The 141,473-nt window shown below is 45.9% G+C and overlaps 4 protein-coding genes across 8 annotated transcripts; 3 read left to right on the forward strand and 1 right to left on the reverse strand.

Moving 5' to 3' along the window:
- Window positions 1-3,846: 3,846 nt before the first annotated feature.
- Window positions 3,847-56,133, forward strand: PLS3 (plastin 3). 5 transcript variants are annotated; one of them, XM_055818093.1, is made up of 16 exons: window positions 3,847-3,907; window positions 33,781-33,867; window positions 41,524-41,687; window positions 43,942-44,071; window positions 44,538-44,670; window positions 45,945-46,026; window positions 46,739-46,904; window positions 48,067-48,209; window positions 49,673-49,768; window positions 50,255-50,450; window positions 51,091-51,169; window positions 51,840-51,954; window positions 52,074-52,207; window positions 53,078-53,201; window positions 53,809-53,933; window positions 54,775-56,133. In XM_055818093.1, the coding sequence occupies exons 2-16, from the start codon at window positions 33,801-33,803 to the stop codon at window positions 54,905-54,907; spliced, it is 1,887 nt and encodes a 628-aa protein (XP_055674068.1). In that variant the 5' UTR covers window positions 3,847-3,907; window positions 33,781-33,800; the 3' UTR covers window positions 54,908-56,133. The 5 variants fall into 5 exon arrangements, with proteins under 5 accessions (XP_055674068.1, XP_013150919.1, XP_055674069.1 ...); XM_013295465.3 differs by lacking the exon at window positions 3,847-3,907 and adding an exon at window positions 23,862-23,944; XM_055818094.1 differs by lacking the exon at window positions 3,847-3,907 and adding an exon at window positions 23,937-23,955.
- An 11,657-nt stretch (window positions 56,134-67,790) lies between these two features.
- Window positions 67,791-73,205, reverse strand: LOC101919293 (nyctalopin-like). The gene has a single exon (XM_013295461.3). It carries the CDS (start codon window positions 69,144-69,146, stop codon window positions 67,860-67,862), a length of 1,287 nt encoding a protein of 428 aa, XP_013150915.3. The 5' UTR covers window positions 69,147-73,205; the 3' UTR covers window positions 67,791-67,859.
- On the forward strand, window positions 73,205-82,204 carry AGTR2 (angiotensin II receptor type 2). Its single transcript, XM_013295460.3, has 2 exons — window positions 73,205-79,101; window positions 80,789-82,204. Exon 2 carries the CDS (start codon window positions 80,862-80,864, stop codon window positions 81,978-81,980), a length of 1,119 nt encoding a protein of 372 aa, XP_013150914.1. The 5' UTR covers window positions 73,205-79,101; window positions 80,789-80,861; the 3' UTR covers window positions 81,981-82,204.
- Window positions 82,205-121,493: 39,289 nt separating this feature from the next.
- SLC6A14 (solute carrier family 6 member 14) lies at window positions 121,494-137,735 on the forward strand. Its single transcript, XM_055818298.1, has 14 exons — window positions 121,494-121,557; window positions 123,131-123,299; window positions 125,048-125,179; window positions 126,728-126,889; window positions 128,025-128,160; window positions 128,892-129,024; window positions 130,821-130,961; window positions 132,015-132,243; window positions 132,328-132,453; window positions 132,546-132,664; window positions 133,894-133,993; window positions 134,232-134,341; window positions 135,395-135,562; window positions 136,148-137,735. Exons 1-14 carry the CDS (start codon window positions 121,510-121,512, stop codon window positions 136,295-136,297), a joined length of 1,923 nt encoding a protein of 640 aa, XP_055674273.1. The 5' UTR covers window positions 121,494-121,509; the 3' UTR covers window positions 136,298-137,735.
- Window positions 137,736-141,473: the final 3,738 nt, after the last annotated feature.

The raw sequence follows: 141,473 nt of genomic DNA on the forward strand, positions 1-141,473 counted from the left end.
CTCACTTAGGGTCTATGATGATCTTGATCTTAAAGCAGCTAGCTTACAGCCGGGATGTCAGGCATACCTTGCAAAGATGCACACCATACGATGTTTCGCGCATCTCTTAGGACCATTTTGTCTCATGCATACCCCCTCCAAAAGGCACCACCTCCTCTTTAACAGACAAAGGGCTATTTCTTGTTAGTGATGTTGGCAGGAGCCCTCAATCAGAAATGGGGTGGATTTGCCACTGAAAAGACAAGCGTTATTTATCCTTATAGTCTGCCTCTAAGTTTATTTCACCCAAGCATTGCCTCAGTAAGACACTTTCACAGGTAAGTGACCACAATTACATGTTAAAAACACATAGTATTCAATAGCCCAGCCAAGAGCAAAGGTATAAGTTTTAGGCAATGGAAAAGCAGTACAGGAAAGGTATCACTAAGCTGCCAGGTAAGAAGCTTACATTTAAATAGGCATAGTTAAAATTCATTTTACTTCTGTAGGCACAAAGTCACACTAATATTAATCTTGCAGTGGCAAAGTCTTTTAAGGGGCAGTCCAGCTTTCAGTGGAGTCAGTGGCAAAGCTGTACCGGAAGCAGGGTAAGCCCTTCATCTGTCTGGTGGCGGTTGTTACAATAAACTGCATTTATAGAAATTCATATCCTTACAGTTAAAAACTTAAAATGCAAAAATCCAGCAGGCAGTCCTTCCATCGTGGCTTTACAGCCAGAGTATTCTCTGATACCTCCACACTTGCTGAAGAAGAGAATTAATGAAGCACTGTTTAAACTCATCTTCAAAAAGTATGGCGTATTTCCTTCCTTCTAAGTCAGCATCTTATAAGTGCATATTTTCTACAAAAAATATTTCACTACAATTTTATTTAAAAGTCATATTAAATAAAACTACTCTTGTTGTAAGCCAGTTTGGAAATACCTGTTGCCCGTCCAGCCCTAACCTCTCTGTTCATGCATGCTGTTACGTGGAAAGTCCCTCTGTGTAAATAGCGCTTGTTCTTTGTCATTTTCTAAATAGCAATCTTTTTGAAAGGGCTTTAAAATTGTCCCAAACAATTTCAGTCATTGGTCAACGCAGTTATTCCAGATCCACCCTGTGCTTCAGTCCGTGTTTAAAATCTCCATGGGACTTTTTTATAAGCCGGTTTTCCCCTGTGACCTTTGCCAAAATTTCACCTTTCCTCCCCCAGCTACATCACCTGTGGATGCAGTGAAATAACAACCCACTTGTGTGCTGTCAGGTGCTTTTGGAAAAGTTTGTTCACCGTTTCACAAAGCAGTGATTGCTGAGCCTTGCGTTTCTTTTTTTGTGAGAAAGGGAAATTAATATCTGTGTTAGTGTTTTTAACTGTAAATAATCACCTAAGAACATGCAGTAGTGGGTTTTGGCAAAGAAGGCATTCAGTAGTCACCTGTAAATGAATCTCCACGTTTTCACGTCTCTCTAAGAACATAGTAATTACGTTGAGTACACAATAAAAATCCTACACTGAGCTTGATGGCTGTATCAGGGTACTGAGTGGTGGTTGTAGCTGAATTAATGGATTTGTCGACTATAGCTTAACTTCCTTTGTGCGTGAAGACATGGGGAAATCATAATAAAGAAGCAACCAGTAAATGTTCAATATGTTTAATACTTTGGTCCCTCATTTGGAGAACAAAGGTTTGCCTGTTTCATACTAGTTGTTTGGACAAAAGCAGGGCACAGAAATGTGTAATCTGCATTTTCTGAATAGTCAAGATCTACAAAGATGACTTCACGTCTCTAGCTCTTTTATGTTGGCATGCTAGCAAAATCTGACAAAAAATAATATAAAGTGTTGTTGTTGGGGGGTTTGGCTAAAATTTGCAACCAGAAATTTTCACAGTTCCATTGTGTTTATGATGCAATGGGAAGCACTGGCTTAGTCTGAACACAGGACTGCCACCACAGAGTGTAAAATTGAACTAACCCTTTAAATCAGTATACAATTACTACTCCTATCTCCTGAGAGCTAATCTAATAAACTGATGAATATGTAAGAGTTTCTGACATCCAATGAGAAATCCAACTGTATAAAAAGAATAAAAGGACGAAGGGAAGAGAGTCTAATTCTTCTCAGGAAGCTGCTCCTGCTAATGTGATGAGGAAACTCCCACTGTGAACCGTGTCGTTTCCATCGTGTGGGACCACTCCGTGAGACCTTGTCATTTTGTAGCTTTGGAAAATTAACTGCAAAATGATTTTTCCTGACAGTTTTGACACTGAAATGTGTTTTGCTTTATTTTGTAATGATTGCGCTGACAGTCTTTCTGTAAATAATTCATGCAAAGACTCATAATGTGGGATTATGAAATTCAGATCCGGAAATGTGCACCTGTAAAATTGACAACATAGAAAAATAAATACTCATTACAATGGATTTCACTGGGCAGTTCTAGTTAAATATGCTCTACTTTTACTGAATTTTTAAAGGGAAGAGAAAGAATGATCTAATGTTGGTGTGCACCTTATCTATTAATAGTTTGTTAGGTAACTGTTGCCTTTCTGCAAGTTTGATTTTTCTGACAGTGGTGGAAAATATTTAAACAGCAAAAAAGGGGACATGTGCTATTACTTTATACAAGAGCTAGCACCTTGCATTAATGTTCCTGGTTTATGTCTGAATTTATTACTTCGTGCTGTTCTCACCTCCAGGCACGGGAATGGCTCATCTTTCTGACCTGAAAAGGGTCTTGTGTGCCTGAATGAGTATTTGCCTTTCTCCTAAAACCAGAAGGTGGTGTTAATACCAGAACCCACGTTTCCTCCCCGTCCTGGTGGAGGTGGTGGTGTCAGTCCACTGGGGAGTGTGAGGTTCCTCATTTGGGGAAACAGCTTCCCCCTTTCCTGGCTCCGCAGCACAGCCCCGGCCCTCTGGCTCCTTCTCTCCGTCCACCTCCTTCTTCAGCAGGAGAGCTGAAGAAAAAAAGCAGGCTGCTTCTTTCCTTTCTCAGTTCAAGGCCTCTTTTGAATTAACTTCTGTTCGCCACTTCTACGCAAAAGTGTCCCTAAGGCCCTTAGTTTCCTGGGTTCTTCTAGCAATTTTCGGTGTGAATGTCTGTGTGGCAAATGCAGAAATTAGGACAGTTATGAGGCCACCTATCCCAAATCAGACAGTGGGAGTGTGGGTGGGAAAGGGGCATGGGAACACTCCCTGCCCCAGAGCACAGAGCAGAGGGTGCAAGGGCCCAGGCACCCCACTTGCTGCTCGTGGGAGCCAGGCTCTGGGCCAGCCCCCGGCTCCTCTGTGCATGGGGCTCCTTGCCCAGTGTGCCCACCAGCACCAGCTTGCCCTGGGCATCCTCGGTGCTACCCGGCGGGGTTGATCTGGGAGAGACAAGGGGAGGTTGCAAGGGAAGCCCAGGGCTCATCAGTCTGTGTGGCAGGACCAAGGGAGCCAGAGCTGCCCATGCACGGGAGAACAGATGCAGCCTCGCACGGGATGAGGGATGCAAGCTCAGGAGGAGGCAGGGATGCTTGTAGGGAAGAAGGGATGCCTGCTTGGAGGGAGTTGCATACAGGGGAAGAATAAAGGATGCTTGCAGGACCGGAGGAACGCAGGCACGGGAGGTGGGATGCGCGCAGGGCGGGAGGTCGGATACGTGCGGGACACGCGGGATGCGGGCAGGGCACGGCGGACGGCGGGGCAGAGCGGCCCGGCGGGGCGGGGGCGTGTCCGGCTGGTCCGCGGCTCCGCCCCGCCCTGAGTGACTCCGCGCCCGCCTAATGGCCGCGCCGGGGCGCCGTGATGTGCAGGCGCACGGCCCAATCCGGCCGGGGCGGCGGGGCCGGGGCGCGCCGAGCGCGGGCTGCGGGGCTGGGGCACGGCGCGGCGCGGCAGGACGGCGCGGCTCGGCTCGGCTCGGCTCGGCGCACGGGCGGTGAGTGCTCCCGGAGCTCCGCCAGCGCGGCTCCAACTTGCGGAAAGTTGCCGGCGCTCGCCCCGCCGCCCAGAGGCGCGCCGGCCCGGGCCGAGCATCCCGGGGGCCCGGCCCGGCCCTCGCCGCCGCCCGGCTCCGCTGCACGGCCAGGCGGGTCCCCGCGCCGGGGACGGGGCTCCCCCGGGGACAATGGGGCGGCGGGGCGGGTGCGGAGCCCTGTGCGGAGCCGTGGCGGGCGCGGAGCCCGGCGCACACGGGTGCCCACCGGGAGCGCCCCTGTGCCCGTTCCAGCCGCCCCCCGGCGCTGAAAGGGCGCTTGGCCCGTTCGCCCCCCGGGCGGGGCCGGCGCGGGCCCTGCGCTGCCCCTGGGCGGGTTGCGCTGCGCGCCGGGGCGCGGAGGGGCGCGCAGCCAAAGCCCCCGCGGCTGCGGAGCTGGGGCTTTGTGCGAGGGGCAGGAGCGGGGCCCGGCGGCAGGGCAGGGGAGGTGCCGCCCCCCCCCCCCCTTGCGGGTTCCCGCAGGGCAGTGCTGAAAAGGGGCTTCGGTTCGCCTTTAAGCTTCATCTTTTGTGCGGGGCAGTGTGCCCGAAAGCAGGAAAAGTGAGGAAATCGGGGCCGACTTCTCATCTCGCTGAAGCGGGGTGAAATAAAGTGAAGTAGTGGGGCAGCTGCGTGGGTTTATTTTTATACATCACTAATTTGGACCGGGAGAGGAAGTGTCACCCTGTCCCCCGAACAATGGCTTCTTGTTGGGAGCCTGCGAAGGGAAAGGGAAGAGCAAGGAATTTTTCAGGACGTGAAGCTTTAGACTTTGCATAGGAAAGGCTGGGACACCGTGGCACTGGCTGCGAGCATTCTCCTGGATGGCGTCAAGTCTGGATGCTCGCAGAGGTGACAAACTCTGCAGGCGGGACTGTGCTCTAGCTGTACATTTTTACTCTAAGTGGAAATATCGGGGAGACATGTGGATGGGGATCTGACCTCCAGGTGATGCTTGCTTGGGACAGGCTACATGCGTCTGCTCTGTAAGAGCATCCGTACCTTCAAGCAGGGCATCACCTCAACTCATTTCAGGAGAGCTGTTGGTATAGCTCCGAGCGAATGCCATTGAGTCAGCCTCCGAGGTTGTTGTTGCTGTTACACAATCCCAGTGGAATGCATGTGCACACGAGAGCTGGGTTTCCTGTTTTCGGTCAGTCTGTAGAAGAGACTATGGAAGATAATAGATATCTCAGATAAATTGCTTTTGCATGAGAACTTGGAGCCATTGTTCAACCAGTAACACTTGTGATTTCTCCAGTAAGCCTGGTAACCCGAGAAGAAAAACCCCTTAATACAGGGAGACTTGCTCAGAGTAACTTTAAAGACAACAGCTGGAACGGGGATATAAAGAGGGAATAGTTACAGAGATCAACATATGTTAGTGCTGTGCATAATGATGTATAGAAATTCAGTCTGCTTTGAAAAGAAATCTTGTGCAAAGAGGAGCTGCTGGTAGTTTGTCAGTGGAGAGCAGTGATTCAGGGGGATTAGCAAACACAAGGCGAGTCCCCTGGGTGCAATATTCTGCAGCTGATTTCTGCCCTGGGGGTGTTTGATGGCCTTCTGTGGGGTGTGTGCACGTAGGGAACTTACATTCCGGATCTGCTGGTTTGCATCTGAATAACTGTTTGTGGGTTTTTTTCTTTTCAAAAAAACATGTTATAAAATAATTTGTTAAGAGAAGTGTTTTTGAAACACTGCTGTTATCACAGCCCATTAATCTTGCCAAAAGTTTAACAATTTGAGGATGTTGCTTGGTTGTAACCAAGCTCCTTTGAAGGAATTCTGTGCTTGTGAAGGATGAATTACTCATTCTTTGTCTGGGTTAAGAGATCATAATGTGATTATTAAACTCAGTGATTCTGTGCTAGGTATAAAGACTTAGGTTTAACCAGGGTCTTTGTTCTCTTATCAAAGCTAATCTGACCAAGTTTCCACTTCTATAAAGTAGGCAAACATCTCCCTGGATTAAAGAATGCCCAAAACTCCAGAAACCTATTTACTAGTTTTGGCTAGATTAGCTTCACAGTGGAGAGAGCTCTGGGGACTGACAACTTCATTGGGTGTTTGGCTGATGGATGCTCGGATTTGGGATAAATGCAGAGGAACTCCTTCCCCCGGGGCTCCCTTACTGACTTCTCGGCTCCGGGTTTCAATTGTTGTGAGATTAAGATGGTGAGTGAAGGAATTGCAGCTTGTTAAATGGGTCTGCTGCTGAGTCCACTCGTGTGGGATCTTCTAGTAACCCTTCCCTGTGTTCACTTAGTTAAGTTGCTGCACTAGAGAACCGGCTTTGGAGAAGTGGAAATACAACAGCTCTGACTTGAAGGGAGCAAATGAGTGCTACTCAATGATTGATTGAAAAGAATGTTAGGGACAGTAATTCAGTAAGGTTGCTTAAGCAGCTGCCCCGTGATCCAAGTGCCTTGTGAATAGCTTTATAGGTAAACCTCAAGTTGGAAGTACTGTCTCTGTCTTCTGTGTAGTAAAACTGCAAGTGCAGGAGCTACCGTTGTAACTGATGTGTATAGTGTAATGCCCTGGGAGAAGAGAAATAATTTTTTTTAGTGCGTGGCAGTGAGTTTAGGGAGGGTGTGCCCATTGTCTTTCTAGATAGGTATTTTAATCTACTTCCTTATCAAAGTAGGTGGTAGTGATCAGTGGTAAGTACACTTGATCACTTGAGAGCTTCATTTAGCACCTGAGATTGTCTTGGTGACATTTCAGGTGGTGGTGGTTTATTTGGTGACTGTTACCAAGAACACCCTATCTGTGTTCTTGGTAACCTGTTTTACATAGCATTAAATGATAGGCAGCAAAACACAGAGAGATTGTGTTTTCAGCAAAACCAAAGCCCAACTAGTTCTACTCTATAACAATTTTTTGAGATTTTTTTTTTTGGTTGATTTGTTTGTTTGCTTGTTTCTTTCATTTGCAATGTTTTGCATCTCTTGCATTCTTAAAATGCTGAGCGCTTCGCGGACCAGAATCCTCTGGGGACACGTGTCCCTCTTTAGATACAGGCCTGACAGCTTAATTTTTCTTGGATGTGGACTGCCTGTGGCAGAGGAGGTGATGGTAAAGCAGCACCTGGCCTTTTTCGCATGTTCCAGCACGGGTGTCACACAGGTCCAGTGGTGCGCTGCCAAGCACAGTCCCAGCTCACTAACGGGGTTTGGCAATGATGTTCAAGGGTGGCTCTTGACTTGCCGTGCACATTAGCCCTGTGCAGGGCAGGGTGATGCTCATGGTCCAGAAGAGACTTAGAAAGTGAATGTGGAGAAGGAAGGGCAGAGATGTCAACTCCTATAGTGTTGCTTTGCAGTTTGCAGAGAGTTGGACACATGAAATGGATTTGGCTACATCTTGGGTTTTATCTGTGTGCCACAAAGTAGCAACGAACAGCAAAAGAAACACAGTTTAAGTTGGTGTTTTGTTCAGGCTGTGAATGCTGCCTTCGCCTCCCTGTCCTTTAGAGAGGTAACTCTGCACAGAAAAGCAGGGCCATTTGTCAGGGCCAGCTGTTTAAACATGTGACAGGCAAGCTATCAACCTGCATGATGCATTAACGGATATTAATTTTTAACTTATTAGTTACTACTGAGGAGTTCTTTGTATTATTGGGAATAGCCACAGTATGATATGTTAATATTTATTAACTAATTACTGACCTCTGCATACTTAGTACTTGAACTAAGTACTGTTGTATATGAAGTATTCTGTGTATCTTTTTGGACGTTGAGCTCAGGGAGTAATTGAAGTTGCTAATTTATTAAAAAAATCATTAACCCAGAAATTTCTACCACCAGATCTTTGTGAAAACTAATAGAGTTAAATACTGATTTTAAAAAGTTTACCAAATAACATTAATGCATGTGCAGAACGGAAAATTTCTGAATATATTTTCATTTCAAGTATGTTGCAAAACTGAGACCCACTCTTTTAATGAGGGTGATGCAAGGTTGTGTTAAATCAGTATTCGTTGCGTTACTCTAATGAATGTCACAATATTACCTTGCTCTTTCCTATCCCTGGTCCCCACACCCTTTGATAGGCATCTGTTGACATCTTTGCACGTACATTCCTGTTAGCGCTTTGGGAACTGGATTATTGCTCAAGCAGCAGTGGCTGTGTTTGTGGTGAGCAGGTCTTGGCTGAGCTCTGCCTGTAGTGCTGCTCTGTGTGTGTGTGTAGGACTGTTTCCCCGCTGACCATCCCAGGGAGTCACTCAGGCTCTGACACAGAATCAGCTGTCCCTGCTTGCACCTTTAAAACCCTTTCCAGCCCGGAGGTACCTGCTGTTCTTGCTGCTGGTAGATGCGCAGGTGGGGAAGGGTGAGAGGTGTGATCTCATGATTGAAGGCAGCAGAGTGATGGTCTAACACCTGGGCTCTGGGTGGTGCAGCTGGGAGAAGCCGTGCTCACCGGCCATCCTGGAGATCCTCTGAGTAGTGGCAGCTCAGCTGACAGTTACTGGGCAGCTGTAATCGCTTTCAGCTGTGTCACCGCTGGCCATGAATGTGCTACTGTTGTGTCCCCTGCTTCACGCACTCGGGTTTGGGTGTTCATATGGATGTACTGTCTCTCTTGGATTTATTGGGTGGCAGGAAATTCAAAGTAGGTATCCCCAGCATGGTCTCTGCCAGGAGTGGGTGTGGGGTAAGTGATGCTTAGACACAGCAGCATTTAGTACAGCTTCAGTCTTAGCGGCTTCTGCTTTGTGCTTCTCAATGCTGAAGTTGTAGGTGATGGTTCAGGCTTGTCCTGTCTGTCCTCGTGAGTGTTTCCTGCCCTGGATGCTCTTCCTGCCTCTAGGATGGTTTTTTTTCTGTAGTAGAGACTTTGGTAACACATCTCCATCATGTTCTGTGCTGAGGTTCACTTGGAGTGCTGCAGCATGGCCTGTGAGAAGTTTCCTGCTCTGCAGATCCCTTTGCTGAGTGAAGGGCTAGGTGAGGTGTAGATGTCCTCCACTTTGCCAGCAAGCGGCGTGAGGCTGGCTGGGTGGCGCTGCCACACTGTGCCATCAGCTTGGGGTCAGGGAATCCCAGCTGTCAGGAATCCTCCTGCCCTGTCTTGCTGTGCTGCAGCCCCCAGCCCCCCCAGTCTCCCTTGGCATATCGCACCAGCACACCTCCTGGGGTGGGTGTACTGTGGCACTGAGTATGTGCTGCCCATGGAGGGTGATGGATCCTTTTAACTGCTGATCAAAGGGATGATCTGATTACAGCCTGAAAAGATGGGGCTTATAAGTGTTTGTGGCTGCAGAGCCCATCCCTGTGTAGCAGGCACCGTTTGAGATTTCAGGCATTTGGTGTGACCCAGTGTGATAAGGTGTTTGTGTACCCTGCCAGCCACATAAAGAGCAACCTGTCATCTTATACTGCCTGAGCAAGAAAAAATGATGAATTGTTGGAGCTGGAAGACAGAAGTCTCCACGTAAAAGGGCTGGAGAGTGGGGTGGGAGGAGAGGACATGCCCATCTGCGCTGTGCTAATACCACACTGTTTGATCTGGAGATGGATTGCAGGTAATAGAGCTCTCCCTGCAGTGGGCACGTCTGATGTCAGTGCTGCTAACAGGCAGCTGCCCCGACAGCAGGACTGCCTGCTTGCTCTGGTCTACCCTCTCCCAGCAGGTCTGTTCCCATCAGAGAGGTGTGGACCTCCCTGAGCTGTGGTGGCCAGGGCCAGTGCGCTCAGTCGCTGTGGCATCTCCTGGGAATCTGTGATATGTTGGCTTTTTTGGTAATAGATTAAAAATGCGAAGAATGACAAGCAAGTCCTGTCTAGCCTGCTTGGAAGAATTATATCATGTGTGCTCCTCTAACAGCTAGTCTTTCCCATCTGGGTGTTGTGGGTTAATGCTTGGGCTACTCAAAGCTAGTTTTGTGAGTGGTGTGGTGATGAAGGGGTAGCCTCCATGTCCCCAGGAGAGTTGCTGCCAGCAGAGACAGAGTGTTGAGAGCCATTCTTTTCCTTTCTGCTTGTTTTGCCATTTGATTCCTGTTAATCTCCACCTTTTCAGCAGCCGTGAGGGCAGCTGCTGCCCATGGAAGTGCAGCATCCCTGGCAGGTGGGCTGCTTGCCTTAGGTCCCATTCCTTGTGTCCCCCTGCACTAGCTGGTCTGTGCTTCCCAATGCCGGGTGGTGTGGAGTGATGTGCACGTTCCTGAGGGTGAATTGACTCTTCCTCCAACATCCAGACTGTCCCTGTGGGGTGTGGTGGCCTGTGCACTACTGACATTTGGGAATCAGTATGGAAGAAATAAAGTATTATTGGTTTGACGTGCATCTGAGGATGTGGGGAGCAGGACAACTGTCTGAAATGGGGAGCTCTGGTTAGGACTGCTGCCGATTGCTCATGTCAATCCATATGGGCCATATGCTTCTAACCAGTCTCCTTGTCTCATTTCCTTCTCTGAAATGCTTACAGCTGTTTTTCCTGCCTCTTCAGTAGGTTTTTTGTTTCTGTAAAAAGAGTGACAGCTCACAGATGCTGCTCGGAGTCCCTGCTGCATAGCTGGGAAGAGAGGCTGTTACTGTGATCTTCAGGAGAAGATAAGGTCTAGTGTCTCTGCAGGAAGCCTAATTTCTGATGTTTGGAAGTAAGCTTTTTTGTTTTTTTCTTTTCCAAGCTGAAAATAGAGTTTACTGTCTTGTTCACTGTTTCTCCATCACATACTGCCCTTAGTGATGGAAGTGAAAGAGCAGGTAGTCGGTGCTGTCACTTACGGACAGAACAAGAAAGGAAGAAGCTTTGGAAGTTGGCTACGAGCACGTCTGTCAAAAGGTGTTCAACATCCAGTCTTGCTGCTGTACTTAAAATCTGTGTTGAACTTCACAGTGTTGCTTAGGTGTTGGCTTTTTTCCTAAGAAGTCAGTGACTGAAGAGATAGCAGTGCTTGAAGTTCATTGTGGCTGGTCTTCTACATAGTGCAGCGTACAGTCTCTTCTGTTCTGCTTTTTTGCATTCTGCCAAGAGAAGTAATTGCAGACTTCTGTAGCAGAGTTAATAATCCAGCCCTGGTCTGGTGAAGAAGGAAGTCTAGAGATACTGATGCCTCTGTGTTTCGTGTTTGATGGATGGATGTTAAAAGGGCATCTGAAGACAGTGAGAGAAGCTATTAGAAAAACCACCGGTGTACTGCAAGGAAGGAGGGGTTAATATAACAAAGTAAACGGCTGTGTTGAGTTGGCTTGAATGTTAAATTGAAACAGTGCCTGTAACAAATAAAACCTAGTGGTATGTTTATATAGGAAGTCTGTGTGATCCTGGGTTCATATAGGTGCGAAGAACCAAAGGAGCAGAAAACATCTCTGGCGTTAGTGGTTAGTTGCCTGGTGGCCATAAACCCTAAATAAGCAAAACTCTTATTTTCCAATCCTCAGGTCGAATTGGTGGCTCTGCTTTGCCTTTTTTGCAGTCCCAATGACACAAAACAATGAGGTGTCCCAACAGCTGTTGTACTGGTGTCTGAAATAGGAAACCTTTTGTAGGATCTTGGTGGCATGTCTGTGGCTCATGACCATTTTCTTGCCTCATCCTCCCAAAGGTCTTACTGCTGTGCAAGGAGCCACAGGTTGGCTTTTCCTCCTGTACAAAATATACTAGGGCTGTACTCTTCTCAGCCCAAGTTATAACTGATACTTTATGAACTGCTGTAGGAAATGGAAAATAAAGTAATTCTGAATTGTGTTCTTTTAGAGCCCTGTTCTTTAGACCAAAATACACAGGATAAGTCTGGCCCTTCCCTCTATTCACTTTTCATAGCCTCCTTTGTTTTTAATTTATATATCTTTTAATTCTAAATTCCTCCTATCCCTAAAATAGAACAGACATCAGCCTTCAAGCAAAGGTTGCCAGACATTGGTCTTGTGGATTATAGTGGCTTTTTGGCCTCTTTAGAGGCTGAGCCCCACCCTACAATAGGCTTGGATTAAAATAGCTTTTCTTTTCAGCAGGCTGAAAACCCTACACAACACACATCTTGATTTCTGGGGCACTGGCAGCCACAGCAAGCCCTTTGGCTATAAAATACCTCCAAAAATAATTTTGCTGTTAATTCACCCAAAAGGGCCAGGGTGACTGGTGTCAGAGGGGTGTACAGCCAAGTGTGTGACTGCCAGCCATGTTGTTACCTTAGATACTGAGTAAAGTTTGAGCCATGCTTCTTGCAGGACCTGAAAGAGTTGAAAACTGTAGACTGCAAGCTCTGTAGTCCAGTGGCTTGGAAAGAGCCCCTGGTCCATCCTTGTTACCGGAGATAGTTGGCGGGACTGGGATGAAGAGATGAGTGGGTGCCATATCGCTGAGCCTCGGGGGCAGGAAGCAGTCAAGGCTCTTTTTGATTCCTTAAATGCCTGTCTTGGCTTAGGCAGTTGTTAAGAAAACACTGGCAGAAGCTCTTGTGCTTCATTACCTGTGCTGGTAACATCTTAGTGCGATAGCAAGGTGTCCCATGGGTGGCAGGAGGACTCTGAGCCCCCTCTCTCGGGGAAGTGTTTAGGGGCAAAAGAGTTCCTGGATGGGGGGGTGCTTTCATGGAGGAAGATCCAGCAGACTTGCAAGTCACTAGCTCTAGGAAGGAAGGACAGAAGCTGAAAATGAAGGCAAGTTCCGCTTACAACTGCTCTGCTACCGGGTTGTATGAACTTAGCTGGGAGCTGAGTGAGAAAGGGCACAGTGTGCTGCTCCATGGCTGGAGGCCATGCATTCAAGGGGAGATAGATAGCAATCCTGGCCTAAAAACACAGCCTTTTATCTTCTTGCCTTCATGTTGTCCAGTGTTTTGATGCCTGGCACGAACAGCAGAAACATCACAGGGCTGCACTAGGCGTTAGGCTGCCAGTTTAAGTCTGTCCCAGCTCAAGTGCTGCAGGAAGGTACGAGGGCCAGGAGGCTGCCCTGGCCCCACAGCCTGCAGCTCACTCCTGTCTGTCCAGACCTGAGCTGCCCACTCCTCCCTCTTATAAAACAGCAAAAAACATTAAGGGCGAGAGTTTGACGGGTGTCTGGTGTGGTGATCTCATTCCCCCACTGCCTAGTGGAAAAGCCAAGCCTCAAACCCAAGACTTCTCGGGCAAGTCGGAGTGGTTGGCCATGGGATGGCAGAAGGGGAGAGTCCAGTGCCTCCTTGCTCTGGGCATCTCTTCTCTGTCTTGTGAACCTCAACTTCTTGCGTTGCATAAGTTGTTTTCCCTCTGTCCTTGGCCATCCTTGTGTGAGGCAGGTAGCGAGTCCTGGCTACCTGCGGTATCTTGCCGGCTCCGCAGGGGATGGCAGCATGTGGCTCGCCGGGATGTAGAAGCGGGCAGGGCTGCCCAGAAATTGAAGCCTCCAGCTTAGCCATAAACCTTTACGGTTGTTTAGGGTTGGGGTGGGAATAAATGAGTAGGGAGGGGGAGTGTGATGGGAGGAGGGCAGGGAGACTGCCCATTGCCTGTGCCCTGGCTGTTCATGACTAGCGTGCTCTGTGGGCCTGGAATGCTTTACGTGACCTTGTTGATCAAATGTCTCTGAAATTCCTTTTTCTCTTCGGTTTTTGTAGGCTCTGCCTTGGCCTGTTTTGTTTCTGATTCCTTTGTTCTAGACTCGACTGTAAAAAAACCCAAACCCTTAAAGATGTGAAATACTGTCTCATAAAACCTTTGTAAACAGTCATGAAAGTGGCTGTAGGAGGACACCAGAGGATTTTGTTTCCCCTAAAGCCTAGGGACAGAGCCTTCAGCATCTGTCCAACTCAGCTGCATGTTTTTACTTTAGCTGTGAGTCAAGGGGCTATTTGTTCATATCTCAAATTCTTAAAGTGGAAAAACTGACTCCTGCAGTTATGTCTTTACTACTGACATTTTTTTTGCTAGAGGAAACTGATTTTTTCTTGAAAAAACGCTAGCTAGGCTGCTTTTAAAAATTGTATAAATACAGGAACTTAAACAAGGCAGTGTGAACTGTTGCCCACTGCAGGGTCAGGACAAGACAAGGGAAAACCTGCAAAATGTCAATTTGTGAAATAACATAAAGAAGAAAATCTGATACTCTGGGAGATGAGGCGGGCTGGATCACATCAGAAGTGCTGCTGTTTCCAACGTCAGGTGCTGGACAAGGCTGTGGTTCGGGGAGATGCTGTTTTGCAGGAGGTGTCAGTGACCGCAGGCGCAGCAGCCGGCGATGGCTCACCTCTGGTGTGCGGTGGGTAATCCTGCCCCTGACCTGCGTCCCGCTCATGCGGCTCCTGCCAGAGTTTTGTTTGCTAGAACTGCTTCTGTTGACTGAGCCCCAGATGATGGGGAGACTGTCTTGCTCAGGGGAAACCCCCCGCCCTGAATGAATTGCAGAGCTCTAGGGACAAACCTCTTGGATTCATAGTGAAACTGTTGTGTCTCATTGAGGTGGTAGGAAATAAAGCTTCAGGAAAATACCCTTTATTCTTCCTAGCTTTTTGTTCTGAAGAGCAACATATGAAAACTATTTTGATACTAGAAGGAAAATAGGGAGGCATGTAATTCTGCACTCAATTTATATATATGGGACTGATTTTTTTTTTTTTTTTTTTTTTTGCCAGTATGTTAGAGATTAAATCAGGCTTCTCCAGAGCTGAACGTACAAGATGGTTAAAATGCAAGTTGAAGGCCTTGGAAGAGCTTGCACCCTGTCTGGATTAGATGGAAGGTGATGTGCAAGGTTGTTACTGAAACAAGGTTGCACGGTCACCTGTGTGCCCTGTACATGTTCATCCCTGCCTGTTGTGTTGGAATATAAAAACTGTAGCTGATGTCCTGCTTTTCTAATATGCTCTTTCCTCAAAGTAGCTTTGCAGTTTGGCATTGCAGGAGCTGACTGGGTGAGCTAAGCAGGGTGTGATCCTGCTTCTGCATGCTGGGAAGTGCCACCTAACACTCTGCATCGCTAGTGCCAAAAATAGTGGCTATGAGTGATGCGATCTGTGTCAACGTAGTGGTGAGATGAGTGTTTTTCCTTCATGAGAGCATCCCACCTCCGATGTACCATTAGCTTCTAATGGTAACCCAAAGTGCTCCGGTTTCCATATTTGTAGCAATATGTGTGCGTCTAAATATGGTCAGGCTTCTTTTTTTTTAATATTGGTATTGGTCTTTGCCCCAGTGATGTTGGTAGTGTACGTGGTACTGTTCCAACCCTGATGGCAGAGGCCCGCAAAGCCCCAGGACTTCTGCTTGATGGACTGTGATCAAAATAACGGGGGAGGAGGATTGCTGATCTGCTTCTTCCAGTACCTCTCCAATGCTACAAGGTAGAAGAGTGTCTCGTTCTACTCTCACAGTTGGACTGAACTTGCTGCCTTTGACTGTGCCCTGCTGGGAAGGGTAGGGGTGGTGGATGAGGTCCCATGCACTTTCGCAGTTGCTATCCCCCTTTTTCTGGGAGAGCTCAGTGCAGCCCCTCCCAGCAGGCGAAACTGCTGGGCAAGCACCAAAGTTCTTAGTGTGTCCAGAACGGTGCTAACCAAGTGGAAACTTGAATTGGAGCTACCCATCCCTGTAATTGGCATTCATATTTTGTGAAGCAGTGCTTCAGCTGGGTTGCTTGCTAAACAGGGTCTGAAAGATCGTAAATCCTGGGTCCTTGTTTACGCTGCCGTTGCAATCTTGTGCTCCTTCCTGCTAATCAGCTGGGAAGGGTCTGTGGAGCCTTGTTTGGGTTTGTAGCAGGGCTGTGGTTTTGAGATTCCAGGATGCTGAGTCTGGTTTCAGGGACAGGCTTGGATGCTCTCCTGCCTTGGAGCCTCTGCAGCAGGAGGCTAATGAGCAGGCTGATACTCCAGCCTGTCACTGTTTTCCTTGGGTTTAACCAGTGTTTGCTTTCTGCTATAACTACTAAGCAGCTGCAGTGGCATATACATATATATATATTCCACTATAAATCCTATAGTTACATGTTTCCTTGACTGAGTATAGAACAAGGTGCTTGTCTCTAGCTGGTCACAGAAATAACGGAAGCAAGTTCCAAACCAGTACTGTAATTAAGCTTTTTCTTCCTGAATTCTGCATAAAATGTTTTGTGTCCAAGAATGAGGACTTTATTTTAGGGAATACATAGGTTTTTGTAGGTGTATGGAAAGGTATCGTGTTATGATTGGTGTTGTGCAGGGAAGCAGAGAGAGGACTGACCCCTACTTTTAAGAACTATTTCTGGGATAGCAATGCTTTGAGGAAGGTCAATGGAGAGCAAACGGAAATACGGTTACAAAGATGTTCATGTTTCTCGGTGCGCCTGGAAGTAATAGGCAAGTTTCTGAATCCTCACTTAGGTAGAATTTACTTTTCCATAAGGAAAGCAGGGAAACTGGGCCTTCTGAAAACTGCAAATATTGTGAGTAGCCTTAATGTCTGACCTAAACTTCAGCCTGTTCCTTTCTGCTCTGTTTGGATGAGGCTGGGACTAAGCTTTCCTTGGGGACACGAATGGGAGGTTCCAGTGCAATCCTGCCCTTCTGCTGCCCACCCCTTTGTAATGTTCTTGTTGATCTAATTTCCAGCTGGGCTCTTGCCACTGTTTTATACAAACAAAATGCTCAAGCAAAGGCAGTGTAATCGGACTTCTTGTTGAAAACTTGAAAAACTTATATTGCTTCTGCTAAGAAAGCTCCTGCAAGTTACTGTGGTTTCCTGCACGGATGGTTATGGCAGCACCTAGCCTACTTTAGTTGGATCCATCACTAATGGCAAGATCTTTTATGCTTTCCTCCCTGCCTCCCGCTTCTCTAAGGGGGTGAGTGGGTGGGTATATACCCTTTTTCTGGATTATATAGCGTTGGTTTAGTCAGTCCTGTTGTTCCCTGTCTTCTGAAGGTCTATATAAAGAGGTCTTTGAAAGCTGTGAAGTAGTACAGGGCAGAATCTTACTCTAATGGCCTTGAAACCCCCCGGTTATGCAAGAGCCTTTACAGCCAGTACTGGTCAATAATTCACTTTAGCAATTAAGGTTTTGTGCATTGGGTTGATATCAACTTGGCACGTAGCAAGGTATTGCACTTTCTTTTAGTGCTTTGCCCTTTCATGTGTAACATTCGTAGCTAATATTCTCCATCAGCATTTGGACCTCTTTGGTGTAATCCATGTTGTACCTTGTGGTGGTGGTTCTCCCAGATCTTCCCCTAGTACCTGAGCTGCAATGTTGCTTCGTGCCTTCTATCAAAATAGCATGCCTTGCTTAGTCTTGGCTCTACGTAGGATCTGTAGATGTATTCATTATTTATTTTTTTTAATTTGGAAGGATGAGGGTTTTCTTTTTAATACTAATTCATAAATCAACAACAGCAGCAATAGACATGAAAGTATAAGAAATCTGTAGTCCACACAAAGACTGGCTTCACAGCATAGAGATCAGTCTGCTAACAGTAGCTGTTTTTTTTTATGGGCCAGGAGATGTGAGACAGCTTACTAATTAACAGTGTAATGAGCTGTATGGTGAAGGTTGCACTGTAGGGACCTGCAGGCTATGGGTGACAACTTGCAGTGAATGTGTGAGTGGTAAATCCAGCTCTGCCTCACCTTTCTGCACATCTGAGAAGAACGCAATGGTTGTGGGAGCCCCTGAAGTTAGCTTCTCCAGCAGATCCATACTACAGAAGACTTTCTGTTGGAGTCCGAGGTAAAAAGAGCAGTTAAGGGGAAGCCAACAAATGCAGCCACAAGCTAAATACCAGAAAAAGCTTCAAGGTCCCTCGAGATGAGATTCTGGCTGAGTTCGACACAGCTGAACTTGTAGGCCCACTTGCACAGCTGGATCAGCCGTGTGCCCAAATCCCCTACCTCTAGTGTCTGGCAGCACGTCCAGATGAGATGCCAATGACTCCTTAGAGAACCTCTTAGGCCGGGCTGGGCGTACCAGTTGCTGCCCAGGTTGCTCCGTGACTGTACCAGCCTTGCCTTGGCTCCTCAGCACCAAAACCATTCTGATAGCGGGAGGTCACCCACAGAAGAGTTGTGTGGGACTGAAGAGCCACCCAGTGGCAGTCTCCCACAGCCTCTTCACTAGCCAGGAGCGGTTTGCAGCAGACTGGTCTGGACAGTGGTCAACAGTTGGCTAAAGGTCTATTTACTGGTCGGAGCAGGCTGTGACTGCAGTGGTGTTACCCCTTCTTGCATAGGTGGAAGGTATTAAGTGGTCCCTGACCTCTGGTTCTGCATGATCACCAGTCTCCTACAGTCCATGGATTTATTTTTCGAGCCACATCCTTTTTGCTGTTGCAATCCAATTTTGAAGATTATACCAATTCTATTAGTAATCTAATAGGCTGCTTCTGCAGGCAAGTCACTGGTGGTGCTTGGCATTAGAGATAGCCCTTGTTTGCAGTTGACTTTTTAAATCAAAATGAGGTACAGCGCTTGGCTTTGGTAACAGTGTGTTTTAGTATTTGGAAAGTGAGTCTTCTCAGGGGGAAAGTTCAGCTCAAGTAGCTGAAAACTTTGTAAAGCTGTTGCTGCTGCTCAGGCTGCAGAATATTTGTCATTAACAGAGTGACAAGGTTTATGATGGACTTGTATGAAAATACGAACCTCTTGTGAACAAGTATTGTAATTTGTATTGTGGTATGATCTGCAGTTAAGATTGTTTTTTGGTGTCTCTTGAAACTTTCTTTTTTCTGCATGTATGAAGACCTTAGTACAGAGAACTAGATTCCTATTAAATTACAGCTTTTGCAAATTAATCTGAAATTTATTCTGTGATGATGCAGTCCACGTGAATACGTTATACTTCTCAATTATTTTTTTTTTTGTATTGCCAGAAAGTGGATCAGAACAGCTTTCCTGTTCAGAAATTTTGGGCAAACAGTCACTTGTGTTTTGCAATAGTGCAATTCCTTGTGTAGTGGTTTAAGTTGGATGGTCACCTAGAGTATCTTCTCCAGGTGGGCAGAGGATTGCCTAAGCCATGTCAAGGGCTAGCCTGGGTGATGGACAGACCTGGCAGCTGAAGCGGAAGATGGCAAAGTATGTTTGTGCTTGCAAGATCTACCTACCAGGCCTAGTGCCACCCTTTCCCCAGTGGCCTGGTCTATGGTGTGGCTGAGCTGGTCTAGCTGAGGTGCCATGCAAGGGTGGTGCCTCTCGGTTCTGCCCTTCCTTCCTTGTGCCGATGTCTGCTTGACCTCACAAGAGCTGGGGTGGGGGGACTGAAATGCTGAGGAGGACAGGGTGGCCTTTGGACAGCAGCCTGCAGCGATGTCTGCCCTGCTTGGGTGCAGTTTTACTGAGCGTCCAGGTTAGCTGCTCTCTGCATGCTTTGGTCTTCACCAGCCTTCTCCTCGTACTGTTGTAACTGCCCAAAGAAAAGAGTTTTCTTTGGGCTGTGGTGGGTGCAAAGCGCACTTCATGGTGCATTAGGTGGAATTGCAAAGCTGGCTTAAAAACATTCTCCGCTGCAAGTTCCCTCCAGCAGCCCCTGTTTTGGCTCAAAGAAGACAGAGGCAGAATGGGATAGTGCCTCAGAACTGATGGTGCCCTGCTCAGGCCCGAGACCTGCCTGTGAGACTGACCGGAGCAAATCCCAATGGTACCGCAAACGCCTGCAGCATTTTCCGTGCTGGCTTCTGCCCTGGGAAGCGCAGCAGATCTGGCCACTGCGTTGCCAGTGAAAGTGCAGAAAGGGTTCCCAGGTCATCTTGAGTTTCTCTCTCCCTTTACAAAAAAACCCACCCAGCCCTAGGCTCCCCATTGCCCCTGATCTCAAGGGAATAACTTCTTAATTTTTTTTCCACATATCCCCTCTCCACACCCACCTTTTGTGTCTTTTGAATTTAATAAAGTGCGTGACTCAGTACTAAATATAAAGCCCGCTTCCGGCATCATCTGCCTGTGGCTCATTTCCTGGAGCTGACATCAGTGGAGCCTCTGATTTCCTTATGAAATAGTGAAACATGAGATACCCTTTGCACGGTGTTCAGGGCATACTTGCTGACTTCTTTGGTGACTGCATGGCTCCCCGCTCTAAGCTGCGAGTAACTAGTTAGTTAATTGCTAAGCTGAGCGCTACTGGAGCACAGGGTAAATCGGGCAAGTCCTCAAGTCTATTTTGCACTGTACAGTCGTGTTCTAGTTTGCAAGTGTTTTTTTAAATCAAGACTAACTTTCAGTCCCTACTGCATATGCAAGTTTTTTATTAAATAAGCATGAGCCTGACTAATGTCTTGCTTTCTTCCTGATGACAGGGTTGCTGAAAGAGCAGCTCAGGAAGCTTTTAGGGGGAAAATCTAGCAAAGACATATCTTTTTGTCTTTAAACAGACTGATAAATTGAGGAGTTAAGGTCAAATGCTTGCTCCTCAGTTGTCAAATCCTTCTATAGCTGTTTACATTGATGGAATGTACTCTGCAGTTGGTCACAGCTGAAGGTGATGGCAAGAAGTGCAGAAGAGCTCTATTTGTATTAAAAAGCACAGGGGAGGGTGCTTCTATCCATCTGAGCATCATTTCATTAAAATCCTTCTCTTTAAAAGAGAATGTGGGCAGAACGGGAGGAGGGGAGTGTCTGGCATGTGGTCACTGATCTGAGTCCAAAATGGAATGGTGGCTGGCCCCTCAGCTTTGCTCTCTAAAGCCCTGGCTCATAAAGCGTGGTGGTTTCTTTCTGATGGAGTGGACTGTTTAGGTTATCTTGTTTCTCTTCCAGCCAGTTACCCTTTTGGCCTTGTCCCCTCCCCACTGCGCCCCCCCCCCCCCCCTTTTTTTTTTTTTTTTTTTTTTAAAGGAGGTGTGGGGATGCTCCTGGAAATGCTTGACATGCAGCATCAGAGCAGGCAGAGGCAGGAGAGTGCTCTGTTGGCTCTGGGATCTCCTGGGGCCGGTGTGACCATGGCAGTTTCTCTAGCATCGAGGGGGCCAGCATGCCCTACATCCCGTTGGCTAGGTGACCATGGAACTGGCTATATCCTAGCAAACAGCTTTTTTTTTTTTTTTCAGGCAGGAGCTAGAGATAGATGCCTGCAGGCAAAACCCTTCCTAAAAATCACTAGGGCTGGTATATCATGCGCAGGGACTTGTGCATCACTATGGGTTTCATTAGTTGTCTTGTACAGCTTCCAATATTAGCATGGCCTCTCTTGGCATTGCTGACTAGGGGTGGAAAAGACTATTTGTGGAGTGGGCAGGAAAGCTGGTGTTCAGGAGCAGGTGGTGGGCCTGTTCTGAGCCGTGGGACTCACTGGGGAGAGCAGCGGGGCTGCACAGCCCACCATAGCCAAAGGCCAGTGCATTGGATGCGTTCGCTTCCTCCCCCAGGGCTTTGCCAGAGGGTCTGTTCCTGAGGGCGGTGGTGAGAGGAGAGTGACAAGGTGACTCCTGGGCTTACCCTCTCTGCTCCCTTGTCACCTGGAAGGCAGCGGCCGCCGCTCCCACAGCCATCGTTGAGTAACCTCTGGAGGGCAAATATGTCAGTGGCCTCCCAGTGAAACTTGGCAGGCAGCTGGAGCTGGGGAGGAGATGTGTCCTTGCACAACGATGCACTGAGCGATCCTGTCGGTGCTGCAAGTCCTCCTTGTGCGGAAGCCTCCATCCTGATGCTCCGTGCAGGGGGCCAGACATGTCACCTGGGCAGAGTAACTTCTGAGGACCTTGGGCATCTTGTGCTTCCCTAAAAGGCTTTCTGAGGGAGGAGGAAGAAAATACACTGGCATCTTAACTTGATCATAAAACTTCCTATTTTGGAAGAGTGTGGGGAGTGGTGTGTGAGCAGCTGTGCTGGAGGAAGCGGGCTGGGAGTGCCCGGGGAGCTGCACGTCAGCTCTGCCATCACCCTCCCTGCCATCACCACACCCGGCGCGGCGAGTCTCGGGGCATGACGCGGAGACGAGTGGCGCTGGCACCGCTGCAGCGCTATTTTGGGTTTGAGTGTAATTGCAGGCTGGACCAACAGGACTGGATTGGGAGTATTTGGAGAGCAGAGTGCTCTTAAAGCTGTGGAAAAACTGGCTATTGCTGATCCTTTGCAAACGTGGAAGGTAAGTATTTCACACGTGCTGTGTGTGCCTCCAGCTCCTCATGGTGGAGCTGCAGTGGGCAGCAGTGGGTAACAATTCCCTTTCCCTTCCTGGCAGAGGGAACAGTAATAGCTGTTAGCTCTGTAGGATGCATTACACTTACCTGAAAAAAGAAAAGGGAGTAAGCAGAAGTTTGAAGACTCACGGGCTGGTGGCTTTTAGGTGTCTCCTGCAGCATGAATCTGCCACCAGCATACCTGCAGGTGCTGCTTTTCTATCCCAGCAAGACAGATGCCAGAGACAAGGAGAGGAGGTTGGTTATTTTTCCCCTCCCAAAAGCTGACATTGCTCCTGCAACGGCTCTGAAGTCACAACCTAGTTTGAGAGCTGGGTTTTGGCACAGTCTCCCCAGGACCTGTCAAGTCCCAAAGCCTCAGCACTTCCTTAACCTTACAGGATGAATTTAAATTGTGCAATGTGTTCACATATAGAGCAAAAAGTGGAGAGACTAAACTTCCTGAAATAAGTTTCTTGACTTTTGTTGCATGTTTGCCCCAAGGGTTCGCAGGCTGGATGGGGTCACTGCTTTGGGTCTGAGCAGCTGGAGAAGCTCCTTGCGCCCAGGGGTTGTGATGTTGTTGGAACCAGTTGCTGATGTAAGTTGGAACAGAGTCAAAGCTGCTCTTCCCTAAACCCAGTCTGCTGCGCCGGCAACCTAATTTCAGTGGAGTGCAAAAGTGTTTTTCAAACCAACTTCTTTCCTTTCAAGTTGCAGCTGCAGTTCTGGGCATAAAAACCTGTATTTTGTTTTCCATTATATTTACCATCCTGAGGAAGCTGGCAGGTTGTGGGTTTAGGGTTGGGTTTTTGGTTTTGATGTTTGCTTTTTTATATATACCTCTTTTGAAACCTTACAGCTGGAATCTAATGTTTCAAGTAGCACCCAAGAAATGGGACCAGGCAATGACTCATTTTCCTGGCTGATGCCATTTTAAAAAAGAAACACACACACACACACACACACCCCAATTACTCTAATTGTCAAGTATTTTTAATTTTTAGAATGGTCATGGGTTCTTCAGATTCTTCACTAATTCAAGTATTCTGTTTATTAGTAAGTGGTATGCTTTTAGCTGTGGGAGGGCTTAAATGTTATAGACTTCACAGGAGCAGAAATTTCTGAAATACGTGATTATAGTTTGGAAATCCCACTTTAACCTTTTTGTGATTGATTCTGCTCTTGTGCATTGCATCAGCAACAACGTAGTACATGATGTTTCTGTTGCTTGTGTCTTCCTGGTTGGTACCAGATGTCTGTCCATGTTTCATCTAGAGCAGGCAGGGATTAATTGTTGCGGTAATGCAATATATTACAATATGGACCAGCTCTAAGCTCTGTATTTACCGGCCACTCGGACCACTTTTTTTTTTTTTTTTTTTTTTTAATTTCTTTTATTTTATTTGAGGAACTGTGGGATCAAATGGCAGGCATCATCCACCTTCAGTGCAGACTGAGCCCAAACAGGTCTGGATCCTCATTGTTCTGTTTGTTGAGCTTCTGGTGGTTTTTAAAGACAACCGTAAAATAAGTGCTTAAAACAAAATAGAAGCTCTGTTTGGCTGGAAAAGCCAAGAGCTAGCAAAACAAAATGCTTTTAATTTCAAACAGTAAAGGTAAAAGTTTGGGGTTTTTTGAAAGTAATAATAATAATAAAAAAAGTTTGCTTACCTAAAGGCTTTATATCTTACTGCCTCCTGCTCCCAAGTGCCAAGCAATAAAAGGAAAGCTAGTTGCTGGGGGAGGAGCCCCCAGCCCTGCCCCGCATGGGATGCTCCGAGCCGGTCCCTTAGCTTTTCTGAGGCATCTTTTTGCGGCGTGACCGCATCCTTTCTGTGGCTCTCGGGAAGCGACCTCCCATCTGCTGGGCGGGGATGGTGGGAGGAATGCTGGCTGCCCGGATCCCTCCGTGGGCGGGGGAGACGCTTCAGCGCTCGGGCCGGGCGAGGGAGCGATTCTCCTTCCCGAGAGCGGAGGAAAAGGTAAGGGAAAGGTAAGGGATGCTCCTGCTGCGGGCGCTTCGCATGCCGCTCGCACTGCCCAGCGTTCCGGCTGGCTGCCGGGATGCAGGCACATCCCAGAGATTGCCCTGCAATGACTTGGTTGGGTTTTGTTTTCTCTGCAAAATGTCTAGCGATTCCTAGTGCTCTAGCATGTAAAGGAAAGCAGCTGTAGGCAGAACAAAAAGATTGACTTCTGGGTTTAATGTATTTAGATTTGGGTTTTATCTGTGCACCTGACTGAGCAGCGCGTGCAGACAGCAGCAGCAAGCGCTATGGCTGAGTTTGCATCGCCAAGTATTTAATTTTTCAAGTGAGGACTGAGGGTGTGCTTTCCCAGAAATCTCAGTCTGGGGCACGTCTTCCCCCACCTCAGTCTGCAGCAGGCTTTTAAAAAGCAGAACTGCTTCAACTTGTATGTTAGATGTGTTTAAATATTTAAACCTTTGCCTGCAGAAAGCATGAGGAGCTGGGAGTACTTTCGGGAAATGGCTGTTAGGCTGCTGGCTGTGGTGACTACCTAACTTTTGGGGGGTCTTTTGCCTAGGGAGGCTGAGCTCCGAGTGCTGCTGTGTTGCTCCAGTGGGAGTGGTGTGTGGCATCACAGCCTGGCAGGATTCTGTTTCCAAACAGGGTTTATCTTGCTTGCTATGTTTTCTGGTGAGGGCTGGCTATACTTGATGCTGGAAGCCAGCATAGACCCCCTCCAAATGCTTTAGCAGTTGCTACTGGCTAAACCACATATCTACCAAGTACTTTTAAGTATTGAACTGAAATGCTGATATTTTTTTTTTGTGCGGAAAAAAACTTAACATTCAACATGTCTGAAAACCTGTAAAACACATCTAGCATAGCTTCTTCATGTCCTGATTTTGTTTGGGCTAAATGTGTTGCTCTGAGGTTTTGCTTAGTTATATTTTGCTCTTGCCCTGCCCTTATTCTGCAAAACATCTGGCTGTAAAGAATGATTTCCACATCTGGAGGACTTTCACACTCTCCTGAAATTCGAAGTAGTGATGAGGTTGCATGCTGTTTACAGTGCACACATCTCTTTAACCACTACATCTGTCCTAGGGGTATCGGGCACCGTCTGAGCTGCTAAACTGAGGGAGGAGGTTTAGCAAACCAAAGCAGCTTGAAGGAACCCATTGAGAAGTGAGAACTTGGCTCCAGGAGTGCTGGATGCAGCTTGGAGATCCTGCCTGGCCTTAAAACCTGCTAATTAGGGTGCGTTTTGCAGAGATTATTAATGTTTGTCCAAAATCCAAGAGTCATGGAGTAGAGCTCGCTTGATCGTGGACTGGCAACTGCTACCTTTTTTTCCCTATTGCTCCTCCCTGTGTTAAGTTAAATTACAGAGAAGTGTGGGGAACACCCTGCTGTCAGACTAAACGTGATTTTACTGTCATGGCAGCCTCCTGGGAGGCAGACAGCCCCTCTCCTGCTCTTCTAGCCATTTCACATTAATCTCGGAGATTAATGTTTCTGTTTTTGTTAAGGGTAGATAGGATCTTCTCTAGAGAAAGTAAGTGTTGAATTCACAGGGTTTCTTCTGCTTCCAAATTGTGCTAGGACAGCTATGCAGCAACGCTGATTTATTGTGGTCTAGCGTTGCTTTCTTGCTCTGAATGAAATTACTTTGATTTCTTTCCCTTTTCCCCAAGTGCTTTCTAAACAAGATTACAGGCAGCAGGGGAAGGATGTAAAAAGGTTTTTCTTATTTTATCAGTAGCTCTTTCTAGTAAGAAACCAGTTACTGAAATTCCTGGGGTTTAAGAGACTTTTGAAATATAATTCCAATGCTTAGAGTATGGTTTGTAGTTTCTAGTGTTTTGTTTCTTATTTAAGAAAACATTCATTGACACACTTCTCTGAATGTTTACCATCTGGGCAGCAGTTGCCCAGCTGCTGGGATTTCAGCCCTGGCTCTGCTGTTTCAGGACAGTTCTGTTTACCTTCAAACTGGTAAAACAGTCTGCAAAAATCACTTGACTGCAGCTGTACCTTCTAAAAGTTTGCACGAAACCCACCCTTCCAAAATTAATTGCTGAAACTCGCTATTGTCCAGCTCGCCAGGGATCAGCACCGTCATGCCGGGTGTTTGGCTTGCAGGAGCATGTTTGCTGGCATTGAATAAGCAGTGACTGTACCGTGATTTAATTCAGGGATCGGGTTGATTCCCCTGCCTGGGCGGGAGGGAAGTTTAACAGACTGAGTAACGCTTCTTGCTTTATCGTGGCATATTGAATATCAGTCGTGTTACCTGCCAAGCAAAGGCGCTACCTGAGAGCGGAGGCTGGGGGGTGGAGATGGGTCTGGGCTGTGTGGCCGTGACTCCCTTCAGCCTTGGAGGGGCTTTATCCAGCTGCTGGGGGTCAGGGTACAGGGTGAGGTCTGCAGCTCACCTTCATAAGGAACTGGGCTCCTTTTGGGCTGAATATTGGGAAATCGAGACACATGCTTAAGGCATGTTGAGGGTAACCTGCAGGTCTCAGCAAGCAGGTCCCGATCGCTTCTGGGGAAGGAAATTAGCACTGATTCAGCTTTGTAATCCTCATCCCCCCTTGCTTATGCAGGTGGTGAACCTGTTAGCTTTCCTGCCGTATAATCACAGGCTCATTTAGGTTGGAAAAGACCTTTAAGATCATCAAGTCCAACCATGACCTAACACTGTCAAGTCCACCACTAAACCATGTCCCTAAGTGCCACATCTACTTGCCTTTTAAACACCTCCAGGGGTGGTGACTCAACCACTTCCCTGGGCAGCCTGTTCCAGTGCTTGACAGCCCTTTCGGTGAAGAAGTTTTTCCTAACATCCAATCTAAACCTCCCCAGCACAGCTTCAGGCTGTTACGACATTTATGATGGGAGTCTCAGAGCCTGGCCTGGCTGCACCCCAGCAAGCCTCCATGGCTGTGCAGGGGAGTCAGAGGCATGTGAATTGGCTGATGGCTCAGCAATTGTTTTTAATAAGGATTTAAGCCAATTGAAGTTATGAATCAGGTTCTGTCTTGAAGGGAGAGAAAACACTGACAGTATGCAAAAAGTGAAGGATCAGGTTGTCCAGGCTGTCCGTGGATGTCGGGGCGGTGGTTAAAGTCTACACAGAAGGCATAGGAAAACTGTTTTGCTGCAGTTGTTCCTGTACCATTGGAGTGACCCTGTCTCTGTGCAGCCCAGATCCCTGCTGGGCACCTACCCAAGCTCAGAAAACTCTCTGACATTGTTCTGAGCATGTCTAGCTAGGAGAAATTGGGTTTTTAACCTGGACCCGCTGGAGGAAGTTGCACGTCCAGGGGTGGATACCCATAGACACATGCCTCCAAATCCAGAGACAGCCCCTGGCAAGCCAAGTGCAGTGACTAACTCCAGCATGTGTCTGCTCATGATGGATTTGACAGATTTTTTTTCCTCCTCAGCAGTGGTGAGTTGCGTAACAACAGGAACGAAGTCTTACAGGCTGCTCCCAGGTGAAAATAAGTGTAGCAGGGAGCCTGTTTCTCCCAGCATGACAGTTTCAGGGATTTGAAAGGATATAAAGCAAAACCTGATAATGGGACTTTTGCTGATTTAGAGGTGCTTCAAACACAGTAGCTGGAGGTAATCTTTACATGGGATTGGAAGAAGTGAGCCATAAGATGCCTGTGCAGTGGGAATTGCTGCCTGCGGTCCTCTGCCCCTTTCCCCGCGATGCAGCAAGCGGCTGTGTATCAGCTGGTGGGCTACACAGCCAGCATGGACAAATCAAAGTGTGTACTCTGTGTGTTCTGGATGTACTGTGTGGAAAGGTAATAGCTTGAGGAAGCTGGAAAACTGGGTGGTGGGAGGTAATAAATTCAAACGGCAAGACAAGCTTAAAGAAATTCAGTATTTGGTGCTGTGCATGGACAAGGAAAGCTGGATTAATAGTGAAATAAAGCTGGGTTTGGGTGATGGCTTTGCAGGTGTTACAGCCCAGTGCTGTTCAATAATGAAAAGCATTACAGACCTTGACAGCAGAGCTGTACTTTTGTTGGTGTTGAGCCTGATGTGCATGGGGCTGGGAAAGCTTGGTTGAAGGGAAGAGCAACAGGTGAGAGATGCAGCTGCTTGGCTGAGTCTGGCACCACAAGGAAGCACCTGATCAAAGCTTCCTGTGCTTCTTTCCTCCTGAGGCAGGGGAAACAGCTGAGTCAAGAGGAACATCTCCATGTTTTGCGTGCATGCAAAGTGCATTCGTGCAAAGAGCAACAGCAAAGTAATTTCTGGGGACGGTGGTTTGTAGCAGTGTCATGCTGTTGATAAGGTGTTACACACCGCAGCAGTGCGGTCTCTGGGATGCAGTAGCATCTCCTTATCACTGCTCTTACCAGGTTGACACCTATTCTTATGTGGAAATATGAAAGTGTGACAAAGGTCTGGTTTCAGCCTGTGCCTCTGACCTATGACTGCCTGGAAGATAATCACCAAATCTATTTAATTGCCAAGGTTTATGTGCTTCCAGCAGCCTGGTGTTTGCTATTAACCGCATGTAACAAGTGGGTGCTGTCTTGGCGGAATTTGATGAACAAAATAGTGTTTGAAACACAGAGATTATGAGCAGGAGAGGATGGATTGCATGATAGGATTTCATTTACAGGTCATCATCAGTCCCTAAACTTCCCCGTCTCCGCCCAAAGTGGCAGTAAATATTTATGTTGGTGGACTCATCAGACAAATTCTGTGCGCCGCAAGCTTTCACTCCCTTCTGCTGCTGTCAAGTTTGAAGATGATGTCTGCAAACCCTAAAGGCTCTGTTTGGACTGGACCAGAAAAAGGAGCCAGGAGAGCTGCTGGGTGTGCCTGACGATGGATTTGGGGGGGGAGCAGGGTGTGTGCGTGTGCCCTCTCCTGCCTGCAAGTATTTCCAATTGCAGCATGAGCCTAGGGCTGGCTGTTGCTGATGGAAGAGGGTTCCTGCAGTGTCAGGAGTTGCCTGCAGCATCCCAATTACCTGGGGGAAGGGATGCAAAGAAAACTCAGGTGTTCAGCCCTCACCAGTGACTCGCTTTGCCCTGGGCTGCCCCAGCAGCTCTGGAGCTTGCACAGCCATGGACCCCCCCAAAGGGGGTCTGTGAGGCAGTGGGGTGGGGCGCTGGCAGCAGAGGGCTCGGAAAGACTTTATGGTGACCAAGATTCGTACATCTTGCAAAAGCGTTGGGGGGTGCAGGGGGAGAGGGAAGCAGGGGACTGCGGATGGCCACCCTGTTCTGTGATGAGGCTCTTGGCAGGGCTCAGCCCTACCTGTGGGACAGGGAGGAAGAGGAAGATGAGGTGAGCCACAGAGCGCCTGGGGGCCGGATCCTGCCTCAGCTGAATCACCAGGATGAGGCAGGCGCTGTGTCGGTGCTGTGCTGCATGCCCGGCGGCTCTGGCCCTTGCCGTGGGTTGTGGGGGGACCGAGTGCCTGGCTGCCCGACTCGTTATTCCTAAAGCAAGGCTGATATGCGCCGGGTTAGCGGTCAGGGAGATGCAGGTTTTGCAGTATTTTTAATTAGCTAATGCTGACTGACTCGCCTTCCCCTGTCTGGAGCCTTTGTCACGACAAGGTAGCAAAACCACAGGTTCCTCTGAAAAGGGGAATACGTACGTGGTGAGTCACTGCTCCCGACCGGGCCTGGCCCGCTCTTTTTTTTTTTTTTTTAAATCGGATGGAAAAAGGAGATACTAATACCTTTTTGTTGACACTTTAATGTGCCTCTGCATTTGCCTGTTTGAGTAAACAAAATGATGCTGTTCATCAGTCAGTTGTACAGATATTAAACGGGGTGGGTCTGGGAGTGAACGGAGCAGCTCGGTTTTCAGGCTAACGCGGAGCTGCTAAGAAAGCAAATTCTTCCATTTGGATCAGCAGCAAATTCCAGCTCTGTTTCTGTTGGAAATGTTCAAGTGGCTGTCGGGAAATATTTGGTTGCCATGTGCTTTCAAAATTGAATTAATCCTGCAGCATTCAAGGGGATGTGCAGATGCCTGAATGCCCCCCCTCCATTTTCCACCAATCTTCTGTGCAGGATGCAGCTTCCAGGGCTTCCCGTCTTGGGGACTTTTTCTTTGGGCTTGAGTGTTTTTAAGTTACTGTTTGGGCAGTTAATCCACCCAAAAGTCCTGGCTAGCTTCTGGCACTTGCACTGGAAGTGCTGAGTGCTGGTGACAGTCCCCCTGCAATGGTGTGGCTGCAGGTGGCTTACAGCTGTTAAAACACACGAGCTGGGGCAGCTTTATTTAACCTGCCTGCATTGCAGTTCTGTCTGGAGAGCAAATAAACTAACCCTGATTCAGTGACTACAGTGTGTTTAGAAGCTATAAAACTTGTTTGCACAGAAACTTTATACAGCCCCTCTCTGGGAAGGGAGTTGATATTTGAAAACCTGAGATGCCCTGGAAGCAGCTCTGATCTGCAGCACAAAGTGAAGCCTTCAGAGGACAGAAACGGGCTGCTCTGGCTGCCAGCCGCTCTCCTCTTGTGAAGCTGCTTTTGTGCATCCCTGTGTTACAGAGCTGCCTTTGCTTTCCCTCTGCAGGGTGAGGGATGAAGGCAGGAGCAAGAGGGATCTGGAGCAGGAATTGTTTCCATATACACCCTGTTTATTTGCACACTGACCGACAGACCATCTGTTACCAGAGTGTAAAATGGGTGTGGGATCGCTAAGTTCAATTCTGTCTCCTCTTTTCCCCTTGTTCTCTCTTCCTCCCTCTAAACCGGCTCTTGAAGTGTGAGGTTGTCTCTGGCTGTCATTGCCTGCCCTGGCAGAGGCTTTGCTGGCGGTAGAAGTGAATGTGATGTGGTGAGGCGTGAGCAGCGTGGTGCTGTGTCCCCGCAGGGCTTCGAGTGAGGCAACTGATGTGTGATCCCTATGCCAGTGTGATAAAAGGACTTTTTATGTCTCTGAAGACAAAGCCTCTTGTTTAAAAATGCAACTGAATGAAAAAAAACCACAATTCTGAATGCCCTAGACTCGGCTATTAAAAACAAACAACCCCCCCCCCCCACACACACACAACAAAAAACTGAAAAGCTCCCCTGCCCCCCAGCCCAGTGTGCCAGTATTGGTGCAATAGCTCTTCACAGCAACAGAACTCCCTCAGACTGCTTTGGGAGCTTAGCAGTGGCTGTCAACTTGTAACTGTGTGGCCCACTAACCTTTTCATCTACTGTTTTGTTCTGTCCTAACATACTTTCCCCCTCCCAGACAGTTATAACAAGGTCAGGTGTCTGCTTTTTCTGTGTTGGTTCAGATTCTCCCTCTCTCCTCTCAAGCACACGAGAAGGAAGGAGCGATGTGAAAACGGAGAGGTAAACCTGTTCTGTAGGCTCACTGACGGAGCGGAACAGCGTAGGGGCTGGAAGTGAAAAGTTTTTCTGAATGAGGATCCACACAAACAGGGCGTATTCAGAGCGTGCTAGTTCCCTGATAAAGTCAAACAGAGCACCTTCTGAATATCTCTTTGCTTATGGTGCTTGTTTTGGTGTTAAAGATGTCAGAGGTAGTCAGCAGCAAATTAAATTCCAATGAAGTCATTAAATAATGATGCTTTTGGAAATCCCTTTTTAAGGGAAATCATCATAGTTTGAGAATGAATTCGTGCACGTGAGGATTGGGAAGGTGGCAGAACTTGTAAAGGAGGATTGGCTGAATTTTTAAGTCTCCTAGCTCGGCCTCTCCTGCCTGGCAGGTCATGCCACCTGCCTGCCTGTGTACCCACAAGTGTCTCCATTTCTGATAGCGTTCCCAAGTGTGTCTCTGCCAGTCGTGAAATCCACCTCCTGTAGCATGCACCAAGCTTGCTCAGAGCTGGTTTCTTGCTGAGCAAGTCCTTTATCCCCTGGAAAGAACAGCCACATTTGGTGGTGCTGAGGCTTAGGCTGCTGGGGCACCCGTGCGAGTGCTGCAGGGAAAGGGCTGTGTCAGGGACGGGGACAGGTGCCGGGCTGGCAGACTGGACATCCAGCAAGACAGGCAGTGCTGCACAGCACTCCTGCATCTTGCAAGGACCTGCAGAGTAGTATTTTCTTGGTCAATTAGCTTAACCTGTAATCTGTGAAACAGTATAAAAAATTTACTATGGTGCCTTTTTTTCCTCCTCTGTCAATCTGATGCAGCCTTGCGATTCTTCTCCCTGCCACGTTCTTGCAGTATAAGCCCAATGATGAAGTTAGTTGTCTTGCTGGTGGTGGCTTTTACTGACTGTTAAATATCTTGTCGTGTCTGTTGACAGCTCTGCAGATGCTGGGAGGTCGGGTCTGATGTGCTTTCCTTCATGTCTCTGCAGTGATGCAACTTCTTGTTGACTTTCTCTGCTGCTAGCACCTGTCTGAGCTGCTTTCCCAGGCTGCCACACCTGCCCATCGCTCTCATCTCTAACAACTTAGTTCTTTCTAGACGAGTGAAGTGTTACAGAAAATGAATATTTACAGCTACAGGCAAAGTTGTGTTCTTAAGCTAACAAGTGCTTGTGGAGGCAGCTGGGAGCCTCAGACAAAAGAGGCTGGCGAATGGGCACACAGGCATTTGTGAAACTGAGCCTCTTGTTGCTTGAGCGCTCAGGATCCTGCCTTGTGACAGCCTGTAAACCTGAACTCACCCCTCATCCTTTTGCTTACAAAGGTGGAGGCAGCTGTTCCCATAGGCAGAGGAGGAACCTTTTATTTCTCAACTTACAGCGACTGTAGCTGACAAGTGGGAGCTGGAAATCGTAGGATGCAAAACTCGTTTGAAGTTGCACCGAGCCTGCCCAGATCCCCATTTTTAAAGACCCTGAGCGAGAGCTGGCATGTGTGCTAGAATGTTATCCGTGCCTGCACATGGTTCCTGCACAGGGATCGCCCTGTTAGCATTGTTCCATCAGTCGTTGATCTCTTTTGATCGTGTTAGCCAAAGAGCCAACAGGGCATCTGATGCTGCTGTCACGCATGTCGTGGGAAGGGGACGTAGGCAGGTCACTAGTCTTTTCCCATCTTTACGGTGATACCTCCTGTCCAGCCCGGCCGGGTGGCACTTAATCAGTGCTTGGAAAGGAGGATGGTAGCAGATGGGTGTAGGAACTGTATGCTTCATCCTCTCTGTTTCTTAAACACCAAGCAGATCTGATCAAAGCAGAGATTCTGCGTGCTCTGGGGTTGAGTGTGGCTGATGCCTGCTGTTCCGCGCTTGCTTGCGGTGTTCCTGCCATGCCGTGCTCGGGAGGGTGGCGGGGGTCAGCGGCAGAGCAAACAGCCTGTTGCTTACATAGTTTGAGAGACTGACTCTGGGGAAGTAGGCAGGTGTTTATTCAAACCACTTTCTTGTAGTAAAGCAGACTATTTCCTTTTAGCAAACAATATCAGGCACACTACTTTGTGCAAAGAGACCTTTTTCAGGTACTGTTTAGAATCTATTATTTGGGTTCGGTAGCTGTGTGCTCTTGTGGAACAGGCAGGCAGAACCTTCAGTATCTCTTGCATGAATATTTTAACTCTGGATTCTGATTTTGTTCAAAGTTATGGAAAATACCTGGAGAACGTGAGCTTTTCTGACCTACAGAACGCACTGGCAGCAGGTATCTTAATGTGTGCAGAACAACATAGCCCGTAAAATAGATACACAGAGTTAAATAATAACAAAGCTAATGGGATTTTTTGACTTGTTAAGGAGTGCATTTCCCATCATCTGAGTTTCACATGTCTTTTTTTCTTAGTGGAAAGATAAATGTGGCTTGAAGAACTGTGGTGACCTTGGTACTGATTGTTGCTATACTACTGTTCAAAATGGCATGGGTTTGCATGCAGCCTGGTTTCACACAGTATCTTTTTCTCTCTTCAGGTACTCCCTAAATTCATGAGATGGCCAACACTATGCAAATCTCCAAAGATGAGCTGGAGGAACTCAAGGAGGCCTTTGCCAAAGTTGGTAAGTCACAGTGGGGAGACCTTGCTCCTGTCTGCTGTACGTTTGTTATGGCTTTATCCCACCTCTGCCAGCAGTGGTGCCAGCAGGGTGTGGGCAGTCTGGTGCTTTTGTGATCCTCTCTCCATGCCGAGGGGTCCCTTGGCAGCCTTGTTGCTTCTGGCTTGTCATTTCCAGCCAGGGAGCACGAAGGGAGGGACGTGGGCAGTCTGGCTGTCAGTGAGCACTGGCAGGAAGGGAGGGACGTGGGCAGTCTGGCTGTCAGTGAGCACTGGCAGATAGCCTTGCCCTGTTGCTCCAGGATGGGCTTTGCCTGGTTCTTCATGGCAGAAGAAATATCCAAAGCAGTATTGCATTACTTTGGCCCAGGCAGCACCTCAAGGCTTGCACAGTGCTTGGGTCTGGTCACGTTGGGTTTTGGCAGACTGGCTGAGCCATGCAGATGGCAAACGTAGGTGCTACATTTCTGGTTTGTGCAGGCACATTTGAAGCACTGCGTTTGGTGATCTTGTAGGCAAAAACTAGGTGGTGTCTGTTTACTGGGCCATTATGGAGCAACTTGTGGTGATAATAAAATGCGGGTTCAGTGTATGTGTATGTTCTTCTCTGGTTCTCATCTCCCTAACAGCCTGTGATGCTCGAGGAGTTGCACAGCCCAAGCTACTCCGCCTGCCTTCCAGCTTTCCCCCTGCCCTGGCATTGCAGAAGCCTCTGGCAGGCTGCTTCGGGCAGCTGAAATGGGCAGAAAACTGACATCATGGAGGAAATTGTTTTCTGCTGATATAGTTTCCTGATATGGTTTACTGAAGGATCAGAGAATCGTCGGGGAGGGGCGGGATGGGAGCTGGACCGCAGCAGTGTGGACTGAGGTCAGCGTATGCAGCTGGGGAACCACACCCGGGACTGGCACTGACTGGGAATGAGTTGCACAAGTGATCAGAGCCAGTGTTTCGTTTTCCTAACTGGGTATTGGCATCGCCTGAGCACTGGTTATAAGGACAAATTGGTAGCTGCCTCACCTGTGTCAGGTAAATTGCCCTCTAGAGCAGGGTGGCTCTTAAAACTCCCACTTCCTCTGAATTTGCAATCCGCGGTGAGAAATACTGATTTCAAAGACAACTGATTCTCACGGAGCAGTATTCCCTGTTAGGACTTGAAGCGAGTTACATTTTAGGTTCCCTCTCCTGTCTTACTCTTCCCAAGACTTTTCCCAGCAGGTGGAAATGAGTTGCTGCAGAGGGAGATGGGTGACTATTGTGCTTCTTGCTGCCTATGTGCCTCTGAGTGCGAACCTTAATAAAGCTGGGATGCAGGCAGTCCATTCTGTTCTTGGATAAACTTATTAACCTGGCTGGAATGTGGTGGCTTTTTGTCATTAGTGTGGTGGGAAATTATTAAGATTAGGTTGGCTGGCTGCCTTTGCACTGGGCATATGGGGAGAAACCTCAGTCAAATCCTGGTTTGTTTCAGGAAACCAGCTCACCCTGCTCCAGGAGGTGGGTCCCTGTTTGGTTTTAAATTATAAAAGCAGCGTCAAAACTTAGCTATTATTGAGAAATGTGATAATTAGCCAGGACATACCCACAAGTGAGATGGGATCTGCTAGTCCTTTTCAGCTGCTTTCTGTTTTGTGTGCTTTAAGCGTGGTACAGCCCAAAAGCATTGCTGTGGGACGTGCCTGTCAGGAGTGTCTTTAATGTTCTCATTCCTTTTATTCTTGCCTAAAGGAGCCATATTTGCCTTGGGAAATGGAACTGGTCACTAGCTGGCTGAGTGACTTTCACTAGAGATGACATTACAAGTTCTCAGTGAATGTGAAGAAAAGTTGGATGAAGGCTGCTATTTCAAATGAAGCCTTTCTTTTGTTTCCCAGCTATCTGAAGACTTGGAACACAGCTGAGAAGTATGGTTATAGCAAAGCTCAGCTGGCTGGCTTCTAGAATGTCATAAAGGAGGTGTGGAGAACAGGAACCATCTCACAGGGTGGTTTCTGCTCACCAAGATGTGCCTTGCTCCAATGCAAAAATGGGCTTCCTGGACACCCGCTTCAACTCTAGCGTAGGGCACGTTGCTGTTCTGGATGTGTGGATTGATGGGACTTTAACGATGTGTGTTTGACCAGCTTTTCTGTGTGCAGCTGGACCAGGTCGAGACATCTGGTGATGCTGGAAGGCAGTGAGGCATGTTACTACGTACTTCGTCACTGTTTGCCTTCCATGTCACTTGAAGGTATCTCCGCCCTCCTGGGAAGCTGGTGTGCTGTTCTCTGATAGCCATCCAAAGGGAAGAGTCCCATAAACTACCTACTGCTTACTAGAAGCAGTCCATGGGTGAGAAACCATGGCTTAAGGTTAGCACTGAAGTCAGCTACAGCTCAGACAAGCAGCTCCCAGCCTCCTGCAATCAGGTATTTGTATTGGAAGTGATCCAAGTGGTAAACAGCAGTGGGGAGAAAAAAGCATTTTACCATCTTAAAAAAACACACCAAAACTAAGTAGGCCGTAAGACCTGTCTAGGCTTTGAACAGCCTGCAGGTTAGGGGGAGAAGAGCAGGTTGCTCCACATCTTGGCTGATCCCTGAATTTGTTCTGTAGAACAGGTGTGTGTATGTACGTACTTGGCCAAACGGTGGCACTTCTTAGGGAGGCATGGCAGAACAAAATCTACAGACTTGCTCTGTTTATTTGTCTTCCTTCTCCCGGCTTCTAATAGCAAAGATAAGCATCTTTTCTGGAAACGCAAAGTACTTAAAAATCCTAACCCAGCTGAACACTTTGTACGCTGCTGGAAGGTGGTAAAACAATGCTCTGAAATGTTAGCTGAAGGCAAATAGGGATCTGTGATCCTGCTTCAGTATGTCCTGCTGAGCATATATCCTTAAAAGGAAACGTGTGGGTTACTTTCCCCTCTTGCATCCTGTTATTTAAGCTATTTTAAGTACTTGTTGGGAGGAAGCTGAGCCAGAGCTTGAAGCAGCTTTTGGGTCTCGATTATTGCGGCTTTGCTGCGCCACCTGCGTACGGGCAGAAGATAGTGCCGCGCGTCGCTGCGGTGACCTTTCCCAGGTTTGGTACGCTGGCGTGCATGCATCTTTCAGTAGAAATAGGAAACTTCAGATGTGCTGTAGTTTCCTTTCCATCGGGCAGACTATAATGAATCCAGGCTGTAGCTTGTCTGTTAAAACAATTTTGCTTTCTTCCATTAGTAATTCTGGGCCGTACGCCGAAGGATTTCATTTGGGATAGCTTCTATTTAGACAGCCTCTTCAGCTGTTGAATACCACTTCAGATTTTGTTAGAGAGGAATTTTAGACTACCTTCCTGAAGTCTGGCCCTGTTGCAGGACATCCAGCAAGGCACCATATGGTGGGCCTGCAGTAATGCTAGAAATAATTACGGAACTTGCTGGTGATGCAAAGGTGACTAGTGGTTTTTTTGTTTAATGTACTTTGTACATTTGACTGTGATGTCAGAGGGGGGAGCAGAGGCAGTGGGGAGGGAAGCAGCTGCCCTGTGGGATAGGGATCTCAGGCCTATTGGTCAGGTTTGCAGGGCTGAAGGCTTTTTGATATGTTAAGAGGAGAATGGGTCCGTATTCTACCACATAGTCAATTGCTAATTCAGGTTACTTGACTCTGCTACCAAGCCAAACCCACAGGCTAGCACATCCACCAGGTTTGAACACTTGCCTCTGCCCTTCTGTGGCCAAGAAGCTAAAGCTTGAAATGAGAGCATCTTTACTGCAAAACCGTGACTTGGTGTGGGGTCTTGCAGCTGAACTATCTGCAAGTTGGTTCTGTCTTGCTTGTAAATCCCACTCCCAAAGCCCCTTTAATCTATGAAATCAGTGAATTTTTTTTTTTTCCCCTCAGGATACTATGGAAGAGTAACTCTTACAGGTGGTTGTTTGGGATGTCGTTAAGAGTTGGAAGAACTCAAGTCCTGAGACCCCAGGGTTTTGAGTGAGTTAAGGTGCATTTACTCAACGGTGTGTCTGTTCCCTTCACACTTGCTTATGTGCTGGCTGTCTGAGCCCAGTGCAGGTGCTGAGAGCCACTGGTGTGCAGCCCCTCCTGATGGGCAGCATCTTTCCTGGTGCCGTGCTCCTGAATCACATGTGAGTGTGTGTTGCAGATGGCTCTTTGTTTTTTAACTTTTTTTTTTTCAGTGGCCAGAGGTAAATCTTTGAAATAGGAGCACCCAGAGGACTGGGAAGATGCTGCTTTGCAGGGGTGAACAAAACCCTCAAAATGGGCAGATGTTGACCCAGACTGCAGTAAATTCCTGATATCTGCCCTGCAGCCACATTTGATGCTTTCAGGCTGAGACTGAGGTCTGCCGAGCAAGTGTGAATGGACCAGACAATGGCCTTGGCCAACTCCTCAGCTGCATTTCAGTCACTGTTTTTAAATTGCAGGTTTTGTTCTGCAAGTAAACCAATATAAATGAAAGGCTAGGGATTAATTCCTTGAACTAGATTGTACCCTTAAAAGACATGCAGGGGCTTATATGTAGAACTGAGCTCTAAACAAGTTTAAGCACCCTTTTACCCATGCATTCTTCTGGTGTATTACAGGTGGGGACTTTGGAGCTCTGTTCCCTGCTGTCTAACCCAACAGGCTTCTGCCTCATAAATACCATATATTGTGTATAATATGTATAAATATATGTATATGTACCATATATAAATACCATATATCTTTCACTTCTGAATAGGCTTAGACATGGCACATGCAAGCCTGGTTCAGAAACACTTCTGAATGCTTAAGCTAGACAAGTCAAGGGAAAAACCTTTTCCAAATCAAGATCACACCTGTGATTCTATCAAGGATAGAATATGTATTTTTAAGTCTTATTTTTCTCTGTCCTTTGCCTACTAACATTTGGGTAGATGTAAAAGTTAATTTTTTTAGGTGGCGGATTGATTGGAAGAAGTGATGAACAGGTGTTTCTGGATTTACCTGCTTAATTTGGCAGCACGGCAAAGGATTGTGGTCGGTTCAGTCAGGCACAGGCTGAAGCAATGGGAGTTGGCTGTAGGTGCGCTGAGGGTGAAAGCAAAGTTTTGTTTCAGGTCCACAGGCCCCGGAGATTAGCAAATCCCTTCTTGTCTGATTGTCTTCACTGGCTGTGAGGCAGGGGAAAGATGCATATTATAGACTTAGATTTAGTAATAAAACTGTAACAGAAGAAGCTGTGATTTATTTAGAGGGGAAATAGTTTGCTGATGACATCTCAGGCTGGACCGTTTAATAAAGCTTGCCTTTGTAAGCTTATATTTTTTTGGAATAAAATTCTGAAATTGAAGGCCAGACAACAGCCTGTTGCTATCATTAATCATTGGCTCAAGCCACATTATTTCATCAGCATTATTGTAAACACTGACATTTCATAAAATAGTTTAATGTTTTTATTAATCCACTGGAATTGATGCTTTTCCGTAGTCTGAGACCTAGGGGCTGCAGTGTAGGAGGGAGTACAGGTTTGCTTTGTGTTACTTTGGATGTTGGCCACTAAGCATCTGAATTTCACTTTCTTGCTAACTTATAAAAATAATTTTAAAATCCCATATGGATCTGGACAATGAGGAAAGCTGCAGTGGTGGTACAGGCATGCTGATTATTGAAACGTTGCTGTGAAATAAAACCATAAGAACCAAAGAACCACCAATGACACCTCCTTAAAAGTAAATTGACTTTCAGAATCTGCTAAACAAAACAAACAAACAAACCCAACACTTCAGAGCTATCCTGATTGTTGTTTGTGGTGGTTTTTTGTTTGTTTGTTTGTTTTTCTTGACAGTTTCTCCCTTTAAGCATAAATACTGGCCCCAGTGGCTGTGGTATGGGATTCCCTCTTGGACAAAACCAAATACTGGGGCTGGCACAGGTCTGGGGAGCGAGCAGCTGCCTGCAGTCTGTGAGGGTGTTTGGGCAGCAGAAGCTGTTGCTTGAGTAGAATTTAACTCTATGGCCTTAGGGAGAAGCTGCTGCTTTATAAATAGCAGAAAAATCCCCCCGTGTGGGATGTGAGCAGAATGTGGCTGTGCAGAGCCGAGCGGGGCCAGGTGCCTCGCAGCATGGTGGGGTTTTGGCAGCTGGTGGTGGCGAGCTGCACTCGGCAGGGCACCATCACGGCACCATGACGCTTTGGAGGTTGGGGAGAAGGAGACAGAGCTGCTTGCATGCAGACACTGCTCTCGTTTAGCCTTAAAGGGCTCAGCTGATGCCTTCAGCACAGGCACTGTGTCAACTTTGCAGAGCCTGTGGTTGGGCGACAATTGCAGGAGACTGCCACATCTCCAGCTCCTCAGCCCACCCAGGTATTCCCCACCAGCAGCAGCAATCCAGGGCTGGCGCATCCCCACAGCACCAACCCTGGGGAGGAGATGGCAGCTGAAGGCACTGAATTAACTTCCCTGGGCTGTCTGTGTGACTTGCCTGCAGCAAAAGGATTTTAACATCGCCGCTGAGCCGGTAATAGCCCAACATGTCCTGAATCCCTGTCTCCAAACGTGCTGGAGGTTCATGCTTACGTCTTGGGATGTGAATCTGGGCCGTCTCACTGCTTCATATTCTCTGGCTGCTTGTGGACCCGGCTCTGCTGAAGCCTGGGTACCTGCTGTGCTGTGAAGGACAGCACCTGCTCGTCCTGGTTAGCCCGAGGGAAGGGGCATCTGACCCAGGACTGTCCGTGGTGGCAGCAAAACCTCGCTTGCCTGAAGAAAACCTGGGGCTGCTGGATTAGCCCTGTGCAGTCAATAATGTGATGACGTCCCCAAAGGGTTTGCGATCTGTTGATGCGAAAAGGTCCAGATTCACACTAGATTCTTGTTTTCTCTCTTCCCAAATCTAGTAGGTGACAACATCTCACAAAGCATGCGGTGCTGTTGCAGCGTGAAGGTTGACTGTCAAAGCAAGTGTCTTTGCAGAGCATACTTGGGCAGCATGAAAACATCTGGCTGCAGTCTTCTGTCAGCAATAAAGGGATGAAATCATTATCAGCATGATAGAAAAATATAAATGCAGAGCTAGCTTAGTGTTTTCAGTTCAGAAAGTAGGAAGTGCTGTGTTTCATTACTGTCTATTTTTAACATGCAAAGCCAGCTGCAGTTAGATGTAAAAAGAAATGCTGCAGAGATCTGTTATGAAAATGCGTATGCTCTGTTGTGAAACTTTTACACCAGCCTTGGTGATGCGTGCCAAGAGCCCCCCTGGTCAGCTCTGCTTCGAAGCTGCTCTTGCCCAAAGCCATAGAGATCTGGTGGCTTGTGCTGGGTCCCTCTCTGAGGATGTACCATGTGTAGTTACCACGTGCCTTTGATTTTGCTGTATTCTTGGTAGTGTCCGTTGAACAGGGCACAGCTTGGGCTCGGTATTCTTTGGTGTGGGCATCCTGCTGTGTGGCCGTGTCCTGCACGGATCTTGCTTTCAGCAAAGACGAATGCTCTGCACAAGGTGGTTCCAAAAGTGCTGTGCAGCGATGGGCCACCCTAAGAGAATCCTCTTTACCTCCATGTGTTGCAGATGGCCCCAGGGTGCAGGCTGCTTTCTCTAAAGCACTTTTGAGCATGGGGCTGTGTTTCTGCCCTGCTGCCTGGGGCTGCTCCTGCCAGGGTCCTAACACATTTCTAAAACCTTCTGCCCTTTCTTTTTTTCAGACCTCAACAGCAATGGGTTCATCTGTGACTACGAGTTGCACGAGCTCTTCAAGGAAGCCAACTTGCCTCTGCCTGGGTACAAAGTGAGAGAGATCATCCAGAAACTCATGATTGACAGTGACAAGAATAAAGATGGGAAGATTAGTTTTGAAGAGTTTGTCTATGTAAGTGGTATTTCTGTATTTCCAGTGGCCTGGGGGAGCTGTTTTGCACAATATTAAAGGAAGGGGGGTAGAAGAGGTTGAACCTGGCTTCTCTGCTGCTTACCCTTCCCTAGTGTTCTTTCTACAAACTGATCAGTTTGAGAACTTACCATGTAAAAATCAGTTCTTTGTACAGATCTCTGCATATGATGAGCCTTTTGTGCTGTCACTGCCAGCCTTTAGATTTGGACAGAGGAAACATATGTTGGTTTTTAAACAAAACCCAAACAGAATCCACATGCTTTTCCTATATGAAAACTTTTGTTGAAAGCTGAAAGACCGTTTCCACACAAGGAAAAAAGACTTCCAGTTCTCCGTGCTTACGGTATCGACTGGAAGCTACTCAGTTTTTCCAGGCGCATAGGTGAATGCTTGTTTCCCCAGCAAAGCAGTATAATTTCCTTTCTGTTTTTTCCAGTCTAATGGGCCTACAAGTATTTGCTAAAGACCTGAGAGGGCATTTCAAGACACAATTGGATTTTAGTCCTAGATGCTGGTCTAGGAAAATTCAGATACATTTGTTGCCTTAAAAGGGAAGAACAGGAATAAGGAGACAAGAGAATCTGGAAGATGGGTCTAACCTTCAGCTTTTTTCTGTGGAAATAGGTCAGAAGTTTTAATTTTTTATCTATTTTTACAAAAGCACAATGCTTCTGGGATATTGGTTAAATATCTATCCCTTCATCCTTTTTATACTCGGATGGCTGAATGCTGAAAGAGTAATACAAGTATGTGCAGCACATTGAGGGAGCTGTTTTCATGTCAACTATTTTTCTTGATATTTCTTAATTTATCTTCTCCTTCTGTTCCTTAATTGTTTTCAGACCCTCTGAACTTTTGTGTTCGGAGTCAACTAGTAAGTCGGAGTTTGTTTGCAGTTTGTGAACACTTGCATGCTGGGTGCATGTTTCAGCTGTTGGTTTGAGCTGGTCCATAACTCTAACTTTGCACTAGGAAGGAAGAAATAAATCTCTTCTGTTCACGTTTGGATGGTACCAATGAGCTAGCAAACATGAAATGTCTTAGAGGCATATAAGCTATACAGTAGAAGCAATGGTTCGTTGTAGGACTTTTACAAACAGAACTGTTGCTGTTCTCTAACTCAGCAAACTGAAAAATAAACAAACCTGTATTAAAATCCTTGTTTTAAAACTAACTGACTAGAAAACCCAAAACTTTTGGGCCCTTGAGTCTTTACTCGGCTCTACCCCATCACTGGGGTCATCAAAACCTCTGCGTGCCATCAGGGGATGATTTAACTGCACAGCATCATCATCTTGACTTGCCCCCTTCCCTGTGGTTAAGGGATGGGCTGGCCCTGCAGTGACACCTCTGCAGCCAGGTAGGCAAGTCCCCTCCTCCTTTTAACAGAAGCACTTTGTTCTGCTTTACAGTGCTGTTTTGTTTGCCACCTTCTGGGTAGTGTTGAGAGAACCTGCGTATGCTTAATTTGTGTTTTCAGTGTGACTGAAACTAAGTTGGTTGAGTTTTGAGGGAGTTACAGTAGGTTGTCAAACCATTGGATGTATTATTTCCTAATAGTTGCTCAGTTCTGTAGGACCTCAGGGCTTCTGATAGTAACATACAACCCGTGCAAGTTGCACATACAATCTTTCTGTGCCAAAGCAACTCTTCTGCCCTCAAGTGTGAGGGTATTTTGCCAGTTAGGCCAAGTCTGCTGTTGGGGCAGGGGCATCCTTGCCTGGAGCGCTTGTGGTCACACGTTATTGCAGATTTGACTGTTACGCACTGAAAGAGAATTGTTTCTTGGGTTGTGGACAAGGTCTTTTGTGCGAACTAAAGTCGTGGTTACACGAGCATCTGGCTTACACAGAAAGGTTAAAATTGCACAACAGCTTTCTCAGTTTTGATCCTGCGGAAACTGCTGCATGTGTACCTGCTCTTAGACTGCCAAGATTTCACGGTTTTTCTCATGGTCTTTTGAAATCTACTTGAAAAGGTAAATGGATGCGAGGTACTTAATGCCTAATGCTTCTGTTTCAATAGGCACTTGCAATATGTGTTTGAGAGCGGGACGACTCTCTGCCCGCTATCCATATTAAATTGAATACCACTACACCCTTGCTGGGCACTTCACATTTGCTGATTTTACTACAAAGTTTGCTTTAAAGCCAAGAGGAAATAGCCGCTTCTGCGGTCCTTTCAGCTTACGAAGACAAGTTTTGCTTGTCTAACAGAGCGCTTTAAATTGTAGATTTTCCAAGAAGTGAAAAGCAGCGATATCGCTAAAACGTTCAGAAAAGCAATTAACAGGAAGGAAGGCATCTGCGCGATCGGGGGCACCTCGGAGCTCTCCAGCGAGGGGACGCAGCACTCCTATTCAGGTAGCGCTTTGCCTTTCAGCTCCTCTTGGGTGAGTGGGGGCTGTGCGCCACAAACTGCATTTCTGCTGCCCTGCCATGTGCTGTGCTTTCGTGCTCCGATAGCTGAATGATCTCGTGTCAAGGTGAGAGCAGAGCAGAATCAGGGGGTAAATACAAGCTGAGGAACGTGTGTGCTTATTGGTTTTGTTAACTGTGCTTGCTGGTGAAGCGCTTGTGTCACGCTTGAACGTAGTGAAGTTGTTGAGGAAAGAGTAAGTAACAGGAATATTCAGGTAATTGGAAGTGAAAGGTCTATTTCTTTAAGCTTTGTGTGACTAATACAATAGCGTGGTAATGATAGCGGCTTTTTTTCCTTGGGTTATTGTACACTGATTCTTTTGGGAAAATCTTTGCTATGTTATGAAAAATTATTATATTTTTTTAATACAATTCGTAAATTGTATTAAATTTACAATTGTCATCTTAGAGGAGGAAAAGTATGCCTTTGTAAACTGGATAAACAAAGCCCTGGAAAATGATCCCGACTGTAGGCACGTTATTCCAATGAATCCAAATACAGATGACCTGTTCAAAGCTGTGGGAGATGGGATTGTGCTATGGTAAGTCATGATGGTTCCTGAATTTTAAAAAATCAACAAAATAACTTTCTGAAAAATGTAGTTAGGGGAATTTTCATCCTATTTTAGGCTGGGTTTTGTGACTAGTGTGTGTGCATAATGTTTTGCACACATAAAAAGTGGCTCAGTCACTCAGGCTTTCATTGACATTGCATGATGCTTCAGCTTTGATACCAGCTTCACAACCTGGTATTTTTGTCTCATGTTTTTGTTTGGGCTTGACCCTGAGTTTACTGAAGGGGACAAAGGTGCCTTGCAGGAGCAGAAGTGGTCCTGGTGCAAACTTAACCTGATGCTAGGTAGCTTGTGGGAGGGCAGATGAGTTAAACAGCCCATTTTCTTGGATATTAGACAGACAGTAACCTCTGTGGGAATGTTAATGACCTTATGAATTAACCCAAAAATGGATTTTCTGGGAATCTTCTTATTGCTTTTGGTAATAGCTGCACTAAGTCAGTAAAGCAACTTTTTTTGCTGCATGCTGAAAACAGAAGGCATCCAGGACTGCTAAACATCAGTCGCCTTCTGTGTATGGGGTTTCTTGTGTTTTGGTTTGTTTTTTAAATGTAAGCGAATTAATATAGTGAGAAGCAAAGTGGATCAGCCTGGAATTTCAGTTACTCTGTATCAATACGCAAAAGATGTTTAGTGGGCTGCCCGTTGCCTTTCATTTATTTTTAGTTTGTGATATTATATTTTGTTTCCCCAGTTTCAAGTAATTCATGTGTTCAAGTGAAGACTGAAGTGTGTAGGAAGTAGTTCATAATATAAAGCAAAAACTTGCCATGTTTTCTGTTGACTAAGAATTCATTGTGCTTTTGTGGCCCCCCCTGAGCTCTCAAAGAGTTTTTTGGGGCAGTTTTTTCTTGCCAGCGGTAGTACACCTTTACAAGAGAAGGAAGCACATTGTCCTACTAGAATCTGCAGTGGATGTCAGCAGAGCAATGAGTCTTCACTAGTTCAGTGACTGCGCTGTGAATAATTCATGTGCTCTTTTTGCTCCAGAAGCTGAGATCAGTAGTGGCCAGTAACATGTTTAAGGTTTCAGGCTTAGCTATTAGTTACAAATACAGTCTTGATAACGTAAATATTAACTTCTGATTTACACTGATGCAACGTTGATTTTTTAGAAAAATAAATACGCAAAACCAAACGGGCGAAAGGAAATGTACTGTGGTGAGTGTTGTCATGCTGCATTGAGTTATGCTGAGACTACATACTAAATGTTGTTGAAATATTGGTTTTCCTCCCACCAGCAAAATGATCAATCTTTCTGTTCCGGACACGATTGATGAAAGAGCAATTAACAAGAAGAAACTCACCCCATTCATAATTCAGGTATGCTACTGTGTCTACTGTATCTAGTACTGTATGTACTTCAGCTATATTACTGTATCTTTTTTTGAAACTCCTATTCAGATAGCATGAATGAAACCAGCATGGGGGCTCGAGGCACTATTTTAGAACTCTGGAAAGGAGCGAGTTTTATAACTTGCATTTAATTATTAAAGGCAATTTTGTGCTGTGCATGATTGACAGCGCTGCGGGTACAGTTCAAAAGAGAGAAATGCTAATTTAATGACAGAATGGGTAAAATGGCTGAAATGCTGTCTTCACCTGATACTGCTGCGTTGATTACACACAGCGCTGTCTTTTTACAACAATACGGTTATTGGCACTGGCTATCTATGAATCATTCCATAGTACGATGGGTCGTTTTTGAGAGGATGCCTGTGCGTGCGTGCGCGTATAATTTAACGCTTCTCAAGCCTTATTCTTGTTGATGCCACTAGATGCGTCTAACTCAGAGGCTGAAACTAAATACCAGAGGCTGAAATTAAACCCTGGTGCCTAGTTCAGATCTTGCTGATTCAGCCTGCTGCCACCACAGCTCTGTTAAAACTTCAGCTGCAGAGTGGCCGGGAGCATTTCCTCCGAGCTGCTGCTTTCGGAGCAAGGACGAGGGGGAGATCTCCGCTCCGCTGGTGCTGGATGAACGGCAAAGCAGCATCTCCCCTGGCTGTGTCTCACTTGGCTGTGCTGTTCACAGGAGAACCTGAACCTGGCGTTGAATTCTGCATCTGCCATCGGGTGTCATGTTGTCAATATTGGCGCAGAGGACTTGAGGGAAGGGAAACCCCACCTGGTCCTTGGACTTCTCTGGCAGATCATTAAGATTGGCTTGTTCGCCGACATCGAGCTCAGCAGAAATGAAGGTAAATGAAAGTATAAGTTATTCCTTCTGAAGTATGAACACCACATTGCTTGCACAGTCATCTCCAGCCCCATCGCTGCCTCTTCCCTCCCCTTCTCTCTGCTGAAAGAGGGGGTGTTCACCTTCGAGTTCACTGGGGCGCGTAGCGAGCAGAGTGCTGTCCAGCCTGTTTATGGCTGCGAAGCAGGTTTGGGCGGGTGGGTTGTGCCACCCTGGTAACGTGTGTCAGCCTTGGAGAGCCGGCTGAACACTGCTCTGCGAGTCAGGATGCATCTTGGCACAAGCCTTACCGTGCAAATGAGCCCGTTGCTTTGTGCTGCCGGGGGCCAGGCCAGCTCTCCCGGTGTGCTTCAGCCAGAGGCACCTGACACTGTTGGGAGGTGGCAAAAGCTGCTTCCATCCTTTTGGGATTATAGACAACTGCACGTCTTCCTCGGGACGGGGGGAAGTGGAGGGCTTTTGGCTTTTGGGGAATGTGTTTGCAATGACTTGATTGTCCTAAAATCCTCCTTGCTGCCATCTGTGGTGCAGCTGAGCTCTCACCTCACCCTTGGCGGCGGGAAAGTGGTGCTGCAGCTCTCCCCCTGTGCTCAGCTGCTCCTGCACAACAGCCTAAAAAATTCAAAATTATTCAAATCCAAGATCTCTGTTATTGCTGCTTGGGCTATCGGAGCACCCAGGTGGATGGAGGGACATCACTGTCTTTTATTTAAACTTTCCCAGTCGTGAAACGGTAACTTTGTTTGGCGTAGATTGAAAATTCATGGCAAGGGAAGGACTGGCCAGCTGAAGGGGTGCTTATCTTCGATTCTCTGGCCTTTTTTTAACAGTGTGTATGAAATCGCTTAGCAGCGCTTTTCCATCGAGCTAGAAGTAATTTACATTTAGCTTACTGTCATCAGCTTAAAAGACTGCATGTACAATCCAGAAAATTTTTTTATACAAGAAAATACTTTTTATGCACAGTTTTCTAGGTCATTCATACTCTTCTTTGTGTAACAACCAACTTGGAAAACTCTATTAATACCCAGATTATTTTGACTTAATGAGTAGTTGGTATTGTCCCCTGTCTCATCCTGAAATGTTGCTGCAGGTCTAGTTCTGGCTTGCAGGTTTGCCTCTTGAAAACTCCTTTTTTCCCCTCACAAGCATTTTTCTTCTAGCACTGGCTGCCTTACTTCGTGATGGTGAAACTCTGGAGGACCTTATGAAACTATCCCCAGAAGAACTGCTCCTAAGATGGGCCAACTTCCACTTGGAAAACGCAGGCTGGCACAAAATCAATAACTTCAGCTCAGATATCAAGGTACCGAGAGCTCTCCTGACCCGCGTGTGCCTGGGGAGATGCTGCCAGCCTGCCCGAGCTGTGTTTGCATGTGTAAATGAGGCCCTTCTGCAGATGGGACCTTTCTTAACCTTAACACAGAGTGGGCTTAACGGGGGTTTTATGGATTATATTTTTATTTAAGGTTAAGTTGCATTTAAGGTACCGCAGTGCTGTTCTCTTTTGCCATAAGGTGGAGCCAGTGTTAAACTGTCGAAGCATTTTACGTGTTTTAATCGAGTGTGCTATTACTCATGGATTTTCGAATGTTTCTAGTCCATCTTTTTTGATGGAAACAATTTTTCAAGGCCATTCAGCCTGCAGGGTGAAACGCTTTAACCGCATCCCTGGAGAGCGTGACTTCCCCACAGTCTCGGCGGGTGATGGCATTTCATCCAAAATGTCATGGGCTGAGGAGAGGAAGGGAAACAAGACCCTTTATTCTCTACACTGGGCTGAGTAGAAATGGGGGTGAGGAGTCTTACAGCTATTTTTGAGATGTGAGGGGGTGGCTCCCTTCTCTCGGCGCTGGTGAGAAAGGGATGGCAGTGACTCCTGGTCAGCGTGGGGTTTTTGGACACTGCTCTCAGCAGGTTTCTGCAGCTTATTCATATGGGCAGCAGTTTTGAGGAGGAGAAAGAGGACTGAAATAGATTCCAGGTTAAAGGGCTATTAGAGGTAGAAAAAGACATTTGATAACGGAGGTGCATGGGGAGCTCACCTGTGTGTGTGCGTGCCTGTGCACACTCACGTGGTCACTCTTATTTCCAACTTCAGAATTGCTTACAGCTTTGCTGATAGCTGTTGGATTCTCTGGTGCCACCCATAGGCTGCCAGGATATGCTGAGGTCCTTCTTAGCGCTGAGGACTGAAAGGACTTGTAGTTGGTGAATGATTTCTGCAGCTGTTTTCTGCTCCTAGTTCATGACCATCCCTGGCCTCTCTCCTTTAAGCTGTTCTAGCTAGCAGGCAGGCACAGGAGAAAACATTCAGGCTTCTTATAATCAGCTTTTTGCCTGGACTTTGTCTTTGCTGAGCCCTTGTTGTTGCTGTAGCAGTAGAAATGGCTACTTGTTGAGGGATTTGGGCTGCCTTGGGGCACCTGGCCGTGGGGGCCATGAGAGCGAGCAGCATGCGGCCATTGCCGCCTCCAGCATTGGAGAGGAGGCTGTGGCACCAGAGCTTGCAGCAAAGGCAGCATTCAAACAGTTAAAGCCCAGAATTTTCCTCTTAAATATTTCTAACCTTTTCCCTTTCTGTTTTCTTTTCTGCTGCCTGGATTTCTGCCATTACGTTCTCTTTTAAGCTTACGGATTTTGGTAATTCAGTAAAGGTACATAAGCCAGTTATGCACAGTGACTTGTTAAAGATGAGCATGAAACGAATTGTTATGGTGTATTCACCGCTGTGTGGGAGACCTGAGTTTTATTTGTCATCCATTTTAGGATTCCAGAGCTTATTTCCACCTCCTCAACCAAATTGCACCTAAAGGGCAGAAAGAAGGAGAGCCTCAGATTGATATTAACATGTCAGGTTTCAATGTAAGTATTCGGGCTGTCATGTCCTTGTGCTACAGTTGTGAACTAGCTGTACCCTATAATTGCCTGATGACGTCTACGTAACCTGGTATCTTAATTCCTAGAGCGTGTAAAGTGTCAGTGGGCATGTGCACACCTCAGGTGTGTGCTAAATGAGCGGTGGTTGCAGGCCTGATCGTTACCGGCCAAATCATTTTTGCGTTCGCTCCATTCAGGACCATGCTGACTTTGGCTTCTGAACCACCAAGTTCAAAAAGCGTAAAGCATCTAAACTTGGAAAACACCATGCTAGGAAAAAATAGCAAGACAAACTGCGACGGTTACATCCACAGCAGCAGGAATGAGCGTGCATGCTTCATCCCTTTGTGACTGGTGCCTAAGGAAGGGGGTTAGAGTTGTGACACCGCCCCAGGTAGCAGTCAGCAGCTTCCCACCTGTTTTGTAGCCTGATCTCTTCCATGACAGCCGTTGTCCGTTGCATCCCGGCAGGAAAAGGATGACTTGCGGAGAGCAGAGTACATGCTTCAGCAGGCAGATCGGCTTGGCTGCCGGCAGTTCGTCACACCAGCTGATGTGGTCAGTGGCAATCCCAAACTGAACCTGGCTTTCGTTGCCAACCTGTTCAACAAGTACCCAGCACTTACCAAGCCTGAAAACCAGGACATCGACTGGACCCTACTGGAAGGTGATGGCCTTATCAGTCACAAAATTAGCAGGAGAGAAATACCTAAAATAAATTCTTGTGTCACGACGCTGTGCCCAGCAGAGCTCTATCTGTTGAAGTAACACCTATAATTTGAGGCTTCGGTGCTGCAGTGGTGGTTTACTCATTTGGGGCGGATGAGAAGGGTACTTGACAGCCTGTTCAGTTGCTCTGAACCTGCAGGAGCGCTGCCAGCAGCCTGTCAGGCCCCTTGCCAGGGCTGGGAAGTTGGGTTTGCTATTTCCTGCGGTGGGCAGGAGCACCTCAGTAATGCAGCGAGACATTCGTGGGAGCACTGATTGTTGGCAGAACTGCGATTAGGGCTTTGGCTGCCTGCCCCCCGCATAGCAGTTAGCAAACACCTGTGTGGTAAAGCTTCCTGCTACTTTTTCTTGCAAAAAATGAGGCACACCCTTCTGAAGCATGGAGGAATCAAATTGATACCCAAAACTCTAGTTATCAGGACAACTCTCTTCTATCGAAAAAAATATAATAGAAAAAATACTCTTTTTTTTTTTCTACTCAAACCTAGTTGATGAGCTATGCTGCTCAAAGCTCCCCGCATTGCAAGATGGAACTTTAAGCTTGCAGAGATTTCATGAACCTGTTTTCTCTCATCTAGGAGAGACACGTGAGGAACGGACCTTCCGCAACTGGATGAACTCCCTTGGTGTGAACCCACATGTAAATCACCTCTACGGGTAAGTGTTAGGCTCTTGGGAGAGACCCACCTCCCAAGATCAGGCTAGAGATGTGCCTCCACCAGTGTCCTGTCGCCCACAGTGCTGAGCAAAGAGCTTGAGGAAGGACGATGGTAGGGAGTGGGAGATGCTCACCATAGCCTCCCTGCAGTCCCTAGCTTAGGGGTTTCTGAGCCTGCACTTGGCATGCCAGCAAAAAAGGGCTGAAGACGGTTTATTTTCCCCTACCTTGTGTAAATTGGTACTCTGAGATCCCAATACATTTAGGTTTGCTTGAGCAACTGCATTAGAGAAACTGGAACTAAATTCCCTTTCACCTATTTTTAGGGCTTAACCGAGACATCATAGTTAGGAGGCAAGATACTCTGGGTCCCTGTAGTCAGTGGAGGGAGGTGGCTACCTTTGGATTTTTTTTTTTTTGTAGCACAGTTTTTCTTCTGGATCTGTGCTGATTACCATGCCAAGACCTGCTGCAGCTCAGCAGCTGGCTGATGTTAAGCACAGAGCATTCCTCCTGCCCTGAAAACTGCAACATGTTTTGAATTGTTTTCTTTTTAGGATTGTTGAAATTGCAACAGCCTGTAAAGAGTAGTAATTAGTCATGATGTGACAAAGTCAGAGTGCATTTAAAGTTTGAAACATTAGGCTTAATCAATGTTTTTCACTTAAGCGATCTCCAAGATGCACTGGTAATACTACAATTATATGAAAAAATCAAAGTTCCTGTTGACTGGAATAAAGTTAACAAGCCTCCGTACCCTAAGCTTGGAGCAAATATGAAAAAGGTAAGCATTTCGAAAAGGCTTTAAGAGAAGCCATGGATGCTAAAATTCTTATTTGAGGCTTCTAGTCAAGAGACTGCATTTGTGAGTGATTTTTCTGTTTAAACTCTTTTCCTGTGTAGCTAGAAAACTGTAACTATGCTGTAGACTTGGGAAAGCATCCAGCTAAATTCTCCCTGGTTGGCATCGGCGGACAGGATCTGAATGACGGAAACCCAACGCTGACACTAGCTTTAGTCTGGCAGTTGATGAGAAGGTAGGACCAGTCTCAAACATGTAAAACTTGTAAGTGGAGTACAGAGTCTGGGAATTTTTTTTGCCACAAGAGCACTACAGCACTGGAACAGGTCACCCAGAAAGATTGTAAAACCTCTGTCCTTGGGGGATTTCCAAGACACAGCTGGAGAGAACTGTGGCATCGCTGAGCCTGCTGCATGTGAGAGTCTGGAGCAGAAACCTCTGGAGAACCGGCTGGTGGATCTGTGAGCATCCTGCTGACCAGGATCACTGCTCAAGTCTGGTCCATATGCAGAAACCCTAAGCAGCAACATTTGCACAACTCTTATATTCTAACTTTCAATTGGAAATTGATGGAGAAACAATCTAGGGCTACTTAATAACCCCCTTCCGCATTGGCATGGGGGGAAGGAGAAACTTAACAGACAAAGTTGATTGACCTTTTTCTTATCTATTTCTGAAGAATTCTAAGATGATGCAGATATATAATATATAGCTGCGTGGTAACTCCTTATTTGCATTAGAGGTCAGCATGCAAATTCATGGGTTGATCTACACCTTTCAGGTAATGTGTTACCACTATGGAGCAAATGGTCAATGGTGAAACAGTTTTAACAAGCGTCCTGAGCCCAGGCAATTTTGTGAGCTCACATTAAAGGACTTGAAAGGCTAGAACGACTAAATGCTTTAACAGAAATCACACTTCAGATAAGTGATTCTTCCTTTTTGCTAAAGGAGTTGTTTTTTTAAAAAAAAAAAAAAAAGTGCAGAGTTTGAGACCGTGAAGACTTTCCAAGCTGCCATGGTCTCTTATTGCATCCTGGCTGCACGCTTATCAGGGCTATGCCGAGGCTCTGTGCCTAACTTTGTTCTCTCTGCTGCTTCTTAGGTACACGCTGAATGTCCTCGAGGACCTGGGTGATGGTCAGAAAGCTAATGATGACATTATAGTCAGCTGGGTAAACCAGACACTGAAAGAAGCTGGCAAGTCCACCTCCATCCAGAACTTCAAGGTGCAGGTTCCCCTCTTGCATCCAGAAGGAGAGACATGCTCAAAAAGTATTTCTGTGTCTGGAGGAACAGCAGGAACATCTTATAAAGGGGTTCAAACAGGACAGGATTCAGTTTGTGCTGGGAACAAAATGGTCTCGAGCTACCAGAGTGGAGACTTTTTAGGATTGCCCATAATGGGGAATAACAGTGGGGCAAGAAAGCTGGTAAGGTGGCAGCTATGGGGAGGGTGGCCAGGCTGTGGGGCAGAGGTGAGGGCTGAGATGCTGGCAAGCATAGGGGCTGGAGCTGGTGGGCATTTGCAGTGAGCATCGTCCCTTGGGGTCCGGTGAGTGGGGCAGACCTGCTGCCTGCACATTGGTTGCTGCTTTGTATTTTCAGAGCACTTGCAGTAAATGGGAGTAATGGTCCTGTACTGTTAGCAAAGGAGAAGCAGCACTTTGGTTTTTCCCTGTGGTCCAGCTGGGAATAATCACTAACACTGCTGCTTTGAAATGGGTCGTTTAAAGCTTGTGGTGTTGCACATCGCAGAGCAGGTGAATTTGAGGTGAGAAGTGTGCTTTAAGGATTAGACGTTCATCTTTACTTGTCTGTCCCTACATTTTCTAGGACAAGACCATCAGCACGAGCTTGGCGGTTGTGGATTTAATTGATGCTATACAGCCTGGTTGTATCAACTATGACCTTGTAAAGACTGGTCATCTGTCAGAAGATGACAAACAAAATAATGCTAAGTAAGTTTGCAATCTCAAAAGCTGTTTTGCATCGGAAGAGTTGTGCCTTCTATGTGCTGCCTTCAAGCTGCAAGTGTTTTTACCACTGTTTCTTACTGTGGTTTTCAGTCTCTTTTAACACTGCACCTTTTAGATGGGCAGCACTTCTTGAAATCTAATTGCTGTTCTTGCCCGTAATGCTGGAGGGTCTAGTTGGCTGGACTCTCTTGCTTGTTGAGAGAAATGCAGAACAGCCCATGCAGTTCTTAGCAATGATACTCTGTTTCTCACCTGTTTGTTCAGGCATATGAAGTGCTCAGCTGGTGGCTCAGGGGTTTTGAAATGCAGCCCTTGTGTAGGTCTTGTGTCTCGCTGAATCATAGGCTGTCACGTTTAAAGGATGCCTATTAAAACATGCCTTGAAATGTGTGTTCTGCGACCGTTTTGCAGTGGCTGAATGACAGCAAAATTTCTTGCAGAGAATAGTCTTGCTTGATAATTTTCAAAGAGCAAACAGAAGGGGAAGTGTAAATGTTAGTTGATTAATCCTTGGTTATACATGCTACCTATTAGCCCTAGAAAATATTAATTGCAATTTTTTTAACTGTTGTTAAAGTGGACGTGACATTCAAAGGCCAATTTGTACATTAATGACACTTTTGCTGTATTCCTTTTCCACAGTAGAGATCAAAAAAAAAAAATTTGTAAAACAGACAGATGAGGTGTTGTTGCGTTGTTACACATCTTATACTCTTGATAAAGAGGATAATAGGTGAAACTGAGTTGTACAGGGCAAGAGCTGACTTGTTATTTATTGGTAGCAGTCTCAGTGCTGACCCACTCATCTTTCCACGGTGAATAGGTATGCTGTGTCCATGGCAAGAAGAATTGGTGCCAGAGTTTATGCTCTTCCAGAAGATCTTGTGGAGGTGAAACCGAAGATGGTCATGACCGTGTTTGCCTGCTTGATGGGCAGAGGAATGAAGCGAGTATAAAAAGCTTGATCCACGTAAAGAAAAAAAAACGAAACAAAAAGCAACAAAAACCCAACCTGCCACCTTGGGTGCATGAGTAGCAGATCAGCTGTGACCACGTTGAAATGCTGTTGGCCTAGGAACTGTTGAAGTTCAAAGGACTTTGTTTTGCTTTGCAAGACAAACTCTTATCAAAATTCTCAGGGAGAGGAGTTTTAACCAACAGATGTGCTCTTTTCCCAAAGGAAAGTTTAACTTATCAAGAGCTCACAGAAATGCATTCATAACAGACCTGCATCTTGCAATACTGCTCTGGAGCTGTTTTCATTCCATTATTTCTCAGATACTTGGTGTGTGGTTTGGTTTTTTGTTTGTGGGTTTTTTTGTTGTTTTTTTTTTTTTTTTACCCCTGAGGGCTATAAGGTGGTTGGTATGAGTTGTAATGGAAACAAAATCTAATTTCTGTCTGCAATCCAGTTTAATTCCTATCATACGGTCCAAGCATATTCTAGGTTTGACCACTTCCTTAACTTTGCAAATAAAGCTACAGTACAAGTTGGGACCTGCAGGCCAGCTCACAATGCTAAATGAGAAATGTGTAATTAGGAAGATGGATCTTCCTCTGGTATTCTCTGTACATGGTGCTTTTTTATACATCTAACCATTTTGATTACAGATGAAGCATGGCAGTTTTTTTATCTTGCTGCTAATCAAAAGGGGTTTTTTGGTTATTTTGGTTGGGTTTTTTTTTAAAGTTATGCTATATATGAGAATACCACCATCCTTTGATCTCTTGCAGTAACACGTGATAGCATGTTGCTGATGGCACGGTTACACCTGAGAATGGAAGTGAATGCATTTTTGTATGCATCTTGGTTCAGTTCTGTGCATCTAGAAAATAATTTTTATGAAAATCTGCATGAAAACTATAACTTTTTTATTTAAAATGCTGTTGGATATAAACCCAATATACATTGTGGGGAGGTTTTGTGCAGGGAAGAGGCAAGTGTCATAAACACCAGGGTTCAATCAACTGAACAGCAAATGTGCTGGAACATAAAACTATTTTTACAGATAAAAGGAAGCATTGTCGCCAAAGAAGGAAGATGCTGTATCCATAGGATTTAATATTATCTTGCTTTGGCAAGCTGTTTGCTGTATTTTGAGATCATTTTGCTATTCCAGGCTATTCAAAGTGATGTAATATGGTGGCAAAGCATTAGTTGAAATAAAAACATTTAAATACATGCTTCTCTCCTTATTTATACTGACCTAGCATGGCAGCCTGTACTCAGTTGCTTTTAGCTTTGCTTTGGTTGATCTTTTTGTTTTGTGTCAGGTCCATTGGTCTGTAAGATAACCTAGAATCAGGGTGTGCTTGAGGAGTTCTTGTTTTTTAATGTGGGCACTGGCAGTGCAGTTCCTCAGAACCTGTGTTTTAGCAAGCTTTGCCTTTATGGTAGCTTCTGTAAAACCTTGCTCTTGGAGTCTTGCTGTGCACCCAAAGATGATGTCTGTGGGTGTAGGGGAAGAGCTCCGTTAGGGCAAAACACAGAAGGAGGAAGAAAATTTCCCTGTGTCAGGGACATGCCATCCAGGCTCGTTTCCAGAAACCACAGGATTGGGGCTGTAGTGGCAGCTGGCACAAGTCTGGCATGATTTGAGTCTCGGGGTGCTGTGGTGGGAGAGGGGATGTCCAGCAGCCACCAGCTATTGTGGGGGGATTTGCCCGTTCACTGTGTCCATCAAGGGTGCACAGCCCCACGGGTGCTGGTGGGACGTGGTGATCCCAATCCATCGATTCTTCCACTCGTGCAACCCGTGGGTGAGAGCCTGGGTGTCTGGTGAGCTTTGCCAAAGCTGTGGCCCGATAGCACAGAAGTCCCCAGAAACACCCAGTGGCTCTGAAAATCAGGAACAAATGTGAGACTAGTGTCACGTAAGCAAACTTCTGTGATCTGTGACCATAACTACATAAACCTGGTCCAGGTTGTCCCCCTCCTGACCTGTCTGGAATGATATTTTGTTTTTTTCAGTGGTGGAAACAGGTAGGTACACTTTGTGCAAGAGGCATGTTGCAGCTTGTCCGTTGATGGAACGGGGATGAGTTTGTAGATTAACTCAGATTACAGGTTGGTGTCTGGCCGTCTCTTCGGGCATCAACCTGGGCAAACAAGGTGGCACAGCTGTGGGTTTAAGCCACTCCAAAACTCCCCCCAGACAATTGCTTGGAGGAGTATGGGAACCCCACTACCAAATCTGTCATTCCCCATCCCATGCTCCAAACCATCGTATGGTGTGAAGGAGTTCTCTTCCAATGCTGTGTTGTCGGTGCTCCTGAACCATGTATGTTGTTGTCTTCACTTTTCTTATTAAAGCAAGGAGGGAAAAAAAAAAAAACACCACAACAGAAAAACCAGTCCCGTCTTACTGTGGCCTTGTCATCCGTGGGACTTGCAGAAGCAGATCCTGCTGGCAAGTCATTTCTGTTGAAGCAGATGTTACATAGATCACCTAGATCCCATGGTAAGAATCACACGGCTTCCCTTTGGTTCCCCTCTTTCTATTTTTCAGGGAATTAAGTGTAATCATACTAGCAAGATTACTGGGGCCCACAAGGTGCTGTCTTGGTAGCACGGTGGGGTGACACGGGTGCTGTGCACGCTGGGTGAGTGATGTGCTGCGAGCACACGGGTGGTGCAGCAGAAGCTGCCACCCCACGAGAGCTTTTTTTGACAGCCCAATGTGCGGGTCCCCTGCACAGTAGCAGGCAGTGAATGGGTCTCCAGCACAGGAGCGACAGAGACGAGCCTTGGGCTGGGATGCCATCCAGGGGTGAGCGCTTATGGCCAGCTGTGCCCCAGGGATGAGCACTCCCTGGCTGGGAGGGGTGCCTCTGTGCCTACCGGGGTGAGGTGACCTGCTCAGAAGAGTGTAGGAGAGCGCGGGGCAGTTTGCAGTATGGAGGATGGGGAATCGCTAATGCCTGAAAATGTGGAGGACTGTGGTGCTTTGGGAATTGCAAGTTTGGTACAGCAGAGTGTGGATGTGCAGCTTCTTAGAGAAATTCAGCGCTTGAAAGATTGTCTGTTTATGCATTTTCCTTGCTTGGTTTGAAAATGGTGGTTGGAGTGAGATGCCGTCTCCTTCTCGGCCCCCCTCCTCTGCTCAGAGATCTTCCTGTGCCCCTCCTGCAGCTGGTGCTTCTGGGCTGCAATGCCACGTGCCATCTTTCCTCATCTTTAGTGGCCAGATGCAAATCTGCTATTAGGTGACGGTCCTTCAAAGAGTTTTGAGAGCTTGGTGCTGTTGGGAGCACAGCAGGGAATGCTCTATTACAAGCCGAGGAGGAAGATGTTTATTTGAAGCAGCAGCTTCCGTACCGTTATGCCTCATGAGGTCTTCAGAGATGGAAGTTTATATGAAGGGTAGTTGAGTGATAGGGACTTCATTTTCCTACGTGTAGAAGATGAAAACAGGTCTAGTGAAAGAGAAGAATTTGGCAGGGAGCTGGAGAGGGGCTGGTGCACCTGAGAGGAGACATGCAGGAGTCCTGCCTGCTGCAGGGGTCAGGGCATGGGGTGTAAGCACTGGCTGAGAGCGCTCAGTGCTCTGAAAGTGCCAGGAGCATCAGCAAACGCTCTTAGTGGTTTATTGCACGAAGTCTCATGTACAGCCAACTGGGAACTTTCCACTGGTACAATTTTTTTTGCAAGAAAAAATGTAAACAAAGCTTCCCACAGGAAATCACATATGTTTTCACTGAAGATGGCGTGATATACCCTAAGCAGTCTCACATCCATCCTGCTGAAACAGTGGTCTAGTGATTTATAGCACTGGCTGGAGGTATGGCATGATTAAGGTCAAAATTCTTAGACTTGGAAGTGACCATGTGCATCTATCCTTTCTCACCTCTTTTACCTCCTGGTACCAGGTTAAAGGGTGAAAAAGGGATACTCTGACAATTACTGAACGGGAAAGCATCTCCTCCTTGCGCTGGAGGTATTAAGAAATGGGCTAACTCAAAGAAGAGCTCTGTGTCAAAGCAAAGCAGAGAGCTCACAGTGAAGGTGCAGGGCAGGCAGAATAAATCCCAGTGCTTTCTCAAAAGTGAAGCCCCTGGCAAGGAAGCTTTCAAACTATTTTCTGTCTTGTCAAACACCCCCAAAATTCTCCAACGGGAGCCACAGCTGTAAGCTTTAGTGTGTCTCTTTGTTCTTGCAAGTCTCTTTGCTCTTTCATATTCAGTTCTCTTATTTATTGAATTACTTGGGTTTGTTTATTAAATTACATGCTTTTGTTTCTGAGTTTTTTAGCAGTGTCAGTTTTGTACATGCTGAAATGATTTTTGTATTTAAACAGTTGAGCTTGCTGCCGCCTTTGTGATTGAGTGTTGTCCTCAATCTCCAGGATCTCCTTCAAACATCTTTCCAAGCCCAGACTGCATCTTCAGGGCCTGTGGTTTTTGATGGACGTTTTTCTTGTATTCCTTGCAAGTTTCATTTTTTTGTGGATACAAAATATAGCCACATGTTCTTCTGAGCATGCTGTGTACAACTGGTTAAGTATTTCTATTGCTGCTTCATCATAGCACGGAAGAAGCAATTTAGAAGTACTTCTGTTCAGTGTTTAACAAGGCGGTGGCATAGAAGTGACGGGAATATTTTCTGCAAGCATCCAGAGGAGACAAGGCTCTCCTTCACACAAACTTATTGCCAATTTATATTTTTCAGTGGGAAAAAATGTAATTCTGTAGGGACCTCAAAAAATTGCTGAGGTTGATTTTGCTTGCTTGTTTTTTACTTCTGCCTTTCTCTATTGCAGATTGATAGCAGAGAGGAATGCAAAAGCAAGAAACAAACCGGAGATTATTTTTTTTCCTACTATGGCATGGTTTAACTCCAGCTGACAACTAAGTACCATGCAGCCACTCACTCACCCCCTCCTGCCTCAGTGGGATGGAGGGGAAGATTGGAAAATAAGTAAAATCCATTGGTTGAGATAAGAACAGTGTAATTATAAAAAAAAAAAAAAAAAAAAAAAGAATAACTGTAAGGAGAAGGGAGATAGTGAAGAGAGAGAGAGAGGAGTAAAACCCAAGGAAGACAAGCGATGCACAGTGCAATTGCTCACCACCCGCTGATCAATGTCCAGCCAGTCCCCAGGCAGCGATTTCCCCCATCCCACCCCAAGCCAACTCCCCCAGTTTATATACGAAACATGACATTCTATGGTATGGAATATCCCTTTGGCTAGCTCGGGTCAGCTATCCTGGCTCTGCTCTCTTCCCAGATTCTTGTGCACCTCCTAGCTGGCAGAGCATGGGAAACTGAAAAGCCCTTGACTTAAAGCAAACCCTACGCAGCAACAACTAAACCATCAGTGTGCTATCAACGTTATTCTCATACTAAATCCAAAACCACAGCACTTCACCAGCTACTAGGAAGAGAATCGACTTTATCCCAGCCAAAACCAGCACAGTATCCACCTATTCTATACCATTTACATCATGCCCAGGTCCCACACTTTCTGATACACCACCACCTTTCCTGTCTTTTGATACACACACACACAGATCGCTCCTTTAGTCTATGGGCCATCCCTGTAAAATATCCATTGAGTTCATTTAGTCCGTGATTTTGGGCTCCATCTGACATACCAGTCTTTCAGGGCAGGAAAGGTGGTGTGGTGTGTTGGATTGTTGCATGCTGAAGCCACTTCTGATTCTGGCACAGCAGTGCTTCTCCAGTTTCATCAAATGGAATTCTTCATTGATCTGGGTGATTTTTATTGTAATACCCTTGATATGGTGATTGGAAAGGGAGTTGTGTTCAGGCACCTGAAACCAGAGTAGCAGAGGCAAGTGCCACGAGGCACCTGGTGCATACAGCTGCCATAGAAGTGGTAATATATGGTGTCATATAGCAATTAATGTCATATAATTTAATTCATTGGCTATTCTCACCCAAAATCAAATCCCCTGGAGGGTACCCATTGGGCTTCCCCTTCTTCCTGCATTACCTGTCAAGTGCATCCAGGTCGCTCAGCAAAAGCAATCCCACGAATGGGTTTGCCTTTGCTGAGACAGGAATAGCCCACGCTGTTTTCCAGTGTGTTTTTAATGTACACCACAGGAACATTATCCCCTTCTACAGTATGTCGTGGTTTTGACTGGGTGGGGTCAGCCTGACTGGCAGATCCCCTGGTGCTGACTAACCAGGTGGCTTTTGCTAAATGTGTATCCTCACGTCCCACCACCAATTGCTCTCAGTGTAGTCTTTAACAGCCCACTGTTTTGTTTGATTTTTTCCAGAGGCTCGTGCGTGATAGAGAATGTGATACACCCATTCAACGCCATGCTCTTTGTCCCAGGTGTTACAAGGTTGTTTTGGGAATATGTTCCCTTGTCTGACTCTGACTTTCTGGGGTACCATGTTGCCATATGACTTGGTTTTCAGGGCCCAGGACAAGCATTCTAGGTGGTAGCATGGGGCACAGGATATGTTTCCAGCCATCTGGTAGTTGCTTCCACCACTGTTAACCTGTGGTGCTTGCCTTGGAGGGTTTATGGGAGTGTGGTGTAGTCAATCCATCAGGCCTCCCTATATTTATATTTCAGCCATTGCCCTCCATACCAAAGAAGCTTTAATTACTTGGCTTGCTTAACTGCAGCACAGGTTTCACATGCATGAATAACCTGTGCAACAGTGTCCATGGTCAAGTCCACCCCTCAATCGCGAGCCCATCTATATGTTGCATCTCTTCCTTGATGGCCTGAGGTGTCATGGGCCCACCAAGCTATAAATGGTTCATCCTTAAGTTGTCAATCCAGATCCACCTGAACCACTTTGATCTCAGCAGCCCGATCCACCTGTTGGTTGTTTTGATGATCTTCAGTGGTCTGACTCAGGTATATGAGCATCTACATGACGTACCTTCACAACCAGGTTCTCCACCTGGGCAGCAGTATCTTGTCACAATGTGGCAGCCCAGATGGATTTGCCTCTGCACTGCCAGTTGTTCTGCTTCCATCACTGCAGCTTCCCCCACAGGGCATTTGCCACCATCCCTGAATCAGTACAGAGATAAAGTATTGGCCATTTTTCTCATTCAGCAATGTCTAAAGCCAGATGGATGGCTTTCACCTCTGCAAACTGATCTGATTCACCTTTTCTTTCAGCAGTTTCTGTGACTTGTCATGAGGGACTTCATACAGCCGCCTTCTATCTCCAATACTTTCCTACAATACGACAGGATCCATCAGCAAACAGGGTATGTTGCTTCTTGTTTTCTGGTAATTTATTACACAGTGAGGTCTTTTCAGCGTTCATCACCACCTCCTCTGGTGACATCCTGAAATCTTTGCCTTCTGTCCATGATTGCTTCCAAGATTCCTGGACAGCTGGGGTTTCCTATTCAAACTCGTTGTGTGATCAGCACAACCCACTTACTCCACATAGGATCAGTTGTGTGATGTGTAGAGGAGGCCCTCGCCTTGAACATCCAGCCCAGCGCTGGCAGTCAGGGTGCCAGGAGGAGCTGTGCTTCAGCACCAATCGCTTCTGAAGCAGCTTGAACCCCTTCATAAGCTGCCAGCATCCCTTTTCCAGTTGGAGTATAGTGGGCCCCAGATCTGTATCCTCGAATCCCAATCCCTAGAGGTCAACCTCAAGTCTCCCCTGATGCTGTCTGCCAGAGGCTCCAGGTAGGACCATTCTCCCCAGCTGCGGTGCAGAGCACAGTTTTTATACGTTGCCCAGTCTGAACTAGCCCAAGGGCTACTGTTTGGGCTATCTCCCGTATAATCTGTTCAAAGGTTTGTCATTGTTCAGGGTTTGAAATAATCCTTCTTCCAGCTCGCTTGATAAGAAGGACGTGCAATCAGACTGTGGTTTGGAATGTACGTTCTCCAAAACCCCACAACGCCTAAGAAAGCTTGTGTTTCCTTTTTCCTAGTTGGTGGAGACATAGCTGTTACTTTGTTGATCACATCCACAGGGATCTGACGATGTTCATCTTGCCATTTTCGTTCTAAAAACTGGACCCCCTGTGCAGGTCCCTTGACCATGATAGTCCACTGTTAGTCTCCGTTCTCCATTAGGTTTCACACTGGCCATGTGGGGCTATTGAAGGTGAGCAGGTACTGTGGATCGCTCCTTGGGTCTCCAGCCAACGGATCAGCTTACGGATGGGAATCAGGGAGTCTCGGCTGGTGTGATATTGTCAGTAGCGATCAGCACCTGCTGTTCTTCAACCTTCAGCAGCCCCACAACAGAAAGGTCCTCCAAGAGACCGGGCAAGGCAGCCAGCTGCTTCATCCTCTCCGTCTCCGAGGCAGCTCTACCAAAAGCCCACCTTGTAGCCTTTTGAGTCCTCGAAATACCCTCTCCTGAGAGAGTCTGTGCCTGGAACCAGCCTGGTGGGGAAAGGGAAGATGCCTCTCTCCTCTGCTGGCTGGTAAATGGTGTAATTTGAGCAGTTGTCGAGAGATGGCCCCCGAAGTACGGAGATACAGCGATGCTGAGCGCAAATACCACATCACCCTCACCCCCAGCAATTTTATCACTCCGTAAGCCAGTGCTACAAAGCACAACGAAATGATAACCTTAACCCAACCCCCAGAGATGATAAACAGCACAACAAGGAGCACATACAGCAAGTAAGGGGTAAGGGGTTACAGAGCGCAACTCTGAGAGCAAATAAATTGACATCGTCACCTGTGACCATTAAGCTAATATAGTGAATGCTTATAATAAATTTGTTCTAACTCGTTCCAGTCAGATTTGTCATTATCTCAACCTGTCGGTCCCCACGTTAGGTGTGAAAAAGGACTGTCGTGGTTTAACCCCAGCCAGCAACTAAGTACCACGCAGCCACCTGCTCCCTCCCACCTGCCCTTGGTTGGGATGGAGAGGAGAACTGGAAAATAGGTAAAAAACATGGGTTCAGATAAGAACAGTTTAATAATCAAAATCGAATGTAATAATATAATTGTAATGAAAAAGGAGACAACATAAACAGAAACAAACCCCAAAGAAGATAAGTGATGCAGAATACAGTTCCTTATCACCTGCTGCTGATGCCCAGCCAGTACCCGAGCAGCAATCGGTGCCTCACTGCCAGCTCCCCCCAGTTTATATACTGACCATTTTCTATAGTATGAAATACCCCTTGGCTAGCTCGGGTCAGCTGTCCTGGCTCTGCTCTCCTCCCAGGTTCTTGTGCACCTGCTCACTGGCAGGGCATGGCAAACTTAGTCGTTGGCTTAGAGTAAGCACTACTCAGCAACAACTAAACCATCAGTGTGTTATCAACATTACTCTCATACTAAATCCAAAACACAGAGCTGTATCAACTACTAGGAAGAAAATCAACTCTATCCCAGCCAAAACCAGGACATACTACCTCTCAAAGTATGTGAAGCTGAGGGAAATAAGGATGGTGTTGAATGCACAAACAAAACAATGAAACAGCACAAACAAAATGTAAGCAAAAATTTATTAACCATTGAATACTTTGCACAAATGTAATCACAAATCTGATAACCAGGAAGATGCAGCGTGCGTGGTTTTGTTGTGCAGCCCCAGCTTGTCCCTTCACTGGTGCAACAGTAAAGGTTGGTCTTACTCTGCACTCCACAGTGGGTTTCCCTTGTCAAAATGTGCTGGTTTGTGTGTTTTCAGCACAAAGCAAAGGTTTATTTCTCTCTCACCTCTTATCAGCTTGGGATAATTCCTCTAAGGACAGGGACAAATGTGGTGTGCCTGCCACATGTTCTGTTGCTTCCTTCTGTAAGCACTCGGTAAACCCTGGCCATGTCCTGTGGCAAGTGTTTATACAGTGTTAATTGCTGAAAATTTGGTCAGATCTCTGCAATTTTATGTAGGTATTCTTACTTTTAGAAGCCAGCTGAGAAGTAACCACTGAAAGCATCTTGAAGAAAAAGACAAAGAGCTGTAAAGAACGATGTTCCTTAGACCTGGCTGTGCTGCCACCAGCCTGCGTGGCTGATGGCAAGGTCAAAGCAACGGGACATCTGTGGTCAGCAGGGTCTCTGTTCACCATGGCTTTGGGAATTACTAAATTCCTGAATTCTCCTAAAGGTGGAAAACAAAGAGACACTGTAAGGCACAAATACTGTCTGCGCAGATCACGTCTTCTGCGTGCCAACAGCCAAAGCCAAGGGAAGACCATGCTAATTCTGCAGGACAGGTCTCCGTGGGCAGATTTAATCACTCTACCTGTGTTGCAACTTCATCTCTGCAGGAGATCCAGATCTGCCTAGTGCAAATAGTGCAGCATTGACTGTGCCTGGTGCCTGAAGGACAGGATTTGCCATTGCTGATACTGTGAGCACCAGACACCTTGGTTGAGCGCTGGAGTTGTGGGGCTTTCCTGCAACCTGGGAAATGTTTCCTGCGGAGCAGAGGGATTTCCCCCTGCAAAGGGCTCTGTGCAGGGTAGGTGTTTAGCCCAGCACGGTGTGCTATCTGGCCAGGAACATGCTGCAAGTCAGTAATCTTGCACAGGAAAAAGCATTGGAAAAATACTTAATATTTCTGGATGTGACTATATCAGTGGACAAGGGAAGAGCTACAGGTGTCATGCATGAGGACTTCTGTAAGGCCTTTGACACAGTCCCCCACAGCATCCTTCTCTCTAAATTGGCAAATATGGATTTGGTGGATGGACTGTTTGGTGGGTAAGGAATTGGTTGGATGTTTGTATCCAAAGGGTAGAGGTCAACAGCTCAATGTCCAGATGGAGTGACAAGTGGTGTCCCTCAGGGGTCCGTATCGGGACAGGTACCGTTTAATATCTTCATCAATGACACAGACAGTGGGATTGAGTGCACCCTCAGGAATTTTGCAGACGACACCAAGCTGAGTGGTGCGGTTGACACCTGAGGGATGGGATGCCATCCAAAGAGACCTGGACAAGCCTGGGAAGTGAGTTCATGTGAACCTCATGAGGTTCAACAAGGCCAAGTGCAAGGTCCTTTACCTGGGTCAGGACGACTCTCAGTAACGATACAGGCTGGCAGTGAAGGGATTGAGAGAAACCCTGCAGAGGACTTGGCTGTGCTGGTGGATAAAAAGCTGGACATAAGCCAGCAATGTGCACTCACAGCCCAGAAAGCCAACCATAACCTGGGCTGCATCAAAAGAAGCGTGGCCACCAGGTTGAGGGAGGTGAATCTCCCCCTTCACTCCACCCCGCTGAGACCCCACCTGCAGTGCTGCATCCGCCTCTGCAGTCCTCAGTCCAAGAAAGACATGGACCTGCTGGTGCCAGTCCAGAGGGGGGCCACAAAAGTGATCAGAGGGCTGGAGCGCCTCTCCTGTGAAGACAGGCTGAGAGAGTTGGGGTTGCTCACCCTGGAGAAGAGAGGGCTCCGGGGAGACCTTACTGCGGCCTTTCAGTAATTAAAGGGGGCTTCTGAGAAAGACGGGGACAGACTTTCTAGCAGGGTCTGTAGCAATAGGAGAAGGAGTAATGGTTTTAAACTAAAAGCGGGAAGCATTAAGCTAGATATAAGGAAGAAATTTTTTATGATGAAGGTGTTGAAACACTGGCGCAAGTTGCCTGGAGAGGTGGTAGATGCCCTATCCCTTGAAATGGTCAAGGTCAGGTGGGATGGGGCTCTGAGCAACCTGGTTGAGTTGAAGATGTCCCTGGTCATTGCAGGGAGGGTTGGACTACATGACCTTCAAGGTCCCTGCCAACCTAAGCTATTCTATGATTTTATGAACCTGTACCAGCTTGAGGAAGGCCATGCCTTTGAACCTCCGCCTCTGAAGCTTACACAACTTCTCTGCGTTGGTGTGCCGCCATGGAATGCTTGTTTGCCAGTTTAACAGAACTGAGTGGGATGTTTGGAGTGGCTGTGCAGGAGACGGTAAGTGATGAGCAGGGGAAGGTGAGGGTGGAGATAAGACTGTGATCAATGTTTAATCACTAAAGGGAAAAGGGTGTAGTTTAACCTTGGCTCTTATACTGTAAATAAAGTTCATCCCTGGCCATGTGGCTGCTCACAGCTCTGATGCAGCACACGAATGGTGCCAGAGCTTTCTAGCAGAGCATCACGTAGTCTGCAGCAGAGCTTAGGCTGTTTTTAATATACCTGCAGAAATGGAAAATTTTCTTTGGGAGGATGGAGAAGGCTAATCTGTGTGAGGGAAGAGAGAAAAGTGATACTGCTGTGATGGAGGCATCATGATGACCTGTCAGTGCCTCCCAGCAGCTGGAGGGAGGCGGCTCGGGGGTACGGCACTGGTGTGATGCCATGCCAGACCTTGTCAACAAAATGCAGGGAGACACAACTCATACAGACCACGTGTAGGACAAATGAACTCTTTGCAGGGGTGAGTGCAGAGCTGTGTTAGCTGGGGCTCAATACTGTGAGGAGCAGCTGAGTGATAAAATGTTTTACATGGTGACATTTTTGTCCACTCCTCCAACACTGTCTTACATTCTAACAGCAAAGCGCCTCATGTGCCACCTGTGGGAAGCCACCACACGTTCAGAGATGCTGATGGACTGAGCCTTTTCTAGGGACTCCAGATGTGCTGGAACATGTGCAATTTTTTCCTGCTTCAGCAATACTCGCAATATCCCCAGTACAGGCTGGGCAGAGGAAGGCAGCCCTTCCCTGGTGATCACACGTGGTGTGGTCAGTTGGGAAACAGGGAGGACAGAGGTTGTGGTGAGGCCACACTTCCCAGCCCTGCGTCACCCAGCGCAAGCCCCCACCTTGAACTTGCTGACGTTAGCTTCTCTGTATGTAAACATTTACATTGAATTTTGATATTAGTATTTCAGATTTGAGCATTGCCCATAAATTAAAGCATTTATTCCTATATAATAAAATCCTGCTTTTCCCATATAAACCCCATCTGTAATGAAAACCACTGTTCACAAACAAATATCGAGAAAATAGATAAGTGTCATCCACTTTATAATTTAAACATTGTCAAAACGTGGCCACGGGAGTGTTCCATCCCCTAGCAAAGTACCACGCATGGCAGACAAGTGCCAGCAGGATGACCTTGGTGGGGAGAGCAGGAGGCCCAGGAGCAATGCTGGTACTGGCCACGCTGCACTTGTCTTCGCTTGCCAGCTCAGGTGGCACCGTGCAGTCCGTCAGGTCCCCTGGATGGGGGACATTGAGTGCTGTCGTGTTGTGAGGGCCCAGGAAGGCACAGTGTAGCCCTTCGATCACTCCCCTGCGCGTTGTGCTCCACCGCCAGAACCAAAGCATCTTGCAGTCACATTTCCAGGGGTTGTGGGATAAAAACACATACTGCAGTTTTGGCAGTTCAGCGAACAAGCGGATAGGGAGAGAACTGAGGTTATTCTTGCTCAGGTGAAGGAAGTGCAGCTTGTTTAGGTACGAGAAAGCGGAGTCTGAGATCGAGGAGATCTGGTTGTTGTTCAGGTACAAGTTTCTCAAGTTCAGCAGATGTCTGAAGGTGCAGTTGATAGCGGTGATTCTGTTGGCTTCAAGGTGCATGGTCTTCAGCTGGATCAACCCATCGAAAAGCTGATTAGGCAAATCAGCAATGAAGTTGTGTCCTAAATTTAACGTTCCTAATCTGAGAAGCTTTGTAAAAGCGCCATTTTGTATGATCCATATCCGATTCTTCCTGAGATTCAGATCGTACAGGGTTTCCAGGTCCTTCAGGGAATCTCTGCCAATGGCTTCTATGTGGTTACCCTCCAGGGACAGCTTTGTGAGACTGGAGAGGTTCCTAAAGGCTTGTGGGACATACCGCATGTTATTGGAGGCTAAATCGAGTGTTTCCAAAGAAGGCAGGTGTGAAAATAGAAGCGGATGGATTTCAAAGATATTGCAGTGGGACAAATCCAGGCTGATGAGGTTTAACAGTCCTCTGAAAGTGTTTGCGTGCAGGTAGGTGAGGCGTGGGTTCCTGCTGAGGTGCAGCTCTCGCAGGCTGTTGAGAGCATGGAAGGTCCCCGGAGACAGGAAAGTCAGGTTGTTTCCATCTAGCCAGAGGCTGTGAAGGAAAGTCAGGTTTCTGAAGGTGTTGGTGGAGAGAATCCGCAAGTAATTATTGGAAAGGTTTAGAGAGATGGTGGATGCTGCTATTTCTCCCGGGAGGGCTCTCAGTCCAGCTCTGTTACAATGGATAATGTCTTCAGGTGCACATCTGCACATGCTAGGGCATGAATCAGAGACATTTAGGCTCAGCCCAGCCGTTGCTGCACAAGTAAATATAAATATAACAAGAAAGAACATGACCAGCCACAAGTCAGCCACCGCATCTAATACCTGATGGATAGCAGAGAAGGAGGCAAGAAAAATAACGTGTACCTTTTGGATAGGTGAACCGCGAGCATTGCAAGGTCGGTTGGGCTGTGATTTTAGTGCACAGTGAAAATGAATTAGCTGGTTCCTGCTGCAGACCAGGGAGGATCAAGTCTTTAGGCAGATAAAAGCCGATTAAGTGCCCTGCTGTGAAGAGCATTACTGGGAGGCAGGGGGACTTCTCAGCTGAGCATGATGCTCTGATGGTAGTATTTCTGACCTCCTGCCCTCTGCAAGCGGCGGCAGGTAACAGACTTCCCTCGGGATCTGTCTGGGAGAGGCTCCTGCTGCTGGGTTGATCACCATTCTCAGGATCTGCTTAGCAGTTTGCTCAAAACCCCCTCTGTTTTGGGGGTGGATTTTTGTACTTTTCTGCAGTTGGGGCTTCAGCAGAGACAGCTGAGATGGGGGCTCTCACCCTGGTGTGGCTGGACATGCTGGTGGGCGCCCTGGATTCAGGCTGTGATCAGGACACCAAGGAAAGCAAAGCTGGGACTGAACCCTGAGCGCAGCCCTGTCAATGGCTGTGACTCCTCTGCAGTAAAACGGGAGACTGTTAGGAGCTGTGCAAGACTCATGCTCCCTGCCAGCCAGGAATGTGTGTGGGAGTGCTGTGTCCTGGCAGATCCTCGTCCTGGGATAAGCCCTGAGCCTGCTGTGAGTGGTAAAAGATGATCCCCGTGGGTGAAATGCAGAGCACCCCAAGAGCATCCTGCGCTTCCCAGGGTGCTGCCTGTCTCCAGGAGGTCTGAAGATGCCATTGAGCAGCTGGAGCTGGGCTTGGGTCCCTAAAAACCCATGTCCTTGGGCCTTTCCCTGGTTATTATCCTATATCCAGAGCGCAAAGGAAAAGTGCAGTCGGGACTGATTGATGCACCTGGCAGCCAGGACTCAGCAGTCTGCAGGCTGGTTACTTTGCTTACGATGGCCAAGAGAACTAGACACATGCCTTGCAGCTGATGTGTCAGCAGGACAACAAGTGACACAGTTGCTGCTTTTGCTTTTTCTCACTCTTCTAACTTTTGATTCCCCCCCTCACTTGTCTCTGCTGGAGTTCTCATGTTTTTGATGTGTTTGAAGCACCTTCTCTCAGCCCCCTCCCTTCAGGTGCATTTCCCTGCTCTTTATTTCTTGGTCTGTCTCAGCTTTTTTTTTTTTTTTTTTCTTTTCCCCATGTTTCACAGATTTGGGTTTCCTTTCTCTCCCCTGCTCTGCCAGCTCTGTGCAGACAGTGGCTAAAACCCCGAATACATGATATGCCCAATGGTAAGTGTGAACTGGACAAATTTGCAGATCCACTGTTTTCTTGGCAGAAGGAGATGAGGTTTCCTGTGCTCTTAAACTGCTGTGTTGGCTTCAGCTAGTTCTGTTTTCTTCTTCATTTTTTTCAAGCAACAACCCCCCAAAGAACAGCTTCTCCCTGGAAGGTTGGCTGGGATGGCCGCATTGTGTAATGGAGACCATCTCCCAGCTGTAAACAACATCATTTATTTAGTTAGACAGGCTTTGCTGCAGCGTTACTGGGGGCCAAGAGCTGGTTTTCACCCTGAGAGCAGCAGTGACGGCACCTTGCCAGGGGCCTTCCTCGTCCTGGGATTCCCGGAGGAGGGTGGAAATGTGTGCTGCTCACCCCGTCCAGCCCCTCATGTTTGGGGCCATGCTGGAGGTTTTGCGGGTGATTCTTTGTTTTCTGTATTCCTGGCTCAGCTGGGATTGCTCCACTGGGGACATCACTTTGGAGGGGTGTCCTGCTGCTGGGATCTTAGTGGCTTCTCTTACCTCCTGCTGCAGCACAGCTATGGATATCCATCCATTGCTCCATGGCTTTGCCTGGGCATATTTGTGAAGAAGACAGGTTTCTGCTGGTGTCTCTGCAGGATGAGTGAGCTGCTCTGTGTCTGCTAGGAATGGTCTCACCTTCAAATGAAGTTTTGTAGCTCAGTCTGAAGAAGATGGATCACTTGCTCTGGTGTCCTTTTTATTCTACACAGGCTTTATTTCTGGTTGTAATTCCGGCAGTTTTGCCATGTTCCAGCCCCTATTTAAGCCCAGTGCTCTTTCTAATTCTCTTTGATTTAATACTGGAAATTTTCAAAGACCAAACCCATGCAGCTGTTAGAGCTCATCATTGCAAGATGTTGCTTAACTGGACCAACACAGTGGTGAAACAGGACCACACAGCTGCAGAGTGTCTCCTTGCTTCAGAGCCTGTGGGCCCAAGGAAGCCTGTAAGTATCAAAATAATCAGATTTTAACACCTTGTCATGGGCTTGGCAATTCCAGCTGCTCCCTGTGACAATTCCATGATGCACAGGGGGCAGTGGCTGCCTTGCCAGGATTTTGTCTGTGGATGCTGCCTGGGCCACAATTACTGATTGCAGCTTTGGTTTCAGCTGCCCTTGGGGTGGAAGCAATGCAGCAGCGCAGCATTGCTCAACACTGTGGAGAGCTAAATCTTTGCTGAGGACTGAGCATTGATCTAAGGTAACGATTGCAGGTGTATCCTGTGTGTGTTTGTCCTGGTTTTGGCTGGGATCGAGTTAATTTTCTTCCTAGTAGCTGGTACAGTGTTGTGCTTTGGGTTTAGCATGAGAATAACATTGATAAACTGATGGTTTATGTGTTGCTGCATAGGGCTTACTCTAAGTCAAAGGCTTTTCAGTTTCCCATGCTCTGCCAACGAGGAGGTGCACAAGAAGCCAGGAGGGAGCAGAACCAGGACAGCTGACCCAGACTAGCCAAGGGATATTCCATGCCATAAAGATGTCATGCTCGGTGTGGAAACTGGAGTGAAGAAGGAAGTGGGGGATGTTTGGAGTGATGGCGTTTGTCTTCCCAAGTAACTATTACATGTGGTGGTTCCCTGCTCTCCTGGGGATGGCTGAACACCCACCTGCCGATGGGAAGTGGTGAATGAATCTCTTGCTTTGCTGTGCTTGCATGTGCAGCGTTCGTTTTACCTGTTAAACTGTCTATCTCAGCCCATGAGTTTTGTCACTTTTACTCTTCTGGTTCTCTCCCCCATCTCACCAGGGGGGAGTGAACAGGCAGCTGTGTGGGACTGAGCTGCCGGCCGGGGTTAAACCGTGGCAGTGCTGCAGTGCACAGTGCTCCTTCGCAAGAAGCACTTGGCGTTGCCTGTCCAGCTTCAGCTTCCCAAGCATCATTGCTGCAGTCAGCAGTAGCCAGCATCACTACCACATTGGATGCTGCAGAGACAAGGTAAAGACAGCTCTCGAGAAGAATAACCATATGATTTTTCCCTCTAGCTATTTTTTTAACAAATACTTTTCTACTATGGTCCATCTAATTATGAGCATTGAGCCCTTCACCCATCTTTTCCAGGCTCAGTTCTTTGTGCTCTGCAAGCAGGGATTTTGGTTGTCTCGCTCCATCTGCTAGGAGGGTTTTCTGGACTGCGTGAAGTGTTTTGGCTGAGGTGGCTCATCCTTCCAGCTATAATGGAAAGGCTGAGCCACTGAAGGTCTTCTGTTAAAATGTATTCTACCCATTGCATGACCACGATCGTGTTTTGCCTTTTCTTCAGTCACTGATTTATCTGACATTTGGGATTTATAGCCCAGCACACCCACTTCAGAAATTGTTTATAGCTGATGTCAAGAGCCTTGCCTAATACCGTAGATTTTAAGGAGCCGTATTGTCTTTATGGGATTGAGGTTTGATATAAGCAGTACAAACATTTTCTTTGGGATGGTCTTGCTAGTCTAATGAGTTAAAGGAGCATGGTTTGGTTTCTTTAAACTTTCTGGTGGGCAAAGGTGGGGTGAGAATCGCTTAATAGCTCTGTTGATTAAAAGAAGGATTAAATAAATTGGAATACCCAAGTGTCAGGAATATTCTGACTCCCCCAAAGCTTTAACTAGCTGGCAAACCCTCTTTCATCTGTATCTCAGCATTTTTGGTACTTAAGAGACAGTTTAATTGGTGAAGCAAAAGCTGCACAAGAAAGCAAAGCAAAACAAGGGATTTATTCACCACCTCCCAGGGCTCCATCATGCATTAACAGTTAACTTGGGAAGACAAATGTCATCACTCTGAACGTCCCCTCATTCGTCCTTCTTGCCCCCAGCTTTTACTTGCTGAGCATGGCATCACATGGTATGGGACATCCCTTGGGTCAGTTGGGGTCAGCTGTCCCAGCTGTGTCCCCTCTGAACTTCTTGTGCCCCTCCAGCCTGCTCGCTGGTGGGGTGGGTGGGTTGAGGAGCAGAAAAGCCCTTGACGGGGTGTAAGCCCTGCTCAGCAGTAACAAAAGCATCCCTGCATTATCATCAGCACTGTTTTCGGCACAAATCCCAACCATAGTTCCACATTCGCTACAGTGAAGAAAATCAACTTTATGCCAGCCAAAACCAGCACACAGCTCTTCATAAAAAAATCACTTTGAAACCCTAAAAAGACATGTGAAGTATGCTTCCACATCCTTTAAAATGCTGGGTTATATACAGATGTATTAATAATAATGAAGTAGAAGTTAGACAGGATGGAGCTGTCTCCCATAAGCTGTGGTCCTGACTTCTGTTGCTCACCACGGCAACTGGTCTGGGAGAAGTGAGCAGGGGAAAATTACCTGTCATGACAAATTGTTCTTTATGAAAGCTGAATGTAGGTTCCTGCTGCCGTCTGGCTGGGCAGCTCTCAATCTGCTGCAACGCTGTGCTTTGGCCACAGCTCCATCAGGAGGATTTAGGCTCTGTGCCCGTTGTGGCCAAGCCCTGGTGCGTGGTGGTTTATCTCCGTCTGGGGCCATGACTCAGAGCTGTGCAGTGCTCGGGAAGGGAGCTCTGGCCAAGTCCTGCTGCCTTCAGCAAGGCCGGGCGTGCTGCCGTGCTCCCCCCGAGAGCGGGCAGCCACGCCAGGGCGCATGTGCCTCGCTGCCTTTAATAGCGACGGGTGCAGCATGTTTTCAAAGTCACTTAAGTGCTTGTTTTCTTTGCTACTTTTAGTAACTTGTAAAATGCTTACAGCCAATTATTTGAACAAACAATGTCATGGAGCTTAATCTCAGTCTTGGCAGTGATGCGGACTGGACACAAACATCCCATAAAAGAAATGCTCTGGAAAAATGTTCTGCGTGCCGGAGGTGGAAAGGGCATCCCTCTTCCCTCCAGACTGCCTCTGCCACACTATAGACACTGAACTGCCTCAAAAACTGACTTATTCCAGCATGGAGGGTCCATTGAATGGACCAAGCTCTCTGACACTATACTCTGAGGGGTCCTGGCTGGGTGGCCCTTGTGTTCACTGCTGTGAAGTGAAAAGCAGGGCTTTCCCCAAGCCTGTTCAGTGTTTCCATGTGACGTCGTGGCTCCAGGAGGGAAAGTGAAACACTGACCAAGGTCTACCCTTTAAAAAAAGTTAGTAGTTCTCCCTCCTGGCCAAAACTGGATTTGCAGACACCCACTGTCAGGACAGATTGTGCTTCAGAGGTACATGAGGCAGTGTTCAGAGCCAGCATGCCAAGGCAAGGACCATGGATGCTGAGTGTGAGCAGGACTCAAGGATTTGCTGCCTCAGCCATCAATTTTCAACTGGTCAGTGCTTACCGGTGCTTTCCTCCCTAAGGCCCCAAAAAGGATGCAAGAAAGCAGCCGTCTCTGCAGCAGTGCTCTGAGGCTGGGGAAGGACAAGGTAGATACTCCAATCTTACTTGCAAGACTGAGCAATTAATCCCCACATAAACCCTTAAACAAATGAATGCAGGGAGGAGGATCGCATCCAAAAGTTTACGGAGTTCTGGGAGAACCCAGCTGCAGGCAGGATGGTTTCGGTGCGCGTGTGCAAAGGAACTATCGTTCAGCACGATGCCCTACCTGGCATGATGGAAATCATTGCTCCACGGCGTGTGTGGGTGCTGGATCCCCAGCTCTTGCCACCAGCCCTGGGACCAGGGAGTCAGGCCATCCTGCTGGAAATCAGCACCAAATTGGTCAGAACTCTACCGACCTAGGTTGGGTTATGCAACCTGGGGAGCACATGGATGAGAGATCTTTTTCCCCTCTTGCTTTCTCCAAAAGGAAAAAATCAAGCCCATGAATACAGCCTGCAGCTGGATCTCACGTTGCATTGAGGATTTGGCAGGCTGGCAGGGCTTAACCTCAAGAGCTGGCTCTGACAGTCTGCTGGCGCAGTGGGATATGCTGTCTGTTTGGAATATTCCATCCCTAACAGCAGTACATCCCTACAAAATCCAAGACCTAGGACCGAGGAGTGCATGAGCCCATTCTTTTAATTTGCACAGTTGCTATTTGAATTGTGGGTGGGTGGTTTTGTGATGGCATTTTTTTGTTTTGTTTGGGTTCGGGTCAGTTTTTTTTTAAACTCTTCTAGTGACCTTTTTAGGTGCATGGACTCAAGGACAGAAAGGTAAACCTGAGTGAATATGCAGCAAAATTTCTTTCTTCTCTTGAGAAGTGATTTTTGTTTTTCTTGTTATAAACATCATGTATGAAATTCTCCCCCAAATATATGCCCCAGGAGGCATTAACTCCTCACCATTTAACATCAAACAGGTCTTCTTGTGGTGAAAACTCCCAGCTTTTGCACTTTTGCAGCCAGACAAACGGTAAAAAGTCTAAAGACTGTCGCTGTGCTGAGCCGTGTGCTGGGCTCTGATGCAGGAGATTCATGTGCTGTATTTACCAGCCTGGTTGTGGAAGCTGGATGAACATGTCCTGCAAGCTCAGGGAGCATTAGCGCAGCTGCAGCACTACGTGGCACAACGTTGGCTTGTGCATGGACAGCTTGGGCGTCTGCATCGGGTGTACTTTCTATTTCACAGCCATTCATGTGCAGGTGATGCTCAAAAACAGTGGGAGGAAGAAAGAAATAGTGGGGGAAATAGAAGAGGGATGGGGTTTGTACATTGGCTAAATGGAGCGTTGGAGTGACAACTTGGGATCAGATAAGGAGTTGGATGCGCTGGCGGGGGGAAGAATGGGAGCAGGATTTGGCAAAAGGCAACCCAAAGTATGACCCCCATCGCACCAGGTGTATCAGGCCCATCTCTTGTCTACTAAAAGGTAAGAACCCAGCACAAAATTTCAGTTTTGGAGGTAGAACAGAATAGACACAGTCAGTATCTGTGAGGATCAAAAGTGCATCTGGAAAGGAAAACTTTATATTTAAATCTAAATAATTAGTGTTTGTTATCTTTGCAAAATAAACACTGTCATGCCTTTGACTTTTTCCCCTGCTTACAAAGAATGCTGGATGTTTGATGAAGGATGGAGCAAGATCTTTCACTGATCATTTGTGTGCAGAGGAACTAGCCGCAAGAATTCCTGGCTCAGGGTGTCCTGTCGCATGCCACTAGTGAAAAATTTAATGAATATGGGTCAGAGTGAATGCTGACGTCTCAGGGTCACGCACCTGAGAGCCAGCAGTCCTCTGGAGCTGAAGCAGAGTATGTACAGCCAGGGGGCTGGTGGCAAAAGGTGTGTTTCTTCTCCTTTGCAGCCAGACACGTGACCTCTTGCACTTGCACATCCCACATGCTCCTACTGACCCGCTTGGTAGATGTTTGGTTTGAAGAAAGGACAGAGTTCTTGCAGCGTGTCTCTAGAAGGTGCATTGTTTGATGCCTCTTCAACTGAACAAGTCTCCTGCTAGTGGTTGTAGTGTGTGTAGAATGCAAATCTTCATCTTAAAGCTTTTTGGTTAAGTCTTGACTTTTTCAGCCCCCAAGCTATTATGGATGTTACTGTTTCCTTTAAAAAGTTGTGGGTTTTTTTGAGTAATTCAAATTTCAGTTGTCCCAGGGTATCTCCCCTTCTCCCCTGCTTTTTCCATAACAACCTCAAACAAGAGTGGGGAGGAATGAGTGGGAAAAGGAAAGGATGCCCCAAAATCAATATTTATGGAATGGGTGAATGTTTGTGCATTGGGTAAGTTCGTAGATATACATGGAGATAAAAAGGATGTGCTGAAATTTATGTTATCTAACTCTGCTTGTGACATGCAGTGCTTGAGCCTTTGGGACAGATGAGGTCTCCCACCGTGTGCAGCGATTTGGTACTACCTTCCCCCAAAATACCTGTGATATTTGGGTCTGTTTCTGTTTTATCTGCTCTCAGAGTGTCATTTCATTGAGCTATTTCAGCTTTCTTTCCTTCCAGTGTTTGCTCCCAGCACAGGCACCGTGTGTGCTTGCAGCCTGACTGTCCTGACCACTCTCTGTCCTTGTGTTCATGAAGCAGTAAATCAGCTGCACCGTAATAAATAGAAATGCTGCGTGGGATTTCCCTTCTTTAAATAACCCAGTCTCCTTTTGTACAGAAAATGCCAAGAGCTGGACTCTTAACATGAGGCAGGTAAAGCCAAAAGCTGCCAAGAACTCCTCTCCCTGCCTTGAGAATCACAGAATCATTTAGGTTGGAAAAGACCTTTCAGATCACCAAGTCCAACCATTAACCCAGGACTGCCAAGTTCATCACTAAACCATGTCCCTAAAATCTGCATCTACCTGCTTTTTAAACACCTCCAGGGATGGTGACTCCACCACCTCCCTGGGCAGCCTGTTCCAGTGCCAGAGCGCCCTTTCAGTGAAGACATTTTTCCTCCTACCCAATCTAACCCCCCCCCGGTGCAACTCGAGGCTGTTTCCCCTTGTCCTGTCGCTCGTTACCTGGGGGAACAGACCGACCCCCCTGCCTACAGCCCCTGCCAGGGAGCTGCAGAGAGCAATCCAGTGCCCCATGAGCCTTGAGGATAGGATGAGCTTGGGTTCAGTCCTGGATGGTGATGGAGAACCAGCCAGCAGCACCTGGCTGGGGCAAAGGAACATGTCACTGTCAGGGCCTTTTGTGGTTGCTTTCCATCTGGGACGTGCAGCCTTGCCTGTGGAGCACAGCACACGCATCCTCAGTAGATGGGCTGCTGCTGCAGAGGAGATCGCACTCAGGATATCAGGGCAAAATATTTAAGGCTTACGGATGCTTACTTTGTCCCGTGCTTATCCTCCAGGAGCCCCCTTGGAGCTCCTTCCAGGGAGAGGAGGCTGGGGCCAGACGGAGCATGTGCTGTGAGGAAGAAGCAGATGTAAAATCTCAGTTCTGTGTGAATGGGAAGTCGGCAGGAGCACGCAGCTGTGCTGATCTGCTCGCTTTGGTTGTGTGTTACCCCAGCGCAGCCTCCGAGCCAAGGCTGCTCTCTGCCACGTGGATCTGTCCTGCTGCCCTCCTCGGCTCGAGCAGCATGCACGTCTTTGCAAGGACTTGGGCAGTGGCTTTTCTGTCCTGCTAACTGGGAGACAGGATCAGTCCCCTTACACAGGCAGTGCTGTGATGTTCCCCTGCTTTCTGTCTCTGTGTGTCCACGTTATGGTCAGCTCTGTCAGGACAAAGAGCCTATTCCGCTCTCAAATGCATTAGCAAGTGTTGGGACTCTACAGAGCCCCAGCGTGGGAATCCCTCTGCCCTCAGAGGTGCATGAACCCTCGCACGGAAGCTTGCGTGTGTCACATACACCTGGGGGGCAGAAGGGGGTTGCATGTGGGTGTACCCTCCTGGCCCAAGAGCTGCAGTAGAAAACCGCAAAGATATCTGTGTGAATTTCCTTTTTCTTTCTTGCTTGCTTTCCCTCATTATTTTTTTTTTTTTGGTTGTCTTGTTCCTCTCTCCTGATTTACTGCATGTGCTCACGTGGCCTTGGAAAGGGGGGTTCTCAAACTGTTTAGCTTCCAAAAGGAAAAGAAGCTGGCAGGCGTTTGTATTTCAGTTCTCAAGTTATGTAGGTTAAAGTCTCCCAGTGGGAAAACGGAAGATATGAGCGAGCAGATTGCTGGTGGTGATACTTGCTAGAAGAAAAACAGAAAAAAGGAGCACATAATCCCAGAGCTACGTCCAGACGAATGTGAGGTTGAGAGGTATGTTTTCTATCTGCTGTTAGAACATAATTGCCATTGTTTTGATTCAATTTTTGATAAAATACCTCATTGTGTCTTAAATAATAGTAGGAATGACTAGTTTAGAAGCAGATTCTAAGCCACCAGTTGCTCACATGCAGGGGGGGAGCATGTTTGTCAGCGGAGCCTTGTTCTCAGTAGTATAGCTAAAATTAATTATGGTGTAGTCCCTCTATTAGGAGTTAAGTCAGATACGTAACTCTTTGTGACTAGTTCTGAGATTTCAGCTTCTGTAGGTTAAAGTGAGGGGTTCAGGACCTAAGAGTTCAGGGCAAAATGGGGCCTCAGACCCTCTCCTGAATCTTTGCTGTCCCCAGACAGAAAACTTTCCTCCGGTTTGAGACCTGCTAGATTACAGAACGTGGGCTTGTGATCCCGTGTTTGGGACGTTCAGTACTGGCACTTTGCAGAAATGTGCATTAATATTCTCCTATTGAATTTTCGTTGTTGAAGACAATATAATTAAAATTAAATTTTTGTCAGTATATTTAAAGTAGCATATTGCATATTTTGCACTGAGCAAATGATAAGCTGGAGTACACTAAACTGTTAGCACAGAAAAATACGTTTGAAATTATCAGTCGCCTTCTGTTACATGAGAGATCATTACCCAACTCTGTTGCCTTGTCTTGGTCAAAATTTCTGTTGTTTTTAGGGCCCCTTGAGAATTCCTAAATGCCTGACTTAATTGAAAAGGAATTGTCTCTTTCTAATATGTAAAATAAAATATTTGGGCATGATATTTTCTTTATTGACTACAAAGTCTTAAAGTTTGAAAAATGCCCTGCTTGGAGTACAGATATGAGCTGTCGAACTGGAGCAGACATGTCAATTAACTCTCCTATTTTAGCTGCTTTGTAGCTATATAATCCCTTACGGAAACAATCCTGATCTTTCTAAATGAACGGCAAATACTACTGCTAAATCCAGTACCTGCAAGGACTGAGTACTTGGCTGTCTATTTTGCTTGTATCTATGCTGAAAATACTTCTTTTACTCTCCTGATTAAAAGCCGTCATGAGGGCAGGAGACGCAGATTTGCTTTGAGGAGGACTCTGACAGTAAATGACATTTTGCAAAGACCCTTCAGTGTCTTTGTATCCGGCCCTGTGAATTTAAAAACCTCAAAGCTTGCTTTCCTCATAGCCTTGTTAAAAGGCTGCTTTCACACCTGTAAAGTCCCAGGAGGCCCTCAGGTGTGAAGTATCTGATCTTCACTGGCTGGTGCTGCCTTCCTGCATTACTTCAACTGTGCAGAGAGCTGGAAATAGTTTGAGAAAGCCAAGAAAAGGATCACAAGGAGCTTCGGTGCTGCCCTTGGTCACGGAAGTTCCCGAAGTATCTCCAGCTCCCGAGTCAATAATCTTTCTGCTCTGCTTGCCCCAGAAAGCACCATCTGTAATCACAGATAAAACCCGGCTGCTCGCTTCTCTGCCAGGCTAATTAAAAAGTGCTGTGACCTCCCTAGGGCTAATCGTGTCCTGTCAGTGGGACGGAGGAAAGGAGTCCAGCAGGGTTGCCTGGTATTTCAGCACTCAGCTTACTGACATACTTCTAAATGGGTTTTATTTTATTGTGACTGTGTGTGTGATTCCAGAGCTAAGATGGCTGCAGAGCGCATGTCTAACACACGGTTTCTGATTTGCAGGTGAGCGACGTGATAGAAAAATTCTGCTAGCACATGAATTTCCTGCAGAACATCCCTTTTCACCAGCACCAACATGCAGAGCAACTACTCCCTGGTCATCACCACCAGAGAAACTCTCCAAGTCCTCTATACAGCACTGACAAACTCATCAGCTGCATTGCGCTCCCCTCCTCCCTGCCCACTTACCTCTTCGGATTATCAGTTCTCACTAATTCCAGCACTCTTCTCGGTGGTTTTTATTCTGGGGTTGGCTGGCAACAGTGTGGTGGTCATGGTGCTTTGTCGTCATAGTGGTCCCAAAACAGTTGCTAATATCTACATTTTCAACCTGGCCGTGGCAGATTTGCTGTGCCTTGCCACCCTTCCATTCTGGGCTACCTACTATGCACAGGGCTACCACTGGCTCTTTGGGTCTCTCATGTGCAAAATCTCCAGTTCTATCCTGTGCTTGAACATGTTTGCAAGTATATTTTTCATTACATGCATGAGCATGGACCGGTACCACGCTATTGTCCACCCTATTCACTCTCAAAGAAGAACTCCACAACAAGCTTATCTTATAGCACTGGTGGTGTGGGGCCTTGCCTGCTTGTCCTCCTTCCCAACTTTTTATTTCCGTGACACTCACTACGTTGAAAGCTTGGGGGTCAACGCTTGCATTATGGCCTTTCCTCATGAGAGTTACGCCAAATGGTCTGCGGCAACAGCCTTCCTGAAAAATGCACTTGGCTTCTTCATCCCCTTGACAGTGATCACCACATGCTACATCTGGATCAGGAGGCACTTGCTTAAACCACAGAAGTTTGGGAAAAACAAGCAGAAGAGGGACAAAGTCCTAAAGCTGGTGGCTGCTGTTGTTGTGGCCTTCTTAATTTCCTGGCTCCCATTCCACATTTTAACGTTTTTGGATGCTTTGGCTCATATGAACATCATTAACAACTGTGACGTGACAGGGATCATCGACACAGCACTGCCATTCAGCATCTGCATGGCATTCGCCAACAGCTGCATCAACCCTTTGCTGTACTGCTTCATTGGGAACCAGTTCCAGGAGAAACTCCATCGCTTGTTTAAACGACGAGTTTATCAGTTCAACAGTCATCGAGAGAGCTCTTCTTTGAGGAAAGGGAGCTGCTTCAGAGATGCTGAGACCCCCATGGACAGGGAAGGGGGGCCCGAGTCCTTGCTGTAGGCACTGAGGCATGATGTGGGGTGATGTCAGAGTAGCTGGCTGTCCCTGCAGCGGTGACACTCCTCTTTGCTGTTCCCTTTGCTTTGTCCCATTCATTGACCAGCTGTTTGAAGGAGAAACTGTTTTTCTCAAACATGGGGATTTTTTGTTCCTTCCTTTCTGCAACGAGCACTAAAGTTTTACATAGAGGGAAGATTCTGGCAAATATATTGATGACATTTTAATTATCAGCTTATTCATGGCTGAGATCAGGCGAGTGTTTAGTGTAACACAAAAAGACAAAATATACCAAAGGACCATAGCACAATAGTTACAGTTGTGTAGGTGCTGAGTATTATACCCTAAGCTGATTTTCTAAAAGAGATTCTCACTAGAGAATGTGTAAATAAATAGTGCAGATACTTCTGTACCTACCTGTAAGAAAATATTTTTGCCTCTATTTTTAAAATATATACTATTTTTAGAAAATATATGGCTAGAGATGTTGTACGTAAAATGCATTGACTATACCTCCTGCTTTCTTAGGCTTGGGATCCTGAGAGCAGGTGGAGACACAGTACTGCAGACTGCTGGAGGCAAGGAAGTGTTATCGGGGGCAAGTACAACCATATGGATGTTTTTATACCTTTCCAATAACAGGTAACATGTTTGCAGGCAAGATGGTCTTTTGCTTCGATTCAGTGTGGTCACTTTTGACAGCAGTGCCCCAGGAACTGAACACGCTATGTCCCACTGCTGTGTGGGTGCTGAGTCCCACGCACTGTCCAGCAGCCTTCGGGGAAAGGACTTGCTGATTGTCTAGACTTTTTGCATTTCAAATGTCGATTGCTACTTTAATTTTGGGTACTGTGTACAGAAAGCCTAAGTAACTCTGTCTTGATACCCAGAAGCAAAATTAAGGTGTGACTCCTAAGACTTACCCACATCTCAGTATGGGAGTTTACTCATCTGTAAATAAAAAAAAAGAGGGGGAAACAATATTTGGCAAATACTGATTCTATTTTGAGGTCACTTTTGATGATTGACATTTTCTTTTGCTGGAGAGATACTGGTCCTCTTGGACCCTTCAGAAAGAATCATGTCTGATAGGCTCAATCTAAAAGAGGGATCTCTTAGCACCTTGCTCAATTGCCAGCAGGTTGTCCCTAGGCTGGGTGACCCAGGGTGACCAAAAGATCGTTAGCTTCAGGGAATTGTCTCTGACAAGTTACCCTTGAGGCCTCCATTAGCAATTTTGGGTCCATGGGGAAATTGTACCTGCCAGTTGGGTAACCAGGAGTCTGACCTCCCTGGAAGTCCCAACACTGGCTGGCGCCTGGAAGCCGTAAGTAACCTGGTGCAGGAGCCATCCTCCACTGTTAGGGTGGGAATAAGTTTCTTCACTAGTGGCCATGAAAACAGGATTATGCAAGAAATGTGCCAGTCTGAGAGTGATGCGAGATGCAAAGTTTGTGCAGAACTTGGGAAAATGGGGGCTTGACCACAAATACCCCCTTCTGCCTGTCCCGGTCTGGTCTTCTGTAATGGGGCATGGATGTGGAGTGATGCTTGTCCCAGAAAGTGGAAGAGCTGCTAATACATCTCCCCTGGAATGTTTTTGTTGAAAATGTTCCGAGGAGCTAGTAGTGTCTGGGGCGTCAGATATTTTTGGAAGGACAAAGTGTTAATAGCTTAGCAATGAGCACAACAAAGCAGTCATGCTACAGCAAAACAAATCATCAGACTAAGAAAATTACCAGGTGTTCTGTTCCAGGCTCAATGATGGAGTAATAAGAGGTTGTGGAGGCTTTTTACCTTTGCTGCAATACAGGTCAGTAATGAACACAACTGTGCCATTAATTGGCATCTTTGTAGTCTCCAAACAGAAGCTGAACTACACTATCTGACCCCGGTGGTACCTGTGCTTCAGCTGTACCCATCCTGAGTGTAAGCATCAACTGCACGTTTCCTACGTGTCAGTTTGGACCTGCTCAAAATCCTTGTTTTTAACAAGTAACATACCTTCTGCTTGTGTGCTGACCTGCACAGATAGGGAAATACTACAGGAATCTGAAATCCAACTCCAGGTGCATTTACACCTGTGAGAGGCTAGAGAAAACAAGGACAAAGCTTTCCCAAGGAGAGAGCAATGATGCAGCATCTCCCACTGGTGCAGCTGGAGGGCAGGGATGAAGGACCGCTTGTCAGGGCTGAGGCAGCTGCACTTGGTGTTACTCTCCTAGAAACAGGGGGACAAAAAAAGGGTATTAAATGGGAGGCAAAACTGCGAGGGGAGGAAAATTCCTTCTTTCGAAATGCAGTTTCAGAAGAAGTCTAGCCTCTGAAGGTCATGTTCTACAAGAGTGACAAACCAAGTGGCCCTGTGAGCTTGGCAGTGTGACTTTTCTGTTTGCCAGATCTGCCTTGTACTTCTAATAGGTCATGAATTTGAGTAGCATGATTAAACAAATGTCCAAAAAACTGTCTGGAGAGGAACCTGAGATGGAAGCTGGGGAGGTGCTGTATCAAGAGTTTTGCTTTATTTTTAGAGCAAATTGAATAATGTTGAGCTCTATTAATTTCTTCTATCATGCTCAAGTTTCTCATGGGATTTTTCAGGGATTTTTAATGGAAAATGTGAGGTTTTTTTCACAGTTTCAGTGTGTTGTGTTTATTTTTTCAGGATTTTCTGCAAAAGAATGCAGACAAAAATTTAAAGAGTTTTTTCCCGTGCAAAATTAGAAGCTACTTTTTTCCTTTGGGGAAAACATTTTGCTGATACTGGCAAATGATTCTAACAGTGGTGCTGTGCTACAGCCTCTCTCTGTCAGACCCTCCCACCCTGGTCCTTTGCAAGCCTTGTGTTCCCTTAGGCACTCCTGGAAAATTCAGCCAGCCTGTCCAAGGCAGTAGCCCTGCGGCCCTTGGGCAGAGCTTGCAAGCCAGGGAGGTGGCTCAGGCCAGCCCTGCCATCCCACAGTCCCTGTGCCTGCCCTGGGATTGTGCCCTAGGGCAACTCCGCAATTTGGGCAGGCGCATTGGGGATGTGTGTGATTGCTCAGTGTCTTGCTCACGCTGCAAGCACGGTGAGATGAACTTCTGAACAACAGCAGGATCTTGGCTGGGACTGCACCCGCTCTGCCCTGCCGTGGTGCGGTCAGCATCCGTGGGGAGGGCAGCCTGCTATGGAAGGAGCACGTTGTGATCTACCGGGTGGAAATGCTGATGGCTTTGGAGCCAAGCGCATGGTTTCCTATGAGGGTTGGTTGGTCTCTGTCATATTGGCACAGCAAATTCTGTTTGCAGCTACCTTTCCTAGCTGTAGTTGATTATTCTCATCTTAAATGAATGGCAGAAAGAGGCTCAGTCCAGACTGAGCATCCTGCGTGTGTCCCTGCGCTGACTTGAATACGTATCTTCAATATATGAGGCAGAGAAAGTCACTGGCATGTATTAGCACAAGCTGGTGCTGGGTGGTGAGCTGAAAGCTTTGTTTATATAAGATATACAGTAAGAAATGTTTGGTACAGTGTGTTCTCCCTGAGAAGTCAACACAGCCCGAGCCTGTGCTGGCACCCACTCGGCACACTTGTCCCGTTCCTCAGGCCAGATTTTGGGCAGAAATATCCCCCTGCCCCCTGGCAGCTCACTGCCACAGCTCGGCTGCCCTTCACGGCACATCTCCCTGTCCTGGTTGAAGGGCGAGGAGGTGCCATGGAACTGCTCACATTTCCCCATGAAAATGAGAACTTCTGGATACTGTACTTGAATGGTCCTGGCAGAAATGCAGGAAACCCGAAGCGTGGGAGTTGAGGTGGTCTGGCAGCCTCTCCTGCATGCTGGCAGACTTGCTGTTCTCATCTCAAATCCTTCCCTTGGAGGAAAATAACTGCTGCTGTTGGGAAGGGCTGCTCCATTCAGCGAGGTCCTGGGACGTGCCTTCCTCACGCCTGCCTGCTGCAGGATCCAGCCGGGTGCAACAGAGAGGGGTTTGTTGCTCTGGCCCAGGGGCTCTGCCAGGAAGCATCTGTGAATCTCCTGTGGCTTTGTCTTACCAGATATCTGTCTATAGAAGGAGCCCAGCGCTGCTGTCTTCAACATCACGTATCCTTTGGCCAGGGTGCAGTGGTCAGCTTTGCTGTTTGGCAGAGCACCCAGTGAGGTACTTAGCTGAGAGCCAACACTCCCTCCCCCGTTTGTTAGGTTTCACTAGTATCAGAAGAGGAAAAAAACCTCAAAGCAAAAGAAAAAACACCCCACCCCAGGGTAAATATTGAGATTTGTTTATGGAAAACAGCTGGGGTTTTGTATTTGTGTGTTTAAAGGGAAGTAATGCCTAGCCCTGTGGGATACCCAGATGCCAGCAGCAAGCCTGTGTGTGTTCACCTCGCCTGTTGGGGTGTTTGCAGACCTCCTCCAGCACCAGCATTTCTGCGTCTGTAATCACCCCTCCACAGCATCGCGGTGCACTTCCAGCGCCGCCGGGAAGCAGGGCCGTGGGGTGCTGAGCCTGTGTTTTAAAAGGGGCACACCCACCGCCAGGGACAGTAAGGATGGGAACCTGGGGGGCTTCTGTCTCCCCCTGCGCCCAAGCTGTAACCCTGCTGGCCTCAATTGTCAGCCCTTACAGCTGTGGAAGACCATAGCCAGTGGTGTAACTCCATCAGCTTTCAAAAAACCCAGCTTTTTCAGATTTGCTGTCCGTCTGTGGGGCAAGAAGCCAGCAGGCGATTGCACAGGCCTGGCTAAAACGTTTCTGGGTCTTGGCCTTGGAAGAGCCCTGGGACAGGGAGCAAGCCAGCCTCTGCCTCCTTCAAATGTTTACTTTGCACTTCCTCTTCAGCCGAGACAGAATCTGAATTTGACACTGTAAGCTCCGGATAGAACTCTGTCAACAACCAAAGCGTTTCACAAGGACGAAGCAGAGTAATATGGAAGCAGATGAGGGTCATGACATTAATTTCCCTGCCATGAGATACATCTGAACACAGCCCCCCTCCCCTGCTGACAACCAGTAGCTCTTCAATTTAAGCAAACATAAATTTGCAAAGCTCCGCTCCATGCCTGTAAGACAAGCGGTTATGGGAAGCCAGGATCCAGTGTGAGTTTTGGCTTTAAGAATTGTAAATTTTAATACTTTATTATTTTTACAGCAAATAAGAAAATCAACAACACCCAACCCAATGGACTGCAACAGTGCAGATGCAGCTCACTCAACACAGCTGTCAACGTGACAGCTAAAATCAAAGAGAGGATGAGGCTGTTTCTAGAAATCAGATTCGCCTTGTAACAAATGTAAGAAGCCTTTCGAGCTGGCAGGAAAATAGTATAATCATTAAATACATTTAGACAGAGACTTACTTGGTGTACAAGATATAGTTACTTTTGAGTGATGTGTGGGAGAGCTTGCAGAGACTTAATTCAGTGAAATGGCACCCTGCTTTTGGCTGGGATAGAGTTAATTTTCTTCCTAGTAGCTGGTGCAGTGCTGTGGTTTTGGATTTAGTATGAGAATAACGTTGATAGCACACTGATGGTTTAGTTGTTGCTGCGTAGGGTTTGCTCTAAGTCAAGGGCTTTTCAGTTTCCCATGCTCTGCCAACGAGGAGGTGCACAAGAAGCCAGGAGGGAGCAAAGCCAGGATAGCTGACCCAGACTAGCCAAGGGATATTCCATAGCGTAGAACATCTTGTTCAGTATATAAACTGGGAGGAGTTACCCAGGGGCAGAGATCACTCCTCAGGGACTGTCTGGGCATCGGTCTGCGAGTGGTGAGCAATTGCACTGTGCATCACTTGTCTTCCTTGGGTTTTATTCCTCTCTCTTTTTGTTATCTCCTTCTCATTACAAGTTTTATTCTTATGATCATTATATTTTACTTTACTTCAATTATTAAAGTGGTTTTATCTCAACCTACAGGTTTTACCTTTTTCCACTTCTCCTATCCATCCTACCAGCGCAGGGTGGAGTGAGCAAGCAGCTGCATGGTACTTAGTTCCTGGCTGGGGTTAAACCATGACAAATAGAAAGATATCACATTCATATAATATATCCATAAGGAAGCAAAAAGCAGCACATTATTACTGCTGTTTAAAACTTGGCTTAAGGGTTTCTTCTGCATTCCCTAGGGACGTATCTGAGATTGTGCTCTGAAGCTATCTGCCCACACTAACGCAGTGGGTTCATCGTGGAGGAAGTACATCCACGTAAAGGTGTTTGCTGTGCTGGAAGCTTTTGGTTGAACCCTAAAATAACTTGCCTGTGCTCTAAACTTTCCCCTTTGTGCTGTGCTGCAAGATGGCATGAGAGCCCTGAGGCTGGGTGGTGGGGGGTCATCCCTGCCCCAGGCAGTGCGGGGTGCCCCACCAGCTGGGGTGCAGCGTGGTACGCAGTGCACAGCCTCCTTGGGAGAGCACAGCCAAACATCTGCATGAAGCGTTAGGACAGCATCCAAGCATGCAGCTCTTTTGCAATGACAGGAAAGTGAAAATTATGAATACAGCATGTGCTAGGCATGCAGCTGTGACATGAGGGAGTAGAAAATATGTAGCAACTACCGCTGTCTCTGGAGAAAACAAAGCACTTCATCTGTAGTTTTGAAGTGTATTGCTTCCCATAATCTTTGATGAGATGACATTTATGTGGCATGCAACTGTTTAGGGCCTTCGCTTGCAGGGGGAAATGGTAGGTTTTCATTGCAGATGCTGAGCAGCATTACTTTGTATTGTTTGGCTTGCTCTGGTAAGTGCTTTAAAGAGTCTGACCCCCACGCTGCTAGCATCTTATCCTGCAAGCACCTTCACTGACTGCAGCAAGGCGTCTTCCAAAGGAAGGACAGTGTAATTTGGCTCTCTATACAAGTCTCCGCTGTTGTGAACTGCAGGGTTTTAAAGCATCATGAATCCCTTAGTATCATAAAGTGCTGGAAGTCCTCATTTTACTGTATTAACTCTATCTTTTAGACGAGTATGGTGTGCAGAATTTGTTTTTCAAAGTGCTTCTGCTTCTTTGGGAGAAGATTGGGCAATTCATTATGCAGTAAATATGTTTGACGAAGGTCTACTTAAGAATATACTTTCAGACCCAGAAAGACTTGGCTTTGTAATCAAAATATTTAACAGTAAAAAGATTGGGTTGTGCTTCTTTTCAAATGTGTGGTAATAGACTGCTGCAGTTCAGTTCGTGTGGGCTTTTATTAGGGAAATGATACAACTCAAGGGAACTGTTTTCAAGGACAAGTTTAAGAAAAAAGACTTTAGAATATGATACCAAAAGTGCTATATTAACTGGGGAGAACCCCATGGACATCACTGGCTCTCAGCCTGGGATCTGGCAGTCTTTCATCTGATTTTATTTTGACCTTCATCCCCTGCAGAAATGCAAAGAGATCTTTCTTTCATCCACTGGAACACCCAAAAAGGAAATTACCCAGGGGTCAGGAATGTTTATTCCTTCAGCTCTGAGTCCAGTATGGATCCGAACTACAAGACAGCTGCTTTTCTAGCTACTAGCTACTTTTCTACTGAGATTTGCTGTTTTGCAGGTAACTCTCTCTAGGATGGACTGGAAACACAAACAGGTAAAGAAAACCAATAGGAAAGTTCTTAATGTTGGGCTACCCTGCAACTAATTCAGCTGCGAGAGTACCCAGAGCACACTTCATCCTGAAGGCAGGAGCAGATTTTACCCATACTTAAGCTGGGTGGGAAATTATACGTTGTTGTTGATTGCTAAGACAGCACTTTGGTTAAGCAAGACTCTTCTAAGGCATACCACTGGGGAAAAAAATATAATCTGCTATTTGAAAAGATGTCAGAGGTTCATGTGGAACGAACAGGGTGGATTCAGCATGTGGGTCTGTTGGCAGCCTCTAAATAATTGCTGAGGAATGTTCGCAGGTTTGCCTTGGGTCGCAGAGCAGGTGACAGCACTGAGGACTTGTTCTGGTGCATTGGGACACTGGAAACACGTGGCCCAGTGAACCAAGCTGGATGCGGCTGGAGACACACAAAGAATTGAGAGGTTGTTCCTGGAGCTCCCTCCCACTGTGGAATCTCTCATAAATCTTTGCTGTGTTCATGTTGCCACCTGTGCCTGTCCTACAGTCTTTGCCATAACATTACTGCAGGTATGCATGTTAGACCAGCCAACAATATAACAGTAAATGCGGTAACATTTAACATCCTCTCTGAGCAGCTCAAAATAAAGTAGCGCAATGCTGGCAGTTAAAGTCTACAGCTGTCATACACAGTGTTTTCTTTGCCCTTGCTCCCTTTGTGTCTCCAGGCTCTTTATAGACCCAATATTTAATGAGAGCACATAAAGGAAATCCGTATTCAGCTTCATTGGGGTCTTAAGCCCTCCTTGTCATTGGTTCAAGAAGAAAAATACTCCAAAGAAGCCATGGAGCTAACTCAGAGGTACAGCAGCACAGCAGGGTGAAGGGAGAGCTACGTGTCCTCCCTCATGCAGCGACCAAAAGAAGTCACTAACCACTTTCCTCTTCAGGGGGTGTCCACCTCGCTCCCCAGAGGGGCAGCCTGTTGCGCTGGCTTTTCACTCAGCGGCTCTGCAGGCTCCGGTCTTTATTCTCTGCCTGGCATGAAGCATTTACCTTCTCTGTAAACAAATTCATCCCATTTCTGTTGATGGAGGAAGCTGCTGTTCAGCCACACCATGGCAAAACACGCTTTATTTCCTCATATGATCTCACATAACAGCATGTACTGCTCTAAAGGCTGAACATGCTTGCAGGCATTTGTTTAGCACAGAGCTCATCCTGCAGAAGCACAGTGATTTTGCAATGTAGTGATTGTGCTTTCTGTGGTTGGGAAATACTGAAAGGCAAATTAAGAACCCCTATCCTGAAGCCATTTTGTGAGAGTGCTCTCTTGCTGTAGGCAATGCCTCGTTTCCTCGTTAGCCTCTTCAAGAAAGCTAAATGCTCCAATTAAACTATTATGTGCTGGTCTCTGCATTAGAAATCTCAATCCCATTAGATTTTTTACCATCCATGAAAGTCTCTTAAATGTTCCATGATTCATCACAGTTTTCTGCTTCTGCAGCCCACTTGGCAGCAAACGAACACACTCCTGGAGTGCGTGAGGAGGTGAGGCTCTGACTGCTTCTTTTGGATCTCACCTGGGAAAACCCAAGCAGAGAAGAGTAACTACTTTATTTTCACATCCTCTTCCTTTCTGTATTCTCTTGCATATGTGATTTGGATGAAAGGACATTGTGGTGGTTTGTGGGGTTTTTAGGCATAAAATACTATGTGTGCCTCCTTGGAGGTTGCTGTGTGGTTAAAACATTGTTCAAGGTTTAGGCTGCAAGCCAAGTTACAGATATTCAGTTCTAAATTCTAAACTGCGGTGAATGCATTCCAGTTAGGAAACAATGAGCTGTTTTGCAACGTTAATCTTAAAACGCTGCTGAACAAAGTTCTATAGATTTGCTTAATGGTTTTGGCTTTTTTTTTTTTTTGCTTTTGGTTAAGCTCTTATCTGATATAATGACATATCAGACCTTCCCTGAAAGAAGAAAGAGGCCACCTAGTGCTGAATTATAGGTGGTTGTAGAAAACTGTCTGCTTGGAAGGCATTAAAACGTAACTTCAGTGTAATAATAATACTATTTGTATTTAAATTTTTTAAAAGAGAAAGAGAGAGATATGCATTGAAAATCGGTTTAAAATTGGCTGTATTTTAAAAAGTTCAGCATGTCTATTTTACGGGTGGATCTACTGCTTATCATAAAAAAGAGTGAGATTTGGCAGTCTTTAAGGTACTGAAAGTTCAGCCTAGCACTTGGAAGACAACCAGTTCCACTCTGTTATAAGTAACTGTACTGACACAAAAAAATTCTACATAGCAGTAAAGGGTAAAACAGAAGGCAAGGTAAGATTCCGTCTGAGATTTCTCATTGATGCAATCAGCTTTGTTCTGCGTTTGAGGCATTTTGCTGCAGGCATAAAGTGTTGTTTTCCAGATTAGATGGGACGAGCAAAAATAATAATTTTTGTAAAGTTTCATAACTTTAGAGGAAAAAACACATTTAGAGGACTGCATGTGACAAACTACACAGATATGAATATTACTTTATAACTAAATTAAATATTTAATATGTTTGGAAAATGCTGTGGCACTTTCACGTGGCAATTCAAGCCCTTTTACGTATTTCAGTAGAAACCTTGAACCGGCACCTATGTGGGTATTAAATTAATTTCAGAGCAAAGCAGTTTATTTTCTACTTGCTGGAATCTGTGTTGGTCATAACTTCATAGGAACAGAAGCCCTCAGTGCCAGGCTTCAATGCCTCCCAGTTATTTGGCTCGTACAAAGTCTGTCCCAGGTGTGCTGTTAGATATGTTCTCTGTTTGTGAACAGACAGTTCACATAGGCTGGTGTGAGCTTAGGTTTTTCTCTATGCATGTCTAGTATCTGAAATTCCAAGATTTTAAGACAGGAGGGATGTTTATAATTGTATACTCTTATCTCCTGCACAGGAGTCTGGTGAATTAAATCTTACTTCAGTCAGGGCTTGTGGTTGAACCTGATCAGTGGTTTTCTACCTCTTTGAATATAGGAATCCTAAAAAAAAGACCAACCAAAAACCAAAAAGTCTTACAAAAGTGCAAGCCCAAGAGAGTACTAGCAGGCTGTTTTATAATTGTTCTTGGTAGACCCTTAGAAGTATCCCACTGGTCCGCAGGGATCATGGACAAAAGACTGCAAACCACTGAGCTGTGTTTTCCAACAGATTGGAAAATCATGAGGTACGTGACTGAATATGATTTTAGCATGCTGAAAATAAATGTGCATGTGCCAAAGTGTACACATGCAAACTCACATGCTCTTAAGTCAAAAGCTAGCACTGCTGATCCTCTTGTGTCTACAGAGTAGTGCCTCCATCCATGAGCCATCGATACCAGTATTGTTTACAAACCAGTTAGGTTGATCGTGGGGAAGGAAAACACATAACTGCATGGAAGTCATCAAAAACTGTCAGAAAATATTTCAGGTAAACACAGCATTTGCTGGTGATGATCTATCTGGTAGGAAATCTTGGTGGTGGTTCATTAACTTTGAAGCCAGCAGCAGACTGTTTCTTCACGTTCCCTTCCAAAACACAGTCCAGGAGCAGTGCACTATAATTAGAGACTGCAAATGGTGTGTTCTATAATTAGAGACTGCAAATGGTGTGTTTGACAGCGTGTTCATTGCAGTGAGTGGTCCCTCCTCTGGGGAACTTCTGGGCTGCAACTGAGTAGTGGAGTCCTCTTTTCAATGTGTACAGTCACAAGCAGCAAATTTGCTGTGTCTTGTACCTTTAACAAAAGATGTTTCTTCCTTTTATTTATTAAGTAAATAAATACCACCTGGTAGGTTTATCAGCAGCTCTCTTTTCTTTCAAAGTGCTAACTTCTGCCTGCAGAGTCCTCCAGTGGTTTCTGTCTTGTGCAATTAAGGAAATGGTTATAAACCCTGAAAACAGAAGAACTGAAGGAATGCTCCAGAGCTTTTCTGATAAGCTCCAAAATTCCATGGTAGTATTAATGTCTTAACTTTCCAAACCTGAAGAAATTATATAGGTAAAAATTGCACACAGAATGAATACACAGAGACAAAAATGTCATATCTCAGCCAAGAGGGGACATTCTTCTGTAAGGTTCTTTTTAACAAGATACTACCAGATTCTTTGCCATTTCCAACAAAAACTAAACCTAATATTGAGAAATCTGATGCTTCCCATAATATTCACTGCAATAACTCCTGATGAAAGAGAGAAGCACCTAAAGCTTCATTTTGCTTTCCCTTTTCCCCCTTTGCTTTTGTGCCAGCCTACTGAAGCCATCTTTTAAAAGCTGTCAGATCAGTGTTTCAGAGCTGAACCTGACTGTCCTTGCCCTAAGTAGGCCTGGAGTCAGTCATCCTCGTTAGTAATGATCTCATCGATTCTACTTCTCTTTTTTTTTTAGCTTACCTTTTCTGTTTTGCAAGTCTCTGACCATCTCTACTCATGCATCTTCCTATCTGGCTCTACAGCTCTTAACAGTTTTAGCACTGCATTCCTTGGAGCTGAAGTTAGATTTTGTGTCTGATTTTACTTGTTGTTTGTCTCCTGTGCCATGGATATTTTCTTTCTCCTGACCTTCCTTGGTTTCAGTAGAACTGGTTAATCTTTATTTTTGTTTTCCTTCTGATAGAAAACATGTTTTGCTGAGTGATTTTATTTTTAAACACAGCAAGTTGCATATGAGTCAGACCCAAGAGCTGTTATTTACATTGAGTTTCTTCCAAGTTTGGTAACCTTGTCCTCTTTCTTCTCTCAAACCCCATCACACAACTGACCAGAGTAGTGCTGTGATGCTTGTGGCATCAATAACTGTTACAGAACTTAATACAGGAATCCTCCTGTATTAAATAAGCTTGCATATCACCTCCTTCAACCGTCAGAGTTCTTGATTTACAAAGTGGGAAGCTATGGCTTCTTCCTTTCCTTCAGTTCCTTCCATTATTTCAGCATCAGAAACTGAAGTTTCTTTCTGTTGGGAATGCTTGGTAATACCAGTAAAGCCAGTAAGTCTTCTTTCAGAAGAAAGGGTGTGGGTGAGCTACCAAGGCACCTTTACCTCCAGCATCAAACCATCTTTCTCTGTCTTCCGATACATATATAAGGGGGTTGTAACTACAAAAAAGCATATAAGAGCTTCCTCAGAGAAGAGGATCCACTCCAAAAGACTTGTAATGGGAATTTTTTTACTTTTTAGCAAATACATTTCTCTAAACTACTGCAGTGAGATAAATGGAAGGAAAAATCTAAATCAACCATCTACTGATTATGCCTGCATCTAAATATGTACCAGGCTCTGTACTAGAGAAGAAGACACCTCCACAGAGGATCTTTCTTTAATTCCTCCTAATTTTCTGGGTGTCTGTTGGTTGGTTGATTTTGGGTTTGTTTGTTTTTTTTTTTAAATCACTGCACGATGTAGGAAACCTACAGGCATTTGTCCAAGATTTTTAATCTGATATCTTTCTAAGGGTCAGCTCTTTTTTTCATATTTTCTGAATATTTTGTGTGAGTCATAAAAAGCAGCTATTTGCGTAGGTGTAACTCTGTGGGTCCCTGCACAGAATCTGCACAGAAAACCTACACACACACACACACACACACACACACACAAACTTATGCCATGAAAAACCTGTGACGTACTTCCTGAGGAACTGGTCAAGTATGGCTTCAGTGTAATCCTCTAAACTTTTTGCTGCAGGCCTTAACCTAAGCAGGGATTTCTCTGATTCTCAGTAATGTGCTTTGGTGTGCCATCCAACAGTCAGTGATAGTGCTCCTTTTTCTTTCTCCCACCAGGAGGCAGGTCAGAGGTTTTACTGTCTTGTGGCTTTGATGGGAGGGAAACGGTTGCTGGAAGCACCTGGGGATGGTGGACGATGGGGCAGGGATGGGGACAGGGGGCAGAAAAGCTGCTGTTGTATTTACTTTGGGATGAATGGATGGAAAGAGACTGGTCAGTGCTTTGTTTTTAATCTGAGAGCTAACGGGTATCTGGTTTTGTTACAATTCCTTGGAAGCTTTGTCTCGTACCACCACACAATTTTCCCTATTGAACAACAGTTTTGTTGGTACTCTGGAGCTTAACTACCTTGGAAAGGTCCAGCTGGAGCATAGGGCAACCACAGGGCCAGGGACTGCAAATTCGACATCCACCTCCAGCTGTTCAGTGGTGAGATCTGCTCGGAGCAGTTTGGAGGGGATGACACTCTGTGGTCCATGCCTGGCTGCTGCGCTGTGCTCCACTGGGAGGTCTCCAACACCAGTTAAGGAGAACTGTGCTCACCATCCCTGGTGCTGGGAAAGCAGAGCTCATTCTGATCAGACCCTGTGTGTTTCCTAGACCAGCCCCAGATGAGTGGGGACACTCCATAGCAGCCATGGGAAGTCAAAGGAGGTGCTGTGGGTGCTTGTTAGCTGAGCAGTCTGAGAGGAGAAGCCTTTAAAGGAAGGACTCTCCTGCATAGGAGGAAAATTGTCCATGTTCTTCCCACTGTTGCCTTCCAGTGGGGAGGTGACCATGGCTCGGTGCTCTCGGGGCATGCCACACCACACCGTACCACAGCCATGAGACGTGACATCGCATGCAGCCCATAGGGGTGGGCTCCAGCCTGGTGGGAGCAGGCTGCGGGATTCTGAATTTCCTGACGTGCAGGGCCAGGGGGGAGTCCTAAGAGGGGGTGAGTATGGTGGGATGGTGGCCTGGGAAGGACGAGGAAGTCTCAGTCTCGCCTTTACTTTCTGCTTCAGCAGAAACACCTTTATCTCCTCCGGTGAAATCCTCCTCTCCTTCCTCCACCCTTCCGGTGAGGTCACTGTAGCTGAGGAATGTGTACATGAGTTTTGGGAGGGAGAAGAACACCCCCGTCCCACACTCAAATATAGCCCTTAGAGCCTACACTGTCCTAAGAGCATGTCATCTGCTGGCATCATGATAATTTAATGAAAGATTAAACAGTATCTTCTGTTCATAGTACTCCTCCCCAGTCTAGTCTGTGTCTGCTGCCTGCTCCTGGGAGGCTGCCAGAAGTTCAGCTTTGTTGTCTTGAAGGGCTGCAGAGTCCACGGACATTCCCCTTGTACAGGGTCTTGATATTTTCACCCCCAGCGTGAGCCCTGAGCAGGCACCAGGGAGCAAGCTGGCAGCTGGGCTTTTGCTTTCAGACACCGTTCTGCAAGTGCGTGCCAGCATCCTACAGCTGATCATGTATCTGCTCCCAGCCTGCGCCTGGAATTACAAATTCCAGGGCGGATTGGTTGGTGGGTGAGGGGAGGAGAGAGGTTAAGGAGATGTAGCTTTTGGTCATCATACAGTGGAGAGCATTTGCCTCTTTCCTCACTGCGCTCAGACTCTGGAAGGGCTGTAGCAGCGGCTCTGGGCTCTGGAGGACGGAGGAACACACACAACTATACGTACAGCTTTCTGGAATAAACACACATAATCTTTAATACTGTATTAGTCCTGCTGATAAACAGGTTCAAGGTCTTGAGTTGCTCTGCACCGCATAATGCTACACAAGGATAATCTCAGGTTAGATAAGCAATTTAGTAGTTATCCCATTTTTATATAGGAGGAAACAAAAAGTTGAAATTGCCCTCTCAAACCATGTGTCTGCATTCCAGGCATATCCCAGCCTCCCACAGGCTCCCTGATAGCTGTGGGTGAGAAAGGAGATGGAAACTGGTGAGCACTGAGTCTGTGTCACACTCAGGATGGATGTTTGTAGCTTTGAGTGCCCTGTTCTGTCTGGCAAACTCTACGATCTCTGCTTTAAAATCTGGAAGAATGCACTACAGGCCATGAGAAAGTGAAATGATGCCAGTAATTCCATTTATCTCACCTGCTTTTACAATGTAAGAAAAAAAGAAAATTTGTCTGTCTAGAAATTATGAGAATTCTTTTCTTTGGAATCATTATGAAAAGCTGAATTTTTTTTAGTTTATGATAGTAAAGTATTTCTGATAGATTTTACTTCCAAAAGGTCAAAACAACCTGATTAAAATGATCTTTTTCACTTGATCAAGGCATTTCATGACTTTATCATAGCAGCAATGTTAAAACCGAGATTTTTAATTCTATTGGACTGAAAGCAACATTAAAATTGAAACAAAGTATTTCTGTAGAAAACAGACACAAAATTAATGCTGCCAAAGACCCATTACACAACTCTACCAAGTTACTGCTTTTTTGGGGAGAATTGTTCTGTGGGTAAATTTCCAGCCAGTTCTAACAGCAATTGCAAGAATGAGACTGGTGGGCTTTTTCCATCATTCCGAAGCCTCTAAGGCAAGTAATTTTTATAGGAACATAAAATTAGAGGCATCTTTTAACAAGAAGTGCCACAGCTTTTCACAGCGATGTGTAAATACAAACAGAAAATTATGAAGCAAGTAGAACATTTAGTTCAGAGGATCTAGTTTGGCCACTGCCGATTATTTTTAGAGTAGTTTCTGAATTCATCCTTGACACTATCCGTGGGCACGGTGTTCCCGGGAGCTGTCTGTGCCCCTGTGGGAAGGGCAGATGATGGGTTTCTCTGCAGCAGTTGTCATCTGCAATTGCCTTGGACCAGGTCATGTGCCTGTAGGGCCAGAGCGACTGTTTCGGTATTCCCCGTGGGAACACTCGGACTGTCTTTTCCTGCAGGTGATGAAATCCTGATCCTGCAGTGCCAGTTCTGTTTGCAGCTTCCTAGTGTGTGCTTTTGGTTGCTGTTCCCTGGCCTGTAGGTCATCTCCACTGAATCACATCAGGTTATTGCTACACTGGGGAATTCCAGCTCTCAAGAGAGCAAATAGTTCTGAACTGACAGCTATTTCTAGTCTTTTTCCCCATTTGTTTCCTGGAATCCCTCACCTGGCTCACTCCCCAGCTTTGGCATTCAGTCTTGGTTATCTGTGACCTTTAGAAGTATTTCCTTGCCAAAAGTCAAGCCACATTCTCTTTACCAGTTCAGTTAACTATTTCTTTGGTCAATGTAGCCCTTTACATGGTCAGTAGTGATTATAAGTTTTGTTTTAGGCTGCTTTCTGCTCATGACTGTGTACATGGCTCATGGCTTCCTACAATATTCTAGATCAAATATGATTCTCTACCAAATTTCCAGCCTAATCAACATATTATATGGAAGGACACTCACTTTACCTAAAACAGACTAAAACTTAGCCCCAAGCTCTGGGTTGCAGTTCAGAGCTCTGATGCTGAATTTGTCTGGTAGCTCCACTGCTGAACTTGACCTTGTTTCCTAGATAAACTGGGAAAAAAAAATTTCCTAGATTTTTCAGATAAACTGCCTTCCCAATAACATTTCAGCCCTTCAGAGAATTAATAAGGGAGCTTATAGTCTTTCCTCTCTGTGCAGTCCCAAGAACAGCCTTTTAATCCAAAGCTTTGCTTTATAGTCCTGACAGCCATCCTAATGAATCTGGACATATATTGGAGTGCTTTCAAGGCAAAAAGGGAGCATTATACCTAAGCAATCATAAAAACTCTACTCAGTAAACTTTGGAACACTGATGGATTTCTTTTTTTACACGTTATTTAACTCAGAAAACTGTACAGATAGACTTTCAGAAGATGTTCAGTGTAAGGAAATACTGCTGTATTAGTAATGAGTACACAACGTGTTCACAACATACTCACAAATCATCACGCTGTCTTTATGTGAAGAGCAAGTACTCAGTGGCAAAGTACACTTTGGTCTGAGAGCTGAAATACAGGTAGTCCTCACTGTTACCAGCAACCGAAAGGTCTATACGCACGTAAGACCCAGGTGGAAGAGTGGACATTGCATCACAAGAAAGAAGGGGTTTTCATTAGGTTTTGCACAATATATAAGAGTTTTCACAGATTGTTAATCATTGCTTGAACAAATTGTTCATTGTGTAAGGTCATGCTCAGTCTCATTGCCTAGTTTAGCTCTCTGTACCTTCAGCAAAAATGAAATACATTTTTTTAATTTTACTAAATCTTAAGAATTTTCATCTTACTACTAATAAGAAGCAGTACCTTTGCATTAGAATGAGATATTGACACTGAAGCTACTAGGAGCTTTTACCCATTAAGCTGATTGTGCTGCTGGATTCCCGGTCCATGGTGAGTGTTGTACGTGGCTAATGGGGCTGACCTCCAGGTACCTCATGATGTGGTCAGGGTCTTCTACCTGAGAGGTTTGTTTCTGATGATGTTGCTGTCAGAGATTGTCCCAGTCAGAAAGCCTATACCTTGAGAATCCTATGGCATAAAATTTGGGAGGGTTATAATTAACAATGAACTTAATGACTAACTAAGCTTGACAGCAATGAAAACTTCCTGATTAAGAGCGCTGTAGCAGCTTATACAAGACATTTCTCTTTGTTTACACATTCTACTCTCAACGGTGTGTCTGTGATCTCATGATTTTGATGGTGCTTCAAACGTTCTTTGTATTGCCTTGATCTCACCGTTGAAGTTCGTGTAACACTTTCCCTCCTATATGTACATACAATACAAACAAAAATCGTCAGAAGCAGAAACGGAACTAAAAGAGCAAACAATTAAACTCCTATAACTGATGTTGTTACATTTAGTAAGACGAGATTGAGATGCATACCAGTCTTGACCTAAATGCCACAGTGATGGTGATGAAAGGCAGTGCCAGAACGGGTGCCACTCCCACATGAGCTGACACTGAACACTGCCAGGTGGTCCCACAGCCTCTGTGCTTGTGGTGAACCTGCTTCTGCTGTCCGTGTTTCTTTAGCAGCACAAACGGAAAGATATCTTCCTTCCTTACAAGAATGCTTTTTCATCAACTGCACTGTCACTGCTGAGGTGTCAGAGAATGCAGCATTTGATGTTTGATTGATAGAATTGATATTGATTTTTTTATTTGATTTGATTTGATATTGATTGATAGAATTGATAGCAATTGACAGAAAATACATCAGCATTTTCTAAAAAATAGGCAATAAGCACCCCAACACATGTATGTCCTTTCAAAGTCCTTATATCCTTAGATGATAATTGGGCTGCAGTTCTTGCAAAAACAAGCTTTCATCTGAGAAGTTCAGGATAATTGTTTTGTTTGGGTTTTTTTGAGTGGAAAGTGTCTTTTATTGGCTGGTTTAAGAACCCAGCAGGAGCTGGGAGTAAAACACTTTAGCAGTTGCACAGTACCTTCCTTTTTTGAAGTGCTTTACAACACTAGGTCCTTCCCCTGGATTTTATTCCCCCTCTCCTAGCTGACCCACCACTCTGACTGAATGTCTGCTCTGCTGCAAATCAGTTTTCCTGGCTGGGTCTGTTTCATGGTGTCTGCCTTTAAACAGCATGCCCTGCAAGCTCTCGGGGACCAGCATCGTCCCTCAGCACATCTGGCACATGGTCTGAGTCTCTTTGACCACCAAATTTCATGATTTTCAAAACATACCAATCAAATAGCAATAAAATAAAATTATGAAATCCTACCCTACTTCTTTATAGCTGGAGTTATCTGAAGTTAAACCTTCTAATAACCTGCATGAATTAGTGGCAAATACAGGGACAGGGAATAGCATACGTGGAGAATGGGATGGGGAGGCTTTCTGAGGGAAAGATGTCACAGGAAGGGACCTACTGCAGGGAGGGTCCTGCCTGTACTTTTCCTTGAGTATTACAAGTTTGTTGCACATAAAAGTGTAATAAGTGAGCCTTGTGTTGCTCTGGCAAGGGAACTGTGGCTTGGCTCTCTCATCTCAGTGTGTATATCTGCTATCTGACATTGTTCTGATTTGGATTCTTTGGTAGATGGTGATTCATACTTCAGAGGTTCTTGCACCTTGGTTACGCGTGACCTCGCGGTCCCTTTTCCTTCCAGGGATCCTAGCAGTGGCTGTGTGCTCTGACTGGTGTGAACAGCATTTCGCCACATGCTCACAGGCTGCGGTTGTCACCACGATACGGCTGGGTTTTCAGGTCAGTGCTGTTGGCACTGCAGAAACACATGCATGGAAAGTTTTTATCTATGCAAATAAAGGGATCCGCAGGGAAAGGGATGACTACTCCATGGCCAAGATAACGGAGCGTTTTGTGCCAGATATTATTTCCTCCACCAGGTGCCAACTTCTCAGCACTCTCAGGCAGCAGCTGCTGTCCAGTCCGGCTCCTGAGCCCTCACTGCCAAGGTGGCCAAGTCCAGGCAGGCTGTAAATGAGAGACTGTAGCTTCAGTGGTGTCTGTATTCCAAAGTACATGACTTCCAAGGTCTTTTGTGTTTGGTATGATATTCATCATATTATTTTTCAATACGCAGCCTTTCTCCTGCAGCAGCAGTTAAGCTAATATTATAGGCCAATTATGTACAAAAAGAAACAGATTTCAATTGTGGTAAAACCTAGGACCAAATCAGGCCATAACAAGGGCAGTAAGAGAAGGAGAGACCAAAACAAAAGAGAAAAATGGTTGAAGTGGCACTGCTGGCACTTACAGAAGAACATTGCAGGTCTTTAAACGCAGTGCTGGGTGGGAAGAGGAGGCTGCTGGAAGGAGTGTAGGCTGTTTGACATAATTCCTTGTGTTAATCAACAGAGCATCTTCCTCTTATCTGAAAAGAAGGAAACAGCAAAAAAGACAGACCCAAGCCGCAGGTGAAGTCCCACCCTGCTTAAGTCAACAGAGTATCCTACTTTCTGTGAGCGTAGTCTCCCTAAACGCACGGGACTTTCTAGGCTGGTGGAAAGTTAGTGAGCTTGATAATTCTGTACCTTGAATCTTCATAAAATACTAGTCAGATCCCATTTGAAAACAACAGAAATCTCTATTTCCCACAGATCTTTCAGCATGTTCCTGCTGACTCTGGAGGCATTTCCCTTCAGGCAGTTGAGAGTTATTACAAGAATATATTGCCATTTGGAGTTTGAAAGAGGGAGCTATAGAAAGATAATCAAGTTGTTAAAGATGCTCACAATGTTGTCAAAACTTTATTTATATTGTGGGATTGTCTTCCTAGATTGTCCTGAGTAGAATCCAAACTAATTTTACTAATTTACTACTGATTTTAAGTCTTGCTTTCAGACTTGGACTCCTGGGATGGGCTTCCAATTTTACAAAGTTGAATCTAATTCTCAGCACTGTAATCTCTGTTTGACTCAAATTTGAGCATCATCTTTTTACCCATTTTTTAAAGGAAAAGTGAATACAACTAAGCTAGAAAGAAATAGAAGCGAGTTTGTATTGAAGTGCTGAATGCACACAGAATGAGCTGTGAGAAACACACACTTCCACACTTGTTACTACAGCTATAGCCTAGCCCTCGTGAGGTTGTGTCTCTGAACGGGACGAAATACCGGACTTCTGCAGGAATTGTTATTATGACACTGTTTTCTTCACCTGCAGAGTACCTTTATTGCGGAAAGATGCCCCATTAAAACAGGTGACTGCATATGAACAGGGGTCTGTAATGATTTCATGATTTTCAAAACAACATTAATAAAAAATAATTGAAACTGAGAACCAAAAAATTCTGTTGGACATTAGAAAATACAATTATATGGAAAGTTAGCTAAGAAAAAAACCCAAGTCAGATAAAGCAAGACATCGACTTTAACTACACTAGCTCAATACTTTTGGAGTGGTGGAAGTATTAATGACTATGGCAGATGAAGCTATAACTTAAGACGTGCTACAAATTAGAAGCAGATGTTCACACCAGCTTGTCACAGGATGTTACCAGATAAAAATAGAGTTCATGTCTAATAAAGGCAAGCTTGGTTTTATAGCTTTTTTTTAACTTCATCATCATTAAATTAACATCAGAAGTGACCAATAAACAATAACAGTTAATATGGGCTTGCTCAGACAGCATCCAAGATAGTCAAGGACGTTTTCTGGTGGAAAATGACAACTCAAAATTCAGTGGAGAATTTAATTTTTCTGTTTTCCACACAAGAGACCCAAAAACAATTTTCACTGCTAGTTGAACTAGTATTGCCATTACTTTTGATTTCTTTTGTCTGCTAGCTTGAATAAGGTTATTTAGCTTTAAAAAAATATTAGTTTTAATTCAAAGCCAAAGTTTTCGGTGTTTTTTTAAACAAATGTCTAATATTTTTGCCTTAGGAAAAGAGATGTAAAAATTCTTTACCTGTCCAAGATTACCAACAGGACAGAACGGTGCAAACCGGTACAGCCCTCCTCCCAGCCTTTGTCACCCAGAGCTGAGGGGTCAGAACTGAGCACCCAGAACTGAAGGGCCAAGAGCTGCCTCTTGTGCCAAGAGTGGGGACTGAGCCAACTGTCCTGTTGTGCTTTTACTGCCAGGGACTGGAGATGCATAATAAAAACTTGCAGTTAGCAATGCAGCACATTCCTCCTTACCGAGCTTGAGTATTTCTTCTTGTTGCAGTGTCAGACTTGGTCTTGTTTTCAGCTTTTGCTTTGAAGGCTGGCCCAGCCCTGCGCTGTGTGTGAGCGTTTCACAAGGCTTTGCTGACCTGATGCCCAGACCTTTGCAGTATGACGATGTTACCTGCCTTTCTAAAGTTTTCACTGGTTAGCCTTTACTCTGGGACTGCTGCAGGTGGAACTATGCTCTAATCCATTTATGCTGCCTTCCTACTCGTAAGTCTATGGGAGGAGAGGGTTCGGTAAATGTTTTGACTAAACTCCTTTTGGGTAAAGCAGAGAAGGGAAGGTTATCTTGGGTTATATTTGTACCTGAACTGCAGTCACTTCTATGTAAATAAATTACCTTCCGCAATGCCCAGCCAAGTAACTTTAAGGAAAGTTTTTAAAAAAGCCCTCACACCTTTGAAACATACCAGCCAGAAAACAAAAACAGAGCCAAACAATTGATAGTATCTGGGAGTTGCCTCTTTACACAGCTCCGTGACAGGTATTAAAGCTTCCTACATTGCAACCTGCCAAGGCTTTGCAGCATGATATGTGGTTCTGGGAATCTGTGAGTAGCAAAAAGCAAAGCGGGGACACAGCAGGAGGTGTGCTGTGTGCATTTAACGCCTTCGTATGGGGGTCTCTCTTGTTACATGAGCTGGTGAGCATGAACAAATACAGCTCATGGCACAGTGGAACTGATATTCCTAACTAGGCATCCCTGTGCCTCCATCCCTTCCTTTTCTGAGTATTTTAACTCATGAGAACTGCAATGTGTGTGGCAGTGATGGCTGTAGCTGGAGGGCAGACAGGAGCTCAGGAGGCTGTAGTGAGTTTCAGGGGAGAGGCATGGCCAAGCGAGGACAGGGAGTGCATTTGGGATGCTGGTTGCCACCATTGTCCTGCCATCTCCTCCCACCTGACAGCACAAAGCTGGGAGCAGTGCTAAAGCCTGATGTGCCCAAATAAAACCACAGCTTTGGAGGATTACAATCATTGATACCGCCTCTCAAGGTATCCTTCTGGATAAACTGTCCGGCACACCACTCGACAGGTCCATAATATGCTGGGTAGGCAGTGGGCTCACGGGTCAGGCTCAAAGGGTTATAGTAAATGGGGTCACATCAGGTTGGTGGCCAGTCACCAGTGGGGTTCCCCAGGGCTCAGTTTTAGGGCCAGTGCTCTTTAATGTTTTTATAAATGATCTGGATGCAGGAATCAAATGTAATTTTGCCAACGATACTAAACTAGGAGGAGCTGCGGACTCCCTGGAGGATAGAGAGGCCTTACAGAGAGATCTGGGTAGACCAGAGCTGGACAATCACCAACTGTGTGAAATCTAACAAGAGCAAGAGGCGGATTCTCCACCTGGGACAGGGTAATCCTGGTTATACACACAAACTGGGGGGCGAGAGGCTGGAGAGCAGCCCTGTGGGAAGAGATCTGGGGTCTGGGTTGATGGCAAGTTGAATATGAGTCGCCAGCATCCCTTGGCAGCAGCTGTGTGCTGGGGTGCATCGAGCGCGGCACAGCCAGGCGAGGGAGGGGATTGCTCCTCTCTGCTCCGCGCTGGTGCAGCCCCACCTGGAGCACTGCGTGCGGTTTGGGGCACCCCACCACGAGAAGGACATCGGACTGTTAGAGTGTGTCCAGAGGAGGGTGGTGAAGATGGGGAGACGCCTTGAGGGCATGACTTAGGAGGATCGGCTGAGGTCACTTGGTTTGTTCAACTGGGAAAAGAGAAGGCTGAGGGGTGACCTCATCGCAGCCTGCAACTTCCTCAAGGGGGGCAGCGGGGGGAGACGTGCTGGTCTCTCCTCTCTGGCGATCAGCGACGGGACATGAGAAAATGGAATGAAGCTGCATCAGGGGAAGGTCAGACTGGACATTAGGAAAAGGTTCTTTACTGACAGGGTGGTCAGTCACGGGAACAGGAATTACAGGAGAGGGGGCTTTTAAGTTTTACTCTGTTCAGGACTTGCTGACAGTCAGGAATACAATTATTTGGAAAAACAAGGAAAAGACGTTAGCCTCTGGATTTGCAACCTAAAAGATTTGGCTTAGCTTGGCAGGCAGTTACTGCAATCTTTAAAGCAATTTGCAAAGCTTCATAGGGTCCATTTAGTACGTTCTGTGAATATATATATAATTAAATGTAACCTAAACTAGTCTCTGGCAACCTTCATGAAGACCTACTGTGTCCCATTTGGGAAATAAAAGGGATTTTATGTAGCCTTTTGGAATCCAATTCTCCAGCTGGCCTACTGCCCTCTACTCATACAGGAAATCTTTGATCTGAATGTAGCTGCAAAGAAGAGAATGTCTGTTACATCTGTTAGACATCATACCTGACAGATGACAGTGTAGTTTAACAAAGAATTAAAACAAGTCTGACATTTCCTTCCTGGTCTAGATGCTTTAATACACAGAAAGCATACTAGGCACAGAATTATAAAATTATTTCAGGTTTTTAAAAATTGAAAGTAAGGAACAGGATTTAACAGGAGAAAATAAAATACTAAGAGAAGGAGATTGATGGTATTTTCTCATTTTGAACAAATACAAGAATTAAATCATCACATTCTCTTACAAAAGCTATATATACCCATTGACTACTAGCCTAGGCCAACTATCACTCCTTTGCTATCCAACTTCTACCTTCCCTCTAAAAAGAAAGAGGGAAAAGTTTATTTTTTAAAAAGTGGGTTTTTTACTGAATGAGTCTCTGCCTCTGTATCCAAGTGTTTTGTCATAAAAAGAGCTAAATGGAGACAGGAAGAATAAAATATGTAGAAAAAGGTGTTTAGCTGTGGATTGCTCCGCACAATTTTTAGGCTGTACTAGCATTTTATCCAGGTGCTGACTTTTGTTTGTAGACACAGCCAAACTGAGTACGAGGGACTTCATTCCAATACCGGAATGACGCTATTGAAAAAACAGTTTTATTCTCAGCTGCCTCTGAAAAAGCCCCTCACTAGAGCAAAGAGGGGCTCTAGTTCCCAACACTGAGAAGCGTTGCCCATGTGCAGTTTCCTCCTTGGCAGAAGGCACACTTAGCAAGCTCCCTTGCAAGGTGTTTCAAGTCAGATGCCCAAGAAAGAAAGTCACAGATCATGACTGAAGTTTGAAAACTTGGCCAAGGAGGATATGGACTGGTCCCGTCATCAGGGAAACCAGCCAGATGTGTTTCAGTATTGTGAACACAGTTTGTTTTTTTTCAGCAACTGTAAACACAAATCATCCTTCTATAAAAAACAGTTGTCGTGGAGCTTCTGGAAGAGGGAGAAGTAGGTATTTACAGAAATGGCTCGGAGGTCATCTGAGTGTCTTTGACCAATGTGACTGACATAGGCTCCAAGGCTCATGCTCATCTCAGCTTTGCATGTACACAGGCTAAGCTTGGCATCTCACTGGGGGGTTGGGGAATGGAGATAGTGTTAGTCAAACAAACAAGTTACGCTTGTTATTCTTCTTCCACAATTAAGCTTGAACTTTGTCTCTTTCTCACCATTCTGCTGTGAAATTGGAATTTCTGTTGTGATTGCATGTGGCTTAGGTTTTGTGTACGTTGGTTAAATGGTGTCTGGGTTACATATCAGTTGGTCCAAACTGGAAGAAACAGGAACAGATGCATAAGGAATTGGTTGAAAAGAGAAGAGGAAATAGCCAACACACACAGAGGAGCACACCTTATCTACTGCATCTGCACATTCTTCTTCATTCATGCCACAGAATAAGTGCGGTCAAAAACCTTAGAGACTGGCAGATTTCAATAAAGGTGAGAAATCAGATATTGTGATCTCACAAAAGAGATTTTGAAATATATTTAAATCCAATGAGGATAAATGCAGCAGGCTGACTCAGAGAGAGAGAGTTGCAGAGGGGCAGCTGCAGGGTTTGGATGACATCACAGAGGGTTTTTTTATTTCATTATTGTAAAGTTTCATGGAGTCATTACAACATTTGTGTATGTGATGGTCCCACCATATTGTATAGGCAGGGGATAGGCAGAGTGACTCTGGAGCTAATAGCGGCTATGAGTTTTTGTTTTAATGGCTCCTGTCAAGTCTTCAGTTTCCTGTGTCATCTCAAATGCCACCTCAGCAGAGGAGCTGAGAGGTGAAAATGCTTGGGTTCTTTATTGGGTTTGGGATTTTTCTTAGAAGAAAAGTATCTTCTATTTTCTTGGCAAGGAAAATGAGTCTGGCACAAATTCATGTTTCACAGGCAGGAGCAGATGACCTGTGTGCTGCTTTCTACCTGCTGAGCCTGTGAAGGGCCATGCTATATCCAAACTGCATCTCCAGGCTTCAGAAACATTCATATCTTTTATCTGCCTTTTCCTGTTTAATTGCCTCACTATGCCTGTCAAAGCCTTGATTTAAGACTTTTCCATAGCTTTAAATGATTTTAGGGTATTAGAAGCTCTTAGTTGTTCTATTAATATTGGTTCTTTCTCTCATCTCCAGCAGGCTTTTGCTTTGGTGTTGATTTTTTAAGCACTGAAAATGTTCCTGAATTTCTCATTTTCAGGAGTCTCACTTATACTATTACTACTGGTGCTCATTAAAGTAGATTTCAGGACTTCAGGCAGAAACATTTGTTGTAACAATATTGAAAGAGGCCACCTCTGACTGCCTTTGTTCAGTCTGACATGAGGATGAACCATTTCTCTCGTCTAGCTTCTGAAGGAAAAAGCACCTTCAGCAAAAGGGCCAGCAAGACCTGAGTCCTTGCTTCAGCCTAGATCTCCATCCTCTTCAGTGGCATAACAATATTCCAGCTGCAGAGGTTTGCTTCATTTCATATGAAAAAGCAAAAGCCTCATTCACTGCATAGGCAGGAGGCTGGTCTAGAGGTACCTTCCAGCCTAAGTTGTTCCGTGATTCTAAACAGTGTATTTCTGTGGCAGAACTAATGCAAATGCTCAAGTTAAGTTGAAAGAAAAGGGATGGCAATTACAACAACATTTTTAAAATGTTTTGAAAAGTTAAAAAATTATATTACATTTTCCTTTTTTTTTTTTTTTTTTTTTCCCCTTTTAATGCTTGAGCTTTTTGCTGAATTTGAGACTGTTTAGTCCTTTGGAAAATCAGTTCTAATGAATTTGCTTTTTAACAAAGACACTTGTCCCACCTCCAGTGAATTCCTCCAGACACTTTTCTCATTATAAAACAGACTGGTATGATGTAACTTCTGCAAATATAGTTTAGCTTGTTTTGTCTCCAGTGGGAAACTACCTTCAAACATTAACCAAAGAAACACCTTAATAAATAAATGTATTAAAGTGATAAAAACTTTAAAGTTACTGGCTCTGCATTATCACCCTGCTAGGATCAACAGCTTTTTAAATGGCTGGAGAATGTGCCTCATCTGTTTGGACTTTCATGTAAACATGATGCTTAGATTGTCTTCAAAGGTTGCATCCTTGTCCTCCCTGCTCTTTGTCCCTGACTGTGGTTACGCGTGTTCAAAGAAGCTTAATCCAGACTGGAAGAGGTGCAGAGGAGGGATGTCTGAATGACCAGAGGAACCGAGATGTGACTAGAGGAATTTGGTTTATTTACCTTAGAAGTACCAAAGACTGAGAGGAGATATGACAGGTCTCAATAGACAAGGGCAAAAGGAAAGATGGGAGTAAAGAAGGGGAAGGGGGAGATAGCAGCAAAGGAGGAAAAGAAAGCTAATTAAGCACAAGTACAGATGTTTAAAAACAGTACGTTTGATCTTCAGAGGTGTCAGATTGTGGAACAATGCTCTATCTGGAGTAGCAGGGGGAAAGTCGTAGCTGGTTAACTTTTGAGAGGGGAAAGGAATAACACTACTGCCTGTAGCATACTGGGCTGCATGACCTACATCTGCCCTTCCCAAAAATCCTGCTTTGTGTCTTCTGACACCACGGTGACCCTTCCTACTAAAAAAGGTGACTAGGATAAACCCTTCCAGATCATTCTTTCTAACAAAACTTTATAGAAACGTTTACTTTTTTTTTTTTCCCCTGACACTGTAATAAGAATGTTCAATACCTTCTTTTGGCAAAGAAGAAGATCCGAGTGCCAAGTTGGTAAATACCCATACTATTTTGGAGCAAAGCTAGCAAGTTAGCCATTTGCAGTCTTTTTCATCATTTGTGACCTTAGTGTGCCTGTGAAACCCCTGACCTTGTTCAGAGTGCCACGTGGTGATTGTATTCTTGTGTTTGCAGTCTTTATCTTCCTCAGTGAAAGGCCTAAAACAGGTGTCTGTGTCATTGAATATTGTGCCTGAAATATTCAAACTATTGGAGGTGTTATCTGGCCTTGATTTAAGCAGATAAGGAAGGACCGGACCTCGATCTTTATATAAACAACCAGCAGCATAGCAGTAAATCTATACGCCAGCGTGGCAGATGGAATTCTTCTCTAGGGTTCAGTTTCCTCTCCACTATCCACGCCCACTCTATCAGGCAATGCATGCCCATGGAGAAAGCGTACTCATTGTCAGCTGAGCCAGTGAATGCTGAAAAGCCTTAGGAAACAGGCAAGATACATGTACCAGAATTTCTGACTGAGTCCGTATCACCAATAGTCGTTTAGTCTTTGCTGAGGAAATGTTTCTTTCACAACACTACCAACCTCCTTGTAATCTTGATGAGGTTAAAAAATGAGAACATCTGTTTGTCTAGTGCCTTAGTCAGTTACCTCACACACCCCCAGAATAAGCCCCAAGTGCATGTCATTTTTATGCAAATCAACAAACAGGATTGTCTTCTCATCAGTTAAGCAAGTGGGTAAATGCAGCCCTCTTTGCTTGGCTTTATTTTCTACCACAATGCTTCCTCCCCTCCGCTTCAGCATTCACTTAGCTAGGAAGCATACTAGTTACAGAAGTTCGGACACAAAACTGTAATTTAGCCTGTAAAGCAACACTACATATGGGCAAAAGCCAAGAAATGGGAAGCACTGAAACATCTGAAAGAGAAAGCCAGCCAATATTAACCCCTTGTTGGAAGGACTCAGTGCCACGTTTAGTATGAGCATCATCTTATGCTGATGATATACGTATGCTGCACACACACCTGGAGCCCTTCCTCACCGTCCCAGTAAAGAAGGCAGCTGTGACTAGGAAGATTTGAGTACCGTCTTGTTCCATTTCCATGCACACATATCAGAATAGAGGTGACCAAGTTACATGTTGAACAATTCCTTCTTTCTGGAACTACATTCCAACATCAAAACTCATTTTCCGGGGAACAAATAAAAAATAACAACAGCAAAGGAAAACCTCACTCCGAAGCAGAAAGCCAATTTTCATGTAAGTAACAAATCTCTGCCATATGGGAGTATCTCCTACCCACAGAATCTTGCATAAGCAAGACTGGCACCTCTTCCCAAAGCTGGATGTTTGCTGGCACCATGACAAGCATCGCTGGAACCAGTGCTCGTGAGGTTACAGTTTGATTGGTGTCTACCACTAGAATCGCTTAAATGTAATGCTACCTTGAAACATCTGTAGCACAAATCAACATGGGGTTAGTTAATGAAATTCTGCAAAGCAATGATCATTAAACATAGAATCTTACAGTCTGGACATGAATTATTGATTTTTAAATGAAAATTAACACTCAAACTTTATTGTCTCAAATGAATCTGATTTTCAATTCTGCAACAGCTCTGGAGTGTTCGTACCAAATTTTGGTGTATCAGCTCAAATGTGCTTGGAATTGGAATAACAGAGGGAAGTTTCCCAGGATGTTTCCCAGGCTTCCTGGCACCGCAATGTGCAGTTGAGAAAATGATCATATTACGTGATTGTCACTAGGACAGGACCTGCTTTGATTAAAACATCTAATCACATTACTTGATCAGATTCTGTAATCAAGGCAGGTCCTCTCCATTCAATAGCCTGAAAATATACGTTTTAACTGCATACCTCAGGCTGCTATAATATGACAAATATGCCTACTTACGCTGGTGCGGGAGGTATGGCTGCAAAGCATGTACTTGAATATGCAAACAAATACAATCTCGGTGCCCGTTTCTTGGTTCTGAAGGAGCTGTTCCATAAACTCTGGGTCTTGTTATTATTTTTAACTTCTTACGGGCTACCAGGACTCAGTAATAAATCTGTGCAGCCTCTTTACATGGTCCTAAAAGCAATTTCATATGCTCGGGCTGCATGGAACAGTCCTGGAGACTTTCCCATCAGGACAGAAAATCTGGTTCTCTCCTTCAGCTTTTACAACCGATTGCAGAAAAACCCAGAGAGAAGATGAGCCTTTGGCACTAAGGAACTGAATGTAATACAGCCATCGCAACCAGATTTTCACTATACATGGGAAATTTGCTCTATATGTTAACTTTCCAGGGGCTGCTCAATCCCCTTTTTTCGGTAGTGGCTGCTGCTGTGACATGTCCTGGTGTTACTTGCCATGTTCATAAGCGCAGATTGTTGTGTCTTGCTTCATTGCATGGAAAGGATGTCAGCGCAGTTTCTTTACATTCCTGTACTCCCGTGCAAACTTCATTCCTTTGCTTGCCAGTCAAGGAGAGGTTTGTAATGAGGAGTGCGGGAGATTACAGGATTGCCAGACCAAGATTATGTGAAGAAACTCACAACTGAAGAAACGTTTGCAAAGCTTCACAATCCCTAAGCATCTGGATGAGTGCCATCAGATGTTGGTAAGTGCCCCAGACCGAAGGAAAAAGAGTGCCTTCATAACACTTTTTTCACTTGAACATTAAAACCAGCTACAGAAAATGCAGGGTTTTTAAGAATAAAAAAAATCAGTGTAAGACTCAACATGTTATGAACAAAATTAAGCCTTTTCAGCTTTGAGGAAAGTGGAACGTATTTTTTTTATCCTCTGGAGTAGAACATTTGTAGAAGTTGGCATCCTTCAAACTGCAGAGCAGCTGTAACCTGGTGGAAGCATGTTGTTAACATTGGGTATACTCATAGTTTTAGCAACTAAGCAGAGCAGAAAGTGACAGTGTTCTGGTAAACTTTTCCCAAAATTTAGGAATGGGAAACATACATTTTTCCTGCTAGTTATAGCAGAACTGTATATTTCAGTCTCTTCTTATAGCTGAAGTAAAAAAAGACAAAAAAGCTTTCTCTGTTTGGTGTGCAGTGATGCTTGCCATGGAGGAGAAGAGATAAAACTCTGCTCCATCTGGAGCCCTGATCCCACATAAATCATGGACACTAAAATGCTGAAATGAGATATAAATGAGTTGACCTGCCAGAAAAGATGCGTTGACCTGCTTAACTAATAGCAAAGTCTCTTCTGAGAAATTCCTTTCAGATGTGCATCTGCACGGAGACCTCACATCAGCACTCTACTCAGCCCCTTACTTCTCTCTACTAAGACTCCTTGGAGTTTGATAAGAGACTTTGGCCCTTCCCCAAAATAAATTACCAGCCCAAAGTGGCAATTAGGTGGAACTGTAATCCAAAACTACAATCCTAGAAGCCGCATGCTGGGATGCTGCCTAACCCTAACATGTTTAAACACTGCGGGCCCCCAAGTTTAGGCAGGGGAAGTCAGGCAGCCTGGAAGGCCCTGAGGTTCCTCAGCCGTGGCAGCTCTGAGTGGCTTGATTCAAAGCCGTGTTTCATCAGAAAATGGCATTCCTTTGGCTGTCGGAGCAGATGCTCTGGGAGTGTGCTGAGGGGATGCACCTCCACACAGGTGTTGGCACTGCCACCTTGCTAATGGCTATGGCCACGTGAAGGGGGGAGTTGCCTTCACACCCCTTCCACCCAGCTGAGGCTCTGGCCCTTTCACGGGGCTTTTGGGGTCAGGTATGGCTGTTCCTGATACTGCTGGAGAAGAGGAGGTGCTGGACTGTGAGAATGGGCTGCTCAGAAGAGCCTGAGCCCGAGGGAGGGATCCTTGGGGCCTGGAAAGGAAAGCCAGGGGAGCGGCCAGGTTTGTGGCAAACAGGGTGTGTGCTGTAGGTATTAAAATAACTTATAGTTACAGCTTATTCCATTCAATTATGGATTATCTGAGGGTCATCAGCTTTCTTCCCTGCTTGAGGGTAACAGAAATTCACTCCTTTGCTTTAGAGGGGAGGAGGTCCCACGGTGAGGATAAAGGAGATTATGGTTTCTGGGTTTCATGGGGTCTCATGCTTGTGCCCACTGCAGTTCACAGGTTTTCCACTAAAAAGGTGCAAACCTACCTCTGTTCTCCTTTTTGTAAAAGAGTGTAAAAAGACAGAATGGTTAGGGTGGGAAGGGACCCCTGGAGACCATCTAGTCCAACCCCTGGCCAAAGCAGGGTCACCTGGGGCAGGTTGCACAGAGTCATGTCCAGGCGGGTGTGAATGTCCCCAGAGAAGGAGCCTGCACAGCCTCTCTGGGCAGCCTGTCCCAGGGATCTGCCACCCTCGTGGTAAAGAAGTTCTTCCTCATCTTCAGAAGGAACTTCTTGTGCTGCAGTTTGTGCCTGTTGCCCCTTGTCCTGTCGCTGGGCTCCACTGAAAACACCGATTTCTGTTACGAAGAATTTCTAAGTGTAGTGATGGAAAAAGCTGTAGAAGAACTAGATAGTAGTAGAAATAATAATAATATTGCTATCATTCATATTATCTTGAATGACTTTTGTTTGTTTGTTTGTTTGGGGTTTTTTGGGGGTTTGTTTTTTTTTTAATTCTGAGGATGTTGAACTAAGTAATTGTTGTTCTAGTGTCCCTGTAACATTGTTTGTTTTGGGGCATGGAGAACTACTGTATTGCAGTGGGTTTTAATGTAGGAATCCTGCTTTTTCATGTTAGACTTAGAACTGTGTTATCATAACAGGTGATTTTATGGTGTTAATGCTTGATATGGGGTTGCTTTTGCTCACCTGAGAAGTCCCAATGACTTGGACAAGCTATTGCTGAGAGTAATTGTTAACCTGCAGGAACAGTTATCACAGAAAGGGAAGCGTTGGTGGAGGTATTTCCCTCCCTAAGATGTCGGGCACGGCTAACAGCCTGGCTTTCAGCCTGTTGTGAATACATAACAGGACTGCAAGTTAATATATAAAATTACTTCAAGGAAAGGTAAACTGAAACATCTTTTTGCTGTGTGGTAGCCTATGCATTTCAAAGCCTTGCTGTTAGTCAGGAGCTTCTCAAGAATATGCGTTTATGTTATCTTCTGTAAAAAGCTGCTTGTGTTTATGTGTAGTAGTTAGAATTTATAGAAGTAAAAATTTATAGAAGTAAAAAAAGAAGTAAACAAACTACCTTTCAGCATCTCCCGGCTTTGCTGAACTCCACAAATATTGGCACTTGATACAGGGGAAGTATTTAAAAATAAAACAGCTAATGAGATTGTTGAACTCAGTTCAGCATATTTGAAAATTAGTATTGTATTGTATTCATTCCTAGGCTTTATTTTGCTCAATTAAAAATGACTCCTTAGTTTCTACTGGCCACGCCTCTGAAATATTTCCCAATAGGCAAGTCATTATATTCTGACACCTACGCGCTCCCCAGTCATTAAGTTTTGGTAATAATATGCTCCCAGGTTTTAGTTCTCCTGTACTTTATCTCTTCCCTTTTATTAGTTGTATCTGTTGTTACTTCCTCCATGATACGATACCTGAGGTTTTGTGTTTACACAGTGTTTCAGTCGCTCAAAGACAAGTTGAACATGTCCGGAACATGCCTCTTGGGATGGTCAGGGAGGAGGGAGGGGGCAGGTGGAGTGAGACCTGCCGGGTGCATCTTGGACAGGCTTGGATGTCTGTTTGGCACCAGGCTGTTTTGTCCAGGGAAAGCTGGGATGCTCTGGACCACATGCAGAAGTAGAACTGGGGGAATTAGGAGCCCTTGGCTGCAAATCCAGTAGTTTGCTGCACTTTGGTAACTCCAATGCAAGTCAGTATTTCAGAAGAGACTTTCAGAGGTTTGTGCAGTTGATATAGACTCCCAGCCTCTATTTAATCCTGCTTTGAACACCTTAGTCCTTTTTTGCTTGCTTTGCTCATTATTCTAGATGGAGCTCCATGTTTGAGAAGTATCATATATTCCCATATGGCAACTGTAGTAATATCTGACAAATCAACAAGTTCTCAGGGTCCGAAGACAGCCAGTGCTACAAGGAAGGCAGTGTTATCCTGGAAAGAGCTTCAGTCCGAGACAGAAAAGGATTTGAGGAGCACATTCCATCTGACAGTTCCTGAAGACATCTGGTCTCTTCTCAAGTTCCCTTCAGTTAAAACTCAAAAATAATAAAATTATCTATGGTATGTTGACATCCACATTAGTTACAAAACTGGCTATCTTGCAAATAGTCTTGAAAACACCTAGATTAATTTTGTGTATGGAGACTTGTGGCTCCCTTTTGAGCAGCTGGGAGAGTAAAATCTTCTTCCAGACTCACTGCAGTAGAGGAGTAGTACTGTAGAGCCTTCCAGTTTTACTGGTATATTTGAGCAAGTTTATTTCTGCCTTACAGATTTTTCCCACATGCATATGTAAAACTTCCCCCGTCACTAACTTGATTAGTCTGCATTACATTAACTGCAGGTTGCAGCCTGCTAAAAATGCCCAAAGGCAAATTTGCTTTCCATATAGTTTCAAGTCTCCGCCCTCAAATATAAAAAAGGGATTTTCCTCAGAGCATGACTTAGAAGGCTTATGCTTTTTGCATTTACAGCACTTTTGCAACTGTTCTGTTGTGAGGAGATGAAAGAGTGGGCTTTCAGCTGCCTCGGTTGGATTATGAAGGCGTATGGTCCATAGAGGTGAGTAGCTCAGCCCAAGTGACCTTGCTGCATTTCTCACCTCTGACATGGCCACGTAGATGAATCCATGAGTGCTGAAAATGGGGAAAGATTTGATCAAGCATCAATTGTTGACATGAGACCAATACAGCTCTTCAATATGATTACATCATGCGTAATAGAATGTATTATTTAGCATCACATTAGTGAACCAAACTCTTCATACATTACTGAAAACTTCCAATGCCCCTTTTCTACTTTTCTGAATCAAAATTGTTTAAATTTCCATTCCATTAAACCTTTAATGAAAATAAATTCATGGCTTGAGGTTCAAATGGAGTAGATACGTGCTTCTGATGGCCTGTTAAACAGCAGCAATGAAGATCCCAACTATGCAAAAAGGGCACAAAACTGATAGAGAAGGAAAATAGATCCCAGAAGACGGATTTGTAAAAAAATTCCTTTTCCCAGGAGTAAAATCTCACCCCTCACCCTGAAGGGATCAGCAGGGTTGGAAGCAGAATCTACTCCATGTCTCAGTTGTCTGAGTTGCACAAACTGTTAGACAGGGGCCATTAGAACCAGGCAAGCCTGTATTGGCAGGAGGCCTCTTAAGTAATTATTTCCCACTCTCTTTGTGTTTTGCTATAAACCCCGACAGTCTGTTTCCATAAGTACCTCTTTGAAGCCGCAGATGGCTACTTCAGAAACAATTGCCTTTGTCTCTGTAATTTGCATTGCCTGTGCCCTTAATACCATCATCACCTCTCCACCCTGTCTCCTGAGCAGGAGCACCACTTCTTGTGATGTCTTGCTTCTCAATACGCTTCCACCTTGCTTACAGCTGGCACACAGTGAAATAATACATTTCTCAAGAGATGAAAAATGCTGCCTTGCTTTCATGGGTTACTTGACCAATGATTTGTTTTGTTTTATTTTTTAATTTTAAGTTAGTGGCAAAGGTTTGATCTAGATCACCTGCAGTTCGGTTCACCATCAAGGGAACTGGCTCATTCATTATCACTTGGTCTTTAAATCAAGGCTGATGCTTTCTTAAGCAGAAATCATTAACATATGAACTGTAGGGCTTGATTCTGTTCACCTGTAGAAGAGAGTATAACTACCGCTGTTGCAGGAACCAACAGCCTAAGTTTTTTGCCTTGCTTCATCTGTCAGTTTATAGCAGTCTTCTGGCTTTCACATACTCTCTTCTAAAGACTGTGAAGTGTCTGTGGAGCTCTGGATGAGAGTAATCACATGTTGAGGGATGGATAGTTTAGGTCATCTTCCTCCTATCCTGACAGCCAACATGATGTGGTAGTTTTGATTGGTTTGGGGTTTTTTGTTTGTTTAGGGTTTTTTCTAGGGTGGGTTTTTTTCCCCCTTTCCTTTTTGGTTGCTTGGTTTAGTGTCATTTGGTTACTTGATGTTCATCAGTAGCTGTAGGGAAGCTGCTGTGCTGGAATAAAATGTGAGGCTGTTTCTGCCAGCCAGAAAATACAGCTATGTAGTCCCTCGCTGCCATCTTTGGTTTTGTGGGAAGGTACCAACATCCTTGTTATGACCATCTAATGCACACTGGCACATGCCTTGCTCTTCCGAGGTGTGGAGCAGGTTCATAACACTGCACCAATTACCATGGGGTGAGCGTCACGTAGCTGCACTCCCAAGCATACCAGAATGGCAGATGTGTGTAGTTTGATTCCTGTGGCAGGGATCTAGACAGATAAAATGTGTTAGTCTGTAGGCAGCCAGGCCCAGCTCCATCAGCTTTTCATGTGCATCATTGTGTGCTGTCGGTGGGTTTGACTGCTAGCCTTGCAGAACATTGATAATTATTCCTGCTCTTGGGCTTTTTCTTATTTTGGGCTCTAATCTAGGGCAGATGTTATTTTGAACTACATGATTCATGTCTGGTAGGTGGACACTTCCACGTGCAGCTGCAGTGCTGCTTGATCTTCCCTGGATGGGAGAAAACTTAATTTGTTTTGAGATTCATGACTGTTTTTCCAGGAGTTGGGCACATTAGAAATGCCAAGGCTGCAGGCATCTCTTGAGGTCATTCTTGTCCCTCTTCTGGATCACTTTATCCTAGAGAGGACTGCATGCCTTGGAGCCACATCAGTGGTTTCCTTTTACCACTTCAATGCCAGGATTAGGGCTATTTAAAAGCCATTGCAGAGTGGGTTTTCTGGTTGTTAGCTCCTGCCAGTTGGGAATGGGAGAGGTAGCCGAGCCCTGGCTTTGTCTGCTGAACCAGTTTTGAATGTGTACCAGGTGTCGATATTAGTAAATTGCAGAAGATACAGATTAAACCCCAGAATTTGCTCATCAGATTCTTAAATAAGCACACCAAACACATCTACTTCATTGCCATAGCTGTGTTTGTGTTAGCTAAGGGCAAAGGCAATAACCAACAGCTGATAGTATCACTGGTGCAACTGAATGGAAACAATGGGTATCTCGCTGCTCCTAGGAAGTGTCTGTACGGTTTGCTGTGTTGTCAGCATGTTAAGGTTATCATTAATGGTCTTTTTTCCTCCCCTTTTTTTGCCCCATTGGATTATCAGAGTGTTCAGTTAGTGGAACTCATAGTAATCCAGGGGTGCTTTCCAAAGAAAAAAGGTTACTTAGATACCTCGGTTATGCTGCTGGTGTGGAGATGGGATCTCTCATCTACGGCAGAGCCAGGCTGGCTTTGGTTTGCTGGTTGTTATCTCTGCATTTCTTGCTAAGACATTCCAGCGGTAAGTGGCTCTCAGGGTGCTGGGCCGACGGGTGGCTGTGCTGGCTGTGAGGAGCCAGCCTTCGGGGGTCACCCTGATGGGCTCAGCCTGCAGTGAAAGCCCGTCAAAGTGCCGCGCTATTCAGCTGCAGAGCTAACACGGAGGCAAGGCCAAGCCCTGCTCCAGGTGCAGTTCTCTCCGCTGATACCCATCTCTCCGCTTCTCATCCCTGGAATTTTGACTGCGCTGTGATTTTTTTTTTTTCTTTAAACACAGAAAACTCGTTAGAGATGAAACTTTCACACGATCAGAAACAGAACGCATCCCAGGAGTGGTACCTCCAGTATAGTTTTACTTTTAGTCATCTTCAGTTACACAGGGAGAATGCCGCAGTCAGTGACTCTGCAACGTTACAACATGCACTTAATCCTAATAAGGAGGGAGAGGCTGTGGCTAACAGGTTGTTTTTCATCTCATTTCATTTCTAAACAAGCTGATAACCAGCTCTGAATCATGAGTTCGGAAGAGAACTCGGAGCTTTTGTCAGGCCCAGCATTGTTTACAGGAAGATTTTTGTTTGCCTCTGGGGAGATGGTGACCCACAGATACTGAAGTTGCTCAGAATCCAAACCAAAACCGTGCTATCTCATTTTATTTCAGATTTGTAACTCAGATCAGGAGTGTCGGAAAGGTTCATTTAGTTTAGGTACAGTCGAGATAGGCCTTGGAAGAATACGGACTGATTTCTCAGCAGGTCCTGGGTGCAGAGAGGGGTTTGTATTGTTTCCTACAGGACTAGCCTGAAGGTTTGCCTTTGGGATTGTGGCTTGGCCGTTTGAATCCAGAACTTGTGGGCAGCCTTTGAAAGGAGTGTTTCTTTGAATTTTTATTCATTTATTCTCCTCAAAGCCTGTGTCCTGCCAGGACACTACACTCTTACTTGCTTTTTGTTCCAAAGATAGAGCATTCTGGCATCCCTCCAGTTTCTAAAACAGAAGTCTCCTAGAGAACCTGCTGCACAGGGAGATAGAAAACGATCTGATTTTACCTTCCTACCTTTCAGCTGCTGTCCCACACTCCTCACTCCTGGTGTACCTCTTAGTCGTGGCTAGATCCAGCCATGCTGGCTAGCACTCGACTCAACAAAAAGTCCCACTAATTGAGGACAGAAGGTACGTTTGTCATGGTGTGGATATGAAAGAGCCGTGGAAAAGAGCAGTTAGAAATGGAGGAGAGCAATTAAGCAGCCAGTCAACAAGTGTCCCCTTGTGCCTGTACGTGGAGGATGCTTTGGCCAGTGTCCTCCTCGTGTCCTTCAGGGATGCCTGGGGAAGGTCACTCTGGTGGGTGAAGCAGGGGAGAGCTTCAGGGAGGTCCTTAAGTCGTTGTTGCTGTTAAATTCCTCCTCTGGCGATGGCTTTGCTTTTATGACCTGCCCTTTCTGTGCCTGTCATGTGTAAGTGGAAGGTGTGTTGAGAAGCTGAAATTTCCACACGGCTTAACCCCCTTGTGCCCTTTGCTTTGGTGCGACTCCTAAACGTAAACTCCAGCATGGGGCAGGTTAAGAAGGAAGGAGAGGCAGGTGCGGGTGGGGAGGGAGCTGTGAGCGGGGTCTCTGGGTGAGGGAACGGGGCAGCGGCTCTGCGGGGAGGTGGAGGGGGGTAGCAGGGTCAGCTGCTCAGGAGAGGGTCCGCGAGTGATGGGGAGTTGGTGGCCCCGTAGGTAGAAGGCAAGGGTGTGCGTGTAGGTGCTGGCAGAGGGGGAAGAAGGGCCAGGAGTGGGGGGCACGTTAGAAGGGGCAAAGAGGTGGGCAGGCAGGGGCGCAAGCAGGGCTGGAGAGCCCGGGCTGAGGGAGCGTGGGTGCGGGGCAGGGAAGTGGGTCGGGGTAAGGCGGGGGCCTGCGGAGGGCAGGGGGTGTTTAGCAGGGGAAGTGGGCAGGAGGCCGGCAGCGGCGGCCGGGCGCTCCCGAGGAAGTGGGCGCGGGGCTGGAGGAGGGTCCGCGGGCGCGGGGCCGGGCGGGCGCCGGGGCCAGGGGTGCCCCGGGGCGGAGGGTGCGCACGGCCGCAGCCCCGCCCGGGCCGCGGGGCAGCCCAGGGGCCGCGGTTCCCGGCAGGGCGGCGGGGGGCGGGCGGCAGCCGGGTCCGATAAAGGGCCGGGCGGCGGGCGGCGCGGGCAGAGCGGGGCGGCTCCGCGGCGGCGATGGGGATGCTCAGCCTGCCGGGCTTCCTCTCCTGCGGGAAGAAGAAGGTGAGGTGCCGGGGGGGGCGGCTGGCCGGGGGCGCCCGGAGAGGTAGGGGGCACCTGGGCAGGTGGGGTGCTGGGGGTACCTGGGCAGGTATGAAAGCACTTGTGCAGGTGGGATATCGGGGGTACCTGGGTATGTGGGGTAAGGGGGGTACCTGGGCAGGTGGGATGCTGAGGGTACCTGGGCAGGTATGAAAGCACTTGTGCAGGTGGGATACTGGGGCCACCTGGGCACATGGGGTAAGGGGAGTACCTGGGCAGGTGGGATGCTGAGGGTACCTGGGCAGGTATGAAAGCACTTGTGCAGGTGGGATAGTGGGGCCACCTGGGCACGTGGGGTAAGGGGAGTACCTGGGCAGGTGGGATGCTGAGGGTACCTGGGCAGGTATGAAAGCACTTGTGCAGGTGGGATATTGGGGGTACCTGGGTATGTGGGGTAAGGGGGGTACCTGGGCAGGTGGGATGCTGAGGGTACCTGGGCAGGTATGAAAGCACTTGTGCAGGTGGGATATCGGGGGTACCTGGGTATGTGGGGTAAGGGGGGTACCTGGGCAGGTGGGATGCTGAGGGTACCTGGGCAGGTATGAAAGCACTTGTGCAGGTGGGATACTGGGGCCACCTGGGCACATGGGGTAAGGGGAGTACCTGGGCAGGTGGGATGCTGAGGGTACCTGGGCAGGTATGAAAGCACTTGTGCAGGTGGGATATTGGGGGTACCTGGGTATGTGGGGTAAGGGGGGTACCTGGGCAGGTGGGATGCTGAGGGTACCTGGGCAGGTATGAAAGCACTTGTGCAGGTGGGATATCGGGGGTACCTGGGTATGTGGGGTAAGGGGGGTACCTGGGCAGGTGGGATGCTGAGGGTACCTGGGCAGGTATGAAAGCACTTGTGCAGGTGGGATACTGGGGCCACCTGGGCACGTGGGGTAAGGGGCCACCTGGGCAGGTGGGATACTGGGGGTACCTGGGCAGGTGCGGGAGAACACAGGCAGATGTGGGTACATCTGAGCAGGTAGAGTATAGAGGCGCTCAGGTAGGCACAGGGGCACTTGGGCCAGTAGGATGCAGGACCTGGGTAGCTGTGGGAGCACTGGCAGGTGAGGTCCAGACAGGTATGGGAACATTGGGGTGCTGAGGTAGGTAAACAGGGATGTGTTGGGATGGGCACCTGGGCAGGTATGAAGGGCACCTGGATAGGTGTTTTAAAGGTGAGCATACAGGTATGGGTGGGCATGAGCACCTGAACAGCTGTGGAGGCATCTGGGCATGTGTGGGGGCAGAGCAGGGAGTCCCCTGGAGATGCTGCTCCTAGGAGCTGGCAGCACAGGGGACTAAGGAAGGAGCAGGGCAAAACTGGCCGTGAAGGTTATGTGGGCTTTCTGGTGGGACCCTCTCTCATAGGTCCATCTGTCTCATCAAGGATCAGGTGGACTGGCAGCCCACCTGACTCTGCCCACCCTGCCTAGCTGCCCTGCCCAGCGATGCCAAGGTGCTGCTCTGGACAGAGGAACGAGGATATGCCCGCCCCACTTGCCTATGGGGTGGTCCTGAATCCTTCCTCCTCTTTTCTTCCAAGGATTTCAGTTTGTCAAATGAAAAAGATGCCCATGCCAGTGATAGCGATGAGAACTCAGAGCGTGGTAACTGGTCAAACAAAGGCGACTACTTGCTCTCCATGGTGGGCTACGCTGTGGGCCTCGGCAACGTCTGGCGGTTTCCCTACCTCACCTACCAGAATGGCGGAGGTACCTGTATTGAATGGCAGTGTCGGGTGGGCACACCTTCCTGTCCCTGAGAAAGGAGGGCCAGCCCTGAGGCCGGACACATTTTGTCAAAGCTGGATGTGAGCATAACCCTGGGAACTGGGTTAGTGCCCGCTGGTGGGAATGGGAAGAGGAGTAAGAGGTATCTCCGTGTTTTTTTGGTACCAGCCAGGAAGGGAAATAGTTTAAATAGCAAACATTCATCTGAATTAGAGAACTCTTCTGATTTAGTCATGACCAACGCGCATCTTTTTCTCAATGTGCCAATATCCTCTACCTACCTAAATAGCTGTTCTCCCTCCCCAGATTTGCCTCTGTTTATACACAGCGACTGAATACCCTCTGCACTTCTGTTTTGCCAGGCAAACCAGCTAAGCTGGAATAATTATTCAAGCTCAATAATTATCCCCATCAGATACTTGGGAAGTGCGGAGCAGAGAGAGCCTCTACCTGCTTACACAATGAACTAGTGGCAAAGCCAAATGGAGGCACTGGCTTCCCTGGCTGCTATTCTAGAGCTTTGTCTACTTGCCAGGCAACCACTGGTAATTAAGGAGAGCGTAAACGCCGAGTAACTGCAGAGGACTTACTTGTATGTACTTATTTGCTCTGCCTAACAGTCATTGGAAGTAAAACTCTGGACTGTAAATGCAGCACAGCCCATACGGCTGCGTGTGGAACACGAGGAGACGTTCTTGCTACAGAACTTTTATTGGAGTGAGCTTGGCCGGGTTGCGTCACAGTTTTGTTGAAGAAAATTGTGACAACAAAATGAGTCGTGACATTGGCCATTCTGCTAGACTTTTTTTCTTATCTGCTGCTGCAAAAGCTTTGCATTTAAAGCATATTTGTGCTGCTGCTTGTATCCTGCTCTGTGCCCCTTGCCCATGATTGATAAAGACAACTGTTACATCCTTGTTTCGAAACACAGGAGTAACCCAGTTAATTCTGTGAGACAATTTACTTGCTTAAATTACAGCAGGTATTTGCAGTTCCTTGCAGAACTGGGTCCTCAATTGCTTTGAGTTCACCGAGAGTGAAGAGGACAGATTTCTGTGGGGATATCAGGTCGTGTTTAGGAAATCTGTGCTCTCGCTTCCCTTATCTTCTGCATGCATACAAAGACGTGCCAGTCCCTTTCACAGAACAGGGCTCACATTGATACCTGGTTAATGTACACTTTAAAATGGACTTGAACAAGAGCCACACGGAGATGCTGGTTGACACAGGAGTCAGTCAACCATAGAAAATAATTTTCATGCTTTGATGTCCAGTAGCTACTCTAACAGGGCGGTTTGGAAATCACAGCTAAGTACATGAAGGAATGGTTCTGTTCCTTTTTAAATTAAAAGCTGGAAGATGAAATAGAAAGCAGACAAGGCCGATAGTGCTCACAGCTGAGCAGTGTTCCTGCCTGTATGAGAACACTATGCCTTTGATAGTTTTTGTAAAATCCTTTTAATTCTACAAGAAGCCATCCCACGTAAATCACCGTTTTCTCCCAGCAATCTGCATCTCTTCGTTGCAGGTACTGGTTAGTTTTATTAGAAAACAGGATTTACAAACAAATCTCTATTCTGCAAAAGCAAAAAAAATGCACAGTGAGATATTTGAGGCAGGGGAAGAAAGGGAGTATAAAATGTAATAGAACTACGGTGAATACCGGAAGTTTCATTGTTTTCTCTGTGTGTGTGTTTGTGTTTGTGGACTTTTTCCGTCTCTCCCCTCAGGTGCTTTTCTAATCCCGTACACCCTGATGTTGGCCCTAGCTGGCTTGCCCTTATTTTTCATGGAATGTTCCCTTGGGCAGTTTGCCAGTCTAGGGCCAATTTCCATCTGGAGAATATTACCATTATTTCAAGGTTGGTATTGTTATGTTTCTTTAGATCTTTTTTTATTCTAGTAATAAACAGATGTGAATTAATGATTTATTCACAAAGTTACTAATTCTGAGAAGCCAGTTTCCCTGTAGAGAATATTCCCGAGGTCACAAGGTCAATATTATTTTCCCAGGTAGATCTTCCTTATTATGCAATTATAATAACAGATGTGGATTAAAGATTTCCACAAAAATGTTGTCAATTATGAGAGGTTTTATCAATGATTTTCCTGGCAGAAGGAAATCACCCTGTTTGCTGTGTGAGGGGAAAATCTCAGTTAAACACCTGGCACTGTGTGCGACAGATGGAATACAATTTTTTAAAGTTAACTTTATTGGTGTTTCTTTACACTTCACATCCTATGTAGCTTGCAAGGCAGTTCCATGTTGGAGGGACTAATTCTGTATTTGGCTGTCAGCACCGGCACAGGCACGTGGGTCTGACTGCTTTATGCATACATTCATCCAACTCACTGCCTTGGGAGTCATCTGCTAGACTCTGGCTTCAAGAGGTGAGGTGCCTCTTGTGATAAGAGAAAGAGCTGCACACTGCAGTGGGAGTTCGCCTCTCTCCGTGAGGGTTTGAATTTCACAGGGAGACTTAGGTGTTTGCAAACAACTAACCATGTGCTTTACTTACCCCGTCCCTCCAGGTCCTGTACCGATGGGTGTAAAGGACTATGCAATTGGTCTTGTTTGCCCTTTTTATCTACCAGAGGAATTAATGTAGGAACAAGGAAGTTTCTGGTGAAATAAGAATTTTACTTGCCACCTAGTACAGAAACGAAAGGGATTACAGTCTGGCTGGCTGCCTGAACGTTCAACTTTTTTTGCCAGTCTCCGTTCTTCAGTACAAGCAACCTTTCACAAGAGCCGTGTATTTATCTTTAAAGCAAAAGTCTATAGACACAGCAAATCTTTCATCATGTGTCTGCGAAGATACAAACTTCAGTGTAGTCTCCAAGATGATTGGGACAGTTTGGCAGACGTTCTCTCAGAAAGCCACAGAATAAAGTTAATTTTAACAAAAGAGGAGAACAGTACTATTGACACAGATTTATCCTTCTGTGTCAATTCTCATTTATTGGCAAAACTATTCATTACAGTGGGATCTTTAAAATGGCTTGGTCAGTCCTAATATACTTTCTTCAATTTTACTAAGCAATCAGAACTTCCCACTGAACTGGGAGACAACAAAGTACTGAATTTCTCCTTTAGACTTGGACTTAGCAACTAGTCCAATTTTTCTCTGGGCCTGATTCAAACTCTACGTCAAAACTACATTTGAGATGGTCAGTTTGGATCACGTCCCTCATTTCATGGCTTTACCCTTTCCCTGTTTGGTTGCTGTTAAAAATTATTGGGGAAAAAAAAAACCCACAAAAGAAATCCAGAAAACAACCTCAACAACTTCCTAAGTAGCCTTTTAAAAAATCAAGTGAAGTCTGTGTTGTGGTTTTTTTCTGTTTGTTTTGGGTTTTTTTTCCAACTCAAGTTTGCGGTAGTTAAGACATGTCTTTCTCTTTCCTAGGAGTGGGCATCACGATGGTCATCATCTCAACTTTTGTGGCGATCTACTACAACGTTATCATTGCTTATGCACTTTACTACTTATTTGCCTCATTTCAAAAAGTGCTGCCGTGGTCAGAATGCTTTTCCTGGGCAGATGAGTTCTGCAGCAAAACGCGATTAGGTACCTTCATTAACAGCTAGAGCTTAATATTACTGTTTTGGATACTTGTACTTTGTACTGTTTTCTGGGAGAAATTACAGGAGCAAGACAGCTACCCATGGCTTGAGAAGTCCTTCCTGGAGTGATGCTTCTCTGCTTCCCTGCTACCAGCTCCAAGTGCCTGGGAATTCTAAAGAGAGACAGGCTGAAACCTTGCTGCGTCAGGGGTTCTTTCATTACCCCTTGCTCCCCCTGTGGCTGTGGGGGTGCACAGTACCTGAGCACCAGTACGGTGCTGGTTTTACACTTTATTAACTCCTCAGAACGTATCTCCATGCTATTGTTCTTGATGTTTGACAGCACATGTACGGCCAAACACTTGTTATCTCACTAGTTTCCATATCAGACCAGTGTAAGGCGAAGGTGAAGCTGGTGAGGTAATTAGTAGTTAGTAGCTGAAATGTGTTGCCAAGTGTTAGTGTAATTGTAACTCTCTTAACCAGGTATCTGGAAACCTCTTCTACGATTCGTAGGTTTCATAAAATGAAGTTGAGATGTTTTATTTAACAAAAAGTTGACACCTGCTTGTGTGCTAAACAAAAATATTTTAGCTCAACATTTGTAAGTGCTGCAGGAATACAAAACTGAACTGAAGAAGCTGTCCTGAAATATACTTCAACAAGACTTTTCTAGTAAATGCTATATAGAGTGTTCTTTACTGTATGTTCTGGCAAAAAAAATCCAAACAGTGCCTATTCCCCCCACCCCAAAAATGTTTAAAGAGCTCTAGTAAGCCCTCTGCCATAATAAGGTGAAGTTACTAGAAGATTATCTGTGTCTAACATTGTTTTGGAACAAAGATTTTTCATAGAGTAACCAAAGCTACAATCTGAACTATCCTCGGCTCTGCTTTTTGCAAGTATTTTTTGCAAGACAATAAGTGAAAGGTGGAGCTGAGCACACCAGATTCCTGGTGTTTTGATTTACAGTCAAAGTAGCAAAGTCACAGCTGCAAGTGATGGTTCAAGTCTGTTTCTAAATATTGTTAGTAGGCAAATGAAGCTGTAACTGTTTAAAAAACATATTTACTATAATAGTCTGATTTTTGTAATAGTCATCACTGTGTTAACGATCCCTTTTGCTTGCTTGCTTTCAGTAAGTGACTGCAACGCAACCTTAGATGGAGAAATCATTCATGCAAACTACTCGTTCATCACAAGCAACAATCTCACATGTCTGAATGGCACCATGAACTACAAACCAGTGCAATTTCCCAGTGAACAATACTGGAAGTAAGCAAATATTTTAAAGGAATGCTAAAAATGCATTTATTATGCATTGTGGTTTTGAATGTATCTTCTATTTTTGTCTCATCTTGCTGTCCAAAACCAATCTAGTCAACAGGGGTGGGCATGCGTATCTGTGCAGAGGGGACATAAAATTCAATTAATGAGTCTGGACCCTTAAAAAAAAATATAAAAAAATAAAAGAAGTAAAAGAGCCAACCTGTAGCAAACTGAAAAATACTCCAGCTTCAAGAAATTCTCTTCTCTGGAGTCCTGGTAGGGACTACACTAGCATCTTTATGTATAGCATACACGTCCTTTCAGGAGTTGCTGTGTAAAATATATTCACCTTATTCTGAATCTGGGCCTGCTGTGAAACTGCGGTTTCTTTAGCCCCATGGTTTCAATTTGCCTCATGTTCCTCGGGTTCCTGGGAACTGATGCTTCCTATGGGCTCTTCTTTTGCCATCAGAATTTCATGCTTAACACAAAAGAGCTGAGGTAAGCCTGATGGGCAATGTGTGGAGAGCTGGGGACTGTTAGACTTTAAAAAGAGGGGGACACTGCAGTTAAATGTTCAGTTTTTCAATGCCAATCATGCAGTCCTAACAGCACCCTCACGGAAGCAGCTGCAGGGTCTTGTAATATCTGCAGAAACCAGCTTGCTTTCCTTCAAGAAATTGCTGCAGAGGAGCGTGTGCTGCTGTCGCCCTCATTGCAGCGTTTTGTGCTTTCAGTAAAGTGGCTCTCCAGCGCTCGAGTGGGTTGGACGAGACTGGTGGCATTGTGTGGTACCTGGCGCTCTGCCTCCTCCTGTCCTGGATGATTGTTGGAGCTGTGCTGTTTAAAGGAATAAAATCTTCTGGAAAGGTAAGTTAGAAAGAGCAGGTAGCAGACTTTTGGCCTGATCCCGCCCTTCCGATGTCAGTTGGACTCGGGGAAGGTTAGCACTAGGCAGGATGCAGTCTTAACCCACTACCATCTGCTGGACATGGCATTAGACTTTCTTCTGCTCCTTGGCTTCAGAACTGTTACATAAAATGTGAGTAAGGTGCTGATTACACAGCAGCTACTTAACACATGGGTTTTTTAGTTGCACCAGGGCTGCCATGCATCTGGGGATCTTGCTGTCACGCAGATGATTCCAGCTGAGTTTTGGCAGTCACCCAGCCTGTTGTGATGGGTGCGTGCATGTGACTGCACACACCCTGGGAACACCCGGTCATTATTTGCACCTCCAGACTAGCTGTTTGGACAATACAGGTCAAGTCCTGTGAGCAGATGTGCGTGTGCAGCTTCCTGCCGGATTGTGAAATGTTGTTTGTACTCAGGATTCCAAGAGGCTTTTAGGGACCAGGTTCATAGGTGCTTGTTTTCCGACTCTGGCTCTACTGAGCTCCCATTTCTATGTGCCGGAGCACAGCTGCCTGGAGCTTTCCTTGGGCTAGCTCAGCTTCTCTCCAGACTTCAGACAGGCTGAATTTCATGATTCTCTGTGTGAGGTCCTTTTCCTGATTTAGTTCCTTTCTCCCCGTACTCCTTTTGTGTTGCATCTTTACTTCTTCCATCTTTGTTGCCTTCATTCATTCTCTCACCCTTTTTGTGCTGACTTTTTTTTATTTATTTATTTTGTCCTTTTGATTCCCTCTGTCATTGTGCCTTTCTAAGGTTCCTGTATGCTTGTCTTCCTTTGCTCTGATGCCTCCTCCAATTCTGCTTTCAATCTGGAGCTTTCTGCCCCCTCAGAACTTCAGGGTGGAGTATCTGTGCTTTCCCAGCCACAGCTGTCCTGCTGCACGGCTCCTCTTAAACTCACATTCTTTGGGTTCCTGGCAATTGGCTGTTCCTGTTGTCACTTCTCTTCTGTCATGAAGGTAAGCCTCCTTGAGGAGTAAGGTAAGGCTCAGAAGAATCTAGCTGGGCAGGAACAGGGCAAAGGTGAAGAGCAGAGAGAATTGCTTATTCCAAGCAAGTGTGAAGGAGGTCTTCAGAAGGCAGACTCACCACATGATGGTGCAATGCTATGGCTTGGTGTAACCAGCAGTACCGGGTCAATTATCTGCGTTGCACTGAAACTAAGGCTCAAGAAACAAGAGTATTGTTGGATGTAGCCCACGTGATAACAGCGCTGCTCAGCCCTGCTTCTGGCCTGGATCCCATCGAGCTGGAAATTGTGTAGACAAACAACAAAAAAGATCTGTGTCTGAGAGAACCTAAAAGTCCTTGTTGTCAGTGAAGAAAGCTCCCAGCATGGCTCCCCCCCAGCCCCAGTCAGTCTCAGCAGGTGATAATTCCATCCTGGTCACCTATTTTTGACTGGCTTTCAGTTTGCATTTGTTAGGAGCATTGTCTAGCCGGAGTCTTCTTGGGTAGTTGAGCCCCGGCCTTGCTACAGCAGTAAATCAAGTCAGAAAACACATTTCTGAGACTGGTCAAGTGCTGTCTGAAAAGTGGGTATGTGGCTTGGGCCTGCTGCTTCTGCTGGAATGCAGCTCCAGAACCGGCTAAGCCAGATGGTTTAATGGTTGGCGTGTGTGCGTTCTCTTCCCTGGTCGCCTGTTTTTCATTTGACCTAGCAGACCTTACCCTAAAACCTGGCCGTTCCTCCTGCACAGAGGTACGTGCATCCCCTCGCTTCTCACGTGTCCCTGCCCTGTTTTCTGCAGGTTGTCTACTTCACCGCGCTCTTCCCCTATGTCATCCTGCTCATCTTGCTGGTGCGAGGTGCTACCCTGGAAGGTGCTCTGGATGGCATCGAATATTACATTGGGAGGCAGTCCAACATCACCAAGCTGATGGAGGCAGAGGTGAGAGACAGCGTCGGCCCCAAGAGCACAACATGTTTCTGTGGGCTTGTCACTTACAGAATGCCTGCTTTTTGATCCACGCGGGTGGTTCTTCATTTTGTATCTGCAGCTAGGTTCTCCTTCGAAAGCAACCCCCAACTCTATCAGAAGTCCAAGCTCCTATTCTAGCTACTCTCAATCTAAAAACCAGCCACACTCTGCCCTCTCCCTGCCACACCACTGACACCAGCACTGGTGGTGGCTTTGGGCAGCTCTGGGGGTTGTGCTGCAGTTTCGCCTTAGCAAAGCCTGCTGAGAACGTTCTTGCTGTGGGATCAAGCACTGCTCTTGCATGTACCTTACTTGCTTTGGTTTCTGATAATTTCAAAGGACTTTATCCGAAGGTTGAAGGGATGCCAGAGTTTGAAATTCAGGCTGTGCCTTGCCCAGGAAATTAAACCTGGGAAATTAGGTGGACCGGGAAGGGCGCCTTGTGCAAAGGGGGCTTGGATATTTTTTGTTCTGGCTTATGGTAACATTAATTCAGTTTTACCAAAAGCAGGCATGAAGTGTGATATTTATTTGTGGTACTTCATGTGAGCATTTGGCACTAACTGAGGGGGTACAGCAGAGGCACAAGTGGTTTGTCTGGGTCACAGTGTGAGGGGCACAAGTGGGAGAGCACATGGAAGTTCTCGCTCCTGCAGCCTGGTCCTGGTTTCCCTTTTTTGTTGGCACTGTGAAAGGTTCCTATCTCGCTCGACAACCCACATATGTGAATGAGCTGAATCTCTTCTCCAGGGTTAGCTCAATAAGATTGAAGTATTTAGAAATATACTTGGGATGTGACCTTTGGAGATCACAGAAGATAATATTTGTGCTTAAGACTGCAAGGTCACCAGTGTGCTATATCCTACCTACTCTAAAGCTCATGTGAAATGGAATTAGATATTCAGGCTAAACGCAGGGAGGAGGGGGGAAACAAAAGAAAAAAACCCACCTGGAACTTCCACAGAGGGCAGACTTAAATGTTTGTAAATAATACAGTAATTCCTATGTTCTTATTTCTGGTAGGTTTGGAAGGATGCAGCCACCCAGATATTCTACTCCCTGTCTGTGGCATGGGGCGGGCTTGTTGCTTTGTCTTCGTACAATAAGTTCCACAACAACTGCTACTCGGACGCTATTTTAGTTTGCGTAACTAACTGCCTCACCAGCGTATTTGCTGGGTTTGCGATATTCTCTGTCTTGGGACACATGGCATTTGTGTCTGAGAGACCCGTCTCAGAGGTTGTGGACTCAGGTAGGCTGATAGTTGTGCTGTCTGTATTTGGATGTGCTTTGACCAAGGCATGACACTGACCTCCATCCTTCTGCTGCTTTCCAGGGTTTGATCTGGCATTTGTAGCCTACCCAGAGGCACTCTCCAAGTTACCAGTTTCTCCTCTGTGGTCCTTCTTGTTTTTCTTCATGCTCCTGCTCTTGGGCCTTGACTCCCAGTTTGCCACCATAGGTGAGTGGGGTTTTAAGTCACCCACGGCTTTTCAAATGACCATTACCTTTAGTAATTGTGCTACTCAAAACCCCACACTTCTTCCTTTGCAGAAACACTTACAACCACCATACAAGATATATATCCCAAAGCGATGAAAAAGTTAAGAATCCCTATAACCCTGGGCGTGTGCGTATTGCTCTTCCTTCTCGGTCTTACTTGTGTTACTCAGGTAAGACATTAAATTCTGTTTTGGCGGTGAGTTTAGTTACGCTGCAAGTGATGAACTCAAGTTCTTCTGACTGTCTGACTTTCTGACTTTCTGACTGTTCCTGTTTGCATGGATTGGTCTGAGAAACACTTGAATTCTGCCAGTGTGCCTGGACATGCAAATAAAAATTCACAGAGGGAAGCTTGAAGAACCTAAGGTTTTCTGTGATTATTGAACTGAGATGTGCTTTTAAGAAGTAGGCCTGTACCAAGGCTATGAACCATCAACCTGTTTTATTGCTCCTCAGTTCAGATTGTGTAATCTCAAGCATAAACATATGGTGTGTCTGCAGCACTGTGGGTACCGCTAATAGATGATGACGGGATCTTTTTGTTCAGCACTGGCTACCAAACAGGGCAGGATTTGAGAGATGGCCTATTCATGTCATAAAAACTTATTAGCTCACGAGCATCTGTAGATCGTATGGTTACTTCTTGTATGTGTGTATTTATATATACATACATACGTATACACACATATATACTTAAAATTCCATATAGGTAACCTGTGGAAAATTTCCTGAGGCAATTGTCTTTAAGGATATAAAGGTTCATTGCAATTAACCTATCTAGAAATGCAGATTTATGCATGTAATTAGACTGAGAATGTGAAGAAGATAATTGTGGTGAATAGATGGTTGTATAGCCAAGCAAGGCACGTAAGTTATGAAACATGGTGGCAGGGAAGCTTGCAAAGGACTTAGTATGCAAGAGTGTGAAATGACTTAAGGCTTGTTTCCTGCTCTGTGATCCTGCTGTTGCGTGCTGGTGTTTACAGCTGTGTTTAACCCACGTGGAAAACACGTGTGTGTAGGAGTATACAAGCCTACCAGAAGTGATAACTGGTATTGCTGTTGCTGTAGCTCAATATTAAAACTCCAGAATCAGCTTTAATAAGGTAGTTCCACATTTAAATGTTGCTTTCAACTGTTTATATACACTCTGCATATACATATATTTTGTTATTAGTATGCAAATTGACAGAATTTTGTCAGATGTGCTTTTCAACTTTGCATAAGAGATATTTAAACAAAATAATGCTCACAAATGTGTACCTTATTTCAAGAACTGGGAATTTAAAAAACTCAGGCTGGTTATTAGTTAAACTGGCCTGAACAATGCAACTTATTTGCATAAAGATGTTACTGGGATTGAGTAAGTTTTTTAACCTCTCTATTGTTTGTTCTACAGGCAGGAATTTACTGGGTTAACCTAATAGATCACTTTTGTGCTGGATGGGGAATCCTTATTGCAGCTGTCCTGGAGATAATAGGCATCATCTACATTTACGGTAAATTATTTGCACTGAAATTATATGATTTGACTCTGCGGTCCCTGGCAGAGTGTATATTAAACTTTAATTACTGCTATAAGGCATTTAAAACGTAACTGTCTGAAAAGCTTTGATGTTTACCATAGAACTGGAGAAACTGTCCTTGACCATTGCCTTTCTTCTATGACTTCTGATTAACAACACCTGCAAGGGAGCCGCCTGCTTTACAGTGCACCCTACGATTGTCTCTCAACAGGAGGAAACAGGTTCATTGAAGACATCGAAATGATGATTGGAAAGAAGAGCCGTTCATTCTGGCTGTGGTGGAGAATGTGCTGGTTTTTCATTACTCCTGTGCTGTTAATGGTGAGTGTAGGTCACTGGATTGCATTAGCGTGACAGAGCTTAGTAATTTGGTAGTGAAGAGGTTTCCACGTGAGGGTTCAGGGCTGGGTGCCCAGGCCCTGTATAAAGTTGGGGTACGGCTGTGCCAATGAAACAAAGTACGCGCTACCCGTGCTTTCTGATAACATATCGCTCTTCCCTGGGTACTCTGCCGGTGGGGCTGGCCATTCAGATCAGTTGCTGGTGAGCTGGGGCTGTACTCCTGAGGAGTAACATACAGCAACCAGATTGTCCGCTTTAGCAGCTGGATTAGCTTCATTTCAGACTGAGAAAATGTTTTGAAAACCTAGCTCGTTTTTTCCCCTTTGAGGGACACATCGTTTTGGGGACAGATCCCTGGCTTGGGCTTGCTCTTTGGATGTTCCCCTGTCTGAGATTTATTTTTTTTTTTACGTTTTGTTGTGCATGTGTCAGTTTTTCATTACTCCTGTACTTCTAATTGTGAGTGTAGATGGTTGGATTATCTCGCTATGAGAGATTTTATTAGCATCACAAATCCGGGAGCAGTAGCAAATCACTCTGGCCAGCACATTACCTTTAATCTGTCCAGGCTACAGTTTAAAAATTGCTGCTTAAAAAGTCTTATTTTCGCAGCAATATTCACCAGTGTTTAATCTTAGATTCTTTCCCATATTCCTGTAAATAATGGAACATGGGAACATATAAAATGTACAGAGAAAGGTACAGGGCTCCTCCAGCAATGTATGTATTCTCCAACGTAAGATTTCAGCGGGACCCAGAGATCAAGTTCTGTTTAAACACAGAAGTACTTCAAGTGTTAGGGTGCCTATCAGTGTCATCCTTCAGTCTTACTGTTTGGCCATGACTGAACACCAAATCCTGCACAACCATTATCACACTCAGAAAGCAAGAGGGAACTGTGTGCAATTTGTAGATAGCGCTTTTTTTTTTTTTTTTTTTTTTTTTTTTTTTAACCCACTTGGAAATACAGTGCGAGTTCAAGGTAGCTGTAATTCTGCTTTTCTCTCCTAATCTTTTTGCCATTTTTTATAGGCCATTTTGGTCTGGTCTTTGGTCACGTTTTCACCTCCCACTTATGGCTCAGTGTTATATCCCACGTGGGGAACTGCTGTTGGCTGGTGCATGATTATCTTCTGCGTTATCTGGATTCCCATCGTCGCTATTGTAAAAATAATTAGAGCAGAAGGAAACCTTTGTCAGGTAAGGGCACAAAAATCTGTCATGGCTTCAAATCTTGCTCTCCTTGGCATTTTCAGGAATACCTGTGCTTTATTCTCAAAAATTTGAGGTTCACTACCTTGAGGTATTCGTTAATTGGGCTTTTAGACAAAAAAAATCTCTGGTAGTTGCACCAGAGGCAAATTTACCCTACTGTGTTCTGAGACGATGAAGTCTAATTCTTTGGGAGTCACCCATACATTCAAGAGTGATTTTCATGCTTTCTGTTGTTCCAGCTGCTTTAAAAATTTCTATCCCCATGTTGTTTTCTGGAATGTTGCCTCCCATTCCTTGCAGAAAAAAGCAAGTACAAGATCTGAGGTATGCTTTTCTTGCCAAGCTTTGCCAGAGACTCCTGTTGGTCATAGCTTTCCCTGCTTGACTTCAATGTCCAGAATCTACTGAACCCAAAGGCATTTGGAATGATTTGTATAAAACTTCGGTTTTGTTTGTTGGGGTGTTTTTTTGCTGAGTTGCAGGGCATACCTACAGTTACAGCTTTACCAAACTTTAAAAACAGCCAGAACTAAGGTAAGAAATTAAGTGCCTCTTGTTTTTGCTTTCCAGCGCATTGTAAGCTGCTGCAGGCCCACTGCAAACTGGGGTCCCTACCTGGAATGTCACCGAGGAGAAAGATACAGCCATGTCGTAGATCCCAAAAAGGAAAAGGAACATGAGATTCCTACTGTGTCTGGCTTCGTATACACTCAGCAATGAGTTGGCCATTTGGATGACAAATTTTTAATATAAGTGTGGTTTTTTTTCTTTAACTATTAGAAAGTGACAATGCAAAACAACAAAAAAAAGCAAACCAACCTTCTGCCCTTCAAAACCCAGCCCCCGAATGGAAATGAGCCGTATTATTTATTTTTAGTGCTGTGTGTTTGGGGAGGAACAGGTAGATTAGATGCTGAGATCTCCCCAGGTGTTTGGGTTGTGAGGGCAGGAAAATACATTGCAGGCTCCCCAGGCTGATGGACTAGGCATGCTTAACCCCATCCAACCAGTATCCAGCTGGACTGCAGATACGGGTGTGGAAGGGGACAAAGACACATTCTGGTGCTTCCCAGGTACAGGAGATTGGAGCCAAATGGTGCTGTGCTTGCATGCCCTGATGTGCTACGGGCAGTTACTACCTTCTGCTGTGCTTTGCTATCCACAGTGGTGTGCAATTGGCAGAGAGGTAAATGCATGTGCTGCTGCCTGACACCGTAGCTCAGGGCACAGGAATAATTCTTTAAGCCTTGCTCAGTGCTGTGAGGCTGCTCAGGATTTGTTGTTGACTACAGTGTGTGTGCGTGTGTGTGTGTCGTTTGTACATCTAAATATTGGGTGGCAAAAATTTGCCATCACAGGAAATAAGGTCTTAACATGGCAAAAAAGCAGGCTTCTCTCTCATTATTCCCCTTGGGATCCCCAAAGATCCATCTTTTGTGTCATGCCCCATGCTCAGTATTCATCTGTCTATAATTCAAAAATCCTGTGTTTCCGTATTCTGTCATTAGGCACTGCAGAATGAAATAGTAACCACTGAGTTCTGGTGCGTCTGCTCTCCTACACTCACCGAAGCGTTACCTGCCAGTTTGTCATCTACATCTTTCACTCAGGCTTGGGTTTTCCCTACCAAAGCAGACCCAATGTGCTTTTTAAAGACTTGAAAGCAGTGTTATCAGTGTTGTGGTAGAGCCAAAAGAAGCAGAACTTTACCCCAAGTGAAGGTTACAACTGCCTTTTAGTGCTGTCACTCCAAAATTTGCTGATATCATGAGATTATTGAAAAGTTAGGAAGTTTGTGGTGCATTTGGGAACACAGATTTATGCTCCTGCCTAGGCAGGAAGGGGTTAGGTTAAGAGAACCTGACTTCACTTGTAATACAAGTGAATTCCTGATAACGGAAAAAAGACCTATGGACTGAATGAATAAATTTCGTGTGCAGAAGAACATCTCTCTTGCTGTGATAATGGTTCCTCGGGAACAATGTAGCAGGGTTTCTAGCTGTCACTTCCTCTCAGGGCTTTGTTACTGTTTCTGGACGTGAAGGAGTGTGGAGAGTGGCTTGTTGCCCAAACTGCATGCCTCAATGTATGTTTTATACTGGTATTTTTGTGACAAATCAACACTTTATGGCAAATAAATGTGATTTTCTGTTTTTAATGGTTTTGGAGCTGGAAAATGAGATTTTAGTGTCATGTATGGGGCGGGGCAGTTGTTGGGAAAGGGAGTACTGCCAACTTTTCTATGATCCTAAGACTTTGGGAGATTAAACTGGAAAGATTCAACCTCCTTGTCTTAAAAGAGTTTAGGCTCTAGTCCAATAGCCCTGTTTTGGACCAGGCTCTGAAAATACAGAAAGTAATTGAGTGGGAATTTATAAAAAGGGCTGTGGGATTAAAGCCTATAACAGAAGCTGGTGAAGAGGACCCCTTTCCTGCACTCCAGTGCTCTAGGGTCATGGTCTGGCCACAAACCAGCAGAAAACAGTGCTGCCGCTGGTCCTGATGTGTGGAGAGGCTGGGAGCAGGAGGGAGGATGAGCTGCAAAGCTGTCGTGCTCATCCCCCAGTGCACCATCTGTTGGAGCTGCCACAGTGGGCAGCAGCTCATCCCTGGGAAGGGACAGGCTCTGCAAAGGAGGGAGAAGTTAGTCAGTAACAAGTGAGAGTGCTCCAAGAGGTGGTGAGGAAGCAGGCTGGCCAAACCAGCTTCAGAAAGAATCCAGGAAAGTTTTGGCAAAAGAGATGCTGAAGACTAATACCAGCCATCTACTGCCCTGCAGGAAGCCCCTTTGAGGCTTCTTCTGCTCTGGACTTGTCTCATGGGCTTCTAGAAGCTGTTTTCATGATGTTGCACTATCAAAACCTCCCAGAGGAGTGACAGAAGACAATTTCTCAAGGGCTGGGGATCCAGTTTAGGTGCTTTCTCTTTTCTTCAAGGTAAGAAAATTCCTCAGTTCTGAAGGCAAGGTTTGCTCTCCTGGCCCCTGGCAGAGCTGGGATCCCACTCTGCGTGTGCATGCCTGACATCTCCCCAGTCCCTCCAGCTTCTGTTACTCTCTTTGGGTTGATTTATTCCTGAGGTTGCTGACTGCTGGCATCTGCTGAGGAGTCTTGAAGAGTATTTAGGAGTTGCCGTTCACACTCTGGCCCAGCAGCTAGGGTTATTTAATAGCCCCTGAGGGTAACGTGAAGAATTAAGTGTCCATCGACACTGCTCTGCAGGCAGGCTGGGCTCAGCCCAGCAGCCCTGGCACATTCCTCACCCGCACAGGCTGTTGCCCAGCATCCCGGTGTCTGCAGGGTCGAAAAATCAGCAGTGCCAACCAGCGCAGCATTCCTGGCGAAGGACGATGCTCTGTGTGAGCAGGTGGTCAAAATGCCTGGAATTCAGAGTTTTTTACTCTGAGGAAAAAAGGAAAATAATTCTGCTTTGGATCCAGATAAACAGGAGTGAAAGGAAAACGCTTGAAAAGAAATAAGTAGAAGTGCAAAAGAAGTAGGTTTGCTTTGAATTTTGAGCCAATCCGAGTATGGTTTCAGTCAGGAAAGAGAACAGAGACATGTGCAGTTCCAAAAAGCGCTATCTGTAACATGGAAACACTTAAAATGGCATTTCAACTGGCATTTGTATATGTATGTAAAGAAATGTTTTAGGGGCCAAGATTATGAAAATAAATTTTAAACCCCCAAGTTATTTCTATTGCAGAGACCGCTCATAAGTAGGAAGTAAAAAAAAAAAAAAAAAAGAGAGAGAGAAACAACTGAAAAAAGAGTATTTAATTTCACTTCTACCACATCATTTATTTGCAATAGGACATTTTCCAGCCCGGGCTGCGTGGCAGTGTGCTAACCAGCAGAGAGCACCCTGTGCTCGCGTCTCCTGCTCAGCTCGGGGGAGTGGGGGCCTGCAAGGGGCGGTGGGACCCCCATCCCATCCCGAGAACGGCCGGGATGCTGGCTTGCTCCTTGATCCGTGGCCCTGGAGACTGCAGTGTAAAGCTGTCATTTGGCACTCGCTACTGCCTGCCTGGTGGCTCCTGAATAGTGTCTGAGCTTTGAATCGGACTGGCCGTATCGAATGGTCTTTTTTATCCAGTTCCAGGTGTGTCAAAAATATAGCTGGTGCTCCCTGGCTTTGAGCTCAGCATCACATCAGCAATACAGCTGCCCTGTTAAAGCCACTCTGGCCCCTGCAGGCTGGAGTTGATCACGGGTTATCTCAGCAGACCGGTTGTCCCAGTAAGTGGACCTTTCCAGCCCCACATCGCAATTTTGTGATGTTTCACACCCCCACTCCCAAGTCCCCAGAGCTCAGCTGAGCCTCACCTTGTTCTCATTCTCCATGCCTATGGATGATGTGGCCTCGAGCAAGTGTCCCCTTCCTGGCTATTTTTAAAGGGGTTTTTTGTAAGAAGCAGTAGCATAGACCCAGAAGCAGCATGCATGTTTTTAATTGAAGTCTTTATTTTCTTGTTTCAGCTTTAAATCTAATTTTCCATCATTTTGTGGGTCTGTGGCAGGGCTTTGTGTTGTCATTTGCCTTCAGATCCACGGCCATGGCTGTGGCTGATGTGGGCATCGTGGCACCGCAGTCAGGCTCCAAGCGATAGGGCATCTGCCCCAACTAGTTTGGTGTAATGATTTGTTTAAAAAATGAAAAGTAAACAGTGCTGGTAGCTTTTTTCATGGGATCGTTTGGTAGATCCCCTAAAGTCTAGAGCCACAGAAGTCAAACAAATGAGAGAGAGCAGCCTCTGAGCAGGCAGGGGAGGAGGTGATGAGGGACTGGAAAGCTCCGGTGAAAGGGAAGATAGAGCAGCAGGTTAAACTGGATCTTCCACTGAAGGAAGTGCAGTGGGAAATGGCAGCCTTACCTGGGGTGACTGCTCAGTCGAAGCCAGGCTGACTGACAGCACAGCCACAGCTACCAAAAGAAGGTTTTCTTCCTCAACAAAACAATCTCAAGAAGGCTTGAGATAAATCAGTTCAAGAAAGTTATCAGTGCGTGATAACACAGCCTGTTATGAAAGTAAAACTGCACCTCAGTGAAGCATGGAGTCAGCACGGAGGTGAGGTGTATGTGTGCATCTTTAATGTGATGTGCAGCTCCCTCAGCTCAAAAGGCAAAGCAGGATGAAGAGGTACAGAGAAAGCACCAAAAGACAGCGTGTTGGAATACGCTCTGCTCAGCAAGCAAGTAAAAGGAACAAGGATTTTGCTTTGCAAAAATCAGGGTTGGAGAGCAGAGCAAATAGCCATCTGTGGAGTGATGAAGGGGACTAAGGAATGGCTATTCACTATTTCTAGTGATTTTAGAACCACAGAAAAGACAGGAACTTATCAGGTGGCAGCTTAAAAGTGAAAGGAGGAATGTTTTGCCCAATGTTCAGTCCAGCTGTAGAGCTCCTTGCCAAAAGGTGTTGGTACTAAATGCCTGCATGGCTTCAAAATCATTCAGAAAAACTATTGAAGAAAAAAAACCCAAAACCTCAACAAGACACTACTTCTGGTTCAGGAAACTTTAAGAATACTAGGAAAGCAGGTCTGTAATACTTCTACTGCTCTCACGCTCCTCCCTGGGTGTCTATGCTAGGCTGGTGTCAGAGACAAGATGCTGGCCTGGCCTGGACCTTTGGTTTGACCTTGTACAGCCGTCCCAGAGAGCAAACATTGAGCTCTGCGATTCATATTTGCAGCCTTTAACTCATTTACAAGAAAATGCAGATTGTTGCCAAGAGAAACCTATTGAATTTTCTCTCCTGTGCATGCTCTGCCAGACACAGATTCATGTTCAACAGAGCCTGAACACAGTTTCATCTGGACATCTCCCTGTAGTGCACAGTCTCCTGAGTTCCAGACTTTTCATTATTTCTCTTCAAGCAATCAGGAACGCAGAA

This window comes from Falco peregrinus, chromosome 13 (genome assembly GCF_023634155.1).
Source record: "Falco peregrinus isolate bFalPer1 chromosome 13, bFalPer1.pri, whole genome shotgun sequence".
NCBI classification, from domain to species: domain Eukaryota; kingdom Metazoa; phylum Chordata; class Aves; order Falconiformes; family Falconidae; genus Falco; species Falco peregrinus.

What these genes read in the sequence shown, in the direction of transcription:
- SLC6A14 (XM_055818298.1), top strand. Translation starts at nt 121,510, where the DNA reads ATGGGGATGCTCAGCCTGCCGGGCTTCCTCTCCTGCGGGAAGAAGAAG. An exon ending in GAATAAAATCTTCTGGAAAG is followed by an intron (nt 129,025 to 130,820) that starts GTAAGTTAGAAA and finishes TGTTTTCTGCAG; the next exon opens with GTTGTCTACTTCACCGCGCT. An exon ending in CAGAAGGAAACCTTTGTCAG is followed by an intron (nt 135,563 to 136,147) that starts GTAAGGGCACAA and finishes TTTGCTTTCCAG; the next exon opens with CGCATTGTAAGCTGCTGCAG.
- AGTR2 (XM_013295460.3), top strand. Translation starts at nt 80,862, where the DNA reads ATGCAGAGCAACTACTCCCTGGTCATCACCACCAGAGAAACTCTCCAA.
- PLS3 (XM_055818093.1), top strand. Translation starts at nt 33,801, where the DNA reads ATGGCCAACACTATGCAAATCTCCAAAGATGAGCTGGAGGAACTCAAG. An exon ending in CGAGCTCAGCAGAAATGAAG is followed by an intron (nt 46,905 to 48,066) that starts GTAAATGAAAGT and finishes TTTTTCTTCTAG; the next exon opens with CACTGGCTGCCTTACTTCGT. An exon ending in GACAAACAAAATAATGCTAA is followed by an intron (nt 53,934 to 54,774) that starts GTAAGTTTGCAA and finishes CACGGTGAATAG; the next exon opens with GTATGCTGTGTCCATGGCAA.
- LOC101919293 (XM_013295461.3), bottom strand. Translation starts at nt 69,146, where the DNA reads ATGTTCTTTCTTGTTATATTTATATTTACTTGTGCAGCAACGGCTGGG.